The sequence below is a fragment of the Thermobia domestica genome, chromosome 1, assembly GCF_964235325.1.
Source record: "Thermobia domestica chromosome 1, izTheDome1.hap1.1, whole genome shotgun sequence".
NCBI classification, from domain to species: domain Eukaryota; kingdom Metazoa; phylum Arthropoda; class Insecta; order Zygentoma; family Lepismatidae; genus Thermobia; species Thermobia domestica.
In genome coordinates this window covers 74,015,209-74,159,387 of record NC_137454.1, presented here as the reverse complement: position 1 = coordinate 74,159,387, position 144,179 = coordinate 74,015,209, and the positions used below count along the sequence as shown (strand labels likewise).

The window sequence follows — 144,179 nt, the reverse complement described above, 5'->3', positions numbered from 1 at the left end:
AATGCGTTGGAGCATAATCGTGCTGTTAACATGCCCCATGGGCATGGCTGTCAGTTGGTACATGGAATGCTTAAGATTTAGGGACGGTACGGAAAATGCAGTAAAAGGACGGTCCTCAGGATCTAAGGGGACCTGAAAAAAGGACTGCGATAAATCGAAACAGCAGTAGTACGTAGCGTCTGCTAGGTTCTCAATAACGTCCGCCATGTTGGCTGGGGAATCCCGGATTGGATGGCAGGCAAGATTGAGTCTACGCAAATCCAAACAAATACGCAGATCGTCAGAATTAGGTTTTGGAACTACTAGAATATTATTCCGAGTTGCTGAATTGCTTAATTCAATAATGCCCATCTCTAATAATTTCAGTACTTGTTGTTTTGCCCTAGGCCGTAATCGGTGTGGCACCGTAAACATCGGGGATCGAAAGGGTTCTCTAGATTTTAAGTCAAGAGTGGCTTCATATGCATCTATATGGGAAAAATCAGTGTCAGACCATTTGAAAACACTGGCATATTTAGTAAGCACATCCCTTAATTTCTGTTGTTGTTCATTACTCAACTCTGTTAATTTGGAATTGTTGTGAATCAATAAGGTGACCAATTTTTGCAAGCCGTTCTTTTGTTTTCTGTTGTGCATGCTCAGCAGTCGGTGTAAACAACTTACGTACTGTGTTTACATGTAGCGACTCAGGAATGTCTGGTAAAACAGACGCAATAGCCAAAGGCGTTCCCTTGTGAAAGTGTTTGGGCGTGGAAGCCAGATTTACAACGGGAACCGCTATGTTGTCTGTACTAGCTACTGTGTGAGCAATAAAGCAACGTTTTAGGTTGCTGTTGATAGGTGTATGTATGTGAACAGCACTAAAATTGACACCTAACGGTATATCAAGTGGAATGAAAACAACAGAGCGTGGAGGGACGGTTGTGGTTTGTTTACAAACCAACGTAAAGTGTTGATTCGTCTGCACTTTCGAAGCAACTGCAGGAGGCAATTGAGTAGAGCCTACGGGTATATTCTGATCTGAATTTGGACGACAGCCAAAATGACGAAATGTGAGTGTATTATTCTGATATTCAATTACTGCTTGATGAGTTTTCAAAAAATTATTAGCCAAAATAATAGGAAATTTAGGAATTGGAATAAGCCTAAATAAAACCGTAAATGATTTTCCGGCCAAATTAATCTTAATGTATGCTGCATACTTAAGCGATAACGGTTTCTCGCTTACACCATACAGATTTGTTTCCATCTTAAATACAGTCACATTGCGTGGTAAGGCTGTCCACGGTAACAGGGAACTCTCTGCTCCGGTATCAATCAGAAAACGGCGTTTTGCGTTCCCTATCGAACCCTGAACGTAGAATAATTGGCCTTCAGACTGTAGTGGTAGGGTGAGAATGGTAGGAGATAAGGTATCATGGTTAGGGACTGGCGGTTGAGATGGACTTGAAGGGGCTGGCTCAGGAGCTGAAGGCTCCTGAGGCAAATTCAGTTTTTTGGATCGGGAACAGGTTCGAACGGTTTAGGTGGTTGGGCTATCGGGGGAGGGGGATGGGGTGGGAAAGCGTAAGGAGTCGGTGGGGGGTATCCGTAATACGGATATGGCGGGGCATACGGAGGGTATGCCGGCGGAAATTGCCCATAATACGCGTGGTAGTTATCATTGCCTTTTGAAAATGTATTATTTTGCTTCTTCTTCTTCTTCTGGTTCTTTACTTTGGCCTGCTGGGCCGAGTTCGATTCCTTGTTCTTGTTGCCCTGTTTAGTTTTTGGCGCAGGAGGCTTATCGTGCCGATGATTACACTTAGCACAATTGGTACATGCTTCCTGGCTTCTGCGGTAATCCTGTTGATAGGACGGAGCAGGAGAAGTTGCGCGGGGGGTGGGGGGTCTGGATGAAGTTTCTGCAAAGTGTACATGAGCCTTATGGGAATTGAACTGGAGCTGTAACTTGTCCAGCTTGTCCATTATTTCGGCGTATGGGTCTGCTTGCCTAACCTGGGGAGTAGAATATACAGTGGGGTTGGCAGTAGCTTGCGGGGCCACTGGGGGAAGCTGAGGGTCACATGACACGACCCGCTGTTGTTCCGCAATGCGCTGGTGTAATAACAGGTCAGCCTTCTGCCTGGTAAATGCTTCCTTAATTAATGCCTCAACATTCGCGAACGTCTTTTGAGAAAAATAATGCATGTGTTGGGGAAGCATAGCAATAACAGCATCTGCCATAAAATCTTTAAAGGGAAGTGTGGGATTGTACTTATCTGCCAAGAACTTCTTCTCAAATAAGTAGTGCGTTAGTGGTACGCCCGGGGCTTGAACTCGCGATCTGTAGGCATTAAGTGCTGTTAATGGTATCTGACAAGACCCAAATTGCTCCTCAAACGCTGCTTTCAAACCCGCCCAGTCTTTGTTACGTAAAGACTCTTCCTGTGTCTTGTACCAATACAAAGGCGGTCCACTTAAGCATGTGGGAAAGATAGCTTTAATCCGATCGGGTGTCCACGCGTTGATCTCGGCCAAACGTTCAAAATTTGCCAAAAATCTGTCAACACTTTCAGACGGTCCATCGGAAAATACATCTAAGGAGACAGGGGGAAGGATCATGGAAACCGGTGTTGCACTATTAGACCTACTTTGTGATCGAGTATTAGCCATAGTTAACTAGTGAAAGTAGCAAAATGAAATATGAAAATTGCACTGAGAGCGAATCACAAGTTTAAGTAACCAACACTACACATAGAAATAAGGCTTATGCATTACACATAATTATGCTCAGGCAGTACAATCATAAGTCCTCTTATTCATTTCGGGGAGCCATATCACAGATAATATCACAATTATATCACAGATATTGTGATAATTTATATTGGTAATTATCTTGATGATTAAGGTTATTCAGTACCTATTTATCCATATCTATCACTTACTCGTGCTTACCTCGGTCATATAGTATTTACTTACTATGTGAATACTAATACTCACTCAACCTGACGTAGGAGAATGGGGTTATATTATTTATGAGAAACAATGACTACGCAGTAATCTACCTTTTGCTATCTCATTTTATTATGTGAGCTTATCTATACAAGATGTGGGTGTGACTCTTACAGGGCTATTCTAGACCCGATAATGATGACGGATTAATATGTGAGTCACCCACTTGTGAATAAATTATTAGCATTATCTCAATGTTCTAAATAACAGACGTGATTATCCATCAGCAATACATGGATTGACAAACATATCAAGAGTGCATAGCATTACAATAGAATACTGCTATTACTATTATGATTGTTACTGTTATTATACTACTACTCGGGTTTATCATAACCTACGGTTACGAGGACTGTGAGAATTGCATTGCCTGACCATACTGATGTGTAAAATTAAGAAAAACCATAAAATACACAACTTACATGTTCTGGTCCATCAATACTGTTGACTTAACCAAGAATCGTTAAGACGAGACTTTCGCGTATACTCGAGACGAGACTAAACCGCGTTTTCAGATGCGAGCCAAGACCGACCGAGACTCGATCTAAGACTGAACAAGGCTGAACGTGACTGAACGAGCCTGCATCCAAAACTGAACACCCTGGTTTAGAAACCAGGAGTTTTTATATTTGCCTCATTTGTTATTTTTCTTTCTCATGTCCTTCCGGGCCAGTACATTCTAGACTATGAAATAATAGTTTTGTGACGTATGCATAGAAAACACATCTTTTACACTTTCACTGAAGAAATTGTTTTGTCGTATGGGTATTATTCAGTTTCCTGGTGTCCTTCTTCCTGTTTTTAACCAAACCAATAATAACTTATTTTTCACAGTTTGGTATTTTTCCGGGTGACATTCACTTTTAATAATAAAATGTATAATTTTCGAAATTATAAAAATTTCGATCAATCTCGATGTTCTCGTGATACTTGATATCTGAACATTTGAGATTAAGAAGTAAATCGCTTATACTTTGTTGCTCGGAATCATATGTTTAACCCTTTAGCTGTGAGAGTTTCTAAAAACAAAGATAGTTAAACTAAAATTTACTGTTCCTGAGCATAATTGGGTAAAATTTACTGTTATGTCTGGTTATAACAAACGGTTCTGCGGCTGAATAGCACCACTGCTTGTAACCATTGCTTTTCATTTATTTTATCCCTGTTAAGACTACAATGTGTTGGGTACAGAATATTTCAGTATAGATTAGTAATTCTCCACTTTTTTCACATCACGACTCTCTTTTATTACACCCTCTTGCCAGTAACTCTCATAAGTACTTTCTTGGTTGTAATAAGCTTTTTAGGTAGATTTTAAAATCTACCTACTATGGAGATTTCACACAATCTACCAATATACATGGTGAAATAAAAGTTCTCACCACCGTTGTGTGTTGAGAACGGCTTTGAGGGAGAATGATGAAACTTGGAAGTGGTCTGACACATCAGATGGTGCTATCAAGCATCATGGCGACTATCTTTGATTGCAATTCGAAATTTCAAATGCAAAGGGAGTCATTTTATATGTTTTAAGGCTAGAATTTTACCAGAAATACCCTTGTGCGGTTATTTTAGCCCTAAGACAAGTCATTTCAAAGTTACTGTTTCTGAAAGTTTCCTAGTTATGACCTTAGGGCCTAAACTCACGTTTCGTGAGGCAGGTGAAATTTTAGTTGCAAAATTTGGTTACTATTTCAGAACACTGATGCTAATAAAATTATTTTAAAATAATAAATTTTCGAAAAGTAATATTTGGAGCACACTTCGCGTTGTGTTAACTTTAGAATATTGGTTCCTTGTTTTCAAGTTAATAATTTATTGAAGAAAAGTAATATTTGGGGCGTTCAGAGCACAATGGATCCAAGTCCATTTTCAATAAGGATTAGTTTCACTCAAGAAATGAATTCTATTTCAAAACGTAATATCTTCGCAATCAAGAGTCCGAAATAAATGTTACTAAAACCACGTAAAATGGCGTAGGGTAGTTTCATATGACAGCCGCTAGACAGGGGCATCAGTGGGGCAGGAGGGCAGTCGCCCCCAACCCCACCCTGAATCTCAGATTTTGGGGACAGTAAGGCAGTTTTAGAAACCTTTTGATAAGCAAAGTCCAGCAGAACAAGTTTGAGTTCCTTACACCGAATAAATACGGAGGAATATAGATAATCAAAACTGAAATGTTGCTTAGGCCCAATTTCCAGAATTTTAAGCAGGCCCGAAACTCGAAAGTAGATCCACCTTTGAAATCCTAGGCCAAAAAATAAACAAGAAAGCAATTTAGTCCTATAGTTCCTTACGGTCAATAGAAATGGTGATCAAAGTCCGTATTTATTCGGTATAAGGACTTCAATTTTTTTTCTGTGGATTTTGATCAGCAAAGGGTTTCTAAATCTGCATTACTGCTCCTAACATCTGAAACTGAGACTACGGGGTGGATGACCTCTAAACGAACGGCTCTCTCTAGCGGGAATCATATAAAACTCTAGAATGCACCTTGTCATGTAGTTTTTCTTTTTTTCATTCGGGATTCTTTCTTTCTCTAAAGATGTATGTATGAAGACTAAGAACCAACATATAGTCTCGGTTCAGACGAGCAGAAAAGTCTGTTGCGGACCCACGCGAGCCGGAAATACATTGATTTTTGCAGACTCCCGTGCGTTTCTGCTGCGAACCCGCAGTGGACAAAAATTGAGTTGCGGGGACTGCTGGCTTGCAGCGAGTTCGCACAGGTGTGGCGGGTCGGCAAACCATTGCTGGCAATGAATCAAGCCACACAAGCAGACTTTCCCGCGCCTGCAGAAATGGAAATCGAAGAACTGAATGTAGAACTATTCATTAACGAAATACAAAAATATCACGAGATCTGGTATTTAAATTGTGAAAATTATCAAGACAAAAATAAAAAGCGAGAGGATTGGAACAAGATGTGTGAGACCGTAAGCCTATGTGAGAAATTTAATGAAAGAACAATGAAGAAAAAACAGCATTGATTCGTATTATTATTACTTTTTAATGTGAGAATCTAATATTCATGTTGTGTTACTTAGTGACATAGGCCTAGTACCTTCTGCTTTAATTTTACCGTTAAGAGTTCATCAAACGAAGTGCTGCTGATGCGAAAATAATTTAAAGAACTTCTCTTCGTCATTGCGTAAATCAATAAACATGGAAGACTACTGTAGCTGAAAATAAAATAAACTGTTTTCTATGTTAGACTGAGCCCCCCCCCCCCGAGTTCGTTGCGGGCCTGAAGCAGACTTTTCTGCTCGTCTGAACCGAGCCTTACTGTATCAACGAATGCCTGCGATATTTCAGAAGCACAATTTAGCAAAGAACCCTTTGTTTGTTTTCTGAATACAACACAAAAACTTGTTTCCATCATAATTCTTTTATTTATTTTTAAATATCAGTTCTATAAGATGTCCAACCTTCGACTACGACACTTTCTCGCAAGTTAACTGTGACCTGCTGTAGCCACGAGAAATCAAAACATTCACATGAGAAGAAAAGAGTCTTTTGAATGAGAAGCAGTTTTTGACCATTTTCTTTTTCTGACAGATTTTTTTTACAAAAATGAAATAAAATAAAAATAAGCATATGTTTAAAACAATGGCGGCTTGTGCTTTAAATTTTAGATGGTGCACAATAGATAACCTCTCCTTTATTATTATTATTATTATTATTATTATTATTATTATTATTATTATTATTATTATTATTATTATTATTATTATTATTATTATTATTAATATAATAGTTTAATAATAATAATAATAAGTATAAATAATAATAGCGATTTCTTTATGGCATGCTTCAAGCATACAATGGAGAAGCTCATTTTGTATGGTTTTTGAAGCACTCTTGGAAATTGTTGCGCTTTCTAAATGACTCTTGAGAGCGCTGTCAAGTTCTGCACTGAAATTATTAATCTACGAAATACGCCTCGATTTGAAGGATTTCTTTTTTTATCATGTCCTCTTAAAGCCAATTCGAAGGTGCCACGAACCCAAATGCAATTGATGATTATATTGAGCACGTACCTGTTTTGTGTCACTTTTTGATTGTGATTCTCAATAGACCAACTATAACCAGCATATAGTTGAGCAGCAATATTCACGTTTCCCAACACAGTGAGATTAGAACGTGTCTTATATGAGTTGATGAATTTTTAAGTTTTTTTTTTTTTAATTTATTTTGTCGTGCAGATGCTGGATATCCACACCTTATTTTACTCCATGCATCTTCCCCGCCCCGAACAACAAATAGGGAAAACAAAACAAAGCATTTTTAATTTCACATTCACATAACCACTTATGCTGTTCGTACAAGTTGAGATTAAACTTCCTTTTAAATGTTCGTTTCTGACTTCTAATTACTTGTGTTATATTGATAGTCGGAATCGGTTTTCCGATGTCTTTCACAAGGAGGTTTTCTTCTTAAGTTCTTTTCGGAAACGGCAAATTCAACAGAGACGCTACAGAATTCATTGCTACTGCATTGCTAGTTCACGTATATCAGGGATAGACACGTAATTATGCAATTACAGTAACAATATTCCAATGAACAATAAAGACCAGCACACATACACACAAACAAACATACAACGCTACAAAGTCCGCTAACCGCTTTAAAATCTCACCCCTTCCGCAACTTTCTCATTCACCCATACACACATGAAAAGGAAAACATTGTATCTATGCTGCCAAATTTCTACTCATTCAGATACGAGTGTATTAAATATCGACACCCTCAATTTGTCTTCACGGGGTCGCCTTTATTGTTTCCATAGCTGTCTTGACCTTACTTGGTTGACAGAACCAATAGCTATGACCACTTGGCAAGCTCGCATTTAGGCAAGGCGCAAGTTTTTTTTTTTCCCCTCTCTAGCGACTTGGTTACGGTACGCAACATTGTTACAAAGGAACAGACTATTCCCCTTCAGGCGAGAACCGTGTCAACCAATACTGCAGGGGGAGGGACGGTGAGGAAGTTCCAGTTCCAAAGCGTTATGTTTTGGAAAAGCTGTTTTTGTTTGGTAGATTTGTTTGCAAAAGATCTGCAAGAATATGGATCCTTATGGGGCAGTGCACGGCGTAATAACTTCCCCTTACTAAGCACCCGCCGCAGTGGCCCAAAAGCTGTTAAGCTGGGGAGTTTGGCAAACTCTCAAGCAGAAAGCAACTAGCCAGCCCCGTTTCAAATGCACTTGTTTAAGAAAAGATGATGATGAATAAAACGAAAAGTGATTTAGCACAAATAAAAATTGAAAATATTGGAAGGAGGTTTGTACAAACATGCAAACATTAAGAGAAACCGCCACAAAACAAGTCAAAAAATACACGTGTTTCAAACAAAACGTTTAAAACGTATATAAAATGTCTTTAAAACAAGTTTTAATCATTTGTTTTTAAACAAAACAATCCTGTAGGAAAGAGAGGAAAGGGGAGAAGTAGACTACAATTAATAGAGGATAATATCCTCAGGATATCAAAACAGAAACATCGTACGTGAAGACGAAGAGATTAGCGAAAGACCATGGAGCATGGAAACTTCTCAGTTGCAGCAAATGGCCTGCCAACAATGGCAGAATAAGTAATATATACAGATGGTGATCAGAAAAATGGAAACATCTGTAGTTGGCAACACGTCATATGTATAGGTTGGCACTGGTGTCGTGGCGCCCGCAGCGCCGGACCGCTGGTGGTGGTGTGTTAGGTCGGTCTCCATACTACGTCAGGCGCAGTGTCCAGTGGCTGCAACAGACGGAGGTAGTGTAAAATGGGAGACCTCTCAGATTTTCAAAGAAGGCATATTGTTGGTGCGCGGTTATGTGGAGTGAGTGTGAGGTAGCGACTTGCATCCTATGGTCCGGATGTTGTTTCCGGACAATGACGCCATCTTCCAGGATGATAATGCACCCATTCACACAGCTGGCGTTGTTGCAGCGTGGTTTGAGGAACATCGGGATGAAGTTCAACACCTCCCCTGGCCCGCCCAATCCCCAGATCTCAACATAATTGAACATCTGTGGTCCGTCTTGGAAGCACGACTCCGGCGACGATTTCCACCCCCATCCTCTCTCACAGAACTGGCCGATGCCCTGCACGAGGAATAAAATTCCACTTACCATTCACGACCTCTATGCCTCCATCCCACGTCGCATCAAGGCTGTTCTAAAGGCGAAAGGTGGCCCGACACCATATTAATCTGGTAAGTTGCAATTTCGTTCAGGTGTTTCCATATTTCTGATCTTCTGATCACCATCTATCTATCTATCTATCTATCTATCTATATCTATATCTATATCTATCTATCTATCTATCTATCTATCTATCTATATATATATATATATATATATATATAGGGGAGAGTCGGGTAGTATCGTCATAGATAGCTTTGTTACAATTATTTGGTAAGTGTTTGGCGGAATATAAATTGGTAATACATTTCTGAAATCTTTATTCCTTGCTGAACAATTACATTATACCACGAACTTACAACATACAATAACTGAGTAATAATGTACATTTTTCTGAAACATTAAATTTGCACTACATGAAACATTGGAGGCCTATATCGGACACCATGACAAACTCACATTTTCATGAGAATTTCACCTTACTTACATGTTTTACCTTACTTACACACATCACACTTGTAAAATAAAGAATCTCCTCCAAGATCGGCACAATTTTCGTGGGCCCATCGATAGCAAAATTTGCACTGAATCCATCTTCCTGGAAATTGTCTCCACAGACCAAACATACAGTATTTTCTTCATTTTTAGGATTTAAAAACAATGATTTATTTGTCGATGAAAAAGACTCACCATTTTCCATGTCAGGTTTTCGTTTTAAGTCTGCTTTTCTCGCCGAGGTTATACCACTTTTAGCTGTTGTAGCCTTCTTTCTTCTAGTGTGTTTTATAGGGACTTGAAGTGAGAATTTCCCTATGCTCTCCACGTCGTTTCCTCACTTTCAATATTTCTTTTTTGTCACCTGGAAGTGGAGATATTTCTTCCAGATAAGATCTAGAGATTTGACGAGATGTACTAGGCCCAGACGTTGAAGGTACATCTGAGACATCTACATCGGCCTGTGTTGCTTCAGTATGATGATGTCTTGGCGGTGTGCTGGCGTATTGGGATTGGCGTGGATGATCATTTTCTGCTTCTGTCATATCACGATTAAAATCTAAGTCCACTTTTGACGACATCTATGGCGAACTTCATATTCTCTTCCGTCCATTTTCCTCTTGTTTAGCTGAAAAATAAAAAACACCATAAGCATTGGCGCCAAAATTCTCTCATCGGTGTGTCCGGTACTGGCCGCCAATGCCTTGTCCGATACTACCCGACTGACATAGACCAACAAAATATCTTGCCAAGTCAAATGAAGTAAAATTACACGAACATTACTTCATGTACATATTCGCAAGATGACATCACGTTGTTAAAAATGTTTATGCGATTATCTACTTACCCAGCTGTACGCTACAGTTTCACAAATTTAACTTCGTCACTGGAAAATCACAACAAAAACACATACGATGTTGCTGCTTCCAAACGACGCACTCAACTTATCCACAATGGCGTCAAATACTTTGTCTCGTTTGTGGCTACGAACACGTCATAGGCAGTGCTGACAGTTATAGCCCAATTATCAGAAACGAATATCGTCCGATACTAGCCGACGTCCGATACTATACGACTCTCCCCTATATATATATTATGTTCGTGGATTTATACTGTTATTTTACATGGATATGGATATAGACAATAAATGATTGGATTAAAAGTTTCCATATTGCATAGTTTGATTTGGTTATCGAAAAACCATTTCATTATTGCATATCTTGCCAAAAAAAAAAAAAAAAAATCCAAGAGATTACAAATAAATGAAATTTAAACAGCTGTAGAAAACAAAGGGGGGGTTGGCAATCTTGATTTCTTTTCCTTTTGATGTAGACAATGAATGACTCATTCAAATTAGGTAAGCATCTTGATTGATATTACTCGTGTGAAAGGTCCAGTTCATGATCTTGTGTTTGACAAATGTTTAACGCAGAATAATATACACGAGCGAGAGAACGTTTTCAAGGCTTATCTTCGAGTTCACTTGTTCTGATCCTGTTGCCTTGTATAAATAAATAAATATTCAAAACCAGATCATTGGTATCGTATTAATTGTAATTGAAATTCATTTAAACCCTAAAAATTATACCTTTTTGGGGAAAGAGGTATAATCCTCACGCGTGTTCGAATGGTCAGTACGCATGATCCTATGTTTTATTCCAGTGTGGTTGTAGAGTTCGATGTTGATTCAGCATTGAGTTCCCTTATGGCTAAACAGTTAGCGCACGCGCCTTTGGCGGAGAAGATCCAATTTCCATTCTCGTTGGAAGCTCATGTGGTTTGCATAACACATTAACCTGTAGTAGATCTACTTCTCACACAGCTTCGCTGCTGAAAGAGATGTTAAACTGAAATCAAATCGAATAAAATGGAGGCAACGAGAATTATTTAAATAAAAAGTAGAAACTCCGGTGTGAAATGCCATGAATAACTAAATGGGAGCCAGTGATGAATTCAAATAATTCCTGAAGAGGGATTTCAACACAGAGAAAGTTAAAAAAGTATTGCGAAAATTCTGATAACACATATTGAGCACGATCGGAGATTTACCCCGGGGTAGTTTCGTGGGAAACTCCTCCCAAGCCACACCCTGAGATCATCACTGATGGAAGCTGATGTTTTAACTATATATGACAGTTTAATCGATCATAGTATGTCATTGGTTGTAATCAGTGATAATTTCAGAATGCTGCCAAGAGTGGAGAATTCTTCCCATTCGGAGACCATACCTTCCGATCCTGTCCAATGCGAATTACCTTCTTCTTTTTTTTAAGTTTTACGTCTCATGATTATGCCGGTTAGGCTAAAGGAGACGGTGATAATGAGAAATGAGGGAAATGGTGGAATGAAGCAAGTGGGAGGAAACGGGAGAAGCCCGAGAAAACCCACGAGCACGGTGTTTGTCCACCACAAAGTTCACACGGCGCGAGCTGGGATCGAACCAGGGACCCCAAGCACCGGAGGTGAACGCTCTACCACTGAGCCACCGCGCCCTCAATGCGAATTACCGTTTACTATTTTGCACCTTCTGTGCATTGAAAATTCTCTTGGGGGAAGTTTGAAACAGAGCCACAATTAGGAGAGAGCATAGGAGCGACAATGATCGCTATCTCCCCTCCATACTGAACTTCAATTGTACACCAGGAGTGGTGTATTGTAGGGAAGTCCAGCATTTACCTCTTTGAACACATCTACCACATTAAAATGTGTAGGCTATACCAACACCAGAAATGAGAAATGATATGAACTTGCGAGCTTAACACCTTCCTCATTTACAAATTTGTGCATACGCTACTGCCTGCTAGTGAAGGCCTTCTGCGTAGAATACGAAGGACAACACATAAACACCAGAGCGACAAACACGCTACACAACTGAGTATACCTAAGTATCTAAATAATCGGTATATTCGCCATCATGAATGTGGCACAAAATAATACGTCGCCAAGTTCCGCGTGGCATTCGTTGCAGCATTGTCTGTAACGTTTTGGAAAGCTTATTGAACAGAATGTCTCAATTCATAATTGTTTTACAGTACTGGTCACCTGCAACACTGTTCTTGATAAAACCCCACAGAGTGCATTGTCATAGTAAGATTAGTGCTTCGATATAGTCAATTGAGAGAAACAGGTTTTTGCAGCGATAACTCATTGAGATATTCGCTAACTGAAACAGCATAATGAGCATGTGCCCCATCCTGCTGAAAATAGCGATAACTCTTGATTCCAAGACGATCCAGACGGAGTATGAACCACGTCCGCAGCATGTGCCGATAGCAATGATAATTTTAAAAGTTCATCAAAGAAATACAAATCATAAAGTCGTCGCGTCTGGTGTTTATATCAGCCCATGGCATGAAATTAGGAGTTTTTTCTTCACCCCTACATAGAAGTATGGGTGTTGCTTCAATCAAACCATATTTCATGACCGGGAGCTTTAATATATCTTAAACATGTCACTAAATATCCCTTTACCACATTCTGAAACTGTTTTAAATGTTTGAGCATGTGTTCTTCCTGAGATTCGTACCATTCTCTGATAATTCCAGCAAGTATACTTAGGTCGGAATGGGTGTAACTTAAATCTATTTTAATGTGCTTAAACATAGTTACCCAGATTATATGCAGTTTTGCGTTTTGATTCAGTTTTGACTTTGTAGAAAATCATTCTAGTGATTATACAACGTGCTTGCATCCTTTCTCTGAAGTGGAAGGTCTTCTGGTGCGTCGTTTATCCTTCAAGCAACTTTCATCGGACAGTTTGTGTTCTTATCGCAGAAGTCTTCTTAGAGTAAGCCGACGTTAAAAAAAAAAAAAAAAAAAAAAAAAAAGTTGTTCGAAGTGCTGACGCACCGTTTCCATCATCTTGCAGCTTCATCATAAACTGAACATTCAGAGTCCTGGTGTACAAGAAAAAGTCTTGAAAAGCTATTGATTTATTCAACTGTACTGTCAACTCAACCAGTAGCGTGCCCCCGCCAAGTGAACTTTGTGGTGGACAAACACCGTGTGCGTGGGTTTCCTAGGGGTTCTCCCGTTTCCTCCCACTTACTTCATTTCGTTCATTTCTTATCATCGCCGTCTCCTTTAGCCTAACCGGCATAAGCGTGGGACGTAAAACTCAAGGATTTTCAACCAGTAGCGTAAGCAGGAATTTATTTCGGGAGGGATCCAAACTCAATATGAGTGTATTTTATATTAAAATTCCTAAAATTGTCACTACAATTAGGCTAAATTTACGCAAAAGTCGAAATTTCGGGGTGTCCGTACCCCAAGGACTCACCACTTGCGTACGTCCCTGAACTCAACTATACAGATATTCTCTGGCTTACTCTATTTGTGTGTGTGTGTGTGTGTGTGTGTTCTTCATTATCTTTATATTATATGCATTCTACACATTAATTTTTTGCTCAATTGCAAGGCCTATGTTTAGCAGAAGGGGTCCAGCTCTTTACTTTGTAAAAAAAAAAAAAAAAAGTTACAACTTTGGTAATTTCTATTCACATTAGGTTAGTTTAGGTTAGGCTGGGTTAGTTTAGGTTAGGCTGCGTTAGATTTGGTTACGTTTATTTTAGGTTAGATTAGGTTTATATTAAGTTAATGTAGGGGTTCAGCATAATTTTCTAAAAAAAAATATAGGATTTCGCTTAAGTCTACTAATATTAGGTTAGTTTAGGTTAGCTTAGTTTAGATTAGGTTAGATTTGGTTACGTTATGTTACGTCTAAGTACTTGCATCATTCATTTCTCCTGTAAATTTTGTGTCTTTTACGTGCTTCTGGACCTCTTCTGCTAAACACGCTAAAATTGCAATTGGCTATCAGATTCTGTGGCAGCACAAGCCTGCAGTTTCTTCTAGATGTATCAAAATTCAATTATATAGCGTACTACGTTAATGGAGGTGCAAAATAACTTCCACTAAAAAAAAACGAATAATGAGTTATGCCATATGTTAGAGTTTTAATCAAATATTTCTGTATGGATTCGAAAAAATCTCCCCAATAATGTTCACATTCACCAGTTATCGTCAGATCACTGTTCCATAAAGACTCTGTCATTTTCTTTACTGAATTTTGTCGGCTGCTTTTCCACATGTACTGTCAAATAGCCAATTTAATCCATTCCCCTTACATTTGATTGTCTTCTAACAAGGGAAAACACGAAGATTATATATCGAAATGGAAGATGGCGTATACATCAATTGGAAGCACTAAGGACACCTAATAAGAAACTGTGATTTTTTTTTTCGAATGCATATTCTGGGCGAGTTATATGAGTATACAGGGTGTCCAGAAAGTCCGATGCCCCCTCTACAAATCGTAAACGGCGAGACAGATACCAAAACAGAAAAACACGTGTTCCTTCATTTTAAGTGTACAACGTATCAAAGCAAACATTGTTGTCCCAGGGACACCCGCAGTGTCTCAGGCGGGGTTCAACTCAAAAATTTGAATGGTAATTAGAGTCAAGTAGCATATCTATTGTTTGAAAGCTGTTGGGAAATTAAAGAAGACGGAACATGTCTTGACTCTCTAGAATTTCCTGTGTAAAATGGCGGCTGTAAAATCTTTCCCAGAGCTTCATTACATCTCTTTTTAATTTTAAAAACCGGCAAAACGTAGCTGCTTTCCACCCTTTCGGCATATATCCTATTAAAAAGTCGAGTAAACCACTGCACTCCTTCTTTACCTAAACTTTTACATGCTTCAACAGGGATATTATCTAGTCTTGGTGTTTTACCACATTTCTTTTTTTCAAGGCATTTTCTACCTCTCTCTCTGATTCGTGGGTAGACTTTCGCAAGTTTCCTTCGAATTTTCTTCATTGAAAAGTTTCTGGAAATATTCCTTCCACCTCTTCTTTATCTCTCTTCACTTGTTAGCATCTCGTTATTTTCGTCCCTGATGCAGCGCACATGCAACATATCTTTCTTTTGCCTCTCTCTTACTTTGGAGAGCTTGTAAATAATCTTTTCCCCTTTCTTTTGTTTCCAGGTTTTTGTACAAGTTATCATAAGCCTGGCCTCTTGCTACACTAACTGCCTTCTTGGCATTCTTCTTCGCTTCCTTGTAATCCTTGAGGTCTTGTTGATTGCATGAGTTATGCCATTCTTTGTATCTTTCCTTTTCTCCTCCCAGTTAACATTTCTGGGTGTAGAACTGATGTGCTGTTTGTTTTGATGTTCTTTGATTTTTGGCTTCTGTTACATGCTGATCCTTCATCTGGCGGGTTTCGAGGTTTCCTTTCCAGAACATATCACATTGATAAGCCTTGTTTCGCCTCATGTGGAAGTATATTGTGTTCATCGTGCATTGCATAACAACCAAGACGGATGATTTGGAATGTAGTTAATTCTTTTAAGCACATGTGTGTGTGTTGGTGTATGAATATGTGACATTCGGAATTCATATACCAGTACCTATTTTGTTTCAGCTGGTTTGGTTTATAATTATTAGGTTTAATTTTATTGTGTGTGCTTTAATTCTGTAAATAACCTACAAAATCTGAATGAATTGTATACCATGACTTCTGTAAATAACTTACAAAAAACATTGACCAGCTTTCAACTGAGGAAAAATCTGCAATTAAGGCTTAGACAAAACAAGCAAAGAGCAATTCAGGAGAGTGTTCGAAAAAAAAATCCAGTTTAAATTTACAGGATATCTTATGGCAGTAGTGTTGTTTGCACCAGATACCTTTCCTCAATTTATTTTAAATTTTTCTGGATAAACTGTGAATAAAGTGTATTCAATATACATTTTTTTTATAACACTAATCTCTGTTACGAACTCTCTTCAGTCAACGCTGAAGAGAAATTCGGATCACTGTCAGGGACTGAATTTGCTAGAATGAATTGTTCGCAATAATCCAGAAAAAAAAATATTTAGTGAATCTACAAAGCTTTTGAAATTAATATTAACTGTAAATATGGCGTCAGCAAAAGACGAAAAGTTTTTTTTTCCACATGAGAAAGAATTGACACTTTCAAGGAATTGAATGTCCCAAGAAAGGTTATCACCATTGGTTATGCTTTCCATCAAAAAAGACCTGACAATAAGAATACCAGAATTCAACCAGCATGTATTGGACAGATTTGCTCCAATCAAAGAGAGGATAATGAATTAATTAATCTGATTAATCGGATATAATGTTCTGCATTTTTTATTTTTTAAAACAGAATTTTATTAAATTTCTCATGTCATATAGCATTTGCATCTAAAGTTATGCTGATTAGTCAATGAGTCAACTTTATATCTTCTGTCTGTTATCGTTCGTACTGCAACACCTGAAACAACAATCCACCGGCCGCCACTGCTTGTAGAGCGGCAAAAAATTAACAGCTTTCTGTTAACCGTTCTGTTAAGAAATTAACAGTTAACCTTTGCAGCATCCGATAACACGAGGTTCAGATTATGTGCTACTCAGTGAACATATATGGTATTCTTGGCATGTTTTTGAATCCGCGTTAGCAAGCCAGAAATACGACCACTCATTACTGCTGCTTCATTGTAGCCTTGCCGTCCGCATTTCTTATTTTTAATCTCATTTTCTAATAGGACTTTTAGTATTAAATCTTCATAATTTTCTGCATAGTGTTCGTTCCTATCATAAAATCCGAGGAAGCTTTCTACAATTTTAAACAGTGGGAAATGGTCACTAGATTTAGCGGATAACTCTACTTGCTCGATTTTTGGTCAGTATCAACCTCATCTATTTAACATTATATCATCTTAGTATCAGAAGCGGATGAAGGCAAAATTTTCACCCAGCCAAAGTGTCTTTTTGTCGCCCCCCACATAGTCGTAGCCTATATTTTATATTTTATTATAGTGATGTTAGAAAATACGTTAGAAAATTTATTTTGGGATGCTCGTTTGCGCGCCCCCTAACGTTCGCGCCCGGGCAGTTCCCCGGTTTGTCCGACTCTTGGTGCTAGTGCTTGGTTAAGTGTGGCCGCAGTACATGGCAATTGTGTTGTGCCTAGTAGTTGTGGGAAAACTAGTAAACACTCATGAATATTCATGAGTGTTTACTTTTCTGACATTTTAGCACTTCGTAATACACACTCGGTTGACAGTGTGAAAAATGGATACACCTTTTTTCCGCATACTAATGACACATAATGTATGCAGGTGCAGCCGGAGGTAACATGACATATAATAAATGGTTTCCGGTCAAAAGAAATGTTAATTGGACAAGCAGAATACAGAAAAAACCTTTTCGGAAATAAAATATGCAGATCACACACGTAGAACAAGGTAATTCATTAATATGCAGCACATGTAACGCGACAGCTGCTGGAGAATTTTCTAGAAATTTGGATCGTTGGTATGAGTGAAAGAAAGCACTAGAAGCTTCCAGATCTTTTTTCTAAGCTTATTATTGTTGGAATAGGGGAAAGAACACACTCGAACCTTCTGGAAAGATTTAAGGGCATATAAATACTGATGCATTTGCATGATGTGTACATTTAGAAAGAAGAGGGCACCAAGAACATCAAGTGTTAACTTTGCGAAGAAGATATTTTACTACTAGGAGAGACTGAAGATTGGTAAGTACTAACGTTGTAGTTTTCTTGTATTATACTTGTTCATTTTTATATGGGAAAGGGACATATTGTAATTGTTTGGAGTATAAGGGGACGGAACTGTTTGGTTTTATCGGGAATTGATTGCGGATTTTCCGGCATTGAAAATGATATGACTCGGTGTACTTTTATGGAATTATAACTTGACTAAGATATAGTATAATGTAATATGTAGGGAAGCAACATTAATGATTGCACCGGGAATCGAATGAGTATTCTCCCATTTGGAGAACCGTACGCTAAATTGTATGCTTGCAGTGTGAACTTATTACTTATACATAGCTATGAATTGTGTAAGATATAACACGAAGTCAACAGAATGCGCTCCCGGGAATCGAACCAGGGCTTGTCCACGTGAAAAGCCGTACGATAAACATTTTGCTTAGCAGATATTGTTACTTATATGTAGCTATGAATTGTGTAAGATATAATTGGTATTTAGAAAGTATATGGGAAGTTTTATTGAGTAGGGAGCCATGATACTGCCGGAACTCGAACCAGGGCTATCCCACGTGGAGAACCGTACGCTTGCTTGCACTGTAGACCTTTTTCAGTTATAAATGGTATATTTTACAATCTTATATTGGATAGGTAGTTAACAGAATCTGCACCGCGAATCGAACCATTGCTCTCTTACATGCAAAGCCAATATGGTTGAGAACGTTAGTGTTACGTTGAATATTATATTTTGTAATTAGAAAAGTCGTAATACGGTAACTAAATGCATTTTTTTCTTTTCTGTTTTAGGTGCTGAAGCAAATAAGTGATAGAATCGAGAAAAAAGCAGAGAGCACGAAAGACGTGGATTTCAATTGGATTATCACTTAAACAGAGATAAACTATTATTCGGTAAGTATTATTATTATTATTATTATTATTATTATTATTATTATTATTATTATTATTATTATTATTATTATTATTATATTATTATTATTATTATTTTCAAAATTTTGTTTGTTTTCAGGTTTTTTAGTCATTGTATACATATATTGATTGCACTTTTTTTGTCTTGTATTTTACAGAAAAAATGGAGTTTTACTTTGAGGAATTTAACGTGATTGATGAAACCATTTTCCAGGGAAGACTGAGAGGCTTGGATAGTGCTGAACGTGTTTTACAGACTTGGCAACAAGTAGTGGACCTGCAAGCAGCAGAGTATGTTGGATCGTCTGAAATTGTAAGTGATCTACTATCGCTTTTGTACCTATATTATAAAAATAATCAATATATCATTCTGAATAATGTTCGCTCAGCAGCGGATATTATAGAGCTTTTTGACCACGGATTTTTCCGTGAAGATCGACTGTATGATGCGGCATTTATGTCATATTTAAATTATATGGCCTCTGAGAAGGGGCAGTTAGAGCGAGTGAGTGATAAAAGTGTATCCGCGTTCTTTTCATTTACGGGAAATCGAGAAAATGTTCAATCAGAACATAATGATGATGATGACTTATTACATATTGATTGGGCACTATTAAATGAAATTAATTTGGATGAACCAGTAGAAATTCAAAATTCCGAAACTGACTTTACAGAGATGTTGTGGCAAAAATTACAAGAAATTGAGGAAGAAAATGCGCGTGTTGATCGTCTGAATAATGCACATTATTCAGAAGATATGAGACCCACAACTTCTCAGCACCCTCCATTGCGAGGGTATGGAGGAAATGAAAGAGAGTGTAATATGTTTGAAATTGTGGGGAGAAATGTGAGAGAGTACCCGCGTTTCAATATGAAAGGGGTGGAAATTATTGTAAAACCAACGGTGCAACATATAATTACAAATCCCATGGATTATATTACATCCATGATGGATTATGCGCTTTCTACCGTTCTGAGGGATACACGTCCCCACGATTTTGTCGGTTTAAGAATAAATTCCGACCGAGATCTTCTGAATAAAGAAGTGTTTGTTCCATGGCGAAAACGACAAAATTTGAATACCGATGTGGTTCTTAGAACGGTGGAGAACGTATTAAATAGCAATGAATCATTTCTTTTAGGAAATCAATTAGAATTCCGGTTTGATATCGTTGATGGATTACACGGACAGGGTATATCTAAACGCGCAGCGGTAAGAAAGTATGCAGAAATGGGTATTTTTCTCAAGGATCATGTGGTGGCCACAAAGGCTAGTGATTTTCTTTGTCTGCCAAAATCCATAGTATATTGGATTACGAAACATGAAGAGAGTAAGCAGACTTTATACACTATGACCCTGCCTACACGCAAAACCTGGGAAAATAAAGCACAACAATTGTGTAACGATGCGAAAATGTACGTTGAACGGAAACAGGGATTTGATTTAGAAGATGTAGTTGCTTTTCAAAATTATTTAGTGAAAAAGAATTATCAAATTGTAGTATATGAATTACCGGAAAATTCCAGAACACCTGTGGTACGCTACCCAGGAATAAATGCAGAGAAAAAGATATTTATTCTGTATCAGAGAGGGGATACTGTGGGCCATTTCCAGCCCATTAAGAATATTACTTCCTTTATGGGTAAGAAGAAGTTTTGCTTTTCGTGCTTGGAAGGATTTAGATCAGATCGTAGTGCTCACCAATGTCAGATGAGATGTTCGTACTGTGAACATTTTCATGGTAAAGAAACTACCGCGAAATTGGTACATTGTACACAATGTAATAGAAACTTTGCTGAAGGCATTTGCTTTAATAACCATTTAACACTAAATAAAGTAAAGAAATCCACATGTGATTACGTGAAATTGTGTAACACATGTGGTGTAATTTATGATGTTTCGTTCAAAAGTGTAAACTAAAACGCACTGAACGGTTTTTGTACATTATATTTGATGTGGAAACCATGCTATTAGCACCAAATGAGAAAGGTGAACGGGAGCATGCTGTAAATTTATGTTGTTGTTTGAATGTATGTTTCCACTGCATAAATACAGGAGTAGATAGCTTGTGTTTCAAGTGCGGAGATAAAATATCCGGGAACCGTATGTTTTCGTTCACAACCATGGAGGCGTTTATTGAACATGTGCTTATGGAAAGACCAGAGTATCAGATCATTGTGGCACTTGCTCACAATAATTCGCGATATGATGGTCTATTTTGTGTTCGCACACTTATTGAGAAACAAAAAATAACTCCACATGTTCTTATGCACGGTCAAAAGATATTTCAAATTAGTATTAGTAATCGTTTTTATTTCCGGGACACTTTTCTTTATCTTGGTGTAAAATTATCCAAATTACCGAAAACCTTAGGATTGAATGTTGAATTGAGAAAAGGAGATTTTCCATATCTCTTTAATACAGAGGAACATCAAAATTATGTTGGAGAATGGCCGGCATTGCATTATTATGACCCAGACTCACGTAGTACGGCAGACCGGGCAGAACTTATGCTGTGGCATGAAGAGCGAGTACGGAATGGTGATATTTTTGATTTTCAGAAAGAATTGATGGAGTACTGCCGGAACGATGTGCGTATATTGGCGGAGGCAGTAATTAAATTTACCTCCATGATTGAAGAGAAAACAAATGGTATTCAATGTTTTATTTCCAGCACAACAATCGCTAGTCTAGCAATGTTGACGTACCGGTGTCATCACCTGATTGAAAACACAATTCCAGTTATTCCTCCAAACGGGTTCCAACTTACTCAACAACAGAGTATTAAAGCATTAAAATGGTTGAAGTATATGGAACACATAACAAAGAGATCTATTGTTACTTCGAATAATGCGTTGGAGGAACGGTTTGGCAGATATAAAGTCGATGGTTTTGACGCTAAAACAAACACTATATATCAGTTTATGGGATGTTACTGGCATTCCTGTAGAAGCTGCTACAAAGATAATAGAAATAGCATTTTATGCAAAGAAAATGGTGCGTACAACACTTTTGAAAAGAGATACGAACAAACAGTGCACTGCCGCAACTATTTGAAAAAATTAGGTTATAATTTAATAGAAATTTGGGAATGTGAATGGGATGCAATGGTAAAACGTGATAAACATATACAGAAGATCCTCGAACAACGGTGCAAACATATTCGTGATCCTCTCATTCCGAAATCTGCCTATCAAGGAGGTAGAACAGAAAATTTTAAGTTATATGTAGATTGTGCAGAGGACGAATACGTAGTTTACGTAGATGTCACCTCGCTTTATCCCGCAACAATGTGTAAACGAGGCATGCCTGTGAATGTACCTAAAGTACACAATGGCCCCAATTTCCCCAATGTGCGAAACATTCATGGACTTGTAAAATGCAGTGTTCTTCCACCCTCCGATTTATATTTTCCAATCCTCCCTTATGTTACGGGAGGAAGATTAATCTTTGGATTGTGTAAATCGTGCATGGATGAACAAAATGATGATGAATGTACGCACATAGATCTTGAACGTATCATTACAGGTACGTTTTGTACCCCCGAACTGCACAAAGCATTAGACAATGGGTATGAGCTAATTGAAATTCATGAAATATGGGAGTTTGATTTATTAGTCCCGGAAAAAGATGTTTGTGAAGGATTATTTGGGTCATATGTGAAATCCTTTTTACAAATGAAACAAGAAGCTTCAGGCTTTCCTGCAGAATGCAGTACAAAAGAAGAGCAGGAAAAGTACATTCAAGAATATTTCAGGCATGAGGGGATACAGTTAAATTATGAGAACATAGAATATAATCCAGGCCTGCGCAGTACAGCGAAACTGTTTTTGAATTCGCTGTACGGGAAATGGGGACAAAGAACAGACCTTTCACAGTGCACAATGGTTGATACAGCAGAGGATTTTTTAAAAATTTTAACAGATCCTAAATATGAAATTCAAGCTGTAACACCAGTTGGTGAAACTCATTTAATTGTTCAATATAAAGACTGTGAGAGTGAAAATATCCCATTAGCATTTTCAAATGTTGTGCTGGCAGCATTTATAACCTCATGGGCACGACTGTGGCTGTATGATCTACTAACAAGTGTTGGAGAACAGAATGTAATCTATTGCGATACGGACAGTATCATGTTTATACAAAGAAAAGATGAGCAACTCCCATTAAAATTAAGTTCGTATTTGGGTGGGTTAACAAATGAAGTTCCCGAAGGTTGGGAAATACGTAAAGTAATAGCATTAGGTGCAAAGAATTACGCCTACGCTTTACGCAATGCTAGTGGGGAAATGAAATATGTCTATAAAATACGTGGAATAACATTAAATCACAGAACAAGTGATAAAATTAATTTTGATAGTTTTTATGATTTAGTGACGGGGAATCGGGAGGCAACTGTAATCGAAATGCCATCCAAAATTGTTCGGAAACCAGATTTGCGCATCTTTTCTCGAAGAGAACTAAAGACACATCAAATGGTGACCAGTAAACGCAGACGAATAGACGCTGACATTGTGACTGACGTACCAAAAAGTGTTACTGTTCCGTATGGCTATAGATCTCATAAATGATTGGCCAGAGACTCGTTTTTTGGGGAATAAAAAGCAGTTTCTATCACATTGTGTCATTTGCAACAAAGATGTTACGTTTTAAACATCCGTGCACTATTCTCATAGCCGGCCCTTCCCGTGCTGGTAAAACTCACTTTGTGAATCGATTAATCAAAGAAAGAAATGATATGTTTAATGTTTCCTTTAAAGAAATTGTATGGTGTTATGGCGCAGTTATACCAAACTTGGACGTTGATGCAAAAATACGTTTTCTGGAAGGAATCCCCGATATAAATACTTTTGATATAAGTGAAAATTCATTACTCATATTAGATGATTTAATGTCAGAAACAAATGACGATGTGGCCAAATTATTTACCAAGTACGCTCACCACAAGAAATTAACCGTAATATTTATTGTTCAAAATTTATTTCCAAAAAACCGGCATGCTCGAGATATTAGTTTAAATGCACATTATATAGTGGTATTTAAGAATCCACGTGATAAGTTACAAATTGAATATTTAGCAAGACAAATTATGCCTCGTGAAAGCAAACAACTCGTGAATGTCTTTGAGGAAATTACACAAAAACCACACACGTATTTATTGTTTGACCTTACACAACAAACACATGATGCCCTACGACTGAGAACAAATATATTTCCCGGAAAAATAATGCATGTGTACAGTAGTGTTAAAAACGCGGCCACACCGTTTTATGTTTAGTTGGCATCAAGATGTTGAAGGTAAAACATCATTACAATACGCTCTGCACGCTTGCGAAATGCAAGCCATCCGATCGGAAAGTTATTCTTCAAAACGCACCGGGTGATTTGATTCGTACCATATCACAAGTAGCAAAAAATACTATAAAAGGAAATATCCCCATATCATTAATTCAGAAGCAAAGGCTCCGTAGACATAAGAAGATCTTACGTGCTCTCTCCTCAAAACTTTCTCTTAAAAAGAAAAAGAAATTATTACTACAGAAAGGTGGTGCATTACTTCCATTAATTCTCGGGCCACTCATTGGTGCCTTAGCCTCAACAATTTTTGGAAGATAACATGTCGGAATTACGTAAAATGCTATTAGTTCCAGAAAATGCACTTCATAGAATACAATCTAATTTAAAGACGCATGAAGCACATAAATCAAGACTAGATAAAGATATGAGCGAAATCTTACATCGTACAGATTTGAGTAGAGAACAAAAATGGAAATTGTATCAGCAAGTATTACATCAATATTTACATTATAAATCGAGTCCCACACCGGAAAATCCTATTGCCCTACCCATTGTTGACTCAGAAAATGCAAGTAGTCGTACAGATAGTGGTATTTTAACTCTTGTACCCGATATATTACAATCAGTACCAAAAACACTTCGAAGGAAAACGGATTTATTACTTAAACAACTCATTAATTCACAGAAAATCTCGTGGGATCAAACAGGTACAGTAACTATCGATGGAAATATCATTCCCGGTTCCAATATTATCGATTTAGTAAATGATGTCGTTCGTACACGAAAATATTCAACACAACCAGTAGGATTACAGCCATTTAAAACGTTATTGGATGATATTAATGTTCCTCGGGAATTTATTAGTTCACGTACACCAGAACCGCCTTCACCTGCTTTTACAACCCCGAAAGTGACTGGCAGTAAAATTCGAAAACGGCATTCTTCTTCGACTGCAGTATCACCCGCAATTGCAGCTAACGTATTTCGGTATTGGAAAGAATATAAAATGTAAATAAGAAATGACAAAATTATCAAAAATCTATTACAAGTATTCAGATCCTGCATCTTTATCCAGTGTTAGTACATTAGAACGTAAAACAAAATTATCCCGAGAGAAAATTAAAAAATGGTTAGCATCACAAGATGCATATACAATGCACGCTCCAATACGAAAAACATTTCCACGGAAACAATATTATGTTAGTGGTCCTAATGAAACATTACAATGCGATTTGGCGGACATGCAAAATATTGCAAAGTATAATGATATCGCTATATTTTATGTGCAATTGACATTTTTTCGCGGTACTTGTATTGCATTCCTGTAAAAACAAAGAAAGGGCCTGAAATGGCTAATGCAATAACTTCAATTTTAAATCAAGTGCCATTACTGGTTCACGTACAAACTGACTTAGGGTCAGAATTTTATAATCGCCATGTAAAGAAAGTGTTTAAAGATTTTGGGATTAATCATTATAGTGTACATTCGGAAATGAAATGTGCGTTAGTAGAAAGAGTAATTCGTACCATTAAAAGTAAAATATATCGTTATTTTACTGCAGAAAATACGTATCGGTACATTGATGTGTTGGATCAAATTGTACACAATTATAATCATAGTTATCATTCAACTATTAAAATGGCACCCGCAGAAGTAAATGATTCAAATATCAATCAAGTGTGGAATACGCTGTACGGAAAGACTGTACATAAGAAGAAATTAACTTGTAAATATCAAGCAGGAGATTATGTTCGTATTACTAAATATAAACATAAGCTTGAAAAAGGATATTTGCCCAATTGGTCTCGAGAAATATTTCTTGTTGATAAATGTATAAAATCAAATCCTGTAACTTATAAATTAAAAGACTGGAATGGTGATGAAATTAAAGGAATATTTTATGCTGAAGAATTACAAAAAATATTTCTAAGCTCAAACAAAACCTATTTAATTGAAAAAGTTCTTCAACGTAAGAAGGGGTGGGTTTTCGTAAAATGGTTAGGCTACCCAGAAAGTATGAATTCGTGGATTCGAGAATCTAGTATTCAGTCTGCATAATGAATTCGTCATTGAAACACGGTTTTTACGTGACGTTACCTTCCAATGCAAGTAGTACACTTTTTGATAATACAACATCCTCATTTCGAGTAAAACTTGCAAGGGCCATAGATTTAACGGACGGACAGTGGGTTGTGGGCTTAACACAAATTAATATACCGTGGAGTTTTTATAATGTTGGTCCAGGTGAACAAATTACAATCGATACATTTATTGATGGTGAATATATTCGATATCCTGTTAAAGTAACGGAGGGATATTATGCATCCATTAAAGCCATCTTAAATCTAATTCCCGAGAAAGTACGTATAATAAAATATAATTATTTTAAGAATCAAGTGTATATTCAACATTCCTTCCGGTCACGTGATCGGTGTATTCTAGACATAACAAAAGGTTTACAACATATACTCGGTTTTATGAATGAAAATTCAAATTTTTATAATTCGGTGGTGTATATAAAAGATCAACATAGGGAACAATTTCTGGCTCCTCAGGGAAAATATCCCTGTAACCTTGATTATAATATTCCAACAGAAGTTAACGTATGTGTGGATATTGTAAAACAACAAGAAGAAATTGGACCTTTACTTCGTAAAATTAGTATATTTTACGAGCGGTATGGACGAATCAAAAATATTTTATTTCATAACCCGCAGTACGTGAAAGTTGAAAAGAAATATTTTGATACGATAGAAGTAAACTTAAAAGATGAACTCGGTATAAACTTACCATTTCGTTTTGGAACTTCGAACTTGACACTTCACTTTAAACGAAAATGATTTCTGAAAGCATTGAAGACAGCTTCTACATTACACTGGTTTCAAATGCAAGTACAGACGTTTATCCTAAAAATAGTCCAACCCATTTCATTAATAATTTGAAAAATACTGTACGTTTAACAGATACGGATTGGTGTGTCGGATTAAGTGAAATACATATTCCTTTAACGTGTCATAATGTCACCGAAGATGAAAATATCGTTTGGTACAAATTAGAAGGTCATGAAATTATGAAAAGTAAAATTACTCCTGGATATTATGCAAACATTGAACACATACTGGAAGAATTAAATAAAGTTTCAGAATTTATACGATTTAACGCTTCCAATATTATTCATGTTACTTCTGAACCAAACGTTGAATTTATAACACTTTCACCTACTTTGGCTATACAACTAGGTTTTCATGAAAAAAATGATCTCATTATTCAAAAACAGGGATTTAAACAACCATACTTAGATATTGGATATCCTTTTCAAATTTTTGTGTATACTGATCTTATTGAATATCAATTGGTGGGAGATACGCAAGCTCCCTTACTACGTATTGCAACTGTTGGCAATATGACTTATGGAAAAGTTCAAACGTTACGATATCAAGATATTCACTATATACCACTCTCTAAATTTTGCTTTAACAGTGTTGAAATACTACTAAAGGACCACGCAGGACGAAATTTACCATTTCGTTCCGGGACATTGACAGTGACACTTCATTTTAAACGTTCTCCTGGAAAATGAAAAAGCAACATACGTATTATCAGCGGGGACGTGGCCTTCCCTTCTTTTCAGGTCCAGTTTATCAACGGGGTCATGGGATTGGTAGTTTCTTTAAAGGTTTATTTCGTTTTGCATTGCCTTTATTAAAACAAGGTGCCAAAGCTGTAGGCCGGCAAGCGTTACAAACAGGAATACAAGTTGCAGGTGATGTACTAGAAGACCGTCCATTTAAAGAATCCGTTCGTGCTCGCGTAGAAGAAGCTGGAGAAACATTAAAAACTAAAGCTGCAAATAAACTTAGTCAGTTGTTAACCGGTAGTGGTAAGAGACGTCCACGAAAACGTAAGGCTCCTGCTATTGTACATTTCGGTCCTCCGGTCAAACGTAATCGAAAATATTCCGGTGATATATTTAGTTAATCATGGCTTTACTCAGTGGAAGTAGTCCTGAATGTTGTACAAGTGAACTTGATTTGTTTACTATTCCAATGACTCAAACTGCTATTGAATCATCTTCCACTGTTGAATATCGTCCGGTTTCTACTTTATCGTCAGAAGGACCAATTGAATTTGTTGTACCTGGTGAAACTGGTGATTTTATTCACACTGCATATTTGTATCTCTATGTAAAATGTAAAATTACAAAAAACGATAATACAAATTTAGTTGCGGCGGATATTGTTGCACCTGTAAATAATTTTCTTCATTCGTTATTTAGTCAAGTTGATGTTTTATTAAACGATAAATTAATTAGTTCATCATCTGGTTCATATCCGTACCGTGCTTAAATCGAAACATTATTAAATTATGGTAGTGATGCCGCTCGAACCCATTTAACTGGGGGATTATGGTATAAAGATACTGCAAACCAATTTAATGTATTAGGTAATGCAAATACTGGATTTACAAATCGTGCCCAGTATGTTAGAAATAGTGCATCATTCGATATGTATGGCCGTATCCATGCTGATATTGCCGGTGTGGGATGTATGCTTCCTAATAAAGTAAGCTTACGTGTAAAATTACATCGTACAAAAGATACGTTTTGTTTAATGTCTGCTGAAAATACAGCATATAAAGTCAAACTTGAAGACGTAACACTTCACGTGCGGCGTCTAGATATTGCTGCCGACTTAGCTATGCAAATCAATGCTGGCATGGAACACATTCCGGCCAGCATACCTCTTACTCGTGTTGAAACTCGTACCTATACCATTCCCGCAGAAGTAAGTTCATATAATCTCGATAATTTATTTTTGGGTAAAGTACCAAAAGGTGTTGTTATAGGTTTTGTATCAAACGCTGCATTTAATGGTCAACCACATGTAAATCCTTTTGAATTTCAACATTTTAACGTTAACAAACTGCAATTACAAGTTGGTTCAAAATCATTTCCACCGACACCCCTCACTCCTAATTTTGAAAATGGATTATATGTTCAAACATATTCCACTCTGTTTTCCGGTACCGGTATATATTATCAAGATCATTCACATACAATTTCCCGTGAAGAATTTCGACATGGATACACTTTGTACCCGTTCATTCTATCTCCAACAGGGACATTAGATGATTCTACGTGGGATGTCATACGTGATTCCCCTGTCAATTTAAAATTATCATTTTCTCAACCTCTACAAAATTCCATTACATGTATTGTGTACGGTCAATTTGACTCTCTCATTCAAATCGATAAAGACAGGAATGTATATACTGATCATACAATGTAAAATTTCGTCATTTGAGTGCCATGAGGGTTATTGTTCACTTCTCCGCGTTCAACGATAATGATGATCATATTATTATTAAGGAACTTGCAATTGTAAATCCTGATATCCCCTTTGTACAAAGCTGGATTTTTAAACCACCATATCCATTACATGAATTACGTGTGCCGCTCATACTTTCGAATAAACATCTAGTACAACATGATTATGGTATTGACTGGTACAATGGCGATGTAGATTACTCATTGTTACCTACTATATTGAAACAATATTGTGCTAATACCTGTACCTTGTATACTTATGGTAAAACACGTCAGGACTATTTGCAGCAATTATTGGAACGAACTGTTGTGAATTTAGAAGATTTACAGTGCCCAAAAGCGTCTTCCTTGGGATTTCATGTTTACTCTTGTGCTTATTTAAAACATAGATTTGGACAATTTAAGTGTTGTGTGCGTGAAGCTTTATTATATGCCGAATACTTAAAAGTCTATGGTTATGTTTTATACGTAAATCCAAATAGTGCAACGTATGTTCCATCCAAAATAAAACAAGAGGAGGAAAGTAAGGATGAAATAGACTAATAAACATGTATAGTGATCAATTATTACAAGTGTTACTAAAGGACTGCATTACCGGTGCAAATGTGACTGGAATTTATCCCATTGATCGTTTACCTATACTTGTTCAACACCCTGTAGGACTGATTATTAATTTGGACAAGTCTGATTTACCTGGTAGCCATTGGATAGCGATCTATATCAATAACAATAAACATGGATACTATTTTGATTCCCTGGCACAGGGTGTGCCTAAACTAATTCAACAGTTCCTACAAAGGAATTGTAAACTCTATTTTGTAAATACTGTACAAGTTCAAGATAATCATTCTATCATGTGTGGATATTTTGTATTATATTTTCTGTATTATATGATACGTGGTGTTTCATTTGACAAATGTATTGCAATGTTTAATCATAAAAAATTAAAAAATAATGATAAGCTTGTCAAAAAACATGTAGAAAACATAATGAAAAAGAAAAAAAGTAGATGTTTGTAGATTTTTAGAAATAAATAAATACCAATTTTTTAAACTTTTATATTTTTATTTCTCCATAAAATATATCTTCCTTACAATAATTTTAAGATTACAATGAAAACATTAAACTTGCTATGCCCTTAGTAAGGGTTGTGGATCGCTCATTTTTCCACCAATAATTCAATTGTTGTGCATTTCGATATGCACATGCCGATTTTGATTCTACTTGCTTATGAAATGAACAAATTTCATTACAAACGGTACCTTGTAATTCTGCTAATGGTGGACAACCTTTTCTTTCCAGATCCACAACGTTTGCTAACGCAAAGATTTTCTTTATCCAAATGGATTTTTCCCCACCTTTACAAAGGAAAGTTGCATCTGATGCACAAAAATCATACATAATATTCCGAATATGTGATACGAGATAGCCAGTCTTACTAGACCATGACAAGCCATGCAAGTGGTTTGTAAGCCAATCGATTTGTTTTTGGCAACCTATTGGTAAATCGTTAAATTCACATGGTACTTTTACTAAACAATGAAAATTTAAAGTATCATCACACGCAGTAAGACAAAATTCACGTATCACAAATTCATTCGGGGAAATCTTAAATCCCTGTATGTCTACAATATACATTTTATGGCAAACTGAAATTTCACACGAACGTTCCATGACAACTGGAATAAGTTGTCCAATAAATTCAGTATTTTTTAAACATTCACCAGTTTTTAACATAAAGTTTGTGATTGAAATTTCACGATGCCGTTCATGAAAAATTTCAAAGAGTTCTACTAAAGTCTTATCATTCAACAAGTGCTTTTCAAGAAAAGTTCCAGGATTATGCTGCATACCACTTATTCCATTTGAGCGTAAGTATACACTTATCGTTTCTAACACACAATTTTCACTAATGTTTTGTCCACAATTCTCACTATCACAATACATGATTACTAATAAAAGGAAATCAAACAATACACAATTTACCATATGTCCACGTATTTCCCATAATCTTTTTCTAGTAAAATTTTTAATAGAATGGGTCTATATTCAAAGTCCCACACAAGATCTCGGAAACGTTCAATGAAATTCCATATCATCGCAAAAGGCTGTCCATGCTTTTTTCTGTAAATTGATAATAATTCTTCACGAACTTCAAATTTCGTTACAGCATCTATAGCTTTCCGTTCAAGAGATTCCGTATCCAACACCAAACAATCATGTGTCCATTGACTGCCGTCTCCGAACCCGCAAGCAAAACAAATACATATATCGTCTGGTTTCCAGTATATTATACAGTCTTTTATACAATCCAATGATGTACGTTCCACAGTACACTCACATGGCAAATTCAAAAATTCTTCCAACTCCCAATTCTCCACCGGGGAATTACTCACTGTTGGTGAAGGTGTAGGGGGATATTCTTCTATTTCGTTTTCAACATCAAGTAACGGGAAAACTTCTGTTTCCAGTGGCGGAGGTTGCGGGCTCACCACCGGTTGGGATAAAAATTCTGTTCTCGGTAATACATCCAAGTTGGCCGGGGTAACTTCTGTTTCCAGTGGCGGAAGTTGCGGGTTCACCACCGGTTGGGATAAAACTTCTGTTCCCGGTAATACATCCACTTTAGACGGGGTAACTTCTGTTTCCAATGGCGGAAAGTGCGGGCTCACCACCGGTTGGGATAAAACCTCTGTCCCCGGCAAAGATGATGATTCTGCGAGATCACTTTCACCTCTTGTACTAAAATTCAAAGGTTTCATTGAATCCATGCTTTAAAACCAATCTATAACTCCTTTTCACTAAAACACTGGCTATTTAATATGCTTCGTCCATCACGTGATATCCCATACCAACCATCACAATTTCTAGAAAATTCTCCAGCAGCTGTCGCGTTACATGGGCTGAATATTAATGAATTACCTTGTTCTACGTGTGTGATCTGCATATTTTATTTCCGAAAAGGTTTTTTCTGTATTCTGCTTGTCCAATTAACATTTCTTTTGACCGGAAACCATTTATTATATGTCATGTTACCTCCGGCTGCACCTGCATACATTATGTGTCATTAGTATGCGGAAAAAAGGTGTATCCATTTTTCACACTGTCAACCGAGTGTGTATTACGAAGTGCTAAAATGTCAGAAAAGTAAACACTCATGAATATTCATGAGTGTTTACTAGTTTTCCCACAACTACTGTGCCTCATAACCATGGTAACATCTTTTAATTCGTTTTAATCCAGATCTTATAGGTCATAGAATTTGTCATTAGTGTTGAAAACCTGTTGTGCAGGAATTTTATTTAAAGTTAGTAAGCTCAGTACTTGTAATATAGGACTGATAACGTAGTCTATTAATATAGCAGGATTGATTTCTTAATCGTATAATGCTATAACCTCGACGAATTTACAGTAATGACAATAATTTGATACACAAATGCAATAAACTGCAAGTAAAATGAGCAGGAATTTTTATTCTCGTCATGTTCGGAAATGAAGACCGCCAAAAATTAGGGCTCCATTTATATAATTTGCTTCTTTTTATTATTATTATTAAAAATCTGTGGCGCTCCCTAATGTACCGGAAGGCCCTGCGCCCGTAGGCAATGCCTAGCCTGTCCACCCTCTTGTTACGCCACTTCTTTCATTACAAACACAGTTTTCATGTTTGCATCTGATGTAAAGGTTTCAAGTTTCATCCTAAGCATTGTGAATGTTTGTGGACAACATTGAGTTAGTGAGGTTTTTTTTTTTTTAATTTTTTTTATCATGCGGTTTTAATATACGGATCAATAGTATAAGTAGTAGTAGGAGGAGAGAAGTAAGAGTAGCAGTAGTAGTAGTAGATCGGGTTAGAAGCCCCGCAGGGGTTCGTTGGGTTCCGTTCTCGACGTAAGGTTGGCAAATTAAAGACTTCACCAAATTTTCCCGTACATTTTACAATGTGTGAATCCGTATAGTAAAACTGCACCTTTTTTGGAGGGGGAGGTTACTCCCACTCAGTGATGTAATGCTAATTTTTTAGGTGAATATACGCTCACACACACACACACACACACACACACACACACACATATATATATATATATATATATATATATATATATATATATATATATATATATATATATATATATATATATATATATATATATATAAAAGAGAACGTACAAATCCTTTGTTAGCTCATCACGCTAATACGGCTGAACCAATTTCTTTCATTTTTGGGGGGTTATTAAGATTTGGACCCTAGATGGTTTTTATCATATCACTTTAATTTTCAATTACCAGTGTCTTGAGATAATTGACCATTCAAGTGTCCATAACGTACAAATCCTTTGTTAGCTCATCATAGCTAAATCTAACCGTATTTATATGCAACCCACATGACCGTGTCACTCGGCGGGTTAACATAAATGACAGGCGATATAATGTTAACATTTACTCCAATCTTCTATGGTTTTTATCATATCACTTGAAAGCGAAAAAGTAAAAATTATCTAAGTAACAAAGTTTATTGCGTTCCGGGGTGACCCCAGCGAAGCGGGGTGAACGCTGCTAGTATATATATATATATATATATATATATATATATATATATATATATATATATATATATATATATATATATATGCGTGCGGGAAAATGAAGAAAATTGAACTTTTAGCATTAATAACGTAAAGACTAATAGTGTTAGAAGCATATGGTGAATTTCAGAGGAAACTATATTTGTATTTTTGAAACATACCACATTTAAGATATTCGGGAAATTACGCAAGATTTTATTAAACCTTGACTCATTCAATCCACAATTATCTATGAGATCTTGACTTAATTTGTGAAAATTTGTATCTACTTTCCCCAAACCCTTGAGCTTGGTATTTTTTGTCAACACAGGTGTGGTACCTACTAAACAGGCCCTGTCCGATACCTTCCGAAAGCCTTTACATTGTTATTGTTGTTAAACGTCCAGTATAAAATGACCTCTGAGCTGTATCTGGTGATTGCTAAATAAAAACTTGGGGCGTTCAGAAATGATTGGCACTACAATTAATTTGTTTTCACAGGAACCATTTATTGAACAAACGTTTACAGTTTATTTTAGAGGTATTCTCCGGCAATGTCTATGCACCTTTGCCACCTTTCTGGAAGCTTCCTTATTTGTGTAGCAAACCATTCTTTGGGGGTATCTCCCTGGCACTGGCGGACAAATGCGTTGAGTTCATAATTTGTGTTAAACTTTTTACCTCTCATGCCCTCTGTCATTGTGTCGAATAAAGCATAGTCGCTAGGAGCCAGATCCGGTGAATATGGAGGATGCGGCAGTACACTAAACCCTAGTTCATGCACTGTGGCAATTGTCTGGTGACTGATATGTGGGCGTGTACTGTCGTGTTGGAGAAGAACGCCACGGCCCCATTTTCCTTGTCGGCGTTGTTGGGTGTGTCGGCGGAGTCTATGCAGTGAACTGCAGTAGCTCTCACTGTCGACAGATGTATTGGCAGGGAGCCATTCCACCAGCAGTATCCCTTCCTGATCCCAGAAAACGGTCGCCATTTGTTTCCGCATGAATAGTCCCGTCCGTGCCTTCTTGGGACGAGGGCTTCCAGTATGCCTCCATTCCATGGACTGGCGTTTCTTTTCTGGAGTCTCGTAGAGAAACCAAGTTTTCTCGACGGTGACCAGACGCTCAAAGAACTCGGTTGGATTTTCACTGTACTGTTGCATCAACTGCTGGCAAAACTCCACACGCATTTGTTTCTTTGCAACAGTGAGGTCATGAGGCACCCATTGTGCACACACCTTGTGCAGCTTCAAATCCTCATGAATGATAATGTAGAGGGAACCCCGTGATAAACCTGTTTCTTTATATTATATTTATTGAATTAAAGATACTAAACATAAACTTTATGATTGACTATTTGTCGTTTCACATAGATTAAATTCATATTGACCAAACTTGTTCATGTTCATCGATATTTTAATGCGAAGATTTTCTTTTGGTTTTATATTATGGCGTTACTTGGTAACAGTGTAAATAAACGTGAACAGCGAATTGCGATCAAAATATTAAGGGTAAATTATAAGAAATAAGTGTATTAAGTTAAAATTAGTTATTGTAATTGGGTGATCAGTGATTGAGAAAGTAGCACTGAATACACTCAGAACTAACAGTGATGCTTCGTCGAATAGGTTACCAGTGTCTGAAAAGTCCGTCATTATCTGTAAGTTGTACTTCATAAATTTTTGCTAAGTTTAAACCTTGTACTAAAAATGTTTAAATAATTTTAATCGTAAGAAACAACAATCTTTGCAAAAGAACGTGCAGTTTGATTGTACGGATCCTTTGGAGGCGTGCACTTGCATTCCGCGGTGCAGATTCACTTTAAGATGTCTTGCACCAAAACTCCAACCAACATGTGCTAGGTGGCCGCTATAAAGCACCAATGCTATATAACCGAGTCAGAGCAGAAGCGTAGCAGGACTACCGAGGATGTGCGTCCGTAGGGAGCGTTAACGAGAAGCAGGCGCGTCAACGATGTGGGTATACGCGTTAACGAGGATTGTAAAACCCGTTGCTTTCACCATAGAAATTATGTGGTTAATTCCTTCATTTATACTTTGGTCCATGTTCCGTTAAGGGGGTCCAAAACTACACTGGACCCCCTTAAGCTAACCTAACCTATCCTAACGTGACCTAACCTAACCCAGCCTGACCTTCAATAACCTAATATAATGTTATATTATGTAATCAAACGAAAATCAATAGAAAGAAGTGGTGTCAAAGACACTGGACCCCCTTAACGGAACATTGACCTATACTTTTACTTAGAAATCTAAAAAAAAAAAAAATTTCTACTATTCTCCACATCTTAGCACTCTTTCGTGTTGATGATTTGTAACAACTTCAGAAATATGTAAGAACTTATCGAACACTTGAATGGTTCCGCTTAACACTTCACCTTCGTATACGGTGAATCACCTTTCTTTACTTTATACACTGTGCTCAATGGGGACGTGAAGGAGAATGTGTGTGGAGCATGTTACATTTCGATATTTTTTTTAACCTACAGATTCGAGTCGGATTTAAAAACACAACGTACTTTGATTATTCACATACTGGTCGATTACAACATTATTACTAATTAATTGTGTAAATTTTAGAAATTGTGCATTCATTACTACTTACCTTATGGGTGAATGCGAGCATATTAGGTTCGACTTTCATTAATGTTCGACTTTTCACGTACATACTTATCTCACAGGTAAGAATACACCACATTTTGATTACACATTACTGTATTAAAATACTAGGCTGACATTTAGTTTCCCCCTCAATCTTCCACATGTAAGATATCCAGTGTTACTTACTTGACAAAATATAGCTGAGCAAGCGACAAGGAGTTAGAAGTTCCGCAGGCCTTGTTGTTTTCTACCTTTATCACACTTTAGACAGAAGCAAGGTACTCTGTTCTAGAGCCATGAAAAGAGTTGGGCGAGATACTAAATGCCATCCAAATACTATTACAAATTTTTTCTGTAAATTTTACAAATCTATGGATCCGTACAATCAATCCACACCCAAAAGAATATATTAGTCATAACTTTTAGCAAACATAATAAAGCGTATAGAGGAATAATAGTTTGGCAAGAACAGTCATTAAAGATCTTCTTTCATTATACTTAATCTCAAGTCTTGACGAGAGATTTTTCATTAAGGAAGTTTTCAAGTCCATCCACTGCGTGTGAGCGGACCCAATATTCACTATAACCTATAATAATAATTGGTGCCGTTGGTCTCTCCATTGCTTAAACCAATTTAAAATGTACAAAAAACTAAATCTAAGTTTCTAGGTTGTCATTAAAAAGTGCGAATGCTACCAGTTCGCTGTAGTGGAGCCCCAAAGGTGTGGTACGTTGTTTAGACAATGTTAGTTAGGAATGAACAATCACTCCGCAGATATGTTGTCCGGTGTCCAAGTCTTTGAAAATATAAAAAATAAATAAAGTAAAAAAAAAAAATAATAATAATAAAAGCACAAAAAGATAAAACAATCCGCACACTTTGTTCGGGTTCACTCGAGCAGATGGTTCCACTAAATAGAAAATTTGTAGGTAAAATACGATGTGAAGCCTTATTTGTGAAGGAATGAGAATGTGAATATAAGTAATTACTGTCAGTGCACAGCATACTGAAATCAGTTTTGAGTGATAGTGAAAATATTGTATCTGTGTGTTCTTCCACTGTCCTCGTTTATCAGTATATTCCCCGTCCCTGCCGCGCCTACTCCCTACGGACGCACCCCTCGTTACTGTCTGGGGCCCTTGCTGCGCTCCTGTCCTGACTCGGTTACATAGTATTCGCGCTTTTTAGTGTCATCTAGTACAAGTTGGTTCGTGTTCATGCACTTTATTTTTTATGCTATACGTCCACACTGCATTTATGCTGAGCCTTCCTGAAGTCAATCTGCAAGTAGTAATAAATCTCCTCATTTAGTGCATACTCTGCTAAAAGAAATAAAAAGCTCTCAACCTAACTTGAAAATGTAAGAATTGTATCAAAATTTGGTAGAACCGTGTGCTAGAGTAATGCCCTGTGTTCTCTTGTGGGCTGGTGGAGTCTATCTTTTTATTCAATAGGTTGTTTCTTTTAGTTCCATTTTTTTTTTTTTTCTGCGGCCATGTGTTTCTATTGACGAGAATAGTTTTCTTGTACTCCCATTTCCATTGGCCCCACGCTGATCCTACAGTGAGAGCGTGCTTACGGGATAGCCAAAAGAATGCCGTAAGTTCTCCTCGCAAGCGCGCCGGTGTGAAGTTGCGGCGTTCACACGCATTTTCTATTTATTAATATATATTTAACATCAACATTTCATGAGTACTAATACTATAAAATGGTTTTCGGGTTTACCCTCTCGTAAGAAATCCAAACCAAACGAGGGTGAAACGAAGTCTCAAGTTTTCGATACTGTGGAAAAGAGAAATATCGTGAATCCTGTAATCCGATATTTTGTAATTCAAGATGCTGATAGGGCTTGTCCTCTTTCCTTATTAATAAAGTAATTACTTATAACACCGGACAGGTAAACGAGTTCTGTACATAAGAGAGAAAAGTGTATGCAGTGAAAGATGTTACTCATAAGGTAAGAGGTGAAAGTGTCTCTTAACAAGACAAATCTTTGTAAGAAACTACTTTCACACTTTCTCAAACCTTTGTGTTATTTTTGTTTTGAATACTCGGAAAGTTTTTTTTATTAAAGGACCAAACGCAACATAATGTCTCGGTAATTTCTTCCTGTTAGCGGTAGGAGTGTTTACATTCATGGTCCCAGCGCGAAAAGAAATATTGAAATTACGGAGTTTTAACAGGGATACAGTAGAAACGGATGGGAGGTGAGTTCTTTCCTATGTTTAAATATGCAACCTAGAGCATTTACAAGTTATTATATTGTTAAAGATACGTTATTCTTTCAGTACCGTATTTAAAGAATGCTATACTTCCATCCTTTAAATCGAATTTATACTCTAAATATTTTCTTAACCCTTTGAGGATCATGCATTAAAATATTATTTTGAAATAAGAGCTTTTGGCGTTATCTAATTAAGATGATACTTTGAGACTATTGTTAGAATTTTTCTCTATTGTTTTTGTATGATTTCTTTTCCTAGTCTAACATGTAAGTAACAATTAGTTGCTTATATGTACAGCACATGAAAGCAATGCTGTAATGTGGTTTTACTGTGTAATTAGCGGGAAACAGAAATATTAAAAATAAATAAATAAATAAAGTGATTTCATGGCGTAACTACTGAGCTACAAATTAAAAATTTTCACTGACCAACTGACAGTCAAGCAGTAGTGAGCATGATCATAACAAGGATTTAATATTCACCAAAGCATCCAAATAGTAGTCCGAACGCAAATGTTTCTGCGATAAATTATCGCCATTTTCCGTACATATACCGTAAAAAATGTACATTACTTGGAGAACTAATATTTCGATCAATCCCCTTCACTGTAGAAATATGTCTATGGTTCTTGTAGTATTCTGTAAAATTTTCTTGGTAGTAATCTATGCTAAATTCAGGTTACCTTTAGACTATTTAGACTCGAAGAAAATGAACATCCGTAGAAGTAAATTAGTTTTTTTATTAAAACATTGCTTTTAGCATAGAAAAACAAATATTGTTGTCTGTGTAGTGCTTCAAGGATTGTTGTTTTCTATTGTACAGTATATTTCTCAAATCCCACTGTTCGCTTATTTACAGAAAAAAGTCATACTATCTACCAAATTTCGACCTGTTAAAGTTAACACAAATTTAAAAAAGAGAAATTAATCAAGAAACAGTTGAAGAAGTAATGCGGAGATCTACATGAATAAGGAAGTAGTGGATTTTGCGAAATAATGTAGTAGAAAAATAATAACCTTTGATGTTGAAAATAATAACCAGTATTTGTTCCTTTATATAAGTTAGTGTGTTATTATGCATACATTGATTCATTGCTTTCAAGTTTACTGACTTTTAACCTGTGTTGTTTTCGCATTATTATTATTATTATTATTATTATTATTATTATTATTATTATTATTATTATTATTATTATTATTATTATTATTATTATTATTATTATTTATTCTGCCTTTCGGCAGGTCCTGGGACTAATGAGAATTTTTGTTTTCAATTTTAGATTTGGGCTGGAAATGTTTCTTCCACTTTTGTCGATCTTCAGCTTCCTCTTTCAACTCCCAATATTTTCTCCTATCTTTTAAATCATCGTTTTCGCATTACCTATACTCAAAAGTGAAGTTAAAGAGTACCGACTAGTTATTTAACAATAATTCTTGAAATACCTTAATACATTATAAGTACAGTGAAGGAAGTGGGTCAATAAATGTACTTTCACAAAGAATCGTAAATTATTTTAAAGGGATATGTACTGAAGACGGCGGAAACTAGTCGCTGAAATGGTTGCATTTGGGTTACTATTTTAATGCTTACATGGACACTCAATTTTTGTTACGATTATCTGACATACGACATCATATTACTTTTCTAAGTAATTTTAATAATTAGCATGTTAACTGATGAAAATTTGAAGGGTGAAAATTTGTTGGTTCCTCTCATTTTCAATGACATATGTAATTAGTCTATATGTTCATGTTACATTTTCTTAAATATTTTGTTGAAATTTTGTATTTCTACCAGCCATTAGTAAAAGGTCTTCGTCTTGAAATATTGTCAGAAAAAAATTAGAAAAGCTTATTTCAACTAATAATAATTAACGCAGATCGATGCAGTTTAAACTGACTGACAATGTGACTGACCAAAGTAGAGTGATAGCATCCAATACGAAATATTTTAACAATGACTGATTTATTTGTGAAATGGCATTCTAATTAGGTCATTGTTAGAAGTCTGAGCGCACTACTGATTTTTCATAATCCTCTCCCCCTCCCCCCTTCCCCCCAATAAAATAAGTATCCATACAAAACTCAGTTGGGCTTGTTCTGTAAAATAAACATCATTGCTCATATAAAGAAATTAAAACATATGGTCCTGTTTCCACTGAGGGAAATTTATTGAATATATTTGCGTTCAATGAAATCCCGACCCTTAGCCTTAGCTATAGGTATTTACATATTCCACGCGTTTGTTTGATTAATTTCGCCAGCTTTTGTGAAGCTATGTAACTCAGTTGCGTTGAAGAGCCTTTCAAACACTTGCAGTATTCGTTGGCATCTATTTACGACCTGTCGTGTCAAGTTTATCTTGTTACAAGAGCTCGGTGGGTAACAAATCCGGTGGCTATGACGACCATTCCATTTGTTAGTGATGCAAGCGTCTTCTTTACATTGCAGATAATTACTGCATAGCTTGGAAGAATGTTTGGGACAGTAATCCTGTTGTAGTACAAAGTTACTGCCTCAAATACGATTTCCTGATGGATTTCCATGCCTCAGTTAAATATTTTGAAACACCACTTTTTGTCCATTATTTCATTAATTCGGACTAAGATATCAACTTGGTAGTCTATAAAGCATCCCCAAACAATGACGCTACCTTCTCGTGCTTTGCTATAGGTATTATACGGTCGGGATGAAAACACTCTTTGGGACAACAACGCACAAACTTGTAGTATTGGAAGAAGAAAAGTTGGAATTTAGATTCATTGGTTCACTGTGCCTTCGTCCATTGTTAGGTTAGTCGTTCGACTTTTTGTTTTATTTATCTATTTTTTTAATGGCCCAGGAATATCTTTTTCTAATGTTACCTGCTTGAAGGAATGGTCTTTACCGCAATCCTATCCTCAAGGCTACAGATCTGAAGGTGCCCGTCCACTGTTCTATTTAATACCAGTTGGAAATGGCTCTTCCATAGTTCTATTGTTTCTTCCGGAACTGTTAACGTCTGTTCTGTTTGCTTGTTTTTCCAGTGAAATTGTCCGTGAGAAAAATAATTTTTGGACGATCAGTGCGTTTCCGTTTAATATTTACACAACTTTGTGACTATGTTCAGGAGTCTGACGCACTTCTTTGCCTGATCACAGCGGTTTTTCGCAGAGAATGACTCTCTTCCCTCAAAATAACCCTGGAGCTCGTGTTTCGATTCCTAGTTAACAGTTTCTCTTCCGCACTTTATAGTATTTGCATGTTCTTCACATTATACAACTGGTTCACTGGGATAAAAACAGTAAGATCGCGTGTCAAGATTTGCGAGCAATTTTGCCCATATTACGACACAATTGAATAGCACATATACAATTGTTCGTTGAAACTATGCGTAATCAAACAAAGCGTGATGTTAGTTGTGTGTTCAGTAGTTAGTCTGTTTATTGCCAAGCATCTTTCCTCGATAAATTTGTCTCGATGTCAACAAGACTTTGAATTTTCCTATTCTTGTATAAACAATGTTAACTTTCTAAAACAAATCCAATAAACAAAGTTTTATATAAACACAGAGTCTTTCATTTGAAAAATTCTGAAAAATCAATAGTGTAATGAGACTTTTGACTATACATTAGTGAATACTTTTGAAAATAATTAGGAATTCTGTCTCTTTTATTAGTACTAATATTTTACCAATGTTAAAGTTATGTTCACAGTTGAGGCTATGCACAACGCGATTAGCAACTGCCACGGAGAAGAGACTAAAAATGCTTTTGGAGACTAAATTTCCAGCAGCAAAGACAATTGATGTCGTCGATATGTCTGGTAAGAAAAGCAGATTTTTTAATGCAATCCCTTTATATTTCATGTTTGTACTAGCTAAAATGTCTGTTCTTCGCATAGGGAAAATAAATTCATGGAAAGTATTTGAGCCCCTTCCCCCTTAGAATTCGCATTTCAGTGAAAATGTAATGATAAAAATCCGTTAGATTATTTATTTTTAGCATACGAGGGTGATTCAGAAAGTAATGCATCCAAGGTAATACCTTTATTTGTGTTTGACAGGTAACACCGATACATGTATCAGTGGAAAGCTTGCAATGTCAGTTACAAATGGTCCGTTTTTTTTTCCAACATAACCCCTGTTACGGGCAACACACTTGCGCCAACGCGAAACAAGGTTTTTCATGCCATTGGCGAAGAATTGTGGTAGCTGCTGTCGACACCTTTGCCGAGCTGCTGTTTCCACCTCCGCGTCACAACTGTAGCGTTGGCTCTTAAGAGTCTTCATCCCGGCGAAATTAAAATGCCGCTAATTTTACAGTAATTATGTGATATCTTCAAATAGATAAAATATAATTGAAATATGGAACAAGAGCGCACTAGACAATATTATTTTGCGTGAGGTACCGTTATCACAAGTCACCTAGCGGCTTTCCGTTTTTAGCTGTTTAGAAACGCGAAAATAAATGCCGATTTTCAAAATGGCTCGACATCGAAACCAGATAAGTGAGTCATGATAACGGTTTCTCATGTACAATAATATTGTCTAGGGCGCTCTTGTTCCACATTTCAATTATCTTTTTATCTATTTGAATATATCACATAATTACTGTAAAGTTAGCGGTATTTTAATTTCGCCGGGATGAAGACTCTTGAGGTGATTTTTAAGTTTAGGGAAGAGCCAAAAGTCGCAGGGCGCAAGATCCGGATTATAGACAGGATGAGGCAGAATGTCAACAACACTTTGCCAGCAGATGGGACAACTTCGAACCTTTTTGGCGGAGGAGAGAACGTGTGGCGGTACTTCATCGATTGACGCTTCGTTTCCGGGTCGTGATGTATCCACAACTCGTCGCCGGCGATGAATGTTCCTGAACGCACAACGTTCCACAGTCAGAAATTCAATGACAGCCCGCTGTTTCAATGGATGCCATGGATTGCTCCATTCTCTGAAACAAGAAGAGATAGGAAGTGAAACAAGTGGCATTCCATAGCTTAAACATCGATGCATTAATGGTAAACAGTTCAGAATGTTTGTAGTACTATTGGCCAGGTAGTGGGCTTGGAGGCATTAACTTTCTAAATCACCCTCGTAAAATTGTAAACCCCTGCTTACCCACTTACGATAAGCCCTTTAATCGAAATGCCGTGTTCCAAAGTTCATTTCAAACTATTCGAAGCGATCACAAACATCAGATAGCATTTCTTTCAATATGGCGAAATATATATATATATATATATATATATATATATATATATATATATATATAATGTTCCTTTCATCTCCTTTAAACGGGAATTTTCAAAAACTCGAGAACACGTGTCCGTTTATTTATAATGAGGAATTTATTTATAGAGTTCCATCTTCTTAACTTTGTGGGTTCTTTAGATATTCAATTTTTCGCATGAATTATATACTCCTCCTCCCCAAAGGATACGCATTTTAATCAAATTGACACGATAAAAACCAGTTCGAGGTCGGTGATAATTATGTTCCAAAATTAATCTCGAACCGTTCAGACAGGGGTCTTCACCCACCAGGCAGTGCGGTCTACATTAACAGTTCCAGTGATGGTAGTGGGCCACTATGCTATCCCACGGTATTAAGGGCTGCCCATAAGATGAGACGATTCTTCCAACAGAAACACTTTCCGAGACGAGACAACCTCAAATCTTGCCTCATGGGCAACCCTGACAGATCTATTTACAACCAGAGTAAATGGAAGTTATACTAGTAATGGTACTGCAGCCATTTGTGGCGATCTGAAAATTGTTTCGGACATCTTGATTGCCTAATGGTCTCTTTCAGTACGATTCATTGTCTATTTCAGTCTCTATGAAAAAATGAAATGAATTTTCTAGTTTAGTATCGCACGAGTATTCCCTCAAGAGACAACTGATTAATAAAATTAATAATGGTGAAATGAGAATGTGAGACGAAATGGAAGGACGACGAGAAAATCCACGAATACTGTGTTGTCCGCCACAAACTCATATGACGTGGGGTAGAACCATAAATTCTTCACACCAGAGTTGGATACTCTGCCGCTGAGACACCGTAACCCTTATCCTCGACTAGAGACGTATTAGCATTACTTGTACGACTTTCATTTACTCTATTTGAAACTGTAAGATGCTGGCATCTATTTTTATTTTGGGGGCGTGGTGGCTCAGTGGTAGAGCGTTCAACTCCGGTGCTTGGGGTCCCTGGTTCGATCCCACTTCTCGCCGTGTGGACCTTGTGGTATTCGTGGGTTTTCTCGGGGTTCTCCCCTTTCCTCTGACTTTCTTCATTCCACCATTTCATTCATTTCTCATCTTCACCGTCTCCTTTAGCCTAATCGGCATAAGCGTGGGACGTAAAACTCAAAGATTTCATTTTCTATTTTTATGTAATAAGGTTTTCATGTTAAGACTTAATTTTTCAAAAGGGCACAGGCCACGCGTTGAAGACCCCTGAGCTGTTTTTCCGTGATTCCATCATCCACCCGTTATAACCACACGAGAACTTATAGTTTCACTTCAGGTAGGTGTATATATTATATGTGTGTGTACGTGCTACTTTATTTCTCGTTAACTACTGGCCGGATCTAAACCAAATTTAGTGGACAAGTAGCTCATAGCCTAAGCAATAAAGTTCACTATATTTAGTGCCGAGCTTGGCCAGGAACAGGCTTAGCTCGACTTGTATGTGGTACTTTATTTCCCGGTAACTATTGGCCGAATCGAAACGAAATGTGGTGGCCAAATAGATAAAGATCGCTATATTTGGTGGCTACCTCGGTCAGGAACAGGCGCTATGTTCTACAGCTTTGTACGCCAGGAGCTTGTCAAGTTCAATTCACCTCAACTTGTTATATCTTAATGAGAGCTGCGATAGCGAAGTCAGTAAGACGTTTAATTGCTAACTGCTCGGGTTCGATCTGTGGTGACGGCGGGATTTTTTTTCTATCGTTTTCTCCTCGTATGTGACCCTGAGATTCACTCACCTTTAAGATGAGTACCCAAAATGATCTAGGGAAATAAAGAAGCTGAGGCAGTTTGCTGTCGAGATCACCTGCATGAATGCCAAAGTCAAGAAAGTATGGAACCTTTACATTGACATACAACCATTAGACCTACATAGCATGTCACAAAAGTTAGGTAACCATTACTACACTTTTATTTTAACAGAATAGTCTTTTTTAAGAGGGTGATTACCTAAAGAAAGGAGAATATTATTCATTTAAGAGCCAGGAACTCTTTGGCAAGAACAAAGAATCACAATTTTAGCATGGGGCTGAACTATTCTTGACAACAACAGGGAGACATGGTGGCCTGGTGGTAGAGCGCCTATCTTTGTTGTGTGGGGTCCCTGGTTCTATCCTCGGCCAAGTAAGTTTGTGGTGGACAAGCTCGTGTACGTGGGTTTTGTCTGGTACTCCTGTTTCCTCACATATTCTCATTCCACCAATTCTTCACCATCATTCACTTCCCTTAAGCATTCGTCCCCCTTAGCTTAATGGGCATAATCGTGGGACATTAAGCTGAAAGATTTCATTTTGACAATAACAAAGAATACTTTCTTCAAAATGTAACAATATAGATATGCATGTTCAGGTAGTGACATGATTTATAGACACAAATAGTTCATTTAAAATTTTGAAAGTTTTTAGTACATTTATATGATATTGGCATTTGTTTAAAACTTTAAATAATATGTTTTCGTTTGGTTACTCTCTAATAGGTATGTTGAACATACAGTGAAATCTCTTTAGAATAACCTCTCAAAATTTTCAACTAAAACAGAATAAGTAGAGAGGTAGTCCTCTTAAGGATTTTGAAGCAAGGCATTAAAATTCAAATACGAGAGGCCTGAGTGATTAGTACTTTGTATTATTTAAGAGGTGGTAAGGGAAGGAGGCCATGCACTTATAAACTTCTCTGTTGTACCTTTTACTGTATTTTTATTAAGAAAAACCAAGTTTGCACATACGGCAAATATGCATAGTATTAATGTAAATTCTTAAGGTTGTACTTTACAGTTATTGATCCAGATAGAAAAAAAAAAAAAAAAAAACATTGGGCAATACATATACGTATATGTTTTTTCTTCGTCAAACTCTGAGATTCACGGAATGATCCACAAACCATATGTCAACTAAATCAATATTTAAGGGAGAAAAGAATGGATAATGCAATTGCTATTTTGTTTGTTTTTCATTGATGGGCTTTATTTCATTAAAAAAAAAGTTTGTGGTTGTTTTTGAGATCTTTTAGAAGTTCGCATCAGAATTTTCTTGTATATATGAGGGCATAACTCTTTCTCTAAATTCAACAGCACACCAAACATTTTTGTGTTTCCTAGAGTTTACTCATCTTTATAGTAAAGTGGTTAAAAGTCTTAAAAGACTGTACAAATACTCTTTCCAAACATAAATCGGTGGTCGCTGGTCAGTAGGAGAGGAGTCAACATTAAAAAGAAAAGGTCTAATACATTATTCTTATGGAGCCATAATTTCATTCCACTAAAACCCGGTTGTGATGAGGAATGGTCAACTTAGAGACTTGGTCGTTCAGAGCCATTCACTGTGTATGTCTCTAAAATACAAGATTTTGCCTACAATATGTGGTTTTTATCATCAGTAAAATGGAATGAATTCCACAACAACTTTCCTCTTCTGTGTCAGTTATCGTACGAATAGAGCTGTAAGTAAGAAGCAAACCACTATATATTGTAATCCGGTTTGGAGCGAATGTCAGAAAGTGTTGCTAAATAAATAAAATATTTTCTTAAGAAAGAAAATTTCTGGGTATGTGTATTGTGTTTTTATTGTGAAGAATAGTACTTCATAAAATTGTCAAGGTATCGGTCAAATATACCGTGGAAGTTCACTTGTAAGACATTCTGTAATATGAAGCTGAAGAGCTTATCATTAAACCAAAGTACGTCAATTATCTTGTGTTAATTGAGTTTGTTCAGATTCTTTTCCTTAATAATAATAATAAAAAAAAAAAAAACTCAGTCCCTTTATCTTTTCCCCCTTCAATACGTCTGAAGAAATTTCCTTTTAAAAACTTTAATATGAAAGTATTATGAGAACTTCTTTATTACAAACGTTATTTCATAGCTGTTACTTAAAACTGATTCGTAGTTGTACTTTGTAGGTGGATGTGGCGAAATGTTTGAAGTCAAAGTTGTATCGGCAGAATTTAGAGGAATGTCTCTTGTCAATCAACATAGGCTAGTCAATGAGGTAAGTAAACATTTTTCAGCTAATTTATAATATTTTTGTTATCTAATAGATTAATTTCTTCTAGAGGTTAAATATAATTCGATAAAAGCTGTATATATTAATAATATAAATACTTTAATTATAAATTTCTCTTTAGTCTTGCGTACATTCTTTAATCACATTAATATATATGACCTTCTTATAGTATTGATCATCTCAGGATTGGTGTGATTACGTTCCTTCACATTACCCGAGGAGCGTAGTAATAGCGAAGGGTTGAAGGTACGATTCCAACTAATCGAGTTTATGATATATATATATATCATTATATTTATGAGTTTTTCCGTTCCCTTCCTTTCTCGTATTCAATCACTTCTTGTATGATCATGTATCTTTACTCATTATGTGTCCTTTAGCCTACAAGGTATATTTTGAATTGATTCTCCTTGCAGTAGCTCGTTTTATCTCCTCAATTAATAATATCATAGAAGTATTGAAAGTATTTCTTCCTTCTATCGAAGAAGAACATCCGTGACAAACTAACATTCCAATACATTGCATTTCGAAGCGCGATGAAACGTTCCATTATCATGGGGTTAGTAACTTTTTCTTAACTCTGACCAAAGAATATTTTGTGAGGAACTAGAGGAATATTCGTAACTTGTTCTGATCGACTAGTGCGATATCCGCCTGCGATCAACCAGAGAGGAAAGAAGAGATAAACTGAAGTAATTGGTAACTTATCTTGCAAGTAGCTTACGGGCCTATCCAGTTGCAATGATGTAAACAGACTTTGGGGGAGATGGCTGAAATTCAGCTCAAATTTAGAAGAGACTGTGTAGATTGTATATTTCAAAAGCAAATTGTCGTAAAATGGATGGGACATGGTCAAAAATCACGAAACATATACATTGAATTCAATAGAAAATCAATGAATAAACTGGTCGTCCACATATCTCAAAAAGTATAATAGGAGATGGCTAATTGAGAGCTTATTGCAAAGAATGAAGAGCTTAAAAACGATGTATAGCATGTCAGGTATATATGGATAGAACATTGTCAAAAGTCAAGTTGTTTGAGTAACATCAATAATAATGACAAAGTATATGCATCTTCTTCGAATTACCCAGGGTGACACACGCGGAGGTTACCTCACATTTGGATTTGGAATCTCCAGACGCAATTTAACACGCAACGTGACTTTTGACTTGATCACATGACATACTCTGGTCCTTACGGCAAACCAGATAGGCCCTTTCACAGTTATCCTGTCGGAATGGAAAAACCGTATCATACTCCAATGGTCTAGTGTTGAAAATAAAAGGCTGTTTCAGGCATACTTAAATATTTTTGTTCATTATATTTTTATTTTTATTTATTTATCATTTTTAAGGTTCCTTTTTAGTTTTATTGTATTTATATTTATTTATTTGTATTTTTTGGAAGTAACTACTCTGTCATCCATTTGGAGAGTGTTGGGGTGACTGGCCACCCCTGTTACCATTCGCGTTCGTAAACTTCTTTAATAAAATCATTGAACACTTTTACATATAATTGCAGTTGTGACCGTATTCGATCTTAACTTTGAAAGATCTATTTCTTCTGTGTTGGAATAAGATTCTGAGTGTCGTACTGATGGTGTTTCTAGAAATGAACAGAACAATATTGAAGTATAGTTTGAGTCAGAGCGTAAATAAAGGTATGGGATTCAGAAAGTAAAGTAAGCAATCATTCAGGCAATATCGTAAAAAGGTAGAGCCTGACATATTTGGTCCACCAAGAAAGACAAGAACAGCTGTTCCTGTTATTGTACATATACTTCATGTTAACAGAACATGCACTTACAGTCTTGGGTTATCAGTAACCCCATGTTACCATCCACCGGTGTATAATATATGTTACCAACGGAGGGTTAAGCCATAATTCGAAAAATTTCTCTTTCATCTAAGTTGATCAGTAAGAGGTGTCACAAATTGCTAAGAACAGGAAAACTAAGAGATTCGTACAGTAAGAAAATATGCTTTAAAAATCTAATATTACAAGGTATCTCTTGTGTCCTAGTGGAAACATAATCATGAATTTTAAGTATGAATAACAGTCTTGTGAAGATGAGCATGAATTTGGCGCATCGCAACTGTGACTAGCACAGAAATAATTACAGAAGTGTATATTTTGTCAGTCTAACATGTGACTGTATGGCATATAACAAAGACGTGGAGCACTCAACAGGAAATGCGTATTTAATTAAATAAAAATGTCTACAAAAATTGGGCTCCTAGAATGCTGACACAAAACGAGAGCAACTGCTGTTTTTTTTTTTTTTTTTTTTTTTTATGTCCAAGAAATTACATGGTTTCCTCCAACAGGAAAAGACTCTCTAGGCATTGTTTCTCAAACATTGGTGGAAAATTACGTAATGCCCTCAAACCCAAACAAGTGAAGTGTTAAGCCAGTAGGATGCCTTTCATTATGATAATACTTTCCTCGCTGCTCCTAAGTTGCGGTGGCCGAATTTTCATCAAACAAGTTTGAACTGTTCTTATCTTCAAAGAGTTTGAATGATCTTTGTGCAAGGATTCAGGAATGATTGTCGGCAGTAGTCGAAGTGAGACGGTATGCAGTGGTATGCCATACCGCCTCTGGTTTTTCAGTGACTAAGTCATACCGTGACGGGAGAGTAGATGCTAAATACCTTTAATAAATCCAATTTTATACACAGTAATTGGCGAATAGCTTAGCACGTAAAAATATTTTATTTCTTATGTAAAAATAATTTGTAAATTGGCAAAACCGACAATTTTTGTTATCCTTTTTCTACCTTTTGTTTTCAAACTGAGGTGTCTTCAAGGAAGTTCCTTTAGTTTATATTTTGATGTGCCATATTGAATTGTTTCTTTCGTATATATGTGTGAGCGGATTTATGAGTTGTCTGCTGTGGGGGCGATTTTTCCGAAGGTTTGGAACACTTCTCAGTCGAGTGGGGGTTCCGGGAAATTAATATAAAAGCGTAGGTTTTTTTTTTTTTTTTTTTTTTTTTATAGCCTTTTCTTGTATAATTCTCTATAATACGACATAAGGGGATATTTTTAATTTCTTTTTTCAGAAAATTGTCGGCGAGGGATCAAAGTTCCTCCATGCCTTCTCCTCACCCCGTAACTAAAGAAAAGCTCTCCAGTGGTTTTCAGTCATTATGTAAATAGAAATCCAATCTTTTAGGCAACATATCCTCAGTGTATTTCAACATTTAGATAGCCGATATCTCGAGTCAAAATCGTAATAAAACATACCACCTCTGCTTTTTTTTTTTTTTTTTTTCATTTCGAACACTGATTGTCGGTATAGATGCTTGGCTTGGAGGAGCAACCAAAGACATTTTCTTTTTTCAGCACGGATTGAAATCTTATTTGGAAATCTATGTGTTGCAGCGAGCTATATTAAAAAGTGACGCAGATTTAGTTTTACTTTGTGGTTTCTTAGTAGTAGAGAATAGTGTTGAAGCCCTTGTATGATTGTTAACTGTACATTTATTCATTAACCTTAGAACCAACTATCAGCCATCTCAAAACTCTTATGCAAGCTGATCACGTGACAGCATTGCTTCAAATTTTTGTTATCCTATTTATAAGATTATGTACATATTCACAGCAACATTTGATACATGAACTAATTACTCGAGAAAAGTAAATTCTGTTAATAAGAAACAATATCTTACATATCAAGCTAGCTTTTTATGTCCGATAAGGTCTATAGAGAGTTGAATTTCTCATGGTTTTAATTTCTCTTTAAGACATTCGAAAGAAAGAAGCAAGGAAAGAAACACTCTGCTCTCCTAGCTTCCGCAGATATCAATTCATTATACATAATGTATTAAAAGTCCAGGGACAACTCTGTTATGAATGAAAATACGGGAAAATTGAAAGAGGAAAAAGTTGTTGGAAACAGATGGTTTTCAATTTATTTATTTATTTTTCAATTGCACCAACCGTTGTAATTCCACACTGGTAAGGTGCCCTATCTTAAATGATAAAGCATTGTTCCCAGTTCAGCAGGTTTTTCGAACGGAACATAATAATAGTTGATGCAAAATGCCATAAAAATCATATTTTGCTATTTTTACAAGAACTCGTGAATAAATGCCATTCATTGTGATTATTGGCCTTATTTGCCATTTTATTATTGTTTCATAAGTTTTGTTCACCGTTCTACCGAAAATATAATTCGCATTACTTGCCGTTATCATGGAATGCAGTTCACCTGTGAGATGTGGAACTTAACGTTCCTCACTGGAGGGCATATAGCGCTGTAGGTCAATCAAGTACATGAAAATCACGGCTGATGTTGCTTGAATCGCAAGGTAGTGCGAGCTTCAAACATGGCCCTGGCACATCGGTAGATGCTGAGTATCGTTTCCAGGCCTCAAACACATTTCAAGGATATATGATATAACTTATGTATGGGCAATTCAAAGAAGAGTTTATGATGTCACGCAATCAGAAGTGAGCTATATTGTCATGCTACTTCGTGTTTCCTAGGCAACAAGAGTGCAGAATCAACGTAATTGTCTTTTCCTCTCTTTCCAGCGAAAAGAAAATTACGCAAAAATAATTAATACTAAGGACATTTTAATAGGAGGCAAATAAGCATGACACAAAGTTGCCAAAATCATCTGAAAGCCGAGTCTCTTGTATGCAGACGGAAAATCAAGGAAGGTGCGGTATATAAAAGAATGCATTTTATTATATAAATCGAAATGGAGCATTCCTGTTACATAAGGGAATTTAATATTCATTCACTTAGCTCGCAAGGAAGACTTGTGTGGAATAAGCAACCTTCAGATTGTGAGAAACTTTTGTACTATTCACTGTGTTCAGTTATTTTTCTCATGCTGGACCTTCTTCTGGGATCGTGGTTCGTATCTCGGACAGTAAACGTCAGTGACTAAATGCCTGCTTTGTACTCGAGGAAAGTTATAACTGCGTAATTGCTAATTCCAGTTCATTTAGAAGCATAATGACTGTTCCTAATCAAAGTCTTTTCATACTGGAAATGATCACTGAAATGATTTTCAATTGGTATATTTAGATTTTTCCCGTTAAACATTAATAATATTGTTGACTATATGGCCCTTGGGTTCAATCCCCACTGGAAACAACATTAAAACCCTTGGATGCATAAGTGGGGTCTCTTGAACCCCAAACCGTTTTTCTTGCTTCACATCTCCCTTGTCATATGGCACAGGAAATCCAAATTTGATTACTTTTATTCCTGCAATATTTTCTTCTTTCGTGTAAAGGCATTTCTCAAATTTTTTTCAAATTTCTGAAAAACAGTCGATTTTAATCGATACCCTCATTTTCCATGCATCTAAGGGTTAAAAGAAAACTTTATTATTATTGAGAAAAAGCGGAAAGGCTATTGATTATTATTATTATTATTATTATTATTATTATTATTATTATTATTATTATTATTATTATTATTATTATTATTATTATTATTATTATTATTAAAATATGCATTATCAAGGCTCATAAGGCATTTTCTAACATTCTCTTTATTCTTTTTTTTCTAATTCATTAAACTCGGCACATAAAGGCAAACATCCTTTAAGTCCTTAATAAGGGAAAATCTTTATTTCCGCTTATGCTATTATTATGCTGTTTAACCACAAACATATTAAGAAAGGCTGAATAATGTATTAATTAACTGCTTCCGTGTTCAGTAACAAAGAAAATAAATATTACTGAGGTTTGTATCTTCCGTGTTTTCCTTAAAGAGTCAAAAGTTTGTTTTTCGTTTCCTGTTCCGTCGTCGAATTTTTACCGGGTTGAATTTTAACAAGTAACATTCATAAATACATCGCCTCAGAGGTGGATAACCTGCCTAAAAGACATCGTGTGTGACGTCAAGCGTCATGTGAAGTTATGGGAAGTGTTTTGTTGAACGTCAATTCCCATATTTCCATATTTAAAGCAATATAGTGATGAAAGTGCTTCTTCTTTCTCACCCCAATCATAGGTTGATGGGCAACATGGAAGTTTTAAAACTTTTCTCTCTATTGGGAGAGCTGTTTTATATCTTGATAACATCACTTTTTCATAACTGCATCTAGATATTCTATCTTTGGTCTTCCTCTTCCTGGTTTTCATTCTGTCTTTCCCTCTATCAATACGGTGATCCAATCGGAGTACCAAATAAGGTGGCCAAGCATGCTGTTTCTTCTTTTTTCTATTATCTTCATGATCTGTCGTCCTTCATTAGCTTCTTTTACTACGTCTTCATTCCTTTTCCTTTCGGTCCATGATATGTGCAGCATTCTGCACCAACATCACATTTCAAATGCTTCCAGCTTGGATATTTCAGCTTTTCTCAGTATCCCCGTCTCTGATCGTAAAGCGCCCCGCTCCATGCTAGGGTCTTAATAAATCGTTTACGAACGTCCAACGACACATTTCTTGATGTTAGCAGTCCTTTTTTTTCCTATTGAATGCTTGTTTAGCCTGTGCTATTCTGAAAATTACGTCTTTTTCATTTCTTCCGTGCGAGAATATTAGACTTCCTAAATGGGGGAATGTCTTAACGTCTTCGATTTTCTCTCCATCTAGCCGTACGTTTGCCCCTTCCTGTCCTGCTCTTGTGCACCTTATCGCTTTGGTTTTCTTCTTATTTATCTTCATTTTGCATGTTTTTTCCAGTTGGTCGTTCAAGTTTGAAAGTGCTTCCTGCAAGTTTTCTTCGTTCTCCACTATTAGTACTATGTCATCAGCAAACGTTCATGTGCTGAAAACCTAGCCATTTACTTTTACGCCTTTCTCGTTTCTATCAAAAAATACTTTCATAGCCTCTTCTGTATAGACGTTACACAGAAGAGGTGAAAATCCACATCCTTGCCTTACTCCTTTATTTATTCTTGCTTCCCTCTGATCTCTTCCTATAACAGCTGTCTTGTTCCCGTAAAGTTGGTATATTATTCTTCTGACTGTAATCCACCTTCAGATTCTTCAACGCTCTGAACATGATACTCCAATCTACGTTGTCAAAAACTTTCTCTGTATCTACAAACTTTCTCTCTATCCCCTTTTTCTCCTATATCCAAACTGGTCCTCCGATAGCCGTTCTTCGATTTTCCCTTCCATTCGTCGTGCGATAATTTTGCACAGTATTTTTGATGCATGAGAAAGCAAACTTAACGTTCTGTGTTCTTTGCATTTCCGTGCGCCTTTTCTCTTCGGGGTAGGGACCAATATGCTTTTCTCGAAGTCTCTTGGGTATTTTTCCCGAGACGTGCATTTCATTAATAAGATTAAATGGTTTCTTCTTTGTTGCTATTCCGAGATTCTTAATCACTTCCCTTGGTATTTGGTCTATTCCTGGGGCTTTACCATGTTTCATTTTCTCCAAAGCATTGTCAAATTCCCACTGTAAAATTGATGGTCCTAATTCATTTTCATCGACGTCTTCTTCCTTTTCTATCTCTTCTTCGTTCACTCTGTCTCCTTTGTAGAGCTCTTCAATGTATTCCTTCCATCTTCTTGTTATCTGCTTCTCTTTTATTAGCGTTGTCCGTCCTTGTCTATGATAATGTCTGTGCATTTCTTTTTCTCCTCGAACTGTTTTCTAACCTTTCTATATGCTGTTTCTGTATTGCCTTTGACGATATTTTCCTCAATTTCCTTGCACAAGTTGTTTATCCAGTTTTCTCCGACCTTCTTTACTTCTCTGTTGATATGATTTCCACACTTTCTGTATTCCTCTTTGTTTGTTATCTTGAACTGTCTTCTTTGTTCCATCATTTCCAATATTTCTGCTGTTATCCAGGGTTAATATTGGGTTCTTGTTTCTCTTCCTATGTGCTCGTCAACAGCTTTTGTAATCCCTGCTTTCATGGCTTTCCATTTCGAGTCATCACCTGCTAAAGCTACCTTAGACGTCTCTTTATCTGTCGCATTTACAAATTCCCTTTTCATGTTTTCATCTCTTCTTACATTAATTTTTTTTTTTTTTTTGGGGGGGGGTACTACCACTCTTTTCCTCTTTAGTCGGAGTTCGCTCTTCATCAAAACTAAATCATGGTCGGAGTCAACGTCTGCACCTGGGTAACTCTTACTATTCTCTACTTGATTTCTAAATGCTTGTCGGACCAGTATACAGTCTATTTGGTATCTTTCTTTGTCTACTGGACTTGTCCATGTGTATCTTCCTAGTAGTTGTTCGAAGAGAGTTTGTTACAGTCAGATTATGGCCTTGGCAGAACTCAACTAGTCGTGCACCTCTCGCGTTCCTTTCTCCTAGGCCGAAATTCCCTGTTACATTTTCTTCTTTCCCTTCGCTGACTACTGCGTTTCAGTTACCAATCATGAATAAATTTTAATGGTCTTGAACTTTCATCAATACTTCTTCTATTTGCTCATAGATTTCTTCTACTTCCTCATCTGTGTAGCCTGATGTAGGCATACATATTTAAATTATCGTCATATTCCTCGGTTCGGTTGCTATCTTCAACATTACTATCCTTTCATTGTATTTCCAGCTGCCTATAACTTTCTGTCTTATCTTCTTATTCAAGACAAAACCGACTCCTGCTGTACCGTTTACAGCTCCTGAGTAAATCATTCTGTAGGCCCCGCTCCACATGTCTCCTCCATCAGGCCACCTAACTTCACTGATTCCCAAGATATCTATCTTTATGCGTTCCATTTTTTTCTTCAGGTTTTCCAGTTTTGTACATTGTAACAGCGATCGCACATTCCAGGTTCCTATCCTGCAGGGATTTCGTTTGATGACGACCGAGGAGGCCCTGCTATGTTTCCGTCCAATGCTGGGACGACCCACTGTGAAACAGTAATGTCGTATTCCCTAATATTTCTCTTTCCATGTTGTTTTCTTGGGACTGAGTAAGCGGTGGTGTCCCAGGTCATTCCACCTCGCAGTGAAACAGCCATAGAGGACATATCCTGTCCCTCCCTGCCTGTCCACCTCTGAGCCTTGCCGATGTCAATCATCTTCAGCCTCATTGTGGTAATGGTAGAGCTGCTACTCACTACCATAATATCTCTCTTCGTCTAGCTCCTATCCGTAATGACTCGTCCAGCATGGGAAGCCCTTTGATAGCGCCGAAAAAAAGGTGCGAGAAACAAAATTAGACTGCAGGTTTTTTTCGAGATGGAAGGACAAAATTACTTTGTGCAAGACAGAACTACGTATCTTGCTCGACAAAAGCCATCAATCTGAACATAGAATTCAGTCATCATCTAAAAGTAATGTTCCTTTCTGATACAACAAAACTTTTACACCGAACAGCATAAGGTCATCCCTAATAGTATCTCTAAGCTCTGCCAAACCTTGTGTTTAAGTTTGCTGTGCCATTCAGAATTTAAATGTTTAAGTTTTATTTCTAATTAAAATCCTAATTATTAAAACTCGCAAATCTTCAGTTTTGTTTATATTTACATAATTGCTTTGGTTAAGTCTACAAAAAGAAACTATCATAACATGTTGGTACTTCAAATTCCGAATACTTTCAATTGTATTGTGTACTGTCACGGTATTCATTCCGTGATAAAACAAATTGATATGAAGTCACGAATCATAGCTGAAAACCACCAGGTTAACAGTGTTGCGAACTAAACATAAAGTTTTTTTCTTTCTTCAAATGGCTCAGTGTCAGATTATTACATATTTCAAATCTGCATATCAAACGAAAACTTATAATATCCCAAAGCTCAAAATTTGGTCTCGATACACTGAGCGGTATGGCCTCTAGGCAAATATACATCAGAACGAATAGATGAGCGGATGGGCAGATGTCGGAAAATCACTTTTTCGGTATGTATGGGTCATAAAAGTGTGTAAATGGGTTGAAATTTCGATTATTATTATTATTATTATTATTATTATTATTATTATTTTTACGATTACCATATTCTTCTTTTCTTCCGTTGCTCGAAAGTATAAAAACGTGTTTCAACATTTTCGAAAGTTCCGCTCCCAAGGAGGAAAGGGTTATCGTTCCTATATATATATATATATATTTTAAGTGCCAAATGTAAAAATTTGCTTAAGTTGGAAATTCAGCATTAGGTTCTCAGTTAAAAGTAATGAAATGTCATACATTTCAGCGTCTCAAAAAATTCTACTCCTAAGGAAGTTATTTCTGTATCCAAATTTCCCTTTATTTCCTTTATTCTCGAAATTCTGAATGTAATGACACGTTCAGTTGCAGGTATGAAACTCGGTAAATAAACACTTAACAATAATGAATTAGGTAAGTGTTTCAGTATTTCTAAAAATTCCGCTCCTAGAGGTGGAAAGGGGATCATTTCTGTAATATCCAAATTGCCCTTTCTTTATTCTGAAAACAGCCAATCAGAAGATTCGCTCAAGGTGGAAGTATGAAATTTGGTGTACTCTTAATTAAAAGTAAGGGAATACATGTTCCAACGTTTTTGAGAACTCAGCTCCTAAAAAAGAAAAGGGGGTAATCTTCTAAATTATTTAAATTTCTCTTTCTTTAATTAATTAGAAAGTACCTAATATGAGGATTTAGTTAAGTTGGGCGTATGCTTTTCGGTACACAATATGTTCATAAAAAATATATGATTCACTGTGTTTTCAAAAATTCCGAATCTTAAGGGGACAATTTCTACAATATTCAAATTTCCGGTTTTATATTTATTGCACGTTATTCTTCCCGTGCTCAGAGCGGACACTTTTGCTAGTATTGGTATAATTTAATCGCCACTTTCTTTTTACAATGGTTCCTCCTGCGCGAAATACTAAAGATTCAATTCCTTGGATGATCATGTTTTCATTTTGCTTTCTGTTTAACAGTACACATTAGAGAGAAAAGTGGAAGGAGTTGAGATATTGTTTAATATGAATGCACTATATTGCATATTGTTCTAATGCACAATATTATTTTATATTGTTCTAATGCACTATATTGCATAGCTCTAATATAAATTTCTTACATTCATATATGGGTGCTTCTTATCAATAAAATCCAGGTTCCATATTTAAAAAATAAATAAATAAAGTGCTTTTTGTAGATAGGATTCGATCCCATGCCAAAATAAACATTGACACACACAATCCATAGTGCTATCCACTACACCAAGAACGGATGACTTCGATTTTCCTCCGTTTGTTTCTCTTACTGTTCCGTTGACGGTGTACCCGCTACAGCCTTGAGTCTGACATTATGCAATATGCCAGTTTTTGCCCTCTGTTTCTCTTTTTATCATTTTTGTGATTGTTTTCTGTATGCAACTTGTATATTTATTTGGCAGCAATGTTCAAGTGGTCTGTTTCTCGTAAAGAATATGTATGTTGTTCCATAACGGAATGAAAAGAAAATATATTTCCTTTGTAAGCAGACCCAAGGGACATAAGGAGCTAGCTTCAACTTTTTGGATTTAATGTCTGGAAGGCACTCTAGGTTTTTGTGAACAGAAATGTACCATTTCTCTTAACCTTCTGTTCAAACTGGAAGTGGCTCAACTATTTCTGTTTTAACGGTGATCGCTACATGGTAAGAATGGTAATAGATAGCGAGAAGCGGTTTTCTGTAATCAATTAAGCGCTCCAAGAATATATTCCATGGGGCCGCGGTGGCGTTCATATCTGGTGCATGGTGGCCTTGGTTCGATCCCAGCTCGCACCAAGTGAGCTTTGTGATGGACAAACACAGCTGTGTACGTGGATTTTCTCAGGGTTCTCCCATTTCCTCCCACTTTCTTCATTCCACCACTTCATTCATTTCTCATCACCATCATTTTCTTTAGCCTAGTCGGCATAATCGTGGGACGTAAAACTTAAAAGATTTAATTCATTTCAATATATTCCGTCTCCACTCTAATCTCTACTAAAACTGGAAGTGGTAGAAATCTACCACCACTTCCGGCTTCAGTGTTAATTTGGAAAATATTGTGCCATACAGACATGACACTGCTACTTGTGGGAATATAGTAAGGCATGCCTTTACGATTCACTCACAAGTAAAGTAATGTATGTCAGAAATTGGATTTTGCATTTTTAGCTATCTTCATAGAGCATTTATTCATGAAATGTATTTTGTTGTTTGGTATTGGAGAATTGCACACCTTAAGAAGTAAAATCCCAATCATAGTGTGTATATGTTTTTATTATTATTATTATTATCGTACACGCTATTATATGAAGCTGTCTTGTTAAACATTTGTTAGCAAGTAAAGGATTCGGGACGTAGTGAGGACATTACAACTAAGATAGTGAAAATCGTACCACTCATGTTCGAGATTTTACAAGTGAACTTTATTGGTGTACTAGGCTATAACACAGCATTTCCCAACCGTTTTCAACTTGCGGAACACTATGGGTGTAACTTGAATTCTCGTGGAACACTCATAGATATTATTATTATTATTATTATTTGCAAATATAAAATGCCATGGTAATTTTTTTCTGTGATTACTGATCTCCTTCTCACAGAGATGAAAACTCGATCATTGGTTTTCCCCTATGCTAATTCATTATGCTTATTTTTTTATCTATTTTTAAAATAGAAAACAATTGCAATGAAATATAGAACTCAGATTTTTAAAAATACGCTTTCTTTTTCGAAAACTGTATCCAATCTTTCACTAAGAACGAAGATCACTAAATAACGAACGAACAAACAAATGTCTTGTACTTTTAACTTTGCTGTTTTAACCAAAACCGGTCCATATTATTGCAATCACACAGCTTGCGATGCGTCGAAGTCAAAACCCACCTGTTGAACAAAGTGTTGTTCTGTCATTCACTTGCGAATGAGTGTTCACGAACGTTCACTTGACGCATACCGTACAAGTGCTTCCATTTCTCGGTATTAGTATGACTCTCAATTGAAGCGTAACATAGCAGCTAACCATGGAAATATGTACGAGCCGAAATATTGTCTGCTACACAGTAATAGATGTAGAATAATATATTACAATTACAGTAATTTTTCCATGGTAGAAATTCATAGTAATGTGAAATACAAAAATTACATTTTTTCCTATGTCTTGCAATTTGGTTGCTATAGAATTAATAATTTTGTTTCGATTTCCTCGCGGCACACCAGTTGGGAAACTCTGCTATAACATATAAAATTAAATATTCTTTTGTTTTTTTCGCAGGTGCTAAAAGAAGAAATTAAACAAATGCATGGTTTGCGGATACATACGGAGATACCAAGAACATTCGATACATGACGAGAAATTCCTTTACAGTGGTAGTTTCATGTGATATTAGTAGATTAAAGGTATAAAATTCCTCGTTTTATTTATGAACATACTTAATGAAATAGATCTCCTTTTGAAGAAAAAGTTCTTAGGAAAAAAGACAATCATTTTATTTCCATGTTTGGTAATAAGGTTACGTTGAAGTAATTGTATGTGTGTGTTATGTCTTCATGTACTAAATACTTTATGACTGCGTTGCCAAAGCATTGAGAGAAAAAGAAAGAAAAAGGGAGAAAAAAAAAGAAAAACCAGAGAGATCAGTCAAATAATACTATATATATTGCTTTTTAGTATAAATTGCTTAAAGTGAAGTTTTATTGTTGCTGTTTTGTGCCATAGTTCTGTTTAGAAAATAAATTCGTTTCGTTTCATAAACTTTTGCTTGTTTTTTTTTAATAAATTCTTTTTTAATATGTTAACGTACGCATTTAAACGCTCTGTTTTCTATTAAAAGCCAAAGTTTATGTACCTGAGTGGTGGTACGTCGTGGCATTTGGAAATGCTACCAGTACTTCGTTGCCTTTATTCGTGCCAACTTTGACGAATATGTTATTACTCTGGGTTTATTTCTTGAACTGCTACTTGTTCCATATTCACTTAATTCCTTAATGAATCCAAGCATAACATAAAATAAACAAACATTTTGCACAAATCTTCTTCACCTATAGAAAGACAAGTTTATAAATTCAGCTTCATCAGGATCAAGGAACCACAATTAATCCTGGATAAAGGTAGCCTAGACTAGCAGTGGGACTACATCATTAATTACAATAGACAAGCAAATCATATATTTTCCAATATTGCACCAAAATTTAATTAATAGTAGAATTAGTGAACTCGTCACAATTTTTGTCTAGTTCAATGACAATAGATATCGCAACATTGTTATATCGATAGACAAGAATGCCAACCACCTTATATTCAGTCTGTAGTGTTCTATAGTTAAATTATCCCGTTCCAGAAACGGACAAGCTTACAAAATTATTAATTTTGATTGTAAGTGAAGAAAACATATTTTGCCTTCATCGTAGAAGAAGAAGAAATATGGAATAGGTAGCAGTTAAAGAAATAATCCCGAAGTGCAATATGTTTGTCAGAGTTGACAGGAATAAAGTTAACGTAATATTGGTAAAGTTACCACGACGCACCAATCAGATAAGTAAATTTTATTCTTTAATATTGAAATAATGAAAGGAATACGGGAGAATGAACAAAATAGAATAAAATGTATTAATAAATAAGAGTTAAGGACAACATGGTGTTACTACTAAAGCTCTGCGAGAATATAGAATATCGCAGTCGCGTTCGCTCGGGTTTCGTAGATAGTGAATTAACAACAGATACATAGTTTATTGGTCTATAATAATTTTGATTTCAGAAATAATTTCTAAGATAATACTACAGCAGGGGATCTTGACACAGTTGTAGATGAGCTATACAATATTCGAACTATGACAGCAGACATTGGATTACACTTAAATTTTATGAAGTGTAAAATAGGATTCTTAGAATTTTCAAGACCAAATGGAAATTTTATATTCACGATTTAAAAACTCAGCATCTGAAAAAAACTTATATTAAACTCTTCAGCCTTCCTGCTTGGTACAATCCTTTCACCTGTTTACAACATCACATAGGATATTACAATATAAATGGTATACTTTGTTGAAAAATTTAGAAATTCATTAATACAATACTTACAGTTTGTCTTTGTGCGTGTAGTGCGGTGTTAGTTGCAACGCTTCTGGGATAAAATAGTTATGGGTAGACTTGATTCAATTGGTTTGGCATAGCATACGATCCACTGGCAGAGTTTTGTTTATGCACTTCACGGTATCTTTCGGATCTTTAAGCCATAGCATAAGTTAGTTTGTGACATTTTGATTACAGCATAGCAAGTTATTTAGCATTTTTGAGAAAGGATCAAATTTAATAACATTTTACCTAAGGTCTGTTCTCCGGAAACATTATAGCATGATTGGACTAAGCGTGACACCTGATAAAGCGAAGTGAAGTCGGTTTAAGTGTGCAAATATATGGTAGATTGAATCTCGTTTGCAGAGTGTGAAGTCGTGTTTGTATAGTGCTTAAGGTGTGGGAATAGGTAGGCGAAGTGTGCAGTAGGACGCCGAAAAAATCTGCCATTTTTTTCAAAATGTAACACAGATCGGAAAGTGACGTATAGCCATTTCATCAGTGAAAGGATTGCCCGAAATACTATTTATCGTATTCTACGAAGGTTTGAGGACACCAGCAGTGCCAAATACAAGAAGCCACCAGGTCGTTGGAAGCGGGTGATGAACCAATAAGTAGTGAAGAAAGTTCAACTTGAAGTTTTGAAGAATCTTGGCGTGTCTCCGCTAATTGGCAGGGAAATTGAAGTTACCGCATACTACCATACACAGAATCAAAAAGCAAAAGTGATCCCAGAGTATAAGAAAGAACAAAAGGTGCGTGTACAAAAAAACTATCGCAAAATTGCTGAAAAAAACTTGGATTCAGCGTCATTGAAATTATTGGTGATTGATGACGAGTTGTACTGTCTTGTCGACCCTAATGATGTTGCGGGACGTAAGTACTGTCCATATCGATATAAAACACAGCTTAGCAACAAATTCAAATTCAAGACCAAGGCAAAGTTTCCCAAGCAATATGGCAAACAAAGGACGCTGAGGGAAGGGTTTCAGCATCTTACATTTCGACGACCACAATGACCGCAGACATTTGCCTTAATGAATGCGTTAAGAAGAGATTGCTTCCTTTTATCAACGGCCGCATTGTCCTTTTCTGGCTGGACATGGCAACATGTCACTACGCTACTAAAGTCACCGACTACCTGAAAGCAAAAAACCTTAACTTTGTTGAAAAAAAAAAAAAAACGCCCCTAACGTTCCCCAAGCGAGGACGATTGAAAAATATTGAGCCCTCTACAAAGCTGAGTACCGAAAAACACCCGAACCAGCGAAAAATCTAACTTTCTTCAAAAACATTTGGACGCGAATCCCCAAGAAAGTGGCCCAATAAAGTGGCAAGACTCGTATGGTGGATGTAAGAAAAAAACTTTTGAAAGTGGGAAGAGTTGTTGTTTATGGTCCACTAAAATAGTTCTGCATATTGTTAGAGGATAATATGAATGTGAGTAAATATTACTTTTGGCTTTCATTTACTATTTTTCTTTTCAGTTCCTACCATATGCATACTACAATGTTTACGGAACATACCTCAGATATAAAGTAATCTGTACCTTATCACCTGAGCCCATTTATGGTTTTATGACTGATTGAATAGGGGCGTGTAGCTACTTGCTCTCTAATTATTTGTGTGTGTCTAACAGTGCTCTTTGCATTTTTGAAAATGTCTTGTGTCTGTAAGCAGTTATTTACTTTACAAACTGACCTAATCCGTTATTTATTTACTTTTATATATATACTAGCCTTTGGCCAGCTGGGGGCTTCGCCCCCAGACCCCCGTGTTTGCTCGGCCTACGGCCTCGCATGTCATATGTTCGTGCATTTATTCTTAATGTTTCCTTAAATCGGCCCAACATCCCCAGATCTCATATTTATCATCCTTTGCTCCTTAATACTCTGCTTAATAACTCACAGTTTATTTTTTTATAGCAACCTTTGTTTTGTCAACCACAATTTATCGACTTATTATATAATGAATGATGATGTTGGATTCTCATTTTCAGAGTTTTTTTTCTTATTTATAATTTTCTAAAAAGAAATCTGGGATTTTTGTTCGACCATAACTCTTGCATATTTGTAAGACAAAGGTCGATTCTTTTTCTTGTAACTTTGTAGTATTTCCACACCACCTCTGTGGTATCCTGCTACACGCATACTCCTTTGAATGAAAGCTTTTCCTTCGTCATGTCTTTCGTATACTAAAAAAAACCTGGAACGTAAGTGGTATTTGTGTCTGGGAAGGTTAGTATCATAGTGTTAAAATGAAGTTCAATATGATTTGTATTTGGACAGGCACCAAGCATTATCCATAAAGAAGCTTAAAAGGATTTCTTTTTGCGTACACTCTTATGTTACCATCAAGTATAAGTGAGAAGGAATTTTTGCAGCAGACATGTATCATACTCCGAAATGAAAGTCCAATGGTGTTGTTCCCTGGGCAATTCCATAGCTAACACTCACTAAAAGGAACTATCGTAGAAGTTGTGGGTATACAACATTCTTTACAAAAGCGGTTCCTTCAATTATTCTTTCAGACTGAACCAGTAATACAACAATCCCTTGATCGGACACGTTCAAGTGCGACGTACGGGTTGGCCGTGAGCGAATACGCCACTCAGAAGACGTCCCATATAAATAACATTGGAAAGATATTCCAGTTCCCCATGAAACTACTTTACGGTTAGAAATTTTCATTTCTGATGATTCACTTAGGTAAAGCTAACGAAAACGTACAAGCATACCGAATTTGAAGTTTTTATTCCAATTCTAAGTACCTAAAACATGAAATTATATGTCCAGAAAAAGTCTCATTTAAATAACATGGGGAAATTCTTCATCCCCTCTTTAGACACCCTAAAAATTAAAAATATTCACTTTCGGCAATTTTCCTGTGGGTTTGTCCCGAAAAGCTATAATCATGTCAAATTTAATCATTGTAGCCCTGCAGGAAGTGCTCAATAATTTGAGGGTGTAAAAGGTGTCCCATATAAATAACATGAGAAAGATTTTTCCGTTCCCTATAAAACCGCTCTAAAGTTGGAATTTTTTACTTTTGGCAATTTTTCTGTCGGTTAGTCCTGGAAGGCTACAATCATGCCAAATTTCATCATTCTAATCTTGCCGGAAGTGCCTAAACATTTTGGGGTATAGAAGACGTCCCATATAAATAACATAGGAAAGATTTTTCAGTTCCCCATAAAACTACATTACGGTTAGAAATTTTCATTTCTGATGATTCACTTAGGTAAAGCTAACGAAAACGTACAAGCATACCGAATTTGAAGTTTTTATTCCAATTCTAAGTACCTAAAACATGAGATTTTAGGTCCAGAAAAAGTCTCATTTAAATAACATGGGGAAATTCTTCATCCCCTCTTTAGACCCCCTAAAAATTAAAAATATTCACTTTTGGCAATTTTCCTGTGGGTTTGTCCCGAAAAGCTATAATCATGTCAAATTTAATCATTGTAGCCCTGCAGGAAGTGCTCAATAATTTGAGGGTGTAAAAGGTGTCCCATATAAATAACATGGGAAAGATTTCTCAGTTCCCTATAAAACCACTCTAAGGTCGGAATTTTTTACTTGTAGTGATTTACTTAGGTAGTGCTAACGGAAATGTGTAAGCATACCGAATTTCAAGTTTCTATTCCAATTCTAAGTACCTAAAACATGAAATTATATGTCCAAAAAAAGGTCCATTTAAATAACATGGGGAAATTTTTCATCCCCTCTTTAGACCCCCTAAAAATTAAAAATATTCACTTTTGACAATTTTCCTGTGGGTTAGTTCTGGAAAGCTACAATCATGCCAAATTTAATCATTGTAGCCCTACAGGAAGTGCTTAATAATTTATGTCAGCTCATGTAGTTTTATATCTAGTTAGGATATATATATATATATATATATATATATATATATATATATATATATATATATATATATATATATATATATATATATATATATATATATATATAAGTAAACCGAATAGAAAATTAAAGTTTTTGCATACCTTGCGTTGTTCTGTTTAAAATCGAACCAATATTTCCGTCGCTTACACTGGAAGTTTCATCTGGAGGAAGGCGTCTAAAGAAAATACCAAGATTCAATTTACATATTTGCCACTCTGTCTGCATTGTATTTGAAAATACTTTTAGTTTTAAATTTCGTCTCCAAAAGACTCTTCTTAATATTTACACACTAATTGAAATATTATTTACGGCCATTATATGAAAATGTTAACTGGTACTGCAAAATTGGCAAATCTTCGAACTATGTCATTGTGAAGAAGTCAGTGAGTAAGTATGTAAATAGAATCTTGGTATTTTCTTCAAAGGTTCACCTCCCCTCCCTCCCCCCTTCCCAGATGAAGCATTCAGTGTAAAGAACGGAAATATTGGGTTCGAATTCAAGTAAAACAACGCAAGGTATGTAAAAAAAAAAAAAAAATCTATACAGTATATAACTGCGTAAGCAAAATGGAAACATTAACATATTAAATAGCCAAACTCTGAGCACGAGAAATGAATTAAAAATCAGACGATTCCAAAATTATTGCAATGATTTGAAAGTGTATTAGATATAAAGTAAAAATCAATTTGTTTACTAAGTACAACTTTTTCTTTTTGTACATAGCGATTTGAGATAGGAATCTGTTTTTATCTAAATAAGAAGCTTATGGTTTTATAAACGTTTTCCAATATGTTAGGGTTTACCGATGAGTCTAACTTGTTAATGCTGATTGCTGTGTACAATGTTGACGAATGTTTTGTGAAACAAAAGAACACAGATCAAGTATTTTGGAGACTGAATCACAAGGTAATACAGACACAACTTTAATTATAAGAGGTCATGGTTGCTCAATGGTAGAGCGCCTCACCTCTGGTGCATGGGGTCCTTGGTTCGATTCCCTGCAAAGTAAGTTTGTGATGGATAGGAACGTGTCCGTGGGTTTTCTTGGAGTATTGCCATTTCCCCCACATTATCATTCCACCAAATCTTCTGTTATCATTCACTTGCCTTATTCATCCGTTTCCTTTAGCCTAAATTGCATTATCGTGGAATGTTAAACTCAAAGATTTCATTTACAACTTTAGTTATACATGGGATAGTACGAAATAAAAATTATATAGCATACAGTTATTAGATGTTTTAATGTGAAGATAACGTGTTGATATAATATAATTTACAATCTAGTTGTTTTTTAAACATTTAAACACTTATACATATTTACAATAATAACTCTCATTATCAAAGTGATAGACATTAATTTTGATCATTAGAGTTTCTAGCGAATCCAGAAATGCTATGATCATAATTAAGTTTCTTTATCCTGCACGGGTAGTTAGTACCTTTAAATGCAAAATATTTTAATACCAGAGGACGGATTAATATGTACTTGGATATTTGATTGTATCAAAATATAAACTCAAAGTAACAAAGAAGATAATTTTAAATTTAATAAGAGCCTTTCCTAGCGAAGTAAAGTAACATTGCATGATAAGTGTAACGCAGAATTGAAAGAATACTTTAATTTCCTATTGAAAAAAAAAAAAAAAAAGATGAAAACTGTTTAACCTGTACTCTTTAGGTGAATGTAATCCTTTTTCTATTGAACGCGATAAGAGTAAACAGAGAATATATGTCGTAAAATGTTTTATATATGGAAAATATATATAAAAATAATTAAAATATGCACTAAATGTATTAAATTTAATATGTAAAAGTCTGGAAAATTAAATTTGAATTTTAGAATCTTGATATCACGATACACAAAGAAAATACAAAAATGTAACCTCAACGTATGTACATACAAATCCGTTCCAGGTAATAACCCTATTACAGTTATATTCTGTTACATATAGTTAGTTGCTTTCTACAATCACTCGCTGAGAAAACAAGAAATTATACAGAAAACCATCACACAGTCTAGATTGAAATTAGTGGCCACCAACATTTCCTGTATAAGCCTTCCAGTACACTCGTACTTAATAAAATTCCATCACTATTTTACATATAGATACATACAAAAGATTTTTTTTTTTTAATCGTATCACGTATATCTTACATACGAAATGTACCCATGAAACTTTCAAGAGAAAGACTAATGCCACTTTTTGCTAGACTATGTATAGTAATAAGCATATATTAAAAATTTCAATATGATTTTTTTCTATGTACAAGGGTAATGGAACGAAGAATCTCCTTAACAATTCCATACCAGCTTATATAATATGAAATTAAGTGTTTACATTTCGTTTTATACTAACTAAATTTAAATACAACGAAAAAGAAAAATATTTATTATTACTATAATTATAGCATGTTCACAGCCTTTTAAAAAACCACAATTGTCAGTCTTTTCTTACATTAATAAAAAATAAACAATAAAGAGTACAATTAGTTCGGTTCATGTAGTGCCATTACAAAAACAAGCTACTGATTTTATTATTAGTTTATTGTTCATAGAACTTTGGCACATTTTGTTTTTCTTTTGCAGCGAGGCAAAATAATACTGCATTATATTCTATGTGGCCTAAAATCTATAGGGCCGTATTCTGAGTCGTTTTCAGCGCCGTATTTAGAAACACATCAGTGAAATTACTAACGATTCATATCGAAAAAGGCCAGCCACGACTTTTCAGCATGGTTGACCAATACAGAGTGTAACAGAAAGGATTTTACAACTTTGAAAACTCATATTGATTTATTTGTTTATCTTACAGACATGGTTTTGGTATCATTTTGTAGCAAAATACATCAAGTTTTGACTCACGTAGTACACTAGTTTACAAATAAGCCACCGCAAGCGGTAGCGGCAGTTGCAGCAAAGATGGCTGCCTTTACTGATACTGAGCGTGCTAGCTCTGTGTTTTGGTTTGAAGAATCCAAGAATCTGCGACAACTGTGCGACGTAATTTTCGTACAAAGTATGGTAAAGATCCTCCCAGTAGACCTATTTATCAGTGGCATAATTGTTTTATTGAAACTGGATGTTCGGTAAGACATAACAAATCTTCAGGTCGTCCCTGTATGTCTTAAGACGTTGTAGAGCAAGTGAGACTTCAGATGGGATGTGTGTCGCATCACCAATGGAAGCCACATTGAACCATTTTAAGTATAAGGGGGAAAAAAAACTCGGTGTATTTTGCTACAAAATGACACCAAAACCATATCTGTAAGCTAAGTAAATAGATCAATGTGAGATTTCAAAGTTGTAAAGTCCTTTTTGATACACCCTGCATATAAGAGATAGTAATTATGCCATACAATGATTTCTCCTAGTGTGCTTGGACAAGCCTGCGGAAAAGTCGTCCCTGGCTTTTTTCGATATAAATCTGGCTAATTTCACAAATGCGTTTCTGAATACGAAAGTTTGCATCATGCGTTAGCCAAACTCTTAATACCGGTGGTCGAAATGAGACGGTATGCGGTGGTATGCCATACCGCCTCTGGTTTTTTAGTGATCTTGGACATACCGTCACGGAAAAGTAGATCCTAAATACCTTTAATGAATCCATTTTTATACACAATAATTGACGAATAGCTTTGCACGTAAAAGGTTTTATTTCTTATGTAGAAATAATTTCTAAGTTGACAACACCGACATTTATCTTTTTTTCTACCTTTTGTTTTTAAAATAAGGCGTCTTCAAAGAAGTCCATCTAGTTTACATTTTGATGTGCCATATTGAATTGTTTCTTTCATATGTATGTGTGTGTGTGTGTGTGTTCTTAACTCATATAAATGTGTTTTGAGCACGGGCGAATTTACGGGTTGTCTGCTGTGGAGTGTATCTTACAGGGGTTTGAAATACCCCTCATTCGAGTGGGGGATCCGGGAGTTTTCCCGTAGGAAATTGTTAATATAAAAACTCGGTTTTTGAGCATTTTCGTGTATAATTCTCTATAATATAATACGAGGGGATATATATATATATATATATATATATATATATATATATATTCAGAACGTTGGTAGTAGATCGAAGTCTCTCCTTGGCCCCCTCCTCCCGCAATTAAAGGGAAGCTCTCCAGTGGTTTTCAGTCATTAGGTGAATAGAAATGCAATCTTTTAGGCAACATACCCTCACTGTATTTCAGCATTTACGTAGCCGGTATGTCGAGTCAAAATCGTAATAAAGCATACCACCTCTGCTTTTTTTCCCACTTCGAACACTGCTCAATACAAAGCTGAAAACGACTCTGATAGTATTTAATTTATTCTCTCAAAAATATACTATATTTAAATTCTTTTCCCCTTTTCAAAAATTGACGTATGTAGTTGAAAACTAAATGTATATACAGGGTACTAAGGATCTAAGGATTATTCAATTATTTCAGAACAAAAAAAAGTCTGAAGTCGTTCTATTATAATCAATAAAAATAATGAATTGTATTACCTTCTTAAAATTTCGCGAAGGTTTTATTGTTAAAGTTGATTTTATATATAAACAAGTTGATTATAATAAATATAAGAATGCCTTATTTAAAAGGGTATGCATCAAAATGAAGTGCTTAGAAAGAAATTAACATCGTAAATTTACATGACCTGTTTAACACAATTTAACAACCGGGAATGTACGCATTACAATATTGGCATTGTGATATTATACATTTTATCATGGATTTCGGATTTTACCTTAAATTCACGAATAATGCTGTTGTTACCGCTTCAGCTAAGGTAACATAACTCTGAAAAATTATTCTACTCAACAGATCTATAGATGGTATATATATTTAGCACACAATGGTCTATAAAACTTAAATATTAACTACCTTAAATCTAAACAAATACGCATTTCGACAAAGGATATAACAAGAATTTGTATTAACAGAGATTCTATAGATATTTCTTATAATTTTTCTTTAATCTTATTATAATTATTTCCTTAAGTTAAACTTTTAAATTCGACATTTCAAGTGTCGTAAAAAGGAAAAAAAAAATCGAAGTTAACCTAACTTCAATCCTTCGAACAGCGGGCAGGATGTGAAATAGTATTGCAGATTAGCCACATTTAAATGACCACAAGCGGTGGCAATTTCCACTGAAATTAGTGAAGTATAATGTCATCTACCCTTAAACTTGTTATTGACTATTTTGTTCGAGTAAAAACACAATTTGCTCGAAATATCGAAAAATGACTTCGAAACACAAAAGCCCAATGTGAGCCTAAATGAGTCTAGCAACATTTCCGCAAGATCGTCAAGTGGTCGGCCAGTTGCAACTTTGATTGCAAATTCACTTAAGATACTTTGAATGGATATATTCATTGTATTGAATCGTCAATTGAAAGATGTTAAGAGGGAAATTACACCAAACTGACTTAATCCGCCTTAAAAGTCAGCATACTTTAATAAGGAATCCAAGACTCTATACATCTACTAAATTATATTTCGATCCACCAACGGATAAATATACGGAAGAACGTCGAAGAAAGTGGAAAACATCGAATACACTTTCAAATGTACTAGTCAGTTACTTGGAAATAAAAACAAAACACTGAAAGAGAGCCCGCTCCGATCCTAAGACGGGAACTAGTATATGATATTTATACTGGTATCCGGATACCAATTGGTTTTTCTTATAAATTTAGGAATTCGTTTTTCCATGTATTAATGGACGAATTGCTATGCTTTCTCGTAATACAGCACAATCAACGGATGGTTTTGTAACATTCTTTGTGAGATACATGTCCAGAACTTCTTGTTGATTTGTTCCTGACGGGTCTACTACAGTATCCTTTTTCAGAAAGTCGCATAATGGGTACATGTTGAGAGGTTCTTTGACTGGTAAGACTCTGTGATTGTTAGCAATTCCAGGATCACTTTGGCAGTCTTTGTGCAACAATACTGATATTACTCCACTATCCTTATTGGAACCATTGAAGTTTGCTGACTTGTAAAGCTTCATTGTTGTTCGCACAACGAACCAAATATTCATTAATAAAAAGTAGGTGAGAGTGAAGAAGAACAGAACTATCTCCCGTTCTGGCATGCTGAATACATCGCCATATATTGACGCTACTCCTAAAAGTACTACTGGTACGAAGATCCTGAAAACCACCATAACACTTGCGCTGACACCAGCAACAACTTTTGACAGCGAAAACAGACAGTGGGGTTCTGTTGGATCCAACACTTGAGCTACATCACATATAAAATCACCAAGTTCACTGATAATGCCAACAGCACCAAGAATCAGGTTATGTCCAGGGCGTCGAATGAAAAGGAAACAAATGAAGGTAACTAATCGATGTGCTGCTGAGGCAAAGTTCTTGTCTTGGGTAAAAGCCACAAAACATGTGTGAAGATGTTTTCCTGCGTGGACTAGAAGAAGAGGTTCAAATGCAGAAAGTACTTCATACGTAGGGAGTTGGTATGCAACGGTGAGAAGTTGATTGTGCAATACTTGGAAGAGAGTGTACCAGCCCAGGGATTGTGTCAGGAAGAGATAGACTATCCTGAAATCAAAAGAAAAAGTAAACATTAATATAATATATTATAAAAAAAGAAAGTTTTAACTAACATAATTGACTTAAATGCTATTTCTATCATAACTGATATTCATAAATATAGATGGATAGATACTAGGCACCCTTTAATCTACAGTTCGGCACATTCTGTAATCCGGCACCGATTGAGCCGTTCGCTTATTTATTTATTTATTTGAGCGTTTGTTTACCCTGATCGTTACAGGTCACGCTGCAGCGTTATTATATTATATTTTACATGAATATTCGATTGAATAAAGATTCATTGTTTGAATTTAATTTTGTATCATATTGAATTATTTTCCTACCGGGAAGGTGAAGTGTAAGCATGCGTGGTCACTAATCTCCCAAATGGGTTAATAACAGGAACCACTGGCCCAAGAGTGTACGTAGTACCTCACAATTATATCTTTGATGGTTGTAAGGTGGGCTATTGTTGCCACCTTTACCGGGGGAGTGTGATTAGTGCCTCACAAATGACAATATCCGTCTAGTACGAGTGGTCTACATCAGCTATTGGTTTCGGTAATGTACCGTGCACCTCTTCCGTAAAATGAGGTAGCCTGGGTATTAACACTCGGTCACTCTTATCGGGAGAGGGAAGCCTTCGGAATAGCTCCTAAATGTCCGAGTAATAGTGACCTTAGGTTCAGGAGGTGGAGGTCAGACACATTCGCATTATTCATTTCCACTGTGGCGGTATTTCTGGGCGCAGGTTGGACGACCAATAGGTATGCAGGACCAGGAAGTCGAGGATTCTTAGATTGGGTTAGACTCTGCCAGGCTGTGGGATTCGGTGACTTGGAGTCACTGTATTTCAAGGGGAAGGTAAACTCGCCTTATAAAGCTCGGGTGCCAGCACTGCTTATGTTGCTAGGCCTCTAATCGCAAGGGAGGCACCCTCAGTCAGTAGCTATAACTGGTAGACACTAAAGCCCGTTTTCCATCTGGCGGCGATGGCTGTCGAGTTAGATAGCTTAATCTATTACCCCTCTTTTGAGGGGTTTAGTATGTAAGGTTCTGGGTATTTCTAATCACTGTGGGACTTCTGAATGCTGTGCAAAAATTGGACCAACCACAAATGTGGTAAAGCAGGTCCACAAGATAGAGCAGTTGCCCATCCCCAAATGGGTAAATTACATTTATCATATATGTCTGTATTGAATTATAAATAAGAAAAGCATTTTAAACCCCTTAATTTCCAGAATGACGAAATATTTCGTAGAATATTTATTTTTCTGTTCAGGTTCAGAATGTGCATAAACACATAAAAGACATGTTTTAATTGTTTACATTTTTATCTAGAATGATTTATCTTTGGTATTCCCATTAAAACTACACTGACGTTCGATAATCTGGCAATTTGTTATTATACATTAAAGAGCGCCTGCTATATATATATATATACAGTGTGATTCAAAATGATGTGAACGATAAGGAAACGTTCTGTAAGTTATAATACTCTATCAACAATGAAATCTCTATGGAAATACTTTCAATATTATCCTCAAGTTTTGTTTGGAACTAGCGTAGTAGTTTAAAATTTATCCGCTAGGCGGCAGAGTGATTAGTTCCAAGGTGACTACCTGTGGTGCAGAGAGAACATTTTGCGTTCTACAGTTTCACGTTTGTCGGTCTGTTGTTAGTGTTCAACGCGAGATCCGCACAAAATATTATAAAGATCCACCATCAAAGAACTCCATACGTAAGTGGTATGGCAAATTCAACAGAACGGGATGCATTTGTAAAGAAAAATCGCCCGGTAGGTTGTCCACTTCTGAGGCAGATGTCGAAAGGGTTCGAACCAATTTTCAACGCAACCCACAAAAGTCAACAAGGAGAGTTAACAAAGAACTTCAAATGCCTCAAACAATTGTTTGGCGTGTAGTGCGTAAACATTTGAGATGTATCCGTATCGAGTGCAGTTGTTACTACACTTAACACCTAATGATCACACGTGTCGTAAGACTTTTTGTGAGTCATTTCAAGAGTTGTGCAGTGTTGATGATGATTTTTTTGGGCAAACTTTCTTTCAGTGATGAGGGTACGTTCCATGTGACAGGAAGAGTGAATAAACAAAATGTTCGCATTTGGGGAACTGAGAAGCCTCACCAAATCTGTGAAATTGTGCGTGATTCACCGAAGACGAATGCGTTTTGTGCAATTTCATCTTCAAAAGTTTATGGTCCGTACTTCTTTAACGAAAGAACTGTGACTGGACAAACATGTCTACAAATGCTTATTACGTGGCTTATGCCACAGCTCGAACATGACAGTGCAAACTTCATCTATCAATTCGATGGAGCTCCTTGTCACTTTCATCACAATGTCAGAAATTTCCTCAACAACAGACTGCAACAGTGCTGGATTGGGCGGTCAGGTAAAAAAAATCATCAGCTTCTACGTTGGCCACCAAAATCACCGGACTTAACCTCCTGCGATTTTTTTCTGTGGGGATATCTAAAAGACATTGTCTATAAACCCGCTCTACCCCAAGATGTGAATGAACTGAAAGAGCGCATCACTGCTGCAGTGCAAACTGTTGATGCAAACATGTTGAAACGGGTCTGGGCGGAATTGGAATACCGAAGAGATGTATGCAGGGTAACAAAGGGGGCCCACATAGAACATTTGTGATGTACTATTTTCATTTTTTTTTATCAAAAAAACTTGGAGAGTTTTAGCATTTAACTGTAAGATTTGAAGGTATTTGGATGATTAATAAAAAAGTTAAAGGAGTTGTAATCGTTCACATCATTTTGAATCACGCTGTATACATACATATATATATGAGCTTTCAGCACCTGTTAGAATGGATCATTAAAGAGATATAACATTATTACAACTATCTTATACAAAGAATAAGTATGGCGGTGCAAAGAGGGAACGTAGCAGCGATGCTAGGAACTCTCCCTCCGGGAAAAGCTTTGGACGAAATTTTCCTTTTGTAATCACTCTCCTCTCATTTATGATATTAGTCTTAGGAAGTAACTTGTTAGAAGAAAAAGAAAAAAATATGAAATAGTTCTTGTTCATGTAGAGTTGACAATTTATATCTAAAATCAGAATAGCATATGTGAATTTGTATGTATAAATCCTAGACAAATAAGTTGAAATAAGTGGTAATTACAATATAAAATCATAGCATTGTTTGAAAATTGGGAATATACTACTACATATTGTTACTACTGCATAAAACTACACAACTTTAAATCAGTAACTAGTCATTTTTTTTCTTAAATACGCTAAAAAGAGAATTAAATATATTGTTATATGTCGTACTCTAATGTGTAAAAATTTCAACAAGTTGCTAATAATTAGGGGCGAAATGACTATGACCATCTATGCCACACATCTCATAAAACACATTTCAGATGAATTAAAGACAGAACACGAACTTAACTGTTGAATTGGTACTCATCGTAAATACCCTGGTGATCGTCATCAAGGTTTTCATCACTACAAGAATGCAAAAAGTAACAAAACAACGTATATGGAAATGTTAGGATGTCTAATGTATTCGTCTGTAGGAATGAGACTAGATAGTTCATTATGTGTGAGCTATTTGTCCAGGTACAGTAACAACCCAAGAAAGTTGCATTTAATAGCAAGAAAAAGAAGATTCAGGTATTTAATGATGACGGAATTATTCGCTGAAATTTTGTAAGGAAAATGGAAAATTAAATGTTTGTACATATTCTCAGTAGAATGTAACAAAAGAGGCGAAATCGTATTTCTGAATTTTTTATTAAAAATAGTGAATTCTAAATTAACATGGAAAACTAAACAACAAAATCGTATAATACTATCTACTTGTAAATGAGATATGGTAGCAACCTGTGAAGGTATTTGTAAATTAAAATGGATACAGAGCTTATTAACTGAGTTGAAAATTATAGAATGCATAGATAAGGCTCTAACAATAAAAACTGATAGTAAATCTGCTATAGATTGGATAAGTCGAACAAATGTAAAAGGTAGAGCAAAATATATAAGTAAAAAGTACTATTATGTAAAAGACGAGATGTCTAAAGGGAAAATAAATTTGTGTCGTAAGGGCAGAAGAGTAGACATGTTAATAAAAAGAGTGACAAGAGGAAACATTGATTGAAGAAGTGCGTGAAAATAAATTGCTTGTAAAAAATAGAAAAGAAAAAAATATGTAATTAAATAATATATTGAGCCAGAGTGATGAAACAGGGAATTTGTTGGATATGGCAACATTACGTCACTACTTGGTGAAGTAGAAGAATATGTCCATGCTTATGAAACGTGTACGCACCCAGTTATATATCCGGTTAATACATTGGAAAATATATAGTTTAATTAGCACTAGTTCGTAGTTTTACCTTACTCACATCTCCATGTAACATTAATCGTTAACACGTCATCTCAGAGTTATAAAACAATATGCAGATTGCAGACCTTGCAACCAGTTAAGACGCAAAATGTATTATATCTGTTTAATTTAGATGTGATGAACTTCGTAGTGTTTCTGGTTTTCAAGATGTCGGAGAAATTTAAATTTCCTTGTGACATAATATGCAAAACAATTAGACTCTATGGTAACCAAAAAAATAGGAATGTATAACTGTCGCCGTGATAAATTCGAAATTTCGTAATGCCTTCCTTTCCCCCTCCTTCTTGCTTATAATTGAAAGGAGAAAAAATAACCCTTTCCAGTTTTTAAAATATAGGTCATATATACATATAATGTCCTGGCGCCGTTTCTGTGCTGAATATTCATACTGTTTACAAGGCATGTTAGTATAAATAAATTTCACCGACAATAATCATTGCATTATTTGATTAGTTTTTATTTCTAACTTCATCTTTATAAATAAACAAAGAACGGGTTGTGTCTTCTTTTATTACTTTTTTATATATATACATATAATTACGAGTACCTCAAGGTCAAAGCTACCACACTACTCTTCGAGTTTGCCCGCTTAGAAACACGAGAAGGAATAACTGTAATTAGTTTATTTGAACTGAAGGTTAGAGGACTTCTTTGCATTTTCCCAGCGTATTGTGCAACCAACATAAAATGGATTATTAAAAAAAAAAAAAAAAAATGTGTATGAAGTAAAAAAAAAAAAACACACACACACAGATTCCTCTTCTCTGTGAACAGGAAAACCTATTTCTATGTCTAATTTAATATGGAGACTGCCTGTTTTCCCTTTATATAACTGGGTTATTATACTGTATAGCCTTTCAAAAAACCGGTGACGTGAAGGACATCTATATGATTGATATCCATCGATAGTGGCGCCGAGCTGTTTTCTGTGAACTTGCCTACCCTACCCTACTGGAAACTAGATTGAATATTGTACACTAGATTTTAACGATTTCTAAACTATTTGCAATTATTATTATTATTATTATTATTATTATCATTTAAACTTGAATTTTTCACATGGAAATAATTTAATGTGTGCCATCATTGTGATTCTGGGTGGTTCTGGGAACCAGCTGAGAGCTGCATATCAAAAATATTTTCAATGCAAAATTGTTACATTTACATAATGTACATAATATTATGCTCAATGCATTTTTAGATATTACTGTGAAACTGCATTTTAAAACTTGTTAGAGGTAACGAAGATGAAGGGAAAATATTTTTAAAAAATCATCGAAATTATACTAGTCACGCACCAGGCTTGACATCTAGTAGGATATCATTTGCATGCAAGTTCTTGAAAATTGTCAGTGTCTTCAATGAATTTTGAGATTTACCGTATAAATTCCAAAATTTTAGGCCCCTGCAGGTAATAAGATAAAGCACAAAAATCATTTTCAATCCATGGGTATTATGGTAGTGAGCACAATCTTTCTTAAGGGTCTCCACTACACTACCGCTAATTTTAGAGTTTTTCTGTAATATCTTCAAAACAAATAAAAAAAAATATTGGAAAGCAGAAACGTAGTGAACTAGACAATACGATTTTGCATGTGATACCTTTACCACAATTCACCTATCTGCTTTTGGTATGCCGTTATTTACAGAGCTCGCAAAAAATGCTAAATCTATCTACAGTTCCAAATCGAAAGCAGATAGATGAGTTGTGAGAAAAGTATCGCATGTAAAATTGTATTGTCTAGTTCACTACGTTTCTGCTTTTCCAATATTTTTATTTGTTTTGAAGATATTACAGAAAAACACTAAAATTAGCGGTAGTTTAATTTCGTTGTAGTGAAGACCCTTAAGCTAGTGTGAGGTGATTTAGCGTATTTTAAAACTTTTTTTTAATATTCTAAGTGAAATTTCGAAATTTACCATAAAAAACTACAAAATTTCAGGCCCTTGCGGTGAATGAAGATGCGAATTATTTTTAAAATCATGAATGGTGTATTCAATTTAATCATTATGCAACTTTTATTACCTAGTTCGATTTCATTGGTCAGTTTAAAAAAATCGATATTTTCAAAAAAAAAAAATCAAATTTTCGTAAAAATTGCAAAATTTTAAGGCCCTTGCGGGGAATGAAGTACAAAAACTATGAAAAAAAATCAGGAATGTTATACTAGTCAATACACAATTTTTGACACTTTGTGCTATTTCGTTGGGCAACTTTTGATAATCGACTCCCTCCCCCATTTCGCTCCACCCTAATGCGGACGTGTTCAATTGAGCCCGCGAGTTTGGGCATCCTGCAGATATAGAATATGTGTTCTAATAAAGTGCCCATTAGAACGCTACGTGAAGGAAAAACAAAAACGTGTTCAATAAATCTTCACGACTATAGATTTACGAAACAATATATCCATTGTCGCCATTGCTATAAACTAAATGTTTCAATGTTTCCAAGAAAGGTGACGCAATTCTATTCAGTAAGGAAAACACTTCCTAACCTACTCATTTTTCCTTGTAATCAGAAAAGGAAACGAACCCTCTCAATTCGCTTTATGCATTTTTTTTACTGCCTGTTGCAGCCCGACAGAATATAATAATTTGGCGTGTTGAAAACCTATCTACTGTTATTAGAGTTCTTCGACTCTTAAAGAAAATCTTTATATGGAAACAAAACTTTCATACGCACTTGTACATATCACAAACACAGCGATTAATGTATCTTCTCAAAGAGAGTCAATGAAATTAGCCTTCGCGTCAGAATGACGTCAATGATTTATAACGGTTTACACAGTGACTTTTCTCAAAAGAGGTAGGACCTATTCGCATAAAGAATATGTGATTATTTGATCTTATGGTTACTTTATGAATCCACAAGCTGTTCCGGAAGATAATGTTTCATTTCCTTATATTCTATAGCGGTGTAACTTCTATACATATTACTCCAAAGAACGTAAAAATAAGCAAATAAAAATAAAAATGTGTTGTAGTAACAGTGGCGTACACAGAAGGAAGTTTCATGCATAATTTTGCCTTCTAAAATGAAAAAAAATCTCAGTTATGCCATTTAGGCTGAAGGAAACGGATAGTTAATTAAAGTGAATGATTATTTAAAAAATTGGTGGGAAAAGAACGTGGGAGGACACGGAAGAACTCCGAGGATCACGAACACGATGTTGTCCACCACGAACTCATTCTACAAGATATCACGGAAAAAGTTTAAGAATACCATGTTAGGATATGAACCGTAAAAATCGTGCGTGTTTTCACTATGATGACCCTGAAAACGCTATTTTAGCGTATTCCATCGGGCCTAAATAAATTCTTTTGAATCTTTATTCGTCAACTTTTAACAAGTGTGTCAGGATATCCGGCATTGTCATTTTCACAGTAAAGCAAAGTTCATAGAGGTATGATTTATTTCAATTACCTTTAAAATTGTATTGTATTCATAATTTTCAAGAAGAAATTTTAGAAAGAACATATTTGTTCCTTTAATTATAATTAAAAGTCAACAACTGCAAGAATGGTCAACTAACTTCAAACTTCCGTACAATTAGTGTTCACAACTAAACCACAATAACATCCGGAAGTTGGACAAGCAAACACTATTTTTAATTCAATGTTGGAACGAAAAGAGTTATTTTTAATGAATTAAATGACCGGAAAAAAATGTGAGGCAAAATATTATTGATATCGCATGCCTGAATGAAAAAAAAAAAAAAAAAAGTACGTAGCAAAATATTATTGACCTCACATGCCTGAAAAGAATGTTAACACCAGTCAAAAAAGCAATTTCCTTGATAAACCAATATATACCATAACCAGTATGTATTGTACGTATGTATAACAGTGAGATGAGTTGCTTCTACAGGGTGATACACGATAATATTCCGGCAAACTGAAGGAGGTGATCCAGGATCCCTATAAGCAAATTGAAAATTCACACATGTATTTCTCACATGTGGGGATCCCCGCTGCGTAGCGACCGCTCTATCTGCACCTCATTGCATTTGCCAGGTGCAACTTTATGTGCAATCCTTTGACCGGACAGCGATATCTTTGCACCTGATCAGCGCCTTCACCAGTATTTAAACGTCTTTCACGGTGAAACGATACCGCTTTCAACCCATGTTTATATTAAACAATTCTGACTTAATTTCATGTCTATTATCATCTCCTTCAGTTTGTCGGTGTATTATACTACCACGCTGTTTTGTTGTATTGTATTGAACTTTTTTAGTTGTACGTTCTACGATTTTGTCTTGCAGGCTAAAGAAGAGACGATGAGCAATGAACGGTGTTGCATAAAATTGTAAAGTTTAGCTTTACAAGAATATTCAGCCAAGATTTTAGCGAAAGATCATATTGGAATTTACATAGTGTGCGTAAAAGTGTATGTATTGTACTGTTTGGGAAAGACAAACTTGTTACATAACAGTGTAATTTGTTACATATACATAAATATATATTTATATGTAACATACATGACATACACTTTTACGTTGACTGAGCAGAATTGTCATAGCACATAAATGACAACTACTTCAATTGTTATAAGCAATGTACGACATACTTTTTATATGCAATTGCTACGTACACGGTACATAAGTGACTACTACTTCAACTGTTATAGGTAAGGTACCAGAGATGGCGTCGGTCAATGAAATCTTGACACACCACCCATCGTGACCCACTTTGACCCACCAACCACCGTGGCCCACTCGTGATATACTAAATTCTTCACAAAAATTCGAAATCCCAATCCCCCCTTTAGGATATGAATTATAATGAAAGTGATATGATAACAACCCCTAGTTGGGATTAGGGCCTAACTATATACCAAAAGTCATTCTATTTATCTTTGATGTGGCCGTGGTGATCACGCACACGTAGTTATATTCACTTTTTTATATAATAATTCATATATTAGAGATGATTCAAAAAATATTTTTTCCAGTAGTCAGCTCCTCTTAAAACGCACAGACTGTCTCTCGAAAGCCAAATAGTAAGTCCTATTACTATTATTACAATTACATGTATCAATATCTAAAAGCGCCTGAAGTTCTACTCATCTTAGGCAGGGGCGGATCCAGGAGCGACTTCTGAGGGAAGGGGGTAGGTTGTCATACTGCAACATAGAGCTACTTTTAAGAGCTTCAAACTCTGGAATGGGTTTTATTTATATATATAAAATAAAAAAGTTTCCTCTTCTGGGAGGCAATCGCCCCCTGCATCCGCCACTGATCTTAGGTAAGTAAATAGAAACAAATGGGAAAGGAAAAAAAAATGGAGGCCTTGAAAGTAAAATGTAGACAAATTCACCAGCGATAAGAAGATGCTGTCTACAATGTACTGAGCAGAGTGGGTCGGTTGATCAGAGTGGGTGATGGATAGGTGGGTCAGAGTGGGTCACGATGGATGGTATATCTCAGTGAATCACGTCCTGTGGGCTCACGACCCACTGACCCACTCCATTCCTACAAGGCACGACAATGAAAACTTCAATTGTTATAGGCACAGTACGACATACTTTTTCATTCTTTATTATCTCGAAAACTACGCATAATAATTCACTCCTAAGCATATGCTATTTTATTCAGCTCGGAATTATCTATCGATTAATGTATGTCTTATTTGGACAATATTGTAAATTAAACAGAAATTAAAATTTAAGAGTTAATTGTACTTCTAGGTTATATCTCATTAACTTTGTATTATGTATTATTGTCATGCTAGCATTGTAATGAAGAGCTTAATTACGAAATGTTTTACTGTCAATTTTACATCCGTAACTGCCATGGCTCCCGCACAGCATCAAGGTTTACACAAGAAATGAGTTTTCCTTAATTTTATGGAAAATACACGCGAGCTTTAACCCTCATGCATATCATTTTGTTCAGCTGAGTAAGTTCTATCGATTAGAAGATGCTTCATCTTTGGATCTTTCCTTTTTTTTTTCGTTAAATGTTAATAATACTGTAGAAACATGAAAGTAAAAAAAAAAAAAAAATAGTAAAAATTTTACTTCAGGGAACTGAGTGCAAATTGTGTAAAAGCGAAAAAGTGAAATTAATAGTTTCAGCTTTGTCTTCACACATAGACACAAAAATATCATTTACAGTTTCTTTTCACCAAATACTTGAAAAGGAACCCTACATACAATACTGTTAAAATTCGAATAATGGATTTTTCGGGCATTCGTGGTTCGAATATCGAATATTTATTCGAACACTGAGAACGAATATTCGGATATTCAAATAACAGAACTAAAACTATTCGAGTAACCAATATTTGAATAATTTTTAAAACTATTTCTTTGGAACACATTTTAATTTAGGAGAATTATATGTGAAGGAGATACCATAGTGAAAATATAGTACAGCGGTGAAAGATGTGTATTGTTTCCCTTTAAATGAAGTAGCTTTAATTTCCTTATCACAGCAAGACCATGCATTTGAGTTCTGCATGCATAATGAAATTAAATAAACATGCCACGAAAGCAGTTTAATTAACCTATAATAAAGATTTTGTTCTTTGTAGGGGAAAGAACACAAACTCGTTACAATAGAGTGGACTCAAAATGCATCGTACGTATTCTATAATTTCTTGCAGATCACGTTATAGTATACATGATCATATTGACCTACTCACAATCCAATGGGATTGTCTTAACACTCAGATTTTAACTTATGAGGATGAGCCGACCAGACAAGGCAAATTTCGTGACGAGACAGAGTTCGTTCAATAGAAAAAGATGCACTTGCCGACATGAGAGATGATTTTCTCCCATAATGGCTTAGACGAAGAGCGGTCACCGATGCATAGGGTCCCCGATTCGGTCACAGCTCAAGCTAACTGGGTGGACAAACATCATTTGTGTGGGTTTTTTCGGTAACTATCCCGTTTCCTCCAAATTTTCATTTCACTAGTTCGTTCATTATCATCATCACCGTCTACCTTAGCGTCGAAAGATAATTGTGGGACATTAAACTAACAATAAGTACACATCATTTTCACGACAACTTCTCAAGACGAGGCAGCCTCACTCTTGTCTCATAGACACTCTATGGACCAGATTAGTTTTGACTAGGTCATGGCCCACCATTGTTGCGGTCCCTGATTTGATCCCCGGTTAAGGTAGTTATCTCGGATAAAAACACTGAATACTGGTTCGGATCCCACTTAGGGTAGTAGGACTCATTTTGTATACTTTCCGTGCTGAAATTGGAAGGGACATTTAAATTCCAATCAATTAAGTGTACCATTTGTCATTGTTGTACGAAAAATACACAGAAAATAAGTAACTTACATTTCATTAATAGTTACTACATGTGAAGTCATTACAAACATTACTTAACATACTATACACACTAGTATTGTATAAATAAGACATATTCATGAAATGAAATGAAATCTTTCAGTTTAAGTGTCTTCATCGCGGTGAAATTAAAATACCGCTAATTTTACAGTAATTATGTGATATCTTCAAATAGATAAAAGATAATCGAAATGTAGAACAAGAGCGCCCTAGACAATATTATTTTACATGAGATACCGTTATCACGACTCACTTATCTGCTTTCGAATTCGAGCCATTTTGAAAATCGGCATTTATTTTCGCGTTTCTAAACAGCTGAAAACGGAAAGCCACTAGGTGACTTGTGATAACGGTACCTCACGCAAAATAATATTGTCTAGGGCGCTCTTGTTCCATATTTCAATTAGCTTTTATCTATTTGAAGATATCACATAATTACTGTAAAATTAGCGGTATTTTAATTTCGCCGGGATGAAGACTCTTAACGTCCGACATTATACCGTTTAGGCTAAGGAAGACCGATTATTAAGGCAAGTGAATGATGATAGAACAATCGATGGAATGAGAAAGTGGAAGGAAACGAAAGTACCTCGAAAAAACTCAAGCAAAGGATGTTGTCCACCACAAAATTACTTGGCCACGGATCGAATCAGGGATTCCAAGTACCAGAGGTAAGCGCTCTACTACTGAGCTACCGTCACCCCACGTATACACCAAGAAGAAATCGTATGTGGTATACGTAAAACCGTATGTTACATGTGTAAATCCTGTAGTTTTTGGACTTAACGTAAAGCAAACGTATAACTGAAAACGCATGTTTTATAATATTTTCCGTATAAGTGTTCCATTTATACTTACTTTCCGTATGAAACAATAGGTATGTAGGCGGTCAGGATCTCACATACAAATGGACGTATATAACATATAGCTGACGAATGTAGCATATGTATATGTATGTAATATACGGAAGATTGTTAGATATCAGACATCCTGCAACGGCATGCCGTAACATCTAAGGGCAGTGAGTATGTAGTATATGGATAACGTATGCTCTGTACTGATTTCTGTAGTAAGCAAGAGAATTCCGTATATGTGTACAATACACCGCTGTCCAGATAACGGATTTTTCTCAGTGTAGGCACCCGAAGAAAATTTTCTAGAGGAGGCATGTCTCTGGTTGCTATATTACATGTGGTATTTTTCATTGGTATTAAGAAAATCTTAAGAAATTTAAGTTGTTTTCGTCAGCCAGGGGGGCGAGCCCCCTGTACCCCCTTCTGGACCTCACGTACTAAAGCATGATTCAATATAGTACAAACACAATTACATAAATTGGAACAACGGACTATGTTGATGGACAAGAAAGCTACAGTTCTTCGGTTTTACTAATTATCATTAAATCTAACACAATATGTTAGATTATAAATAACTATCTAATGTTTCGTTAATAGAAAAGACTGTTTTAGTAACTTTGATTAGCGATAATAATTACGAAGAAGCTTAACAAGTCCTTTAAAACGTCAATGGCTTTTTAGTTAGACCGGTGGTTCCCACCACAGGGGACACACCTCCCTGGCGATGAGGCATGAAGAACACACAAAGGGGTGCGCAAAGGAGGAAAGGGGCGTCGCCAGGGATTTCTCGTAAAGTCTTGACAATCGTAAGTGTTTATGCTCTGCTGATCGGTTGCTAACTAGTCCTCCATAAACTAGGCATTCTTCCATCCTCCCATGCAAAAGCCGTTCTGTTGCATAGGCATGTAAATGCATTGAAAATACAAATTAAAACTGGATTTATTCCAAGCTATAAGCATACATCTGAAATAAAAATTTGGAGAATATGCTGAATATGCTCTTAAGCATTAATATATGCTCTAACCTTTGAAATGTGCATTTATATGCACTATAAAACTTCACATTCGAGCTGTATTATTGTTAGAAACACCCATTAAGGTTAACATAGATGCATATAAGCAAACAAAATATGCATTTGCATAATAATCCGATGTCTAATCATGAGCGATGTTCTAGAGGATATGGTGGCAGGAAAGAGAGGGAGGGGTGAAAAAGATTACGATCAGGCCCGTAGCCAGTCCAAAAATGTAGGGGGGGGAGCAATCCAACCATATGATAGTTCATCACCATATTATAGTTATTTTGCAAACGTACTGTAAAACTTTTACAGGGCCAGCAAAAATTTAGGGGGCCCGGCCCCCTTTTCCCCCCTGGATACGGGCCTGATTACGATTAATGGACGGTATCAAAACAGAGAAATCATACGTTAAGACGAAGAGGTTAGCAAAAGACCATGGAGCATAGAAGATTTTCAGCTACGGCAAGTGATCTGCCAATAATGGAAGAATAATATGATGATGATTGTTGAGAGAGTTTCATAATTAGGAACATGTTTCTGAAGAGTAATGCTCACTCAACAATGAAAACAAAAATGCACGAATTATTCTCTGATTATCAATTTGACTTTGAAGAAAGTTTGAATATGTCTTGGATTTGAATGAATTATTTTGAATATTGCCACTTTCTATAAAATACACTGGAAAAATAGGGGAAATCTGGTGCCATCTATTGATTATTAGCACTCCTTGAAGTTCACTTTAAATCATAAAAATGAGCGTGATTCAATTCTGATTTTGAACTTAAACATATAAGTAAATCAATACATTTACAATTACCAAAACCAAGGGAGTAACGTGAAAAATAGTAATGAAAAAGTAATCTGTACTGGATCCTTTTGAATTATTGTGGAAGGATAGACAAATAGGTCTAAAATATCCTAAAACAACTAAAGACAATAACCTCCAAATACTGGCCATAGAAAGATCCGTTCACACACACACACACTTTAGAAAGGAAAGAAGACGAAGTAAGATCGACGGACCTCATTGGTCCCTATGGAATCGATCTGCGAACCAGTATTTAGAGACAGGGTTGCCTACAAGACAAGATTAGAGGCTGTCTCGTCTCACACCTTGTCATGAAAATTCTGTCTCGTCTCGTAAGCAATTCTTCTGTAGTAATGTATAATTGCCTTGAGAAGGACAAATATATGGAATAATCTGAAGAGATCATAGGTTACGGTGATAACACAGCACAATAGTTACGTTGAATCTTATGAAAAACAGAACACGAAAGTAAAATTGTAATGGAAGCTCTAAATAAACTCCACTGAAAGTAAATCAGATCACGAGAAACGCTCATTTTATGAATGAGTGAGCTTCTTATTTAGATAAAGAATGTTTAAAAAATTTCGCCTAGATTTTATACACTTCGTAACTCTTTAAATGTTTTGAGAGTTGAATATTAGTGTTAGGCGAAACATACATATGCATGAATTAATAAAACGTGAATATCCACCGCTACCCGTGAAAATAATAACGGATTAACTACATTGACTGACTATTGCAACAAAACAATTCAAAAATTGGCTTTGATTCAAAGATTTATCATGTGAAGTAACGGACGGACGAATTATACTAACAGTGCAATCTTATTATAAGATCCACTAGCTATGTTATGAATAAGTATTGCCATATATGGAAGTGAACTGTATATTAAAACACAAAAGTGGTGAATATACTCATATAAACAAAACCATAAGCTACATCCCTACTGAAAAAAGCACATTCTCAAGAATGGTTGGAAGTTTACTGGCAAAGGGGATTGAAGAAACAGAAACATTTTAATGATATATATATATATGTGTGTGTGTGTGTGTGTGTGTTATGAGAAATTGTGCATATGCTTAAAAGAGGAAATTAAGAGCATTCCGGTTTTATACAGCTAGCCAATCAGAAGTCTCGGTTTTGGAAAGTGCAAGCAGAAGAACACACAGAACATATTTTTCCAGTACAACATTGGTATTACGAGTATGTGTGGACTACTTCATTCATTCATGAAGAAAATTAAAATAAAATCGAAACAAACTATTCCCGAATACGGAGAGGCACGGTGATTCAGTGGTAGAGCGCTTACCTTTCGTGCATGGGGTCCCTGGTTCTAATCCCCGGCCAAATAAATTTGGGGTGGACTGCGTTGTATCCGTGGGTTTTCTCGGGTTACTCCCGTTTCATCCCACAATTTCATTCTACCTATTCTTTCATCATCATAATTCAGTTGTCTTAATCATCCTTAACCTCAAGGGTGTAATCGTGGAACGTTCAACTGAAAGACAGGCCTAATATACCAAATATGACACGGTGTGAAATATTAAATATCACACAAAAGCAAATGTAAGTCCTATTTCAAGGTATACAGTAAAACGGAGAGACGGAGTCAAAAGAGGTAGAAGTTAACAGGTAAGGGTGGTGCAAGAAAAAGTAGCTCGTTGGGATTAGGATTAGGAATTAGATTTCTGGGCTTTCGGAATCTATGGCCATGTTAGCTCGTCACGTACGAGGGGTAACGTCCCTCGGTGATCACACTATCCGACGAAAGGGAAGTAAGTAGCAGCCTCGGACCTTAGGTACTATACCGGCATTTGGCTGGTGTGAATGAGGAAAACCTCACCGTAATGAATATTCTCAACATATGTAATTGTAACATAAAGTCTATACTTTAAACAACTTCCATGATGCACAATGATTGCAAGAGGTTGTGATTATATTATCAACACGGCACTTTAAAAAATACCACATTCATACAAATTACAGTAAAAATATCTTTATAAAAGCAAATAATTTTAATGATACTGCAGAAAGAACTGTGCAAGGGTTTTGTTGTGAACACAAACTACAAAATGATTAACTTGAGTGCTTTGCTTGGTTGCCTTTGCACAAACACGTTTGAAACAATTATTATGTTTTAGAGGTTAGAAATTTTAACTTCCATCTCCATGCTTTAATCGCTTTTTTTATTTTTTGATAACAGCAAGTAAGAAATATTTATTTTATTTTGTTTCTATCAAACTAAAAATCTTGTGGGTGTGCCGCACCCACAAGATTATTTGTGTGGGTGCTGGAGCCCCGGTGCACCCACGTAATCGACGGGCATGGCTACTGTTTCGTGAGCCACCCTGTAGGGAGACGCAAAGTGCGAAAATAGGGGAATGTAGACCTGTAAAGTGTTTATTATTATTATTATTATTATTATTATTATTATTATTATTATTATTATTATTATTATTATTATTATTATTATTAATAATAATAATAATAATAATAATTTTCGAGAATGTCGAATTGCTATGGCGCTAAAATACGTCGTTCGTTACTATTGGCAATTTTTCTGCTGCTGACACATATTGTCCATTTATTTACTTAACGAATTGTTCATTTATTTATTAACGAATTGTTTATTTATTAATTAATGGATTGTTTATTAATTAACGGATTATTCATTTATTTAACGCAATGTCCATTTATTTATTAACGGATCGTTCATTTATTTATTTAACGGATTGCTCATTTATTTATTGTTGCATGTGTTATCCTAACGATGACACACACAGTCCTAACAGTGGCACACTCCTAAATGAGATACACAAAATTAAACTTAGGAAATTACCAGATTAGACCAACAAGAAACTGTGATGTGACTGAAGTACGAAAGAAAAACTAGACTGTAGTATAATATGTTTTATTATAGCTGTTCTTTGATTCTAAATAGATACCGTATTTGAAAAGATATTGTAGAGTATTGTTTCCCAAAACTAACTAAAGTACGTTCTAGCAAAGCTGAGTAGTAACCGCTCCCTGGAAACGGAAAGCATCAACAATGACGTCATAAGAAACTTTACTCATATGTAAAAGACATTGTTTTCCGTTCATAACATTATCTTCTTAAGAATTTTGCGGTTTATTTACTGTATGAATTAGGAGCGGCTCTGTTATATAAAAGGTACACAGTAAAACGCGTTGGGAAATAATTCATAACAGGGCAGATTTAATGTGTATTCTTTTTAATGGAAAGAAAAGTTTTCAAACGTAAAAACTAACTGAACAAACGTAAAAACTAATTCCTTTACCCTTTCTATTGAGCAAAATCAAATATGAAACGATTGATTGTCTATTATCATATAGGCCTATATAAGAGTCAATCGACTGACTCATCCTCTGATTCACTTATCTCGAGATCTCTTAAACTAATATTAGGCGTGGTAGAATCCTTGAAATTTTATGTCCTTGTGCCCTTAGGGGTTTTGCCAAATGCGACTATAAGGGGATAAAACAGGATCTTGAAAATTGTTTGCCGTTCTTCAGATATCCGAAACAGTTAGGCGTATAATTTGAAATTTTGTATAATTGTTTCCCATGTACCCTATGTTGACAAGATTAAATTTTATTAAATATAAGCCATAAAAGGGGGAGGGGGAACGGGGCTAATCGTTTTAATAATTTCAATGAAACCGAACTTATATCAACTCAAAAAAAAAAAAAAAAAAAAACAGCTGAGAATGCTCCAAGAACATTACCAGAACGAACTTAAAAAGAATTTATTTTTCTTATTAACTTCTACATACTCTATACCAATTGCTCTATGTATTGCATTATTATACTCATTAAACGATTCTTGTAATATATCTATTCAATTGTGATTTCCTTGAGTACTAAATTTTTTCCAAAGAGTTCTGTTAAAGCGTTCTACGATATGTTGCTTTACGAAGACACATGCTCAAAATGGAGGGCTGAAAATTGAAAAATTCGCAAAATACTCTCTATGACTTACGGTTCCCGAGATATGGCTCCTTAAATCTCCCGAAGTCCGAACTTTTTTGGCCAATATCTGGGGAACAATGGCCAGTTGGCCAGTCGCCATGGGTTAATCCTCTTAGGTATTGATCAATACCAATATCATCTCTCTATGACTTACGGTTCCCGGGATATGGCTCCTTAAATCTCCTGAAATCTTAACTTTATGGCCAATATTTCGGGAATGGTAAGAGTGACGCGAAAAATTCCATCATTTCTTTCAAATAGCTTTTGATGCTCTATCAAATGGAGGGCTCAGAATTAAAAAAAAAAAATCGCAGACACACACACACACAGAGAGAGAGAGAGAGAGAGAGAGAGAGAAGAGACAGGCAGACAGACAGATATAGAGAAATCAGTAACGAACTTTTTAAAGTTCGTTTCAATTTCAAAGTTTTGCAATTAAACTTATCCTTCCCGCGCCTAGAACGGGCATTTTGCTTATTTTCATATATAGCTTAGAAGCTCTTGATTGACACTAACCTTACATACTATCAACAAAACGAATAAGATTTGAATATATATGTTTAAATGAAAAATGAATATCTTTAGCAATTGTTTCCAAATGAATGTTCTGTAACGCCACAGTTTCCTTTGATGTATATTTTGCTATAGTATGACTATCGGTTGAAACATTCAAATAAACGAGAACTCGAGGAGGGTAATAATTCCGTGGGTAAGTACTCCCTGTTACACCAGGACCCGGGACCAGTACACCAAAGACGCACGTAATAGCTCCTTAGACCAGCGGGGAGGGTTTAATGAAAGTGAGTAATTGTGTAATTAATTTCTTTCTGCTCTCCCACCGGGAATCAAATTCAGGACTACGTGCACTTAAGGCAACACGCTACTCCCTGGACCACCAGGAAGGGCTCGAATAGTCGAACAGCAGGGACATTATTAGAATACTGAATATTCGAATAGTTTTAATAACACTAACAAACAGCATGATACTTGTTTCAATCCTCGTATTTGGCAGCTGCAACAAGTATGTCTAAAATTCTTTGATAAAGAAAAATCTAGTGTTCAAGTGATTATACAACTGCTTGGAGATCCTTGTTTCTCCTTCTCTCGACAGTGGCGAAGACTCTACAGTGAAACCTATCAATAACGGACATCTACGGAACACGAATATTTGTTCGTACGTAAGATGTATTAGTTACAGAGAACTAATAAAAATTTAGAATAATTACAGCTCACGAAATTTGTTTGTAGTTTACAGTAAACATATAAGTTATCAATGTAAATATATATATATGCTAATGGCGAAGTGTTGATAAAATCCCTCTCTGAAAGAAAATAAAAGTGTAGCTTTGATATGTTTCTATGGTCGTTACTGCAAAGTACAATGCTTCTGTGATAATTTTCTTTTCAAGTATACAAGTCATATCTCTGAACAAGTCCTTTAGTTCGCTTACTGACTATACTAAAAAGTAAAAGTAATGCAATAAAAACATTCAACATCATTATTAACTACTGAAAATGTAGGCAGAACTAATCATCCATAACGGTTTACGAATTTCTTGCGGAAAAGTCTGAAATAGTTGTCTACCGTATCCTCCGGACGCAAGTTTCTGATCGAAATTTACTTGTAACTGCTGGGTTAGTTGAATGCATCAATTGAAGATTTCTTTTCAAATTGCAGAAAGTATATTTTGTACTAAATATTTATGAGCTGAAAATAGTTCCTGTCCGTTATGAACTATGAAGATGTTTCTACAACGTTTAAGGTAAAAGAAGACTGTCCATTTCTCTTTTGTAAAACAAATATATTTTTACCGGGACAAAAAAAAAAAAAAAAAAAAAAAGTTGTCCGTATTTCGGAGGTATCCGCTAATGAGAGGTACCCGTTAAGGAAAGTATCAGTGTAGTACTACCAATTTAGATATAATAAACAGGATCCAAGTTATCATTGGACCTCAGGAAAACAACAGCAAGATAAACGATTGAAGCTAGTAAAATTTATTTCCTTTCTCAATTCCACGCGGAAAAACCAATAAGTTTACTGACACCGTATATATTTCTCGACCCTCAAATTTTCCTCTTGTTTGGGTACAATACGAAAGAGGGAAGTAAATGTGTTTTCCCAAGCAAGATACTGGATCCGCCTTCCGCGACTTAAGAAACCTAGGGAAAACCGAAGTTACATTATGATAAATTAACATGTGTTAATATGATTTTGTTCTTTAAATTCATTGACTGTTTGAATAACGCAAAATACAAAACACCTAATTGGCAAATAACCGTGCATATGGTTGTATGTATGTGTACAGTGTAGGCGTGGATAGACGGATAGCGCGTTCGCTATATCAGTGGGTGGTCCCATGTTCAAACAGGATGCTTCTTATTCTGATTGCTTACCAAAATTTTCCACAATTCAAGCAGATTTAACTAGCAAAACTCTGTATATGTAAAGCATAGGCGTCTCTGGCGGGGGGGACGGGGGGACGTGTCCCCCCCCCCAATATTTTGAAGTGACATAATCTAAAATTCCACTGAGATACTAGCAGTTAGATCATTTCCTTTGATGTCCCCCCCAAATTTTACATGCCAGAGACGCCAATGATGTAAAGTACATCAAAATAATTCTTGGGCGCTGCAGCCCATAATCGGGTTACCGCATCAAAATTATCGAATACTGGGTATTCTTTTAGAAAATGCCTAACTTAAAAAAAAAAAAAGAAAAGAAAGGACAGGGTACTTTTTATATGTAGCTTTGGAAACAACTTACCTCATAATTATCTGGACAATGTTGGAGCTGTATTACTTATAAAAATAGAATGAAATTTGTCTGCAAACCTCACATATAGCAGTTGCAACAAATATTTCTAAAATTCTTCACAATTAAGGTGTTTGAAATTATATTTTACTACAATGATTTCCGTAACTGACTGTATTACGATAGCCAATTTCTTTCATTTGTCCATTCAGCGTTTATTAGAAGGGCTTTTTCGGTCGCTGCATTACTGCTTGGAATTGGAACATAAATTAGCAAATTTTACACTCACTGAACGTTTCAATGCTACTATTACTTTTGAGAAACTCACACCATTGTTCGTCAAGAGTTAAATTTTGCTTTGCACCAGAAATGCATACCAAGGCCAAGGCCATATTATGACTCAAATCATAAATATGCACTACACGCTCAACTACTTACAGGACTCATAGGGCCTTATGCAAAGTCGTTTTGTAACGCGATTAGTGCCATAGAGTTCGACTAACATATGTTTCCTGCAGTAGTCAGACCTTTAAAATGACGCTAATAATGCGTCAAAACGACTCTGCATAAGGCGGATACTGTTTAAGAATTCCTATCATTTCTTGTATTTTTTAAAAATACAAACTGCAAAACATATAATAATCTGATTAAATGTCGAACAATTTTTAAAAATGTCTGCCGCACATGGTATAAAATGGCAAAAGGCAGGACATGTCCGGCATGACAATCCTGTCTCCATAAAGGACTATAGTTGACTGGATGGGGCATTTTTGATGGGCAATACGTAGTCAGCGCCATTATTTCTGGTTTTGTTGACCAGAGACCGCCACCTCCTAATCCAGGCAGTTGGGGATATAAACCTGGGGCATCATTCTATAGCGATTTGCGTCAAAGCAACGCAAAATTTGTGTTTTCGTCTGCGAGGATCGGCATAGCAGTCATAATTACTGATACTTATTGTATCATTTGCATTGCGTTGCGATACATACATTTAGAAACACCTCTGCAAAGAATTGGGCACCTGTATAAAGATACTAATTTTACAAATTAAATGAAATTAATTCTATTGATGCGTTCAGTTTGGTTGATATGCGAATGTTTCCTTACACGCAGGTAAGCTGCTTGTGTTCTCGGAAATACGTTACAAAGTACGTAGAGTCATGTGCACTAAACTCATGGAAACAGCAGCAGAATAACCTACCTTCATGCAGGTGTTTGCATTTGAATGCGTGCGAGACATTGCGCAAGAGGTGAAAGTCTAAACTGAATTCTATACAAGTTCACACAAACACGTAAATTGAACTGGCGCGTTTTGAAAAGAAATTAGGTTTTGGAGAACATTAAGTTAAACAACAACAACAGAAAAAAGGTGATTTTAGAACTTTTATTTCTTCTCACATGCGGAACTAGCACATACCCTCAAAACCTCACACTATTAAACGAATTAACTAACACCAAATCCGGATCAGGGTTATTTTTAAGAACTAGGAAGAATATTGGATTTAATGCCATTATACTGCAGAAACCTTATTGGATAATTACGTGTATTTCAAGTACAATATTGAGAACAATGGAATATTCCTAAGACGCGTGGATTCAAATTATTTAAAAAATAAAAAAAGAGACTGTCTATTTCTTATCATAATCCAGAATATTCTGAAGATTATTATTAGCATCTTAATCTTGTATCACTTGAATTATTATATTATTTGGATTACATATTATATATTTATATAAATGGAATATATAAAACTATAATATATAATATTTATATAAAACTATGAAAAAGCAGCAAATACCTAGGTATACAAAAGTTCAGTGACATTTTGGAAGTATTCAGAACTATTGCTGCTTGGCAACAATTGCTGTTTCCATGATATATATATATATTCATTTTTCAAGGAGCAGTAAATATTTTCAGCCATTTTATTTCGACATGAATGAAGACATTATTAAAATTGAGGCCGGAAAGTCAGAGAGAGTAGTTTTTACTATTTATGGAAACAAAAGAAATCTCGGCTCTCTTTATGCCTAGTGTATAGAGCTTCAACTTTTCATATTTTAATGTCCCTTAAGTCTAAAACTAAAGGAAACAATCTTTTCCTTGTCTTCCTTTCATTCTGTGTGTGTCATACAGGTGCGGCTCAAGAGGTAAGTCATATCAATAAAAATGAAAGTTTCATCGGTTTAAACTAAAGAAAGAAAAATTACTTAGGCCTAATGTTCAAAATGTTGTATATTATAATGAGATTATTAGGCTACTTTTCTTCTATTAATTTTACATGTCACTAAATTTTATTGACGTGACGTCCCTCACGAGCCGCCTCTAGCGTCATACAAAAATGTTCACCACTATTCAGTACTTCAGAAGAACAGATGCTCTGGTGAAAAATGCAGAATCCCTTTAAATTAAGGGAGACCTGTACAAATGTCCCTGAAATTCAATTCTAGACGAGGCAATACTTCAGTTAAAAACTTTTAAATGACAAGCATCATGTAATATGCTGTTTAAAATGTGGCATCTCATCTTTGTAAAACTATTAATTTCTGAGGAATCAATGCAGTACTCCATTAGCATTATTTTGTTTTTCAAGCGAGGCAACTAACTTCAAATAAAACATAAAAGTTTTTACTTTATTTACTTTATTTAATGTTCGCTGTTGCAATATAGAAGTTTCTTTTATTATTATTATTATTATTATTATTATTATTATTATTATTATTATTATTATTATTATTATTATTATTATTATTATTATTATTATTATTATTATTATCTTTAGATACAACAAGTTACTACAAATTATTCTCCACCAGTAAAGTACGACGTTGAGTACATTTTTAGTAAATCATCTTTAAATTAAACAATATGAAATAAATTAGTTGCCAAAGAACAGGAGTGGAAACGCATTAAGTCCAATTTTCTTACTGAGATATTTTTCTGCTTGGGGACCTCAAAGTTCACCTTCCTTATCCTAACCATTGCGGAGTTTAAAGGTCAATTTTTTCGCCTCTTTTAATTCCGTACACATCTACACTGGCAGTTATATGGATATTGGATAGGTCAAAAGTTGTATTTTTCCTTTTCTCTAGAAATACAAACTTGGCTCCTAATATTAGTACCACTCTTATTGATGGAACCATTTGAAAACCTTGTTGTATATTAAGAAAAAAAAAGCCAAAGCATGCCTTATCCTACGAAACCCAAAGCATGCACATCTTATGACACTGAAAGTATTGTGTATCTTAGGGGATACCCAAAGCATGCAGTATATTTTGTCATTCATTACAGAGAGAACATTTTCAGCTTCACATTAACAGTTACCGACGGCCATATTGAACGTTCTCTGTGAGCTGGACAGTTTTCCTATCAATTCAGACTTATAAGACATCTATCTATCGGAAATGTTTCTGAACATGTTATTATTATTATTATTATTATTATTATTATTATTATTATTATTATTATTATTATTATTATTATTATTATTATTATTAAACATGTTAGACAAGGTGACCAGAACTTTTACTTTCAAAAACCGGACGCATACGAATCGGCGACGGGGAGGGGGGGCGTGACTTTCACATTGCATTTTGGGACTCAGCAGTGTTTTCAATTTACAAAATACACAAGTAAGAATGATAACACAGCGTTTCTAAGTTAAGTACTACCCAAAAATACTTTTTAACTACTTGAACACTCAGAAATCCCACTCAATTCCCACTTGAACCACAGAACACTCAATTCTCATTTGAATATTTAGAAGTTCTAGGCACGACTGAACCTTCCCAATGAGTGTTCGTACGGAAGAGTGTAGAATTAGCATTGACCATTTATATTTTGAATAATAATTACGGGACACTTGGGTCATTTTTGCTTAAAAACGGGACATTTAGGCGTCCCGCTTGACAATCAGAAAAAAACGGGACAACGGTTGAAAATAAGGGACTGTCCCGGCTAAAACGGGACGTCTGGTCACCTTGATGTTAGAACAAGATATAATCAGTAGTGGACAAAAAAGACGGTTTTTCGGTCTTTAGTAGAAACGAAACCGGTTTTTGAAAACTTAAAAAAAACAGTTTTCAAAACCGTTTCGGTTTTCTATCAAAGCGGTTTTGGTTTGAAAACCGACTCGATTTTTCTAGAAAAACTTTTTTGCTTTATTGATAACCTGTTTGGAAATAAGTACTACAAGAGAACAAGAACAGATCGGCAAAAAATTACACTGATATTAGTAAAAACTTAAAAATTCTTTTGGAGAAATCAGAAAACAGTTTTTAACGACCGAAATGTTTGTTTTCGTTTTTTTTTTCTAGAAACCGGTTTCCCATTTCTAAATATGATCAAAGTGTAGTATTTCAAATAAGATCGAAGATGGACATGATGAACACCGGCTCCCTAATTTAAACTTCCTAGTTACAGCCAACGAAAAGTTGAGAACGGCCACAGGCTTTCTGAGTGATGCATGATCAGCATATAAACTACCATTGCAGTTCTAGATTTCTAGAGACCTCAATTCGGAGTGGTGTAACGTCAACACAGTGAACCACACATACTAACCACTTTCCATTAGATCACTCTCCGACTCTCAACTAGGGATGGGCAAAACCGGCTTTTATAAAAACTGGAAACCGGTTTCTAGATAAACCAAAATCCAAAGAAACGACATTTCGGGTTTTTCCAAAACCGGTTTCGGTAAGATTCGGTTTTTCACCGAAACCGATTTCGATTTTCTCCAAAAAAAACCGGTTCGATTTTTTCACCGAAACAGTTTCAGTTTTCTCCAAAACCGGCTTCGGTTTTCACACAACTGGTTTCGGTGAAAACTTTTGAAAAAAAACATAAAACTATTTCTGTGGAAACGGAATCGATTTCCGGAAAACAACGGAAAACTATTCTGGTCAGAAATAGAACCAATTTTGAAAAAAAAGGAACCGGTTTTGAAGAAAATCGAAACCGGATCTGGTAAAAAAAAAACCGAACCGATTTTCGAGAAAACCGATAACCGCTTTCGGTCAACCTCCAAATATCAAAAACTTCCGAATGTTATATAAAGCAACTGAAGAGACATAGCTATAACATTTCCTTATGCGAAATGAATAAATACAATAATCCTGAATCTCCATTGGCAACGACGCTATATGAGTACTTAAATCTACAACTTAATGTGTTATCTGAATTTTCAGAAATCCATCTGGAAATTGCAACCAGATCTCTGGTACTCAAGACAAGAACGTTTACCATTAATGCACTAAAAACTCATGAATCTTACAAGGAGAAAGCAGACTTTGGTAAATGAACTTCGGAGCCACTTTTTGCAAGTGATAGTGCACATTTAAAGTGTTCATATTACAAACTAGGGGAGCGCAATGGCCTAATACTGTATAGCAGAGAAAAAGCGTCTTAAAATTTTCGACTCGCCGTACATGTCGTACGTTGCGCATATTTGTAAGGTAGCGGCGTGTTAGAATCAGTAGGATCTGTGACTCACGTGCATAGAGTCCCCGGTTCGATTCCCACTGGAGTCATTTTTTTTTTGCTTCAACCAATGAAGTAGCCACTTGTAGCTACAAGTAAAATTTTAATTTACCATGCTTGTAATGACTTAATAGAAATATTCAAATCAGTTGTAAAATCTTTCAACGTTCCATGCTAACTAGCAACGAAATGTAATTTATTTCGTAAATATATTAATATCACGATATCAATATATCATAATATGTTAATATATTATGGTTACCACAGTCGTTGTGTAAAAAATGTTCTTGACGCTTCATGACTACTGCAGAAAACATGTTAGTCGAACTCTTTAGTATGGCACTAATCACACGTCAGAACGACTTTGCATAAGGTCAAATATGTTTTTAATAAACAATAATAGGCTGATTTAGAGAATCATGTCCCAATTCGATGTATTCACCATTTTTACTATATATACGAGACAATTTCACATCCGTAGTCTGAGTGCCCCCTCTTTGACCTCAAAACGGACTTGTTTTTCATATGTTGACATGCAATAGTAGATACCGATCCTTTAATATCGTGCGACTGACGAATACTCTATAGTGTCATTGAATGAATACTTTTCTTCTTCTGATATCTAAGGGTATTTTTAACTGTTTGCTTTAATCCGGTGGTTCCCAACTTTTTTTGACTGACATCATACTTTGTCGAATGCCTACAACGTAGCGACACACTTATTTGATTTTTTAATAATAATACAAATTTTAATGTAAGCCAGTGGCGTGCGCAAGGGGAGTTCGGGGTTTAATGTCCTTCTTGAGCAAGATGATTGACCACACTTGTCTTGAAAGAATATGGAATTGAGTACTTGAATCTCCCACTTAATCAAATTCTGCGTACTCCACCAGTGTAAGAATGTATACTCGTAAGTTTCTATAAAACAGTGACTCTGAGCATTGCTGCTGCCACTGGAGGATTTGACTGCTATAGTTAGTTTCAAAATTTGATTTTAACTAATTATATTTTCTTCGTGATTTTTAAATTCTAAAATTTGACAAGATACCGTATGGGACTGAGTGACACACTGGTTGAGAACCACTACATTTATCATTCATTTTCTATTTATTTTTCTTAATAAATAAATCAGTTCATCAAATTGCCTTCTTCTATTAAATTAAAGACCGGAACTCTGGTACTTACTATTAGCTGCATTAAAATGGATTTTTACATTAGCATTCTTACCAGAGACTTGGTTCTACAAACCAAAAAGAATAAACAAGTATGTTGCATATGGATACGCAGAGCAATACAATTTTGAAGGTGACAAGCATGAAGACGACGCAAGAGTGTTCATACGTGGAATGATGTTTGTTTTACAACCAGTATGTGCGTCCTATTTGGAATATAGGTGTCGCTGTTAGCAGTGTGTCACCGTTAGGAGAATACAACAATAGACTCCATCTGAGAGTTAACAGTTTATTTTTATTTATTTTTTTTTTACACAGGGCCTAAAGCAAATAAATCTAGTAGAATGAGAATTGTCAGTTCGGCAACGAACGATGTATTATCGGTAATGAACGATTTGTTGTAGGCAACGAACGATTAATTGCCAGCAACGATGTATTATCGGCAATGAATTATTTATTGTTGGCAATGAACAATATACTTTTTAACGTCATAAAAGTTAGTTTTGTTCGATTTTCTCGAAAAGTACGCATGAGAATTTACCCTCATTTTGTTCAGCTCGGTGTAATCTATCGATTGCTACCTGTATCATTTTTGGGACTATTTCCCTCTCTTGGTATACATTAATAAATATTGTAGAATTTTCATAGATCGCTTTTCCAAATAACCCACTAGTTTTGTTATGAAAATACTAGAATATCACAGAAGCGAAATCGGCGAGAAGGCATGATGTAATAATAGTGTGTTTGAAAACCATTTTTAAAAAATAGTTTTAAAAATTCTGTACTGGCACAATTACAAACCTAAAGAGGTATAATTATCGCCTTGACTTTGTACAAAGTTGCATCTTCGGTAAATATGGACCTGATATGATGTATACCATAGAAAATACATTCAAGCAATTTTTTTTAAACATCATCTTGCTCGCAGTGAAGAGCAGGTGTAAGTCCATCCTGGAAAACAGGCTAGTGACGTCACTGCGACATTATACTACAGATGCAAAACCCTCTGCAACGCTTTGCAACTTAGCAATAATGAGATGAAAATCTAACATCAATCTCACTCTAGAAAGAATCTCACTCAAATCTCTAGGAACAATCTTACTTCTGAGTTCTAGATTCTCCAAATGTAAATTGGAAATCTTGTAATTAGTAACTAAAAGTAAGCATATCAACATTGCTTCCAGAAAGAAAAAGTTAACGTAATAGAAAGAAAGAAAAAAAAAAAGCTTTTGCGCGTGAAAGGAAAACGTGTTGCGGTTTGTATACAGGAAACAAGAACCTGATTTTTCCAGCGGTTCTTCCCCTGCTTTGTAAAGTTTATTGTATCATTCAAGGACAACCAGTGTCCCTCCTTACACACGATATTTGAAGGTTATATCCATAAATGATTGCTAATCCTGTTTGAGAATATATAGGATGGTCTATGTTTACTTTCCATATTTTCATTAATTCACAGCATCAATGTATTTAATACGTTAATTGTTCCGACGGAAGGGAGAGATGATGGCCCAGGGATAGAGCGCTCACTTTTGATGCGATGGATCCATGCTATGATGCCAGTTCATGTAGATTTGTAGTGCACAAACATCATGCCCATGGGTTTTCTCGACGTTCCCCCGTTTGCTCCCACATTCTAATTCCACCGAATCTTTCATAACCATTCATTATTCATCTGCCTCCTTCGAGACATTTAAGAACTGTCGTACAAACTTAATGACTACAGGGTGTGTAAACGAAATAAGAAGTGTCCGGCCATCCATCCATATCACAGTCGCAAGCAAAATGTGGCAAGAGTTCGAGAAATACTTTCCCGCAGCCCGAAAAAAAAAATAAATAAAATAAAAAATAACACGACAAGCAGCTCATGAAAATGGAATATCAAGGCGTGTAATATGTGTGGTTTTGCATAAAGAACTCAAATCTCGTAGAGTGAAGGAAATGGAGGCACAGATTCCAGAGGTTATTGTCAACACCCTCCAGAAAAGTAGGAATTATATCCCTGGCCGTTTGAAGAAGCTGGTTAATAATACAGATGCCTATGTTGAGAAGTACACGTACAAGCTCGGATTTTTAATGCCTAGATATTTTTCACTCACTCTGTACCTATATATTGTCCCTGTGTTTGACTTAACATACATACATATATATATATATAATAACGAAATATAAAAAAAAATAGAACTTTTGTTTCGAAATGTCGTATTCTCCACAGATTTCTTCCATATTTTGTAGCATCACAATTCTAATATCTGTTTACATTCTGCATCAGGAGCTATACCATTCGCAAAAGCGAATACATTTGAATCGTTGATTTCGAAAACCAGACATCTCCACGGAAAATAATTTTAGAGGAGAGACAAACAAAAATAAACTACTCAATATGCATCTGATATATAAGGCTGTTTTCATCTTTGGATCGTAGAAAATATCATATTCTGCGGTTCAAAAAATGAAAACGACCCTATCCTATATGTTAGATGCATATTGACTAATTTATATATATATATATATATATATACAAGGTCGGATCTAAGGGGGGAGGCTACGGGGCTATAGCCTTCCCAATTGACGCTCAGGTTTACACTGGATAAAATGAGCTTCAATTCAGCTTTACACTGGATAAAACGGCAAATTATGGTTTAGCCCCTCCCTTGATCATATCCTGGATCCGCCACTGTATATATATATATTGTCCTCTTCTTTCACATTAATTTCGATGGAGATGACTTGTTTTCGAACTCAACGATTCATTTATATTAACTATTTGTTACAAATACTTAATGAATTGAAAGGCAACAAACATTCTTGTCGAACTTTCCTTTCAATTATACCTGAAATTAAAAAAGAAATCTCATTGTTTTAAGTCTACATTTTTCGAAATCAGAATACGGATGTCCGAAACGAAGAGTGAGAACGCTAAACATTAATTTTACTAATTCAACACATCAATATTTTTGGTATTTTCTGTTTCATTTTATTCAGCACTATCGTTTGAAAGGCATCTAACTACCTTTATCGTCAGAGTTGTACTAATTTTTATTTCAAAAGAAAAGAAAGAAAAAAGAAATGGAATAATAAATGAAATGCTATTCATCCGTATTATAAATTTGAATTAAACTGAGAATTGTAACAATATATTTGGTTGCTACATACTAAAAAATTAAATTATACCATTGTAATAAAATTATACCAAAAACAATCACACAGCAGTTCTCTAAATTATTACAACTTCTGTTGATAAAGATTGCTCGATGTCTTTGAAGAATTACTTAGAATAAATTCTGGAAAAGACAGTGAATATGATCACGCGAAAGCACATATTTCTATATATGGGATAGGGATTATCACCATTGATGTCACAGTTACCCGTGAAGCTTGACTCTATTAAGAAATTCGTCCGAGATAATCGCTCTAGCTATCTATTGTACAAAAGAAAAATTCAAAAATGACCTTTATCTCAAGAGTTACCATATGAAGTAAGGGACGGACGTATTATCTTTACAGTCTTATAAGCGTAGTTCTAATACGTGAAAAGAAAACGGAGAGAATATTACAAATCTTATTTATTGAGTTACATGTCCGTAAAAATGTGTAATGTATTACCCTACTAATTAAATTTCAGTTTTAAGAAGAAAAGTTTTACGAATATATATGTACATATATAAAAGAATAAAACAGAAAAAAAACTTTGAAATTTAATATTTCTCGTTTTTATCCATTGTTTGATTTCACGTATGATTTGAAAGGAAGTCCAATTTATAAAATATATGTTTAATTTAATGTAGCGGTCAAATAGGAAAAAAAAATAATAGAAATAAAAACAATTATTTCCATTGCAAGTATTATGAGGTTTCACACAGCAGATGATGATAGATTTTTTTTTTGGGGGGGGGGTATTTTTCTTTCTATTTCGTCCGATTTAATTTATTTAGTTTTACGTTGCATTGCTTTGCCCTGTATATTAGAATGAAATCGAAGTTTCCAATGAAAATCGCACACACAATACGCACATAAAGAGCGTGCTACCCAATCTGATAGTCAGAAGACACTAATTCTCTGAAAAATTATTTCCTGAAAATAAAAATGTAATTAAGGAACATGGCACATGTACTTTCAATAATTGGGAAAATTCTATAGGGAAAGTGAATTTCATCATCCTATGTAGGCGTTTTTCCGAAAGAATACTATGTAGGCCTATATTTATGAAGTAATACATATAAAGTAACAGTTACAGAACTTTTTAAAATAATGCTTATTATTTATTTATTTATTTATTTTGGGGGTAAAATGAAGAAATGCGACTAAGAATAAAGCACTGGGTGCCTTTTATTGTTTAACCCTTTGATTCCCAAGAATAAAAATATTTGTCCAATAATGTATTTTTTGTGTTTTTCTAATTAGTATGATACTTAAAGACTACTCCAATAAAAATATATTTTTTGTAATTTTTCATAAGTAGGTATGGTACGTGGTTTCATCTTGAAACCACTGGGACTCAAAAGTAGTAATGATTTTGAGGAAGAAATTAGGTTTGTTGAGAGGATGGTTATTTTTTTCTGAGATAGACATTATTGTTTTTTGTTTGTTTTTTTGTTTTCATTACAGTACTTTCTTTTAATGATTTGCAAGTTTATTGTTGTGGTACTGCACTCATTTTATACATCAATTTGCTCCAGAAAGATCAAAGACCTGACCTAAACCTAGTCATAGTAGTTTATTGATTGCTGAATATAGAGAATACATTTGTTACATGTATGGCAACATGTTTATTTAAAAAGAGAAAAATGCTATATATTTTAAAACTTGTATGATTAAAAAGAAATACAATCTAGTTCCTAAAAAAAACATAATAAACACTAAGCCTTTTGCTACATAATTTTGACAGGCCTACTTATGAAAGGCAAGTTGCTGTCCTAGTAAAAGTCCTTCCTTCGTATGATATTAAAAAAAACATTTTCGAGCCGTCTGTGTAGAAAGCAACTTAACATATTTCACAAGAGAAAACAGACATAAATTTTAAAACTTCGATTAGTGAGAAGAAATACAACATACTTCCTAAGAAATAAAAATAAACACTACACCTTTTGTTAAAATGTCAGGCAAGTTGCTGTCTCTCTGAAAGTCATTCTTTTTTGTGATATTTTGAAAAACAATTTTTTGAGTCATTCAAGCACAAAGCAACTTCACATGTATCACATTCCCATTTTGACCGATGAGGTTTAGCTGCTGTGCTGCACAAAGCACATCTACGGGATGTACATCTTCTTGGCATGTGTTCAGCCTTGTCAAATCTCTTTTCGAGGGGAACCTGTGGCTTGAAGAAACTTTGAGTTCTCGCATAGGTTCTCCCTCCTTTAGGCGTTGACTTAGAAGACCCAATGAGACCAGCAATTACAGCTAGACGGAACTGTTTCAGTGACAGTGACTTACTGCCATCACTTCTCTCCTGAAATATTATGAACCCATTTAGAACAGCTACATCCAAGAAATGCCACATTATTCGATGCCACCACTTCTTGCTTTTTCTGTCAATCTCGTACAAAGATTTTAACATATCTGCTTTATCAACATGCCCCATATTCTCGTTATAATCTTTCACCAATTTCGGCACGAAATTTCTGTGAGCGACCCATCTTTGTTTCTTCTCTGTACCGTTGAGACATCATCAATATCATGAAAATTAGACAGAAACGCAATCTCCTTCTTGTCCTTCCAAACTAAGGCCACGATTCCTTCTTTAGAGCATCGAAACTGAAACTGTCCTCTGGTCATGGATTTATCATTAACAAAATCCTTCGGGAAGCCTGCACGTCCTTGACGAACTGTCCCACATGCATAAACTTTATGTTCCAGTAAGTGCCTCATAAGAGGCAAAGAAGAGAAATAATCATCGAAGTATACTTGGTGATATTTTCCTTGGATAATATCAGTCATGTCTTTCACTACACGTGCAGCTAAATTCTTTTCAGTCACATCACTAACCTTTTCAGCGTAGATTTGGAACTGTGAGACATACCCACTTTGATTCGCTCGGACCCAAACCTTGTAACCACGTTTGATGGGCTTTTAGGGCATATATTGCTTTAAAGACGATCTTCCTTTGAATCTTATCATAGACTCATCGATAGATTGTTTGCAAGAAGGCTTGTACGACTGCTGGAACGTATCTGACAAACAGTTCAGTAGCGGACGTACTTTGTACAATTTGTCGTAATTATCTTCACCCTTTTTGGGTTGTTTCTCATTGTCATTCAAGTGAATGTTGCGAAGTAACCATTCAAATCTATTCCTTGACATCACCGACGAAATATATGAGTCCCTCAGTGCTGGATCCGATGACCAATAGTCTCTGTAACTGGGCAGTCTTTTTATCCCCATCCACAAATTTATAGCTAAGAACTGTTTAATTTCTTCTTCATTGGTATGTTGAAAATGTGTGGAACCACCAATTCTTTGCATCACATATAAATTTGTCTGATATACTATGTGCTTCAGTAGTTCTAATGGGAATAGCTGTAGAAATATTTCTACTGGATTTTCTACATTATCTGGTATATTAGGCCCTACATCACTAGAAAAAACCACATTTCCTTTGAATATTGGATATTGTTTCCAGATAATTGAGTCACAATCATCCTTTCTCACTGTTATGTCTTCCATTACTTCATATTCTTCATCATTGTTTTCTTCAGTCACATTGTCATCACCCGCAATCATGGGCTGGGATACAGCTTGCTGCATACACTCATTTTCGTCACCTCTTTTACTTTCGCTGTCGTTCCCAGAAACACAGGAGTCACTATCACTCGGTATATCCTCTAAAATATTATATAGCAGGTCCGGGGTTAGTTCCTGTGAACCAAACTTCTGTTTCGAAAACGTCGTAATTCCGGCAAACTAAGCTCCTCATATATGTAAAGCTACCTGCTGCTACTAGGACCACCAGCTCTTATGTCCTAGTGGTTTCACTTTCAAACCACACACATATTCATTCATTGCACTCTCGAATATTATTTTTATTTTGCAAGCTATATTTCACTATATTCTGTGATAAACAAGTTCAAAATACTAAGTCAATAATCGGCAATCACTTTGAAAAGAACAGCCGTGTCAACAATGATCCGCCACCAATTGTCGCAGCACGCCAAAACTGCGACCAATTCAAGGCACAACTCAGTTATATTTGCTTTGCTTTGTCCTCTGCTAGCGTATCTACGGGTTAATTCCATTTCTGGACAAGAGATGATAGTAGTTATCAGACCTGCGCAATAGTTACACTTTAGTCCCAGAGACAAGAAGTCACGGGGCAGTGATGTATGTGGTTTCATGGCGTCACCAGTAGGATACAAAGGGTTAAACGATGTTTCTGTTATCGACTAACATCCATAATGTTTATAAGAACTTTAGCCGTCAACTTTAGGAAGAGCATCCAGTTCTATTCCTTTATTTTACCTCAGCAAGAAAATATTTTCTCCTTTTTAGTGTATTACACAAAAGTCTTGCTTTTAAACGTTTTTTTTTGTTTGTTTGTTTGTTTGTTTCTTTCTTTCTTTCCTTTACGATTATCATTTACTTTTTAACCTTTATTCAAAATTCTGCAGTCAATTCTTTACTCCTAAATTTATTAACTTGAAAATACTATATCATATGAACGTGTAAGCTTACATATTGTATTTTCTAAGAACATTTTACAAGACTTACAAGAATTCATTCCATTTTTTTTTCAAAATTATATCAATTAAGGAAAAAAAAAAGAAATAAGCAAGATATGTTAAAAAAAAAACGAATTAGCACTACTATGTCTCTTAGTGTGGATGGGACTGGTAACCATATTTTCGTACGTGTTTTATTCATGAGTTGTTTACTGAGTAAAGTTATGCCGAGGAGTACGCACCGAGTAGTAGTGTTGAGATGAATCGCAAATTAACAAAGGAACAGGTTTTCGTGCTACAAGATAGGTTAAATCACGTATACTCTCACAAAAAAGTGGTGATAGCAGACTTAAGAAGATTTCCAGGCATGAAATTACACCTGAACGAATGATTCGAAAATCTTTAAGTTTTACTTTCGGTTAGGCTAAAGGAGATGGTGATGAGAAATGAAGGAAATGGTGGAATGAAGAAGAAAATGGGAGGAAACGGGAGAACTCCGAGAAAATCCACGAGCACGGTGTTTGACCACCACAAAATCCACACGGCGCGAGCCGGGATCGAACCAAGGACTCCAAGCACCGGACGTGAACGCTCTACCACTGAGCCACCGCGCTCCCAACGAATGATTTGAGGCTACAGGTTGTGTGTATAATCTACCTTGAAGCGAACGAATTTTGTAGACAGATGAGGCCTTATTCAAGATGAATGGTTGCGTAAGCAGCCACAATCATGTGTATTGGAATATCAAGCCACACGAAATTTTGTCACAAGAGTTAAACGTCTTTGATGTTACTGTTATCAGTAACACACACCTTCAGACGTTGCAGGAAGTTGCCATTCCAGAACTTGAAAATAACCCTCGTTACGGAATCATTCAGTTCACGTGGCAACACGATGGAGCACTGTCTCATTTCGTGTTGTTGTGAGGGATTTTTTTTTTTTTTTTTGGTTAAATCAACATTTCGATGAATGGATTGGTCGTCGTGGTGTAACAGATTGCTCACCCCGTTCATGTGACCTCACACCATGCGACTTCTCCATGCGGGATATTATCAAAGACGAGATGTTTTCCGGGGAACTGCATCACTTGAAACAGCTAATCGAACAATCATTCAAGAGATTTGGATGAATGTAAATTTTGGAAATCAGTGCTGGAAAGATATACCTTGTGCATTGAACATGGTGAGAGGCATTTTGAACAGTATTTGTAAATACAATAAAAATTGTCAAGTCGCCTAACTTCTTTGATTTCTTCACATATTGAGAGACAGCGACTTTGTGCCCACCTTATACATAAAGAACGGATGAAAGAATACTTGTGCAAAGCAATAGTTTCTAACTTCTCAGTTAAAGGCGCGGGGCCGCGGTGGCTCAGTGGTAGAGCGTTCACCTCTGGTGCTTGGGGTCCCGGGTTTGATCCCAGCCCCCGCCAAGTGAACTTTGTAGTGGACAATCACCGTGTGCGTAGGTTTTCTCGGGGTTCTCCCGTTTCCTCCCACTTTCTTCATTCCACCATTTCATTCATTACTTATCATCACCGTCTCCTTTAGCCTAACCGGCATAACCGTGGGACGTAAAACTCAAAGATTTCAGTTAAAGGTGCCACATAAGGGTTTAAAACCAGTACTGATCCACTCTGCCATTTATTAATGGATTAACTGACGTTCGCTACCTATATACGCAAATCTAAATACATTTACAATAACTTCCTTAATTTTCGTGTACGCTAGAGAGATACATATGTATGCGCAAACATTGTACTGTCATTGAGTTTACGCATTTGTGCAAAATTTCTGAACTCTAGTTAGTGTAAAAGTGTGTGAAATTGAAGTTTCAAGATTTGACTCTTTAAAAAAATGAGAAATATAACCAATAAAAGTAGTACAATAAATAAATGAAAATAGCAGGTATTGCGTATATTTAATTTCAACATCTACGTTTACACAACCGTGAAGGTCTTTCCAAAAATAAGTTGTTCTCAATCAGGTTCTTGGTCACAGCCTGATCACTAGTTAATGACACAAAACTAGTTCTCCTTTGAAAGCTAGCACTGATATGCTAATAAAATAATGTCCTTGTTCGATAGACTAGTTACAATCTATTTACTCTCCTCTCAAACCAAGATCAATGTTCAATTCAGTTCAGTTCATAAGTTCAAAACTTGTATTTTATGCAGACCTGAACCTTATTTAAATATCGGAGTGTCGATTCAAATCATTGACGAAAGTTAAAGGTTGGTGTAAAGGGACAAGTTTTGCCAATAGATGTAACTACAGTCTTCGTATCTCTCTCATGTATTTTTTACCTTTCACGAAAATTGACAATTTCTCTTACAAATTTTAACGTACAGACTTCAAATTTTTGGATAAGGAACTTCATAACCTATCGAAGGCAACACTGATCCGTGCCGATTTCTTACTTAGAATTTTCTTCATTGTTGAAACAGTTATATTGTTAAACGTTTGGATATCCCTTTCAACAAACAAGCCATTTCAACAGTGAAGAAAATTCTAGATAAAAAATCTGCACGGATTGTTGCCTTCGATAGGTTATGAAGTTTCTTCTCTAAAAATTTGAAATCTCTAGGTTGAAATTTGTAAGAGAAATCGTGAATTTTCGTGAAAAGTAAAAAATACATGAGAGAGATACGAAGACTGTAGTGACATCTATCGGCAAAACTTGTCCCTTTAACCTAACCTTAAGACCTTTTCATATTGTATTTATTTTGTAATAGCTTACATGCGTTATTAAAAAATAAGTAAGTTATTACAAAATAAATACAAATAGTATTTAAAAAGTAGTTAACAAGGAGCACAGACAGCATGATAAGTCATCAACTACAGTTGAGTTCATTTTTCTAATCGTTGCCCTAACCTAGATTTTTTGGGTAATTCAAATTCTGGTCACACTGTAATTTCTATGGATGGCAACAGTGAAAATTCTTCCGATTCGTATTTTCGGGTGTAGAATAACATTATCTATTATTGAGGTAAGTTACATTTCATTATCTCTTTTCATTTACGAGAAACTGGCAAAAGAAAAATTGTTAGCTTTTGAAAAATATTTAGTAGTCTGCTCCCTTAAGGTATTTTTTCTCGTGATTCCACGGAGAGATATTTTTGAAAATAGTTCCATTGGAATCAGTATCCCCAAATAAGTATAAAAAGCTCAATTAGAAATGTATCCAATCGTGAGCACTTTTTACTAGTGGAATGATAGTTCTTTAGACAACAAAAATAAGAAAAATTTTAAAACTGAGCCAGATATAACACTTATAAAGTGCTAATAAGTGAAGTACAATAAGAATTCCTGCTTCCTGATCTGTTCTTGTACGCCGAAACCTGGGTACACAGTTTATAATGTCATCATAATTGTCTGGTATGAACTGAAGTCAAGCCTAAAAACCAACGTCATTTGCGTAATTGGGGACACAAATTTAGAAACTGAAAAATTTCTGCACTGTAACTTCTAGCACCAGCAACTAATACTCCCTCGTTACTATATGGTTAGCGTACACGTCTTTGGCGTGGGAGACCTGCTTTCGATTCTTGATGTCAGCTTATGCGGTTAACCTGTAGGTCCACGTCTCATATAGCCTCGGTGCGGAAAGAGACGCTAAACTTAAATCCAACCAAACTACTATCACTAATATTACTACTCATTAAACATACACTGTACTAAACTAGAGAAAAGTAACACAAATTATTAGTGATTATAAAAACGTTATGATTCATATATTTACAAGCTGCTCGGTACGTCAAGAAAAATCATATTTTCCGGAATTGTTTTATGGAAATCTTGACAGGTCAATTTAAAGTTCAACTGAACACAAATTTTGTCCATACACAAGTTACATTAACACGCTGTTACTATCATACAACTTTTATTTACACTAAAGAATTACACTACTGACTGGTATAGCAAAAATAGACTTATACATATTTGTAGCCTATATACTCCACGGAAATGCGTGTGGTTATTTCTGGAACAACTGGGCAAAGATTAGCGTAACGTTGATAGAATATTTCAGAAAAATCAAACCATCAACATTCTAGTTCATTAAAAATAATAATAATAATTTCCGAAATAAATCAATGGGTCAAAAATTAAACAAGATGGCGCGAGGATTCAACATCGTTAACAATAAGATATGTATGTATAAAATAATCCTACAAAACAAGTACGTTAAAAACATTATGAACCCTATTTACAAGAAGTACATCCTGACACCTACGTAATCAATCTAAAAATATCCAAGATAAGGACGGTGTGCAGCAAGCATCGATCCCGGCCTAGGCAAACGTTAAGCCGGTGCGTTGAGCTGAAAAATACACGGCTAAAATGTCATCTTTCCGTTTCATCTCTCCGATATTTATTCTTTGTTGTTAGAGCTAGAAACTTGCAAAATCAAGCAAGAATAGAAGGAAATTCGAGCAAAATAAACAAATAAAATACTGTTTCCACTTTGAAATTAAAAGGGCTTCGGTTTTCAAACCCAACGGTCAAACATTTTGATTAGAATTGCTTACGAGACAAAACTCGACGCTGTGCTATCTCATCTTGAAAAGATGCATTTGTTTCCGATGTCTCGTTTCGGAAAGAGCATCTCTTTTATTTGGAAGAGATCTATCTCGTCTTGTCTCGGGGGCAATCCTAATTTTGACTGAAGTTTTTTAAAAATTTTCTCGGTTTCGCAATACGAATGCTGGAATGATTCTTTTAAACATAGAAATTATTTATGCAATTCAATAATTCCTTCCCCCTTTCCGCTGCTATCTGTTTCCAGTATGAGATGGCTTCATAGCTGTAAGTTGTATTTGGAGTTATCCTAATAAATAAGGGAGAATATTGTTTACTGAAGCTCACTTGATATTGAAAAAATTAAAGATAGGACAAATCGTAACAGTGGCGACGCTAGAAAAAGAACAAGAGAGACAGCTCCCCCCTTAGTCGCTACATACGCCTGTCACCCCCACACGAGTAATATAGATCAAGTAACATACAATTATCCTTTTCGGTATAAAATAATAAATAAATAAATAAATAAATAAGTAAATAAATACTTCATCCCCCCAAAATTGATCTGTCCCTTCGGCCTTGACCCGTTCATAACTTAAAGCTGGCGTTGTCACTAATTGAGTAATACACTAAATTTTAAATGCTATGGGATGAAAACAATGTATGCCTTCACTTTCTTAGTGTCTACACTGACCGCCAGCCGTTCTTTATTTCTAAAACATTCATCTCACACATTTTCCTCTTGGAACAGCTTGCGTGTTGTCAGCATATTCTCACGTATGATGTGTGAATTCGAAGAATATTCAGTGAGCATACATACATACAGTAATGCATAATACATAATATAATAAGACAATTGACACGTCGCTACAAGCATTTAGACAAACAGAACTATTAACACCTTGGAGAATTGACGTCTCTAATTTATTGCAGCATCTTCGCGTGTTGGCCTAAAACCTCAAATAAGCATGCACCAACAAACTTGTTTTTCAATCTTCGCAGAGAAGTTTTATACTAATTATAGGCCAAAGTTGAAAGTAACTGAAAAGTTTGTGTAAGCCTTACACTTCTCTTAAACGATACATGTAGCCCTATACGAACCGGTTCATATCAAGCCAACGATAGTAATAAATAATAATAATAATAAAAAAATAAAAAATAAAAAATGGAACTGTACACTTATTTCATTTCGTTTGGTGTGCACGTAAATATCTTTTTTAAAGTTTGATTATTTGCCACCGCATATCTGTTTGTCTGTTCTGCTCGAAGGAAGGATCAAGCCCATTCACCCTACCGTAACTAGATGAGGTTCAGGATTTGTTGACCCTACAATGGACTTTGGGTGGGATCTGCGGCGTAACAAACATCTTGGCATTTGAAGGCGGCGCTCCAAGTTCCCTTTAAATGCTGCAAGCAAATGAGAGGCCAGCGGTATTACCACATTTATTTTGTACACATTCATGTCTATCCTCTGCCACCTGATCGCGTTGTAGTTCGTCTGCTTAACCATAGCCACACCCCTTAGCACTCGGCAACGTCGCGTCAGAGCTTGCATTTTATTCGTTTGGCTGAAATGCCAAGATGTTTGTCACAAGCTTTAGTTATGCAAAGATAGGGTGGCCACTTCGTTTTCCCTGTGATCCCAAAAGGGATATAACAAACTGGCAATTACGAGTTGGAGCAGAGAAAGTGGTTGGGAATTACGATTTGGGATGCTACGTATGCAGAAACTGTGTAATTATGGATTAATCATACAGATGACCAGTACACAATTAACATTCCGCTGATGTAAAGTACTAAGACTTCTTACAGTGTGAAAGAACAAGAATCTTCACAGAAGGTTTCTCACTATATTGCATAGGTATATTGATTAGTAACAAAAAATGTTGTATTCTTATCTTTCAGTGACGTCATCACCATGACATTATTAAGGACACCAGATTTCCTGTTTGGTTAATCTCTTTGATACGATATCTTGAAAAGCAAACCGACATGACTGAGCTTTGCGCGTGTAGGTATATCCCGCGTGGCGTCGTCTGTCAAACGTTTTACTTTCTTTGTTATCTTAATTGACTGAAAATATTTGCATACATATATATCTTGTACTCGAGTAAAAATAAATGTTTTAATAAAGTTTTTTTTTTTTTTTTTAAGTTCAGCTAAAAACGTTGAAATAAAGAGTTACTTCCTTTAAAAATAGCCCCCGAATTTATAAAGAATTCAATCCTTGACCTCCGCAACGACACCGCAACCCACATAAGTACTAATTATTTACAATATACGAAAAAAAAATAGTGCTGATGACACCCTATAGAAACAAAAAAGTGGAATGAAATCTTTAAATTCCACAGTTATGCCGGGTAGACTAAAGGAGACGGTGATAATGAGGAATGAATAAAATGGTGGAATGAAGAAAATGTAAGGAAACGGGAGAACTCCGAGAAAACTCAAGCGCACGATGTTTGTACACCACAAAGTTCACTTGGCGCGAGCTGGGATCGAACTAAGGACCCTATGCATCCCATAGAAAAATAATCAATGCTCTTAGAAATCCACCGTGAAGACAGCTCCAATTATTTTTAATAATGCGGCACTGATTTTGAGAAGTATGGTAAAAAATATTCCTACATTAGTGCTGCATAGGTACAGCATAGTACGAAAATTAGTGCTCCTGTCTGAAAGCCAAAAGTTATAAGCTACGAAAAATTTCTAATGGCGGCATCATCAAAGAAAAGAAAACAATTGATTTCTCATTTTCATGATGAGATAAAGAACACTATTTTTCTTTTAAGAGCGGGACATCATTAACACTAATTTTTGGCATACTTTCCAAAATTAGTGCTCCATTACACGAGAGTAGGAGAATATGGAATACTAGTAAGAACATTATTTTTTTTCTATGAGGGATTGTCAGCACTAATTTCTTGGCGTATACGTTATAATTAGTGCTCATGTGGGTGACACTGTCTTCACGGAAGTCAATCCTTGCTTTCATTTCTTGTTGGCACTTCATAACTCCAATAACAGTGATACTTCAATACCGAACTTTCATGGAATTTCGAGTTTAATTTCCGGTGTGAATTCCCTTTTAAAAAATTATGCATTACGGAGGTTCGGATTCCGCCTTAAACTATAGATTCACGTCTCACATAGCGTCGGTTCTGAAAGGGACCCTTAAACTAAAATCCAATCAACCACTAATTGGATACCAAAGTCCCTTAATTGCATTTTCCTTTGCCATTCCTTCCACTTTGTTGACTTCAATAAATATAGGCTTCTCATAGCACTCAATCTTTAGGTCAAGTGGCTGTTTTGTCGTAGTTTCTATGCTCCTGATCATGAATTCGATTGTTAGTGAAAATGCTTCCTTCGGACACAAACCTTTTAATTAGTAGGCTCGCTCAGTCTCATAAATATCCTTGGTGTTGAAATTAGACATTTCAAGTAAAATCAATCAATATTCAATGTTTCCATTTCAACTCAACCTTCTTTACTACAGTAGAACTACAAATAAACTAACTTCTCACATCAGTAGTAAAACTGTGAATAGAACATTAGTGCTTCACGCGGATTATCCATGAGCCAAGTATTATTACCGTTACAAAGAGTTAGCCACTTGACATTGTCATCAAGGGACACAAGAAGATTGATTTACCTTCCCTTCATTAATGCAACCCTTAGATATTGACCTTTAAGGGGGGAGGGGAGTTGGTTTTGTTTGTGCGCAAACTGCACGAATTTCCCAGTTCATTCAGTCAGAAATCTTAATCCATATTCGTCTTTCAGTTCAATGATTTTTCTTACTTCTTTGTAATGAAGAGATGTTAATGATTTGTTTTGTCTGATTTAGTCTTCAGTTTAAACTTCTCTTGCTTTGTAAAAATGAATTTCTATTAGACTATGTATAACTTTATTACTTAGATTGCATTTATATATATATACAGGGTGGACTAATCATCTTGATATGGCCTTGTAAGAAAAAATGTAACCCAACAAAACATGTAATATTACTACTAAACACTGACAATGTAGGCAGAACTAACTAATCATGGCATTTATTATTATTATTATTATTATTATTATTATTATTATTATTATTATTATTATTATTATTATTATTATTATTATTATTATTATTATTATTAAGAAAAACTATCCAACATTTTTCTTGTCTGTAGTGTAATTTTCCGGGCACTAGTTTCTGATCTGTATATACCGGATGTTTAGGCACTGAAAACCTGTAAAATAGGCAGGCAAATAGGCACTTAAAATGTTAAAAAATAGGCAGTAAAATAGACACTAAAACGTAACTCAAAATAATGGAGATAAATAGTCAATACGATTAAAAAATAGATTCAAGTTACAAATAATGTTTTCCATAAGTAGAAGCTTTGCTTTGTATATACTTAAACACAAAACAAACTATTTGCTGAGCAAAACAATATATTCACATAAAAAACTACATGCGTGTTACAGTTTCGCCAACTAACACTTTGGCTTCATCAGACACTATGAGATACATGAGAAACGTGCAGTCTCTCATGTAGTTTTTTATGTGAATATATTGTTTTGCTCAGCAAATAGTTTGTTTGTGTTTAAATACAAATAATGTTTAAAGAATATAGAAACACCTGTTTGTTACTATCTTCTTTTACTTTATGGTATATATATTGTAATGGATCACGTGTTTGTATTTACAAACACCTAATATATATAGGCCTATATATATATATATATATATATATATATATATATATATATATATATATATATATATATATATATATATATAATGTATGTGTGTGTGTGTGTTATTGGTATTATATAAGTTATATATCTTCCTAATGACGGCTTATTTTGAAGAAAATGCATGGAATAGGCAACATTAGGCACTAAAACAATTATATAGGCAGTAAGGAAAAATAAGCAAAACAGGCGAAATAAAATGGTCTTAAATCGTAACTATAACCCCCATATAAACTTTAAAACGTTATTTTTGATTACATCTTTAATATTAAATAAGACATTTTGCCTAACATCCGGTCCCTACTGATCTGTATTTAGTGTAACTCCGGGAAAAATGAAGAATTATTTTCATATTGCAGAAAGTATTTTCTGTGCTAAATACACGTATGAGCTGAGAATAATTTCTACCCGTTGTGAAGAGGTTACTAAAATGTTGAGGGTGTCCGTCCGTGTCTGTAAAAGAAAGGGTTCTCTCCCATTATAACATATATATTGTTTGCTGGACCAAACAAGTTTGGTCCGTACTATGAAGAAGTCTTCTACAGGGTGACCCAAAAGTATGTATACAGTGCCATACTGATCAGCTCATTGCATTTTATATTATTTCTTATTGTTATCCACAAGATAGACTTAGTTTCTTTGTTGTTTGTTCTTAATGTGTTTTTACTTACATCTTAAGCTCGGAAGAGCCGAAGCAAATAAAGCCATAAACTAGAATGTTATATCTGATCAATGCAGGGGTGTATAGCTACTTTTGGGCCACCCTGTATTGAAGGAGTCTGATTGAGAGAGGTTTCACTCTATTAGCAAGACTACAGGAGGCCTAAATAGTTTGTGATGTTCGATGAGATGTAGTCTAAAATGATCATTAATTCTTAAATTTTAACCCTTTAGTGCGCAGCTTTGCATATATGAAAAGTTTCTTTGAAATTGTATTGCACTGTGTAGTTTCTTGTTCGGACACAGAAAAGCAGCTTTTCGTATCAGCTAAGATGCCCTTTCACTAATTAAGTTCTGAATTTCCCGCTAGATGTCATAGTAAGCCAGGTTGGACTCTTTGCCTTACTTGTTGCACGCGGAGTTACGCCATATTATCATTTTTCAGCTTTGTTTGCTCGTTTAGGTGGACAGGTTTTGAACTATTGACTTTTTCTGTGTTATACAGAAGTGTAATGAATGCAAAAGTGCAAGTACGCTGACATTTGTTGCGTTTTATTGGTTCTATCTGGTTTTAGTGGACTATATCCAAACGCCATAAAATATCGATTTAGGGGCCGTTCAAAAAGTTTGCGACCCTGATCCAAAAATACATCAAAAGCTCCAATATATTTTAATCAAAAATTTTCTTGTACGCCTTATATCTGGAGAACTATATGTAATGTAGCGAAACCTAAACTCTCAGTTAACTCTGTATGGCGTGCTTATTCCATAAAAACTACGAAAACTCGATTCAGGGGCCATTCAAAAATGTTGTGGTCCCTGATCAAAAAATGCATCAAAAGACCATCAATTCAATCAAAAATTTTCTTGTACGCCTTATATCTGGAGAACTTCATGTAATGTGGCAAAACCAAACTATCAGTTAACTCAGTATGGTGTGCTTATTCCATAAAAACTATGAAAACTCGATTTAGGGACCGTTCAAAAATTTTGTTGACCCTGATCCAAAATGCATCAAAAGATCATCAATTCAATCAAAAATTTTGTTGTACGCCTTATATCTGGAAAACTACATGTAATGTTGCCAAATCTAAACTATCGGTTAATTCTGTATGGTGTGCTTATTCCGCAGAAAATACGAAAACTCGATTCAGGCGCCGTTCAAAAATTTTGTGGCCCCTGATCCAAAAACTAATTGCTGGCCAAGATCTCAATCTTTTGATGTAATTTTTTAATCATTCTTAAAATTCCTGTTTTACTTGAAGATATTGTTCTTTACTTCCATACTGTTATTGTAGCAATTATCCTGTTAACCAGCGAATTGTATCTTTTCTTGTTTGTTTTTCGCTAATATGACATATTTTTGGTTATGCACATCCTACGGACTAATAATTATTTATATTTTTTTTTTTTAAAAAAAGAGACCTTTATTTTATACCAAAAGTAATCATTGTTATGTATTCATTTTCTTTTGTGTCTAACGTTCAACGTTTCTGTAGTTTAGGCTTAAAAGAAGATAGCGAGAAAGAATGATGACACGAGAATACATAACACTCATAACCTGAGCAAGATTTGAACCCGTGGCAGGGAATGCTGAAGACCGCTTGACAAAGCTACTCGGCTGTCTATATTTAGTTTTGTTGAACCCGAGCCTTCAACTTGCTCTAACTATATGCTATCCTAATTCCAAATAATTTAAATTGAAATAAACTAGTTTTTTTCTCTCTCTCTCAATTGCAACTACATCGACACAATGGGCCTTTTCAGAGTCGTTCTAGCGTGTGATTACAGCCATACTAAAGAGTTCGACCAACATGTTCCCTGCAGTAGTCAGACATTTAGTACGACGCTAACCATGCGTCAAAACGACTCTGTATAAGGCGGAATAAGTTTAAATGTTTAAATTGTACTGACGTTAGCAACATCTGTTGGTATCAGACAGGCCGGCAGTGATACCTTTTAGTTTGAACATTTTACGAACGAACTGACATGTTTTGCTCTTACAAATGAGATTCAGTCAGTTAATGAACTCCATAACTATTTGCAGTCCGTTATTGTTAAGGATATTAGTCGCATTTTTTTGGCAGGAAGGGAGAAGAAAAAAATTACGAAGGAAAATTACATGAGAGAATTTTGGGAAGAAAATGAGAGCTTTTAGGTTTTCATACAAGTATTGGTTGGTTTGTAGTTTAACTGTTCCTTTTTAGTACAAAGAGGTATATGAGAGATGGATCTAGAGCTTTACGAGAGATCTTAAGAACATGAGCTTCCACTGAGAATCGAACCCGGGTTTCCTAAGTCAAAGACGCGCATACTAACTATATGGCCACCAGTAAGCTCGTATGAGATGTCAAGTATGAAAGACAGGCAACATCAGTGAGATAAACTAAAAACAGAAATTATGATACAGTTAGGATTAATTACAAAGCAGTTTTCCTGCTTTTTTTTTTTTTTTTTTTTTTTTTTTTTTTTTTTTTGTTCATCAAATGCTAATTAAAATGCTTTACGAATAAATTGTGGTGAGTGTTTAATTTTTTCCATGAGTAATTCTGCTGAATGTATCATCTGGAAACACATTAGTGTACCTTCCAATTGTTTGAACATGTCCTTGAAACTATTGTTAGCGGTGACCAAGGTCTGTATTATTTCCTTTAAGCCAAGCTACTATATACATTACAACTCTTATCTCTTTGGGTGTATTTGTAAACGCCTTTCTTTCTAATATGTTTTTCCCTTTTTAATACAATATATCAGGATGCGGCAACTAAGACTATTGCATTGAGAAAAGGACAGAAGTTTCTTCTACTCTTATTAGACCAATAATAATAATAATAATAATAATAATAATAATAATAATAATAATAATAATAATAATAATAATATAATCGCATGCATTCTATAATACAGATAGTATTTCCTCAAATTATATCGTGAGGGAGTTGGGGAAAGTAGTTGAAATAAGAGAGAGCACGCTCTAGGGTCACATTTCGTATCATCCGTCGCAAAATTTGCGTTTTAGTTTGCGATAATTGACATACCAGTTACAATTGTTTTTTGCATGTTTTGCATTGACGCAAACCATTACGGAATGGTACCCAGTTTCAAATCCCAAAAATAACCACAATAAAAGCCAACGTATTGATCATACATACAGGGTGGCCCAAAAGTAGGTATACAGTACCGTACTGATCAGCTCATTGCATTTCATATAGGCCCAATTTTTTATTGTTATCCATTAGATAGTTTCTCTATTATTTGTTCTTGATGTCTTTTTATGTATATCTTAAGCTTGGAAGAGCGGAAGCAAATAAACTTATAAACTAGGTTATACTTGATCAAGGCAGGGGTGTATACCTACTTTGGGCCACCCTGTATATTAGTCCTGGGGGGAAGAGGAGGAAGAAAAGAAAGAAACAGCCCTAGACCTTCGTGTGCTAGAGCAAGTTCTACATACAGCCACAATTTTTGTTTGTTTTTAATTAGCTATTAGCAGAATAATTCGATTCGGAAAGTCAGATCTAATGGCGTTCGGAGCTGACGCACTTATTAAGCATTCAAGATGGCAGAAAACCACAAACCAAGAATTTTAGGAATGATCCCAAGAAATGGATAAAAAGATTGCGATTTTTGGCCAATAATGAGTTTTTGGATAAAGAGCCACAAAATTTTTGACCAACTTTGGGTTTGGTTACACTATATGTAGTTCTCCAGATATAAGACCTACTAGAAAATTTGTGATTAAAATATATTGGATCTTTTGATGAATTTTTGGATAAGAACGGCCACAAAATTTTTGATCGGCCCCTAAATCGAGTTTTCGTATTTTCTACGGAATAAGCACATCATACTGAGTTAATTAATAGTTTGGGTTTGGCTACACTATATGTAGTTCTTCAGATATAGTAAAGCTTACAAGAAAAATTTTGAATGAAATATATTGCATCTTTTATCCAACAACTTTGCTTTCGGACATTTATACGAATTTGCAAGGAAACAATCCTGATTCCTTATCTTATAGGCCTAACTTTACATTAGTACGGTTTTGATGTAGGTAGATTATAAACAAGCCTAATTTCAGATTTTGATTGGAAAAAGGGCAAGTTCTCCACAAACATAACTATAGTTTTTTTTTTTTTTTTTAATTGATATACAGGCTGGCCCAAAAGTAGGGATACAGTCCCGTACTGATCAGCTCACTGCTTTTTATATAGTTTCCTATTGTTATCCGTAGTTTCTTTATTATTTGTTTCAATGTCTTTTTACTTATATCTTAAGCTCGGAACAGCCGAAGCAAATAAACCTATAAGCTAGAATATTATCAATGCAGGGGTGTATACCTACTTTTGGGCCACCCGTATTAGTATACAATTGATTAAAATATAATTATTAATGAAACAGAGAGGAGGGGACAATTACCCCTACCTTCTCCAAACGATGCCTCTAAAGTGCCTAAATAATGATTTTGGCTTCTGGAAATTATTGTTAGGGAAGTCTTAAAATTATACTAGAATGATTAGTATTAAAACTACTATATAAGTACAATTTGAAGCAGGAGTGCCCATCCTTCCATCAAGGCCTTGGGCAAAATCTCCCCAAATTTTCCATTCTGCAGCTTCATTGTGCCATTTTCAATGAAAAATTATGTTCCTCTAAATGTTCTCATGGGAGCAATCTTCACCCTAAAACAAGCCTGTAGCCACTCCTGATTTGGGTAAAAGTTGACAGTTAAAAGTTCGCAAAAATCGATCGCTAATGCCTGACAAATTCATGGATTAGGTAAAAAGTTTTATTTGTTTGTTAAAGATATGTATGCATCCTTAGTATACAGCGCAACTAGGGCCGTATTTACGCAAAGAGTAACATAGGTCATGGCCTGGGGTGGCAAATTTTCTCGGATTTTTTTTTAACGCCACTTCTGGAAATTTCAAAATTTTATTATGTATGTGCATATGGCTATGACATGCAATTTCTACACTTATAAATATTAATGTAACAAGTAGAGGGCTAGAAACTGGTAATTACCAGACAAGTGTCACCAATTAGAATCTAGTAATTTCAGGGTCGCTGAATATTGTGACCTTCTAAAATGCAATTCTTTTCTTTTTTTTTAAGTTTAATATCACACAATTAATGAAAGTGAATTTTTGTGCTTTCCCACCCGGAATCGAACCCGGGACCTCAAACGGGGAAGGCGAGTGAAACTCGTGTTAGCAAGAGCTTTAAAAGTATTCATTTAAGTGTAAATCAGAACATTTTCTTTATACGCTCACCATGCCTTATAAAGTTGACATATGTCCTGTCCTCTGAGTTGATTATGGACAAATCTGTGACGGTAGGATAGAAATAACATTTCACTTGCTCTAAATTGTCGAATTTTCATTTTTGTGTAATATTAAAACTTTAACTTCCACAGTAACCTACCCTAGTTTTGAACGCTTATCAATGGACTTCAAAATTGATTAATTACTAAACTGTCTCAAATTCTATACAACGATATTTGTTGATACAGAGAAGGCGGCGTTTTTCTTTTTTCTTTTTTTTTTTAATGGTTTGGAGCACCAAAAACAGTTAAATAATGGCCCTGCACGCGACAACCACAATTTTGGATAGTTCCCACTCTAGCGCGCCATCACCATCCTAACCCTCTGTGCTACTCACGTGCCTCTCTCACTTTCGCTCCTCTCCCCGGCCCCTATCAAGTGGGTCACGAAACAAATCCCCTTGTGAAAGCATATGTAGTAAAAGCATGTCATTGACACAACAGGTTCTTTTAAAGCATTAAAAATTTTGCGAAGAATTGCTTATTGCCATGTTTGTGATGACTTCTCGTTTTCATATATTGTATACCTAGAACCAGTGTTTATTTCAGAAACAATGTTCCGGGGGGGGGGCGCACTTAGTATGCTGGGGGGCGCACTTAGTATGCTGATACTATTCTATTTATTATTATATTATAGACGTATAATTTTGGTCTGCTCCGGGGGGCACTCTCAGAGCTACAGAGTGCCCCCCCCCAAAAAAAAACAGGTCTGGAAGAAACACTGCTTAAAACAACTGAATGTCCCTAATGAGACCCACCTAATGCGTTAGGTGACGAAGAATAAATAAAAGAATAATTACAAAACTTGACATGACCTCCGACAACACCTTTCCTAATAGGTATAATATAATATAATGTCCGGTGCAATTCTTTTGTAAAGGAATGAAGTGATAATTAGTGAGAAATTTTTAAACAATAATTTCTAGTAATGTCTTTAAACAACCTGCACGGCAAGGTAAGATGAATTTATGACAATGCTAGTACACAATTTTGTGTAATTATTTATGCATTATAAAGAAAAGTTCGACGATCAACATGAAATAACAGTAAACCTATCACTTAAAATTTAATCATTTCAAAAATAAATTTCTGACCACCACTGGCCCCTTGTTTACTTTTTGGTTGAAGTTAAAATCGACAATTACAGTTAAAACCGTAGAATTATGTTTTAAAAAATTTAGAAGTAACTAAATAGAACTTACCTCTTTCCGATATTAATAGTTTTAGCAGGAAGCTTGAATTTCTCATAATTTGCAAATTCTGACGCGAAAAATACACGCCGCAAGGTAGGATCCACATTGAGTACAGCATTCAAGATGCACTCAGAACCTGCTAACACATTTGATGTTAGAGAAATTAGCAGAATTGTGTTTAGATCAACTTCCAAAATCATGACTTGGGGACTGTCACACAAAACGGTAGGTCTTAATTCGTTAATTTATTGTTATAAACTTAAAATAATGTCACGAACAACCACTAAGGAAAAACAACTTGAAAAGAATGTTAATTTTTCTTTGCAAGACCAGCACTTGTTTTATTGTTATGTTGACAACTTTTTATCTTTAGAAAGAAAAATGACAAATGATCACAGCTGACTGACACTTTTATGTAACTAACGGATTGCTTTTATCACATGCGCGCTGCTTCGCTCACAACATCAGAATGAACGATCGGCATCTTGTAGCGACTAAACACAGACCTCACAGATGCAGCGTTGCAAACTTATGAATACATTAAAATTCGCAATTTTTAAAAATATTATATGACCTTTGAAATTTCTCTTTTACATACTTTTGGAAATTACGTTTTTAGTAGCATGAAATTAAGATAGCAGGTTATTATAATACGTTGCAGTAATTGATTATCTAATTTATCTAACGACAGACTCATTAGTCAATACAGAAAGAGAACTTGAAGGGTGCTATGTAGTGATGTAGTCCTAAAATTTTCACAGCGTATACACTATTTTGTGAACATGTATGATTAGCATAAAAGACAATAGAGTAGGTATTTTTAATGTATGACAATAGAGAATCATTTTTAAAATGAACAATGTAAAACTCGTATATTAACAATTCCATTGTAATGAAAAAAAGCCTATGACACTGTTTTAGAGTCTAAAGAGTATTATGCAATTTCCTTGATGATACTTCTTAGATAAATCAATCCATTACATCAACTATAAAAACAGTAATGGAAAAATTAATAGCAACTCCATGCAGGGCCGGATCCAGAATTTTCTGACGGGGGTGCTCCAATAATTACCCGTATATTTGAATTAAATGTGAACTTTTTAAAATGCCTTTAGATCTGTGGTGTGAATGAGGAATTGCTCTGGAAATGTTCAGTATCTGGTCTCGGGAATCGAACCCACAAGACCCGGGTTCGATTCCCGGAGGGAGCTCATGTGGTTCGGATTCCACATTAATCAGTAGGTCCACGTCTCATATAGCTTCGCTGCTGAACGGGACGTTAAACTCAAAATCAACTCAACTTTCCGAATGCAAAGCCAACGCTTTACCAATTGAGCCACGGACGCTTCGCATTGGTATAATTTTTAATATATAATTAGCTTGCTGCTTTAGATCAGGAATTTCTTTAATCATGGACACTTGGAATATGATAGATACTTGTATCGTACAGAATTCTTATGAAAGCGTTGCTATTTTCACTGCTAGCCTCTCATTTTAGATAGTGCATATTTACAACGAAGGGGAGTGCACATGCACCTCCCCTAAATTCAGCCCTGATTCCATGTAATATTATGCGTTTACAATGTTTAATAAGAAGTTTCTAGATGAGGAAGCACAAACATGCAATGAAATATCCTATCCATTTAAAGGAAACTTGATGCCGAAAGCAAATTCAGTTACAGAAGTTCCTATATCCGCAACAACGGATGATAATTTACAAAATGTGACGTAAAGAAACACAAATCAGCCTTTACGAATATTCATTTCATAGCCGACCCAGTCTAGCTTACAATGAGGTCCGCGCTCGACTATAATCAACCCCACAATCGTGGGCAATCCCAAAACCGACAAGACAAAATTGGAACTGGCAGTACCATTCTCTTGTCCATTCTCGTTGTGCAAGTGTTCAGGATTATGCAGTTGGAGTGTTGAATTTGTCAAATACGTAGTGGAACTTTAAAGTTCTGAAATTCAAATTTATGTCCTAAAATTTACGTTTTTCTTTCATAAATGTTTATACTGAGAAACGTATTATGAAAAACGCTTTACACTATTATAAATTAGTAAAATATCATATACGTGTGTCGTGGGCATTGAGTAACATGGGTCGTCAGTCAAAAAGATGGGGAAACACCAGTGGCGTATTTAGGGGGGGCTTCTAGATTTAAGCCCCCCGAAATCTTATTTACTATAGTAAAGTATATGAAATATCTTGCAGAATTTTCATATTTTCAGGCAAAGCCCCCCCCCGAAAGTTAGCAAAGCTGCCCCCGAAACAAAATCGTAAATACGTCACTGGGAAACACGGTAACCAGAAAAGAAAAGAAACAATTTCGCAAACAGCGGCTGAGAATAGGATAGACAACAAAGTGATATAGTCACTTTGTCACTCACTGGACTCATGTTTCCAATTAAACAGCTATATAAATAAGTATAAAGAAACAAAATACTTTGGCTAAGATTAAGTAGTGGATGCACTGCGTATACCAGCGTTTCCCAACCGGTGTGCCGCGGCACACTGGTGTGCCATGAATGGGCCGCTGGTGTGCCGCGAGGAATCGAAACAAAATTACTAATTTTATAGCAATCAAAATGCAAAAGGTAGGGAAAAATGTATATTTGTATTTCACATTACTATGAACCTTTACTATGAATCTACAATTTTAAGTTTCATACCAGGTTACTGTTCTATATATTTCTAATGTTGAAAAAATGGTTATCCTTGTTATGACCATTATTGCTTCTTTATTATTGCAGACTAATTCGAAACTTGAAAATTTAAAATATCATTCAATCATTTCGATAAATTACCTACATTTGAGTTTTAAAAGTAAAACAGATTTGTTTGTTCGTTCGTTATTTAGTGATCTTCCTTCTTAGCAAAAGGTTGGATCAGTTTTTTTTTTTTTTTTTTTAACAAAGCGTATTTTTAAAAACCTGAGTCCAATATTTCATTGCAATTGTTTTCTATTTTAAAATTAGAATGAAAAATAAGCATAATGATTTACAACGGGGAAAAACAGTGATAGTGCTTTCTTCTCTGTAAGAAGGAGATCAATAATCACAGAAAAATACCACAGTGTTTTATATTTACAAATAATAATATCTGTAAGTGTGCCGCGAGAATCCAAGTAACACCCGTAGTGTGCCGCAAGTTGAAAAAGGTTAGGAAACGCTGGCGTATACCATCCACTACAGCCCTGTTGTTATTATAATTTAAACTTAAAGGGCCTTATGCAGAGTCGTTCTGACGCGTGATTAGTGCCATACTAAAGCATTCAACTAACATATGTTTCCTGCAGTAGTTAGGCCTTTAGTACGACGCTAAAAATCTCCTGTTGACACAGCTCACAAAGGACTATGGTCGACCAGATAATTAGATGATGCATCGGATTGGGAATGAAACCCAATGCTGTGCGATACACGTTCGCGCGCTAATTCCTATGCATGGGAACGCTATTAAGCTTGACTACGGTAATTATACCATGAAGATGTGTTTGGTAGCCGACCTAGCAGCATAAATTGTTTGACCAACAGTGGCAAATGGTTACCTAGGCAACCATATACGTTGGCTCTACATTGTAATAGGCCGTCTTGCCGAGCATTTGCCATCCAACTCAATTACCAATGAGAAACCCATAGGGAATAAGTAGAATTGCGATTGAGAGTACGAGGTCGAAACTGTTGGATAAGTGTTGGCAAATTGTTGGTTGACTAATAAACGCTTTAAAAACACGTTGGGCCAACGTATTATCCAACTTTATTTCCGCAGTTTCCAATTTCCGACCTTGAGGACCATTGGCCAACGTAGGGCATACCAACTGTACTCCAAGCAATCAAACAATAATAATAGGGAATAGAAAAGTGCCAACTACGGATGGGAATTAGAAAGTACGGTTTCCCAACATTAAAATTTATCTAACTCTTTAGCAGGACACACAGGTGGTCCAACAGTGGGAAAATTTTGATTAGCTAACTGACCAACGTTGGTCCTATGTTGTAACTGTCCGCTTTGACGAGCGTTTACCAACCAACTCAATTGCCTATATAACTTTTAGGAAATACGTACGTAAAATGGCGATTAAGAGTGCAAGATCGGAACTGTTGGATAATTTTATTTTTGTAACTACCTATTCTCAACCATGTCCGGCCGTTAGTCCTCACAGAACATATCTAGTGTTCTCCTTGGGCAGGAATACATTGTAGGCATGCGCACCATTACAACGTCCCTGGTATTAGTTTTAACAGTGGGAAAGCGCTGCGGGTGGCTATGAACATCAAATGCATAGATAGCCTTTCTAAATTTGACTTATTTTTCTATTTTAATGCGAACGTATTTAACATTTCTAAATAATGCTTAAGGGCCTATCCAGACCCAATGATATGAACCAACTTTGGGGGAGATGGCCGAAATTCAGCTCAAATATACAAGAGACTATGTAGATTCTATATTCGAAAAGCTAATTGTCCAAAAATGGATAGAACATAGTCAAAAAAGCAGGAAATATCAACATTAAAGTCCATGGAAACTGAATGAAAAACAAAATTCCTCCACTTACCTCCAAAACCAAAAGAGGGAAATGGCTGAAATTCAACTTAAATATAGAAGAGACTACGTAGATTCTATATTCCAATAGCAAATAATCGTAAAATGGATGAAACGTAGTAAAAATCACGAAACATGAATACTAAAGTCAATGGAAAATCAACGAAATGCATGAAGTCGTCCAAACATCTTTAAAAGAATATACTAAGAAAACGCCTAAGTGAAAGCTTATTGCAAAGACACAATCAAGAGTTTAGAAACGATGTATAGCACGTAAAGTAAATATGGATAAAACATGGTAAAAAGTCGTTTTTTTTTTTTTTTTTTGAGTAAACTCAATACATGGGCCGAAATATAATCGGATCTGTCATTAATCAAGTTAGTGACCCACAAAATTATGGATTCGACTCTAATTTCGTTCATTCTAGATATTTTAATTTTCCTCTTCTCACCCCGGCCCCATTTGGTTTTGGCTGATCTTGGACTTAGACAGCATCAGAGATGCCACTCTTCATGTCAGCAACCCCGAAAACTATGGATTCGACACTGGTATCGTTTGTTTTCAGTTATAATAATAATAATAATAATAATAATAATAATAATAATAATAATAATAATAATAATAATAATAATAATAATAATAATAATAATAATAATAATTAATAATAATAATAATAATAATAATAATAATAATAATAATAATAATAATAATAATTATTATTATTATTATTATTATTATTATTATTATTATTATTATTATTATTATTATTATTATTATTATTATTATTACACAACGAGTTTCATCTTTCTAACGTAAGGAACTTGTGAGATACTTTTTTTAAAAAACATATATTTTAAACCACTCCTTTCCCTTTGAATCCACTTTCTCTCCTGTTAGGATACAAATCAAAAAGTTTTATATAGGCTACCAGTTTCTTCCAGACTATGGTCTGTTCAATAAAATTACTTTGAAGTATACCAAGTCAACGATGTGAATTTGCGTATGAACTAGACAAACAAACATGCATTTAATTTATAACGTATATAATGTGTATATAACTGCTGTACTGCTATAATTATTATGACAAACACTATACTTACTGCAGGATAAAAGGAATTTGCACTTTTTGTAAAGCACACATCAACGTTTTGGCGCGAATCCAAGAAAGGCTTATACAGGGTGTATCTAAAGTTCAGTTGCCATAGGTCAGCTCCATAATCAGTAAAGATACGAAAAAGTAAGGAGAAAAGTTGTTCAAAATAAGTTATTTTCAACCTAAAATGGTGTGATTTTTTCCATCAAACCAGCTGTTTGGGTTCTCCACTGGTAAGGAGAACTATGTTAAATGAAAAAGCACCGTTGCCAGTGGCTGTTCAGTAGACTGTTCTATTGGCCCCTCATCATACCGGCAATATAACTATGTTGGAAAGCGGTTCCGAGGTGTTCTACGTTTCCTCATATAACAATGTGCCCGTTCCCCGTGGCATTTTTGTGTCTCTTTACGTTCTACTCGAAGAGCCTGGTAAACTGGCAACGTTCCTTCTTTATTTAACATAGGACACCTTATCAGTGCGGAGCTCAAATGGCTGGGGCAATTGAAAATTCCCACAATTTTAAGTTGAAAACAACGAATTTTGAACAATTTTCCTCCCTACTTTTTCGTATTTTTAATGATAACAGAGCTCTCCTATGGTCTCGAACTTTCGATAACCCGGTATATAGGAACTGATGACATGGATAGCAGTATATTTGCTGGAATTTTTTTTTTTCATTCATTTTTATGGCAATCGCCGGAACTTTTTCTATAAAGATAATTCATAATATCACAACATTAAGAGTTCTGAAAATATTGCAGTAAGAAAACTTTTATTACGTAGAGATGCCAGAGACTTTTGCAGGTATGATTTACTTGTTTGATTATAATGCATTCACTTTATATTAAATGTGCAATTTTAGTCTAATTGAAAGGACTTGCGTTATGCTTGAAAATAACGGTATAATTATTTACGTTTTTGACATTGTCGAACCTTGCCTGTGTTATACACAAAACAAACAAACAAACAAACAAATGTTACTACTACTACTACTACTACTACTACTACTACTACTACTACTACTACTACTACTAATAATAATAATAATAATAATAATAATAATAATATTATTATTATTAGTAGTAGTAACAAATGGGCTCCTTCGTGGCTAAGCGGTTAGCGTACGCGCCTTTGGCGCGGGAGACCCGGGTTCGATTCCCGGCGGGAGCTCATGTTATTCGGATTCCACGTTAATCAATAAGTCCACGCCTCATATAGCCTCGCTGCTGAACGGGACGTAAAACTCAAAATCAATCAATCAACTAATAATAATAATAATAATAAACGCCTAGGCCCTATGAGAGATTACACAGACCATTGCACTTCGCAATATTCCATAATTTCTCCCGACAAATTACGTAGAACTCCAATGAGAAACAAGAGGTCATGTTACAGTATTTTCAAACACCTAATATTTTTGTAAAGAAGTTAATCTAGGATGACCACTCGTCCAGATTTCAGAGAAAATGTATTCCATCCCGACGTAGCTCCGTCGAGACTTTAAAATGTCCCAACTTTCATTTTTACGTTTCACTATTTCTACTTTGTGCATGCATTTAAGTACATAACATGTAGGTTTATACAGGGTGTTTCAAACAACACCGACAACGTTTGGGAAGTGATTCCTGATACCAAGATAAGACAAAAAGTATAGACCAACCTGGGTGCACAAATGCTTCCTTTCGGAGTTATAGGCTGCCGAAAACATGAAAAAAAAAATGAAGTTTAAAGATCCATAGCTCCAAAACTATGGGACCTACCGTAGTCGAGTCAAGACTTCACATAGGAACTAGTATGTGCCCTATCCAAATATCCATGGTTCAAAATCCTGTGGTACTTCCGCAACAACTTTCATAGAGGTAATTGGTGAGTGCTTCAAGCCCGAGCCAAACTCCCTCTATAAAAAAATGTTGCGTGAGTATCTTTTGATTCTGGAACATGGATTTTTGAAGTCTTGACCCGATTACCGTACGTCCCATAGTTTTGGAGCTAGACCTTTAAAATTCATTTTTTCATGTTTTCGGCAGCCTATAACTCCGAAAGGAAGCATTTGTGCACCCAGGTTGGTCTATACTTTTTGTCTTATCTTGCTGTCAGGATTTAGGATTTAGATTTCTGGGCTTTCGGCAACTAAGGCCATTTAGCGTCACGCTTTTAGGGATGACGTCCCTCGGTAAGCACACAATCAGAGGAAAGGGAAGGAAAAAGGGATTGGGAAACTAAGGAAGCGGCTTGGGACCTATAAGTTAGGTACCACTCTGGCATTTGCCTGGTATGAATGAGGAAAACCCAGGAAAACCTCATTCAAGGTGACTGGCCTGAAAAAGCGTGTTACACTTTTTCGACCGAGTGACTCCACCGGTAATCAAACCCGGGACCGCTCACACCGAAGGCTAGAGCGTTAGCAACTACGCTACGTGGGGCCATACTGTTAGGAATCACCTCCCAAACGTCGGTGTTGATTTGAAACACCCTGTATATAGGCTGCTTCTGTATGCTATTTAAATTCTTCATATTTTTATGTTGTAGAGCTATATGATTTAAATTGCCGAACTTTCTATTTAACAATTAGATAAATAACTAGCATATATTACCCGCTTCGCTGGGTTGAAATGAAAATTTAAATGCACAACTCCGTATCTCATGTGTTTAGTACCCGTGAAGTATGTTGTTTTCGTTTTTAATGGTATCGATTTAAACAGCATGGGAAAGATAATTGATCATCTCTGCGACCCCGAAAACAATGGATTCGACACTAATATTGGTCATTTCGATCATATATATATATATATATATATATATATATATATATATATATAGGGCTATATATATATATATATATATATATATATATATATAGACCTATATATATATATATATATATATATATATATATATATATACCCCTCTCCCATATTGCGGGCCATGGCATCGAAACTGTCACCGTTCATCTCAGCGACCCCAGTAAATGTGGATTCAGCACTAACATCGTTCATTTTCAATCATTTTTAAATATCTCTTCCTCCCCTCCCCCAAGTTGCGGGGTTGAATTTAAATTTAAACGGGATCCAAAGTATCACTGTTTAGCTAAGCGACACAGAAAACTACAAATTTGACACTGATAGTGGCCATTTTCGATCATTTTAATATATCTTTTTCTCCCCTTCCTCCGAGTGGCGGGGATGATTTTCAATTTAAACCGAATCGGAAATGTCACTGTTCATCTGAATGAGCCCGAAAACTACGGATTAGACACTAATATTGATCTTTTTCGATTATTATTATACTATATATAGCTCCCCCTCCCCCGCCTCCGTGCTGCGGCACACGGCATCAGAATTATCACTGTTAATCTCAGCTATTCCAAGAACTATGTATTCGACACTAATATTAGTCATTTTCGATCATTTTTAAATTTTTATCCCCCTCCCCAACTATCAGGGCTGAACTTGGATGGAAACAGCATCAGAAGTGTCACTGTTTCTCTCATCGATCCCGAAAACTATGGATTGAACACTAATATCGGTCATTTTTTATTTTTAAATTTCTATCCCCCTCCCCCTCCTCTACGTTGTGTCTTCAAAGTAAATAGCCTAAAGTAATCGCTGCTCTTAAACTCATGCATGTTGAAAATTTTATTGAGATCGGTCGGGTAGTTCAAGAGTGATGAAGTCACAAAGGCAGTCATTTTTATTATTTTTTTAACATATATCTCCCCTCCCCTAAGTTGGTTCGTCAAAGTGAAACAACAAAAAACACCAAGACCTGACCCTCATATATGTTGAAAATTTGATTGAGATTAGTTGGGTGGTTCAAAAGTTATTAGGTTTTATTAGTTTTTATTTATACACCCCCCTCCTCTCCCCCTCCCCTAGAATCTACCGCTAAAGTGAAATTACAAAAATGTTTCCAGATCCAAACCTCATGTATCTTGAAAATTTGATTGATGTTGGTCGGATAGTTCAAGAGTTATTAAGTTACAAAAATAGTAACTTTCAGTCTTATGCAATCCCCCTCCTTCTCCACCCCTACGTTGCTCCGTCAAATTTAAATCATAAAAACAATCCCAGGGCTGAACCTCATCTATGTTACAAACTTGATCGAGATCGGTCGGGCGGTTCAGGAGATTTAGAGTCAGAAACATAGTGATTTTCAATTTTATATATATAGATGATTCGCTTTTTACTAGACTTATAATTACGGGAAAATGACCGCTTGTACTGTATCTTCTCTTGTACTGTACTGTACGATACATTCCCCCTGCTCTTTAACTATATGAAATGTCCCTACATTTTCCTTTGGGACTTCAGTGAATCTTGTGTGCCCTCCCGATTTTGCCTTTGGTGCTAGCTGTCCCGGGTTCGATTCCCGGTAAGGACCTTGGTCGGAAAGGCGTAAAAGCCTTTTCAGACCAGACATCCTGAGTTTTCGTTATTTTTATTCACATCAGCCAAACGCCGGGATAGAACCCAACATAGGGCGTAAAATACCACAAGCCGCTTCCTTCCTACTCCACTTCTTCGGGTTGTGTGATCGCCGAAGAACATCATTCCTCTTACGTGAGGACTAAAATGGCCATACATGCTGAAAACCCAGAAATATATATTTTAATCTTCTAATTTCTAAGTGAATTTTGTGAAGCGACATATTTTTTCAAGGTGTTTGAGGTGAAATGTTGATGCAATGTATGTGCAACGGGATATGTAGGATCATAAAGAGTGTTGTGGTTGTATGAAAGACGCTTATTATTTTTTTTTCTGACTTTTTAAATAATAATTGCAACAAATATGTGGTGGAAATTTTATTTCACTAATCCGTGTATTTCGTCGTGTTGAAATGTTCTCAAACAGCAAGTTATCACGAGAGAAACTACAATCCCATATCCCCCTACTATTCCATAACCTCTCCCTTGACACGTTTAGTAATTATTTATTTTCCGAGAATATGTAGAACTTCAGTTTATTACATTACATTAGACAAATTAAATTGTATCACTACTATTAAATTCCTCGTAAGCCTGTAGAAAAAGTAATTTTGTATTTAACATGAAAACTTTCCAAGTTATTTGTGATAAACTGTTTACAGTAATACTCCGACTTGCGCGAACTCGGAGTTATGCAGTTCCTGATTTTTTTTTGTTTGTTTTTTCGTACATCACATAGCCACCTACTATTTACAGCGTTTCTCTTATTGTGATATATAGAGATTGTTATATTACCTCAATGTTGTGATACATATTGAACGCGTTTCGCGTGAACTCGAAATAACTTTTATTTAAAAAAAAAATCGTAACTCATTTCTATTATGTAAAAAAAAAGTTTCTCTATTTGTTCCATCATTGCTTATGCACTCACTGTATTTTAAAAATGTATATATTTTATATTAAAAAATGAAATGAAATCTTTGAGTTTTACGTCCCACTGTTAGGCTAAAGGAGACGGTGATGATGAGTGATGAAAGAAATGGTGGAATGAAGAAAGTGGGAGGAAAAGGGAGAACCCCGAGAAAACCCACGCACATGGTATTTGTCCACCACAAGGTTCACTTGGCGGAGGCTGGGATTGAACCCGGCACCCCAAGCACCAGAGGTGAACGCTCTACCACTGAGCCACCGCGGCCCCTATTTTATATTAATATGTACTAAAACAACTGCAATTTTATTAAATATATTCTTTCTAAACTAATGTTTTCATTAGTTCTTGGTCCTAATTAAGCAAAGTTTGTACGGTATGTAACTTACATGCAAAGTTGCAGCACGACTTACGCGAATTCGACTTAAGTGATTTTTGTCAGACCCAGCGTAATTACTGTATGTCACTTGAGGTCACAGTGGCTCAGTGGTACTAGAGAGTTCGCCTCTGATGCGTGGAGTCCCTTGTTCTATTCCAGCACACAGCAAGTTGGCTTGGCGAATAAGAAGTATCTCGTGAGCGTGGGTTATCTTGTTTCCTCCCACTTTACTCATTTCATCATTTAATTCATTCTCATCATCACCGTTTCCTTTAACCTTTATGGTAATATCGTGGAACGTAAAACTGAAATACTTCATTTTCATATAAATCATATATATTCAACTATTATAATTGTAGGCAAAAAAATGAAATGAAATCTTTGAGTTTTACGTCCCACGGTTATGCCGGTTAGGCTGAAGGAGACGGTGATGATGAGTAATGGATGAAATGGTGGAATGAAGAAAGTGGGGGGAAACGGGAGAACCCCGAGAACACCCACGCACACGGTGTTTGTCCACCACAAGGTTCACTTGGCGGGAGCTGGGATCGAACCAGGGACCCGAAGCACCAGAGGTGAACGCTCTACCACTGAGCCACCGCGGCCCTCTACAATTGTAGGCACTATAAAGTATATAACTATGTTTAAATGAAAGATAGAAGATTAAGGTTCTTGCATGTTTAAATGGTGGCTTGTACTGTACAGTAAGCGACAAAAGTTCTTTCAGTTTGGTAAAATTTATTTTGAGAATAACGGTAGTATGGCTGGAATGTACAGAAAGTTACATTCTTTTTAATATACTGAAAACCGTACTCAAATTGTCCTTCCCGGGTTCGATCCCAGCCCCCGCCAAGTGAACTTTGTGGTGGACAAACACCGTGTGCGTGGGTTTTCTCGGGGTCCTCCCGTTTCCTCCCACTTTCTTCATTCCACCGTTTTCATTCATTACTCATCATCACCGTCTCCTTTAGCCTAACCGGCATAACCGTGGGACATAAAACTCAAAGATTTCATTTCATTTTCAAATTGTCCTTCCATTCTGAAGTTATTTACAAAACTAATTTCATCAAATTGAAAGAACTTTATCGCTGATTGTATGTAGTAATTTATTCGCACGTAATCCTGAATTTGTCCTCGGCTGGGACGATATTCAAAGTTAAACCTTTATATCCCGCTCCTGGGGCTCCGATGCTGAAAACCGACAATTTAATCAAATGATATCATAAACACGCACATGTAGTTATCATGTGTCGGCACCGTGTCATAGCTTTTTTTCGATTGTAACTTCGCCAAAAACGGAAGCAAGGGAGACATTATAGTATACCTTGTAAACTCACAAAGAAACAAACAAATAAAAAAATGAAGCCGCAGTCATAATCAGGTTCGCATCAGGTACGTCGGATTTCATAGGGCCTATTATACACGATTTCAGTGTTCCAATAGTTTCCAATAGTTTCAGGGGGTGTAATGTTCACTTTATTTTGCGCGTGGTCACAAGTTTAAGCCCCACTGGGAGTAGAACGCCTCAGGCAACAACCCGAAGGTACAAATCTCACCTTCCGTCCATCATGAGCTTGGTGTTCCATAAGCATGGAAAATTTAGCATAAATAATTTTCGCACATTTAATTTACATTGACAAATCACTAGATCGAGCGAATGCATTTAAAACAAGGAAATCCTGGCGGAACTTCGATCCTAAATAGAAACTAAACTGATACATGTGATTACAAAGGTAATCCACCATTGCATATGCCGATACGCCTTGGGATCTTAGTTGGTGGGTGAAGCATAGTGAAAAAAAAAAAAAAAGTGTGTTGGAATCATTACCGACAGTGACATAAGAGAAGAGAGAGAGGGAAGGAGGAGAGAAGTGAAAAATGAAGGAATATAAACAGGTTTTACCGGTTCATTATCATGCAACTTCATACCAGCGTCTTTACGTCTCAAGTGTAAAGATTTCGCTAATACATTAAAAACCTCAACTTAAATTTATCAAAATATAATGTAAATTTAACACAGATGGAAACATTGGAAACAGCTTGATTCACCGGTTCCTTCCCTCTCTCACTGAGGCGAGAGAGAAACAACGTTGTCAAAGTTAATTTTGCACAGTAACACTATCAACAAGAAAAGTTTCATTACGAAGGAGTTGTGTAGGTCGCTTGTTTCGTGTACTGAGCAAACTCTCAGTGCGGTTTATCTGGTTTGTCAGCAACTTCTAAGCGCTACTGTCAATTTCAGGACTACACATGGCAACATTGCAGATATTGTCGTACACTTTCCTGTTGAAGTTTTCCTGGTTTTGCAGACAGCGGACCAATCAGAGCTCGCTGAATGAGGATGACAGAGACAGAGTATGTGAGTGAGCTAGAGAGAGAGAGAAAAAGAGGATAGGAGAAACGAGAGCCGAAAAAAAAGCACAATAAAATGAATTTAATTCGGGAACGAGCGTTTCCGTGTTCTTGACATAAACAGCAACGAAATTCATTCGTAGGATTTCTCTCCTTGTTGTTTTGAGGAAGTTTTTTTTTTTTTTTTTTTTTTTTAATAATTATTTACTGAATGTAACCTTATGCCTTCAGATAAGAAATCTTTATTTATTACGTAATTGGTTACACGAAAAAGGAACACAATGAAACAACTTCTTAAATAGAGTGGATATATGTTTCTGGTTACAAAATAAAAACAGAACGAACACTTATGGGGCGTTTACACTTGGTCGATTCAGTCGCACGACTAAATCGATTTAGTCGCACGACTAAATCGACTCGCTGCATTTGCCACTAAATCGAAGCAACTAGGCCGAATCAGATCGATGGATGTGTTCAATTATTTCAACCACAGAAAATAAAACGTTTTTTAATTCAGTTGCCAGTCGATTAGTCGCTTTCGATCAACAAGCGATTAAGTTGAATTCCCGTTTACACGGTCGATTAAGTTGAAAGTGACGTCAATTCAACTGAATCGAACGCAAATCGACTAAGTGTAAACGCCCCATAACACAATGTAAAGGTAGGAAACCACTATCCAATTGCATACGGAAGAATAATTTATATAAATTTTATGTAATATACTGCCATTCAATAGGCTATACAGATGTTCACTTTTATCCTGAACAGTCCCCTTTTTTTATGGATTCTGTTCCACTTTTGCAAATGTCTCCTTATCATTGCAAGAATCCAATTTAATCCGTGAGTGTCGTTTTAAAATTCCAGTTTACCTCAGGTTATATCTGATTCTTCGGTAGAAAAGGGGTCGTGGGGAGGATCAGCAAACGTGTACATGTAATGTACTCTTATTGTTTTCAAAATTGGTGAATATTTTAATTTATTATTTTTTTAAAGTTTATTTTTGTCTTCTCCAGGTGGCTTTTCCTACTGTCTTTCTGGCTTGTGTATAGCCCGCTCCCCCCAGTTCTTTGTCACCGGAACTGGAAGAGTCACTACTACTACTACTACTGCTATTATTGCTACTACTACTACTACTACTACTACTACTACTACTACTACCACTACTGCTGCTGCTACTACTACTACACTACTACTACTACTACTACTACTATTGCTACTACTATTACTACTACTCCGACTACTACTACTACTTATATCGAGAACAGAACCCAACCAACCCCTGCGGGGCTTCTAACCCGTTCCTACTACTAGTACTACTAGTATTGCTACTATCTACCACCACTACTACTTCTACTACTACTACTACTACTACCACTACTACTGCTACTACTACTACTACTACTTATACTAAAGCCTCCTTACCACAAGATTTACATCTTAAATCTTTATAACATGTGATTTCGATTCATTATGAACTAATATGAACCGTTAGAATCACTATGATTCGTTAAAAATCACTGGGGGGAGCGGACTATACTCAATCCGTCTTTCTGAAAATCTGAATAAGAATGGAAGTTTTAACATCGGTGGTCGAAAGCATGAGGAATATGGAGTGACGAGCATCATTCTTCTTGTGTATCTACTTTGGACCATATCCGTGAATTTCTACTGGGAATTTTACGTGCATTTTTAGTAGCACATACACTTGTCATCTTTAAATTTAAACTGTGAATAGATGTGAGCATATTTGGTACAGTTTAGAATTTTATCTTAGGCATGGAATTCATTTGGAATTTTCGATAAACGCGATGAAACATAAGTTGTTATTTTTAAATGAGAAGCTCATATAGTCAGACTTCATCTTCCTAATGTGAGATATTCCATTGTTGGAAAAGAGGTTTGAACCTTTGTAACCTCCTTTAGGATATGTATATTTTTTAAAAAAGAAAATCCTATAACTTTTTCATGGCAAGGGAGTTTCCTGTTCAAATTTTATTTTTCTAGATACAGCATAGACTTTATGTTGATGAGTGAGTCACTTGTATATAATAATAATATACAGGGTGGCCCATAAGTCTTAGTACAGTGAATTATTTTGGAAACAAACATGATTAAAGCAAATCTGACTAGCGGAGGGCGGACTTGGGTAAAGGAGCTACCGATTGATGCATGCGTGGTGAATGGCGGCCATCTTGATGGTCGCCATCTTGGATCCAGGTTAATTTTGTCAAATAGGAAGGTAGACATGTGACACATCAGTCAACACTGTTTTTGCAGAGGAATGCAGTCCCGCAAGCAGAAATGCGTTATCATGTCCCGTTTCCAAGTTATGACGCCCCAAAGTTGACGGTTTTCTGTTTCCTTGCAGGGAGAACGACATGGCACTAACGCTGCAAGAAAGACGTGACGCCCCAAATTTGACTTTGTTTTCTTTTCGTTGCAGGTAAAGCGAGATGGGACTGACGAAACAAGAAAGAATTGAGAATGTCTGGGGAAAGAAGCAGTCGTGTGATTGCCCAGGACTTCAACATGCGCCACCCCGAAAGACCTGCAATAAGCCACAACGCCGTTAGCTACCTCATTAGGAAATTCAGTGTAACTTGTAATGTTGCCGACAGACCACGATCAGGTCCCCCACGAACCGCGACATATGAGGAGACATCCACAAGGATAGTTTACTGAAGGATAAAAAATAAAATTTGAGATTTTCTCAGAAACGGCTCTAACGATTTCGTTTATATTTCACAAAACGATGTTCCACTAACAATTCTGTAATATGGCATAAGTCGTTTTTCTAAGAAAATTCCAGAAAGGAAAAATTTTATTATTGAGAGTGTTTTTCCCGGATTATTTTCTCAAAAACGACAGACGCGATTTTGTTCATATTCCGTAAATAAATTCATCATTAATAACCTAACAACATGGCATAACTCATTTGCCCTGAAGAAATGCATAAGTATTGTAGTAGGGGATGTGTCCACCCTTTGAATTTATGACAGTTTCTACTCCCGCAGACTTACTTCCCATCAGGTGGTGAAAATTTTCCTGCGGAATGATAGCCCATTCTTTGCGGGGAACTGCATTGGGGGGGGGGGGGTAATGAATGAATATAGGTATATTTATACTCTGAGTAGCCAGTCCATTAGCACTACGTTGTTGTCACGAAACTTCGCAGACCATGCAGTATGATCGAGTATTCTGCCATGTCCATACCAAGCAACAATGCTCATCCCCGAACTGATCTTCGATGGTAGCCAACCAATAAGCAGTTCAAAAATACACTAAATTCTAACTTAATTAATAATGCGAAACTTTTGAACGACGTATATCTAAAACTAATTTAATGTTGTTAATCCTTTTTTCCCTTTCAACTCGTCTCATTGATATTAAATTGCACCAATGGTAACAATTACACAATCTGATAAATAATATCTCTCTTAATATGAATTCATAGTAGTGACACCATGCGACGGAACTTTGCTCTCAACGACATTGCATCTTTTCCCAAATAGTTATATAACATATAAATGTGTGAATGGCGGAAATATGCTACTACATGTGGTGCCGACGCAGCAAGATAGGAACTACGTTCTTTCACCCATATCTATAATGTGTACCCAATTCTATAGTGTCCATAATAATTTATCTCTTATACCGGAAACTCGTGTACAATGGCCTGGTTTGACTTTGAATACCTTTCCCAAACAAAAGTATCATTTTAGGTTATGTTTCGGGAGTGGGCAGGAGGAGAGATTCTCCTCTAACTCAGTAGTTTCATTGATTTTTTTTAAACGTTAATATATTACTATACTATTGAATTAACAAACATAGTCCTATATCTCGAACTAAGGGCCAATTTTCTCCTTGCACTCCTGGTCGCAAATACTGTTTCTTTTCCTGGCTCTCAGTTTTACTTCCTTTCACTTAAAAAGAAAGAATGAATGAATGATTAATATAATGAGAACAATGCCCATATAACCAGCATACTAAATCACAAGTATTGCAAAATACCAAAATTTACCGCAATGTAAATGTTATTTTCAGGTCATAAGTGTTGTTATATTGTTTTTGAATATTCTGAAATAGGCACGTAGTCAGCAAGATTTTTTTTTTTTTTTTTTATGGAGTGAAGAAATGAATTTTGAAGAGGCAATGACAATAACATCAAGGATAAACATAAAACAATGACAATAACATAAAAGTATTTATTTATTTATTGTTTATGGAATCTTGGGAATCCTGAACAGAACTATAGCTCCTTATTAGAGAGAGAGAGACTGACAAATATTACTGTACACAAATACAAAACCATAGTTCATCATTAACACACACACACACAAAGATGGTACATGATTCAATTCAACTATCATACACATTTTTTATGTGTTAGGGGTAAGGCTCCCATATTTCTAGTCTACATAATCGGGACACTGTGAAAATATACAGTATAATCACTTGCTTCTCGTTCATATATCAGAATTATTTAAATAATATGTCAACACTCACTACCAGTGCGATCAGAGAGTAAATTATTTCAAATCTGGAATTTATAAATTACGTTTCGGTCAGAAATTGACATTTGGAGTGCCGAGCAATTCCTGGGGGTGCAGATGTAAATCCGGTACTACTGGGAGCCCAAGTTATGGAATATACTTGCTGCATCTAGCCAGAAACATATAATTTTACGCATAAACAGAGTTCTGTTAAAGTGCCATATCGGCAACATATAAATTTCACAGTTACAAGGTAAGGGGTACTGAATAATATTAGTACCTTAGGTAAGCTTTCTTATTGTAGATTGTAGTGAAGATTTTTTTTTTTTTTTTACTGATGTGATTTCCCTTAATGTACGCCACTGCACTGAAAATTAGTAAAATGCG

At 35.7% G+C, this 144,179-nt stretch overlaps 2 protein-coding genes across 2 annotated transcripts; one reads left to right on the top strand and one right to left on the bottom strand.

The window, feature by feature from the left end:
* Positions 1-35,714: 35,714 nt before the first annotated feature.
* On the top strand, positions 35,715-61,930 carry LOC145686165 (bolA-like protein 3). The gene is made up of 4 exons (XM_081759178.1): positions 35,715-35,928; positions 42,798-42,918; positions 48,244-48,332; positions 61,451-61,930. The coding sequence occupies exons 1-4, from the start codon at positions 35,881-35,883 to the stop codon at positions 61,523-61,525; spliced, it is 333 nt and encodes a 110-aa protein (XP_081615304.1). The 5' UTR covers positions 35,715-35,880; the 3' UTR covers positions 61,526-61,930.
* Positions 61,931-68,381: 6,451 nt separating this feature from the next.
* LOC145686160 (uncharacterized) lies at positions 68,382-126,051 on the bottom strand. Its single transcript, XM_081759163.1, has 2 exons — positions 125,586-126,051; positions 68,382-73,709 (listed from the first exon to the last, which is right to left on the bottom strand). Exons 1-2 carry the CDS (start codon positions 125,774-125,776, stop codon positions 72,839-72,841), a joined length of 1,062 nt encoding a protein of 353 aa, XP_081615289.1. The 5' UTR covers positions 125,777-126,051; the 3' UTR covers positions 68,382-72,838.
* Positions 126,052-144,179: the final 18,128 nt, after the last annotated feature.

What these genes read in the sequence shown, in the direction of transcription:
- LOC145686165 (XM_081759178.1), top strand. Translation starts at nt 35,881, where the DNA reads ATGCTTCGTCGAATAGGTTACCAGTGTCTGAAAAGTCCGTCATTATCT. An exon ending in TGAAAAGTCCGTCATTATCT is followed by an intron (nt 35,929 to 42,797) that starts GTAAGTTGTACT and finishes CCAATGTTAAAG; the next exon opens with TTATGTTCACAGTTGAGGCT. An exon ending in TGATGTCGTCGATATGTCTG is followed by an intron (nt 42,919 to 48,243) that starts GTAAGAAAAGCA and finishes TGTACTTTGTAG; the next exon opens with GTGGATGTGGCGAAATGTTT.
- LOC145686160 (XM_081759163.1), bottom strand. Translation starts at nt 125,776, where the DNA reads ATGATTTTGGAAGTTGATCTAAACACAATTCTGCTAATTTCTCTAACA. An exon ending in ACTATTAATATCGGAAAGAG is followed by an intron (nt 73,710 to 125,585) that starts GTAAGTTCTATT and finishes TTTTGATTTCAG; the next exon opens with GATAGTCTATCTCTTCCTGA.